The sequence below is a fragment of the Elgaria multicarinata genome, chromosome 22, assembly GCF_023053635.1.
Source record: "Elgaria multicarinata webbii isolate HBS135686 ecotype San Diego chromosome 22, rElgMul1.1.pri, whole genome shotgun sequence".
NCBI classification, from domain to species: domain Eukaryota; kingdom Metazoa; phylum Chordata; class Lepidosauria; order Squamata; family Anguidae; genus Elgaria; species Elgaria multicarinata.
In genome coordinates this window covers 3,127,481-3,269,723 of record NC_086192.1, presented here as the reverse complement: position 1 = coordinate 3,269,723, position 142,243 = coordinate 3,127,481, and the positions used below count along the sequence as shown (strand labels likewise).

Below are 142,243 nucleotides of genomic sequence, written 5' to 3'. Positions count from 1 at the left end.
ACTTCTTTTTTTGTTTAGAGCAGCCCTTCCCCGACCTGGTGCCCTCCAAAGGTGTTGGACTACGACGATCCATCATTGCAAGTCAGTATGTCCCATGGTCAGGAATGCTGGGACAGCAGGATGGGGAACGTAGGGCGGCGCCTCCAGGCAAGCCCACCCCCACCCCACCCCGCTTACCTGCTCTGTCGTCGTTGGGCCCGGGCTTGAACTGAGTGCCCTGGTGCACCTGGAAGCAAGGCCACACTTGCAGCCTTGCTTCTGGGTGGACCCAGGGGCTCAATTCAAGCCTGGGCCAGGCGACGACAGAGCAGGTAAGAACACCCCACACACACACCTGGCCCCTTACCTTGACCTGCTGCCACCGCTGCACAAAGTGCGGCAACTCCAGCCAACCCCCCTCCTGCCTGGCCCCTTACCTGGAGCCGCCACTGCACAAACTGTTGCGGTGGCAGCTCCAGGCAAGCCCCCCCGCACCCCACCACTTGCCTTCTCCGTCACGGCCTGACCCGTGCTTGAATCAAGCCCCTGAGTCCACCCAGAAGCAAGGCTGCAGGGCACTCGATTCAAGCCGGGGCCCAGCGACAACGGAGCAGGTAAGTGGGATGGGCTGGGGTGGGGGCTTGCCTGGAGCCGTTGCTGCAGTTTGCACAGCAGTGGCAGTGGGTCTAGGTAAGGGCCCAGGCAGGAGGGGGTTGCTTACCTGCTCCGTCGTCCCCGGGCCCAGGCTTGAATTGAGCTTCCGGATGGACCAGGGTGCTCAGTTCAAGCCCGGGCCCAGTGACGATGGAACACGTAAGTGGGTTGGGGCTTACCTGGCAGCAGGGCCAGGCAGGAGGGGGTGGGGTTTCTTACCTGCTCCGTCGTCGCAGTCCAACACCTTTGGAGGGCACCAGGTTGGGGAAGGGCTGCTCTAAACAAAAAAAGAAGTAGGTGGCTCTAAGTTGTTCGTCATCAGTTTTCCACAACCCCACAGTCACCTCTGCATATCCTATTCTCCATCCTGTCCTCATGGTTTATCTGCTTTGGCAGAATGAGAATTTCACTGGTGCTTTCTGCCTCCTTAGGGAGGATGTGGCGTTAAGGCTGGCGAGCCTTAACTCCCAATTTCCCCGCTTTTTGGTGCTTGGTGGAAAAGTGTATGTCCTTAACGTTGTTTTATAAACCGTAGGTTTTTCGTTCATTGCATTTCATGGCTTTTTGTAAAGGATGACGAAAGCCCTGCCCTCTTTGAAATGCGGTCACTGTAGTATGGCTCCTGCAGCTTTCACTGTTGTGATGAAGAGGAGATTTCACCAGGTTCTCCATATATACAAATGACACCTGGTGAAATTCCCTTTTCATCACAACAGTGCAAGCTGCAGGAGCTATACTAGAGTAATCAGATGCAAAAGAGGTCAGGGCTTCTGCAGCTTGCACTCCCTCGCCCGCCGCACGCTCACTTACCTCCCTTCACTCACCGCCCGCTCCAGGCTTCGAAGCCAGGACGCTGGGGTTGGAGGCGGAGGCTTTAGAGCAGCGGTTCTCAACCTGTGGGTCGGGACCCCTTTGGGGGTCGAACGACCCTTTCACAGGGGTCGCCTAAGACCATTGGAAAACACATATTTCCAATGGTCTTAGGAAACTGTATTGACTGAACTATGTCATGTATCATCTTTTGTATTATTAAAGCTATTGTTATGTATTATTTTCATTAGCAAACCATCCCATGACAATGGATCGTGTAGAGAAGAATGAAAATAATTTTATGGTTGGGGGTCACCACAACATGAGGAACTGTATTAAAGGGTCGCGGCATTAGGAAGGTTGAGAACCACTGCTTTAGAGTAACCCACCCGCGAAAAGACACTGACAATATTTGCTAGAGGAGGCAGCCATTTTCCCTCAATGTTCCAATATAGCTGATATAGTAAGAATGATGGAGACAAGCTGAAGAGGTTCAGAGGAGGGCACCCAGGATGATCAGGGGTTTGGAAACGAAACTCCATGAAGAGACTGAAACAACTGGGCATGTTTAGCCTGGAGAAGAGAAGATTGATGGAACCAGTTACTTAGGGAGGTTGTGGCCTCTCCCACACTAGAGGCCTTCAAGAGGCAGCTGGAGAACCATCTGTAACGTATGCTTTAGGGTGGATTCCTGCATTGAGCAGGGGTTGGACTCGATGGCCTTATAGGCCCCTTCCAACTCTACTATTCTATGATTAAAAATGAATTGCTGTGATTCGGGGGGCTCTGACAGTTTTGTTCGTTGATTTATAAGGGTGGAAACGGTACAGTAACTTTCAGAATTGTATCAAACTTATTCTCAGCAGCTATTCAGTGCCCCAATGTATAGCTGAACACCTAGAAACTTATTCCATTGACAATGTGATCCAGACATCCCATGATAAAAAGTTGGCATGAAATATTTTTTGCAAAACTAGCAATAAATCATTATTTATTATTACATTTATATACCTCCCCATAGACAAAGCTCTCTGGGTGGTTTACAATACATTTACCTCATTACTTGAATATAAGGTTTAAATAATATCTGAACCTGGCCCAATGGTGCAATCCTATGCATTTTTAGACAGAAAAGTAAAAATCCTACAACTCCCAGCATTCCTCAGCCAGTCTTGCGGGTTGGGGCATGCTGGCAGTTGTAGGCCTCACCCCCTCTCAACATGCATAAGATTACACCCTTATGGACTTAAGAGTATTTCTTCATCTACCCCAGTGATGCTTCCAGTAACAGGATGCAAAAAGAGAAAATATTTTCAATGTATTATTTTAATTATTATTATGCCCAACATGTTTCAGAATGAAGAGCTCATTAACTTTTGTAAACTGCCCAGAGAGCTTTGGCCATGGGGCAGTATGTAAATGCAATAAATAAACAAATAAATTAATCAGGGGGTAATCTTTACAATCCCAAATTCTAGGAAGTGGATAAACCAGCTTCTAGAGATGTGATCCAGACCTCTTCAGAAGGGGGAATAGTGTTAATCCAGACCTCTTCAGAAGGGGGAATAGGGTTTTGGTCAGTCTAAATTGTCTCCAGGGTTCCCTTACTCAGTTCCTCAGATCACAAAGAGCGCTTTGCCATGGATTCCTATGGACCAGTATGGTTCCTCTATAGAGCTCAAACATGTCTAAAGTGTCCTATTTTTAAAGAAAGACTGTATTTTAAAGAAAGCCTTCTCAAACCTTAGAGAAACAGCCTTTTTTTTAATCTTTAAAATAAAAAAGGCTGCAAAGGGAGTCTAGAAGGATCACGGTGGTCTATGAAGTAATGTTTCCTGAAGGAAGAATATTGCCACAGTTAAAATTGAAGTTCTTAAATAAATAAATAAATAAATTATTTTAACTTAATTGCTTTTCCTTCACCTAAGCAAAGATGAGGTTCTAATACAATCTCCAGTCACTATATTCCTGCCTTGAGCAGGGGGTTGGACTCGATGGCCTTGTAGGCCCCTTCCAACTCTGCTATTCCATGATTCTAAATACTGACATTTCTGCTTCAAACTAATGCCTGCTTTTGTTTGTTTTTAAAAGAAAGTCTGAATCATTTTACTTATAATAGAAAAGGATGGAACTGCAAATAGCCTAAAACTGTTTAAAATTAATATCTAGACACACAAAACCATAGAATAGCAGAGTTGGAAGGGGCCTACAAGGCCATTGAGTCCACCCCCACCCACCCCGCTCAATGCAGGAATCCACCCTAAAGCATCCCTGACAGACATCCCTGACAATGTCTTAAGAGAAATATTTTTACAGAGTTTTATCCATACACATACCCAAACTCCCCCAGTAAGACTTCGAGATTAACACTGCAAAGGCTGGAATCTGTACAATTTCCAAGCATGCAAGCTAAATACAGTTCACACCAGCACCCATGTACCTGCTTTTGCAGTTGTCTTGCTACTGCTGCTGCAGCACAGAGCTACCAGCTTTAGACATTGTTGTTTTGCAGCAATCCTTTGCAAACCACCATGTGAGTTTAAGGGGGAAATTGCAATATTTTTTTTTGCAAATTAAGCACAATTAAAGCAGGATGCATGAGAGTACTTCACAATAAAAGCTGATTTTAAGGTGGAAAACTTCTGAGTCCTTTGCATGCAATTTGCAGTGATTGCAAGGTATAGCGCTGGTGCAATAAAGCTCTTAAGCAGCCAGCCCCCTACATTCACCTAGCCACCATCCCCCCCCCACCGACCCCCCTCAGTCCTACCTTCTAATTGCTTCTTCTCCTGCTTGCTTGCAGCTTTCTTCTTCTTCTTCTTCCCCTCGGCCTAGGCAGGGAGTGGGGGGGGACGCTTCCAGGAAGTCCCAGAATGCGTCCCCCAGCCCCCTCCCTCAGCGTCGATGGGGCCTTGTACTTGCTCTGCACGATCTTGCAGGCAAAGTACAAGGCCCCATCGAGGCAGGGAGGGGGCGGTGATGCTGGGAGGAAGCCTGGGCCCAGCTGAGGTGAACTCCTTGCGCGGGTGCTAGAAGGAGGCCCTGCCCCCCCCCCCCAGAGGATGGCCTTGCTTGCTCCCAGACTCTCTCCCACTCACTCCCTTCTCCCCCCTCCCTCCTTGGAACCTGAGGCGCATGCGTGAGCTTATCGGAGTCCCATAGGCGAACATTGGACGCAAATAAATTAATAAAAAATCAACGGAAGCAGATATTTTAAAAAGAAAGGCCATTCCATCAATGAGGAGGACAGGGGAACACAATCCCATCAATGGATTGGAAGGTAAGGGTCCCAATTTGGCGCTATAAGTGAGCAAAAAAAGGTTGCCAACCAGGAAGTAAAACAAAGCAGATCTGGACAGACATACTGCCCCCCCCCCCCCATTTTCTGCTTTAAACTCCCACCCAGCCCGCAATATTGCAGGAATCTCCCTGAAACACGCAGGGAATATAAAGCCAGCATTTCTTTCTGGCAGTACCCCGCGTTTCAGAAAGATTCCTGAAATATTTTTTATTTTAGGCTGCTAGGTTGACCCACCACCCCCCAGCAATTCCATTTAACATGGCGGAATGCTCGTTTTACTGATGGCCCTTAACTACAGGAATCACAACTGTGATTCCTGTAATTTAATAAATAAATCAATAAATAAAACTCAGTAGCACTGAACACAAAAGTATCCCCATCAAGTGTATTACTACGTTTAACACACTAAAATAAAACCTCTTTCAGAGCAATTAGCTAAACCTATCTCAAACTTCACAGGTAAGTTCCTTTTTCAGCGTAATCTCCAACACTTTGCTTATTTCAGGTTTATGGAGATTTGCATCTCCTGGTTCTCTGCTATTAATCTAACAGAAGAACCGCTATATTGAAGAGGCTTCTGGCTCAGCTGGCATACCACCTCACTAACCACAGGACTGCCACAACACAGTACAGCGTTAGGCTAGGGATTTGAACCATGATTTTCCCCCCAGAAGCAGCTTCGATTCAAGACTCAAGGGCATTTTATATGACATCTGTATCGCGTACAAGTGAGATGACCCTTTTAGAGGTCCCGATTGGCAGAGGTGTGGTGGAAGGGGAGGGTCTTCTGGGCCTCCATAAAGGGTGCAAATCAGACACGCCATGAGTGTAGCTTGGGAGGAAATCTGGGGGTGCACTGGAAACTCCCTAGCGCCAACGATGGTTTATGAGTTAAGGGCAGATACTGACAAGGACAGGCTTTGCCACGCCTTTATTGTCTTAGCTAACTATACAAAATAAATTGCTTGGACAATGCTTCTATTTCAATGGCTGACAAGGACTTGTTCTGAATTATTTTCATTTCTTTTCTTTCTACCTGTCTCTGTCTTTTAGGTCCCTGTGTAAGATCTTCCAGATTGCTCAGAATAGCAAGTACCAGCGATGGACGAGGCCGGCCTGGTTCTGGTAACTTATGTCCCCCCTTCAATCCATTATTATTATTATTATTATTATTATTATTATTATTATTATTATTTATGAGAAGCTTTTGAAACCTTTTGGTTTTAAACTTTAGGCTTAAATAATTCCCTCCCTCTGTTCCAGGGACATTTTTAGCATTACTCCATCTTTTCATTTTTATTCAACACAAAAAGGCACAAGCAATATTTTCAGTCATTCCAATACTGAACCCACAAAAAAGAAGCTTTGCGTGCAGAAGGATCATTAAAACCTGTCAGGGACAACCTTGTTGTGAAAACAGGAGGCAAAGGACACAGGTTGCATGGGAGTGTGGATTCTGGCACATTTTTTAGTGTCTCCAACATTATCCGACTGTTTTTCTGGTGTCAATGCTATGCGTGCGTGTGTGTGTGCATGTCAATTGAATAACTCCATATTTGGAAGGTGATGTGTGGGGTGAGGGCTGGCTTTGATATTGACGTCCTTGGATTGACGGCCATCATGGAACGTGCTTGTCTGAATCATCCCATCATGGGTGCCAGTAGTGTATAGTAGGGACCTGCTTTTTGCAGCATCAGGCTTTATCGGTCTTTGTTGTTCTGGGCAGATTTCTTCTCTTCTTTCCTCTGTCCCACCCCCCACCCCAAGCCCAAGCAGGGCAATATGAGAACATTTAACCAAAACTCTGACAGCTGATTCTGCTGGAGTCTGCTGCAGCACCTGGTGAAATTCCCTCTTCATCACAACAGTGAAAGCTGCAGGAGCCCTGCCTAGCATGACCAGATACAAAAGATAGCTACTGCTCTTGTACTATCAAATTTTAGCGGCACAACATTGGGTTCTGCAAAAAAAGGGGGGAAAGGGAGGCAGTGTCAGCATGTGGACCACAGACTGTGTTCCACCCCTGCCTTAAAGGTATTGTCTTGTAAATCACCAGGAACAGATACCAAAACCTCAAACTGGGACAGCCAGAACATTAGATGCAGCTCCTGCCATCATTTCCCTATGCTAACGCAAGAGCAGCTTCACGGAAGTCTAAAAAGCCTGACATTTCTTTTCCTTTTTCACTCTCCTTTGAAACCCTGCAGCAGTGTAGCGGAGATGTGGAAGGCGTTGGTCCGCAACCCGTATTCCAGCCACAAGCTGATAAGACTTCTGCTCAAACGGCTGCAGGATGAAGACCCGGGTTCCGATGACCCTTACAGGCGGCACAGCAAGTCTCAGATGCCACGGGCGGTACGAAACCACGCTGTTCTCCCTTCTGTCGTAGTCCTGAAATGGGGGGGGGGGGGGCTTGGGCTGGGGGCTTCTTCTCATAAGGGAGAATAAGACCGTCTTCTCCCTTATGAGCCTGCCCGTGCTTTGAGATCTTCTGGAGAAGCCCTTCTTTCAGTCCCACCATCTTGACAGGTGCGCTTGGTGGGAACGTGGGAGAGGGCCTTCTCGGTGGCTGCTCCGGTGCTCTGGAACGCTCTTCCCTGGCTCCCTCCTTGATGGGCTTTCGGAAGCAGGCTAAAACTTGTTTGTTCCAGCAGGCCTTTGGAGAATCATCTGGCCCTCCACCTATGATCATGTCTTTTATTTATTTATTTATTTATTACATTTTTATACTGCCCAATAGCCGAAGCTCTCTGGGCGGTTCACAAAAATTAAAACCATAATAAACAAATAATTATAATTTTGTTGTGTATTTTAAACTATGTTTCTCCCCCCCCCCAAGTATGTTTTAAACTTTGTAAGGCCGCCTTGAGGCCCAGCATTGGGCAAAAGGCGGGATAATAATAATAATAATAATAATAATAATAATAATAATAATAATAATAATAATTCTGGCTAGGCTTGGCAACTCGCCAGCTGGGTTGTGCCTTTTGCAGGGTCTTGACATGCCGACAGTAGCAAGTGGAAAATGCTGATCTCTGTGAAAAAGCTTCAGCTCCCGTTTTGTGCAGGTCAGGCCTGTTGAAGGCACAAGAGCAGGCTAGCTCAATTTTCACGGTCAGCTGGCAAACCTGTTTCTGGTTTCAAGTGAAACAAAACTTGTAGAAGGAGGGGGGAAGAGCAACCTCACACGGTATTTCGGATAGAGAACCTTCCTCTCTCGGTTCCCCAGAATTTGAATGGTATGTGGACAACCTGGAAATAATAGTAATTTGTAACAATATGGTACCACCTTCTATGCACCATCAAATCTCTTTCTTTGTCCTCCTCCCAATACCTTTCCCTGTTTTTGGATATAATATAGAATAATATGCACATTATAATAATGCAATGGGCTGAGTCTAGCTCCCTCCCAACTTTGCAAATGAACTGACAGATGGACCAACCAACAAATCCAAAGCTGGCTCAGCCATCAGATTTCCTTCCCTCTTTTTCTTTTAAAAAAAATGCAGTTTAAGTACTCCACTCATTCATCTGTAATCTATCTTATTCATTTTTAAAAGGAAACTTTTTTCAAGTTCTTCCCCCCCCCAAACTTTTTCAAGTGATTCTGAGTTTGTAGGAGGAGGTAGTTGGTGACATCATGGAACCCGGCCACTCAGGGCTGTACGCTGCTGGTTTCATAAGAACATCAGAAGTGCCCTGAGGCTGGATCAGACCAAGGGTCCATCTGGTCCAGCACTCTGTTCACACCGTGGCCAACCAGCCATCAGCCAGGGATGAACAAGGCAGGACATGGTGCAACAGCACCCTCCCACCCATGTCCCCCAGCAACTGGGGCACACAGGCTTATTGCCTCGAATACTAGAGATAGCACACAACCATCAGGGCTAGGAGCCCTTGATAGCCTTCGCCTCGAGGAATTTATTCAGCCCTAGGGTGACCATATGAAAAGGAGGACTCCTGTATCTTTAACAGTTGTATTGAAAAGGGATTTCAGCAGGTGTCCTTTATATATATGGAGGACCTGGTGAAATTTCCTCTTCATCACAACAGTTAAAACTGCAGGTGCCCTGCCCTCTTTTAAATCTGGTCACTCTAGTATAGCTCCTGCACTTTAACTGTTGTGGTGAAGAGGGCATTTCACCAGGTTCCCCATATATACAAATGACAACTGCTGAAATTCCCTTTTCTATGCAACTGTTAAACATACAGGAGCCCTGTCCTCCTTTTCATAGGGTCACCCTATCCAACCCCCTTTTAAAGCCATCCAGATCGGTGGCCGTCACTACACCTTGTGGTAGTGAGTTTCGTAATTTAACTATGCGCTGTGTGAAGAAGTACTTCCTTTTATTTTTCCTGGATCTCCCAGGAAAATATTTTAAAACAAAAATGGCAGAAATTGAAGGCTGGACCCTGAATGTAAGGAAGCAGAATGTAGAAAAGGCTTCCCATTTCTTCTCTGGAAGAGCCTTGTATTTTTCATACTTTACAATATAATCAATCGGTCAACAGTCAGCTGCTCAAGTTTTTCTCGCCCTTCATTTTTATTTATTTGCTTATTTATTTATTACATTTCTATGCCGCCCAATAGCCGAAGCTCTCTGGGCAGTTCACAAAAATTAAAACCATAATAAAACAACCAACAGGTTAGAAGCACAAATACAAAATACAGTATAAAAAGCACAACCAGGATAAAACCACGCAGCAAAATTGATATAAGATTAAAATACAGAATTAGAACAGTAAAATTTAAATTTAAGTTAAAGTTAAGTGTTAAATACTGAGAGAATAAAAAGGTCTTCAGCTGGCGATGAAAAGAGTACAGTGTATGCACCAGGCGGACCTCTCTGGGGAGCTCATTCCACAGCCGGGGTGCCACAGCGGAGGAAGCCCTCCTCCTAGTAGCCACCTGCCGGGGTGCCACAGCGGAGGAAGCCCTCCTCCTAGTAGCCACCTGCCGGGGTGCCACAGCGGAGAAAGCCCTCCTCCTAGTAGCCACCTGCCGGGGTGCCACAGCGGAGGAAGCCCTCCTCCTAGTAGCCACCTGCCGGGGTGCCACAGCGGAGGAAGCCCTCCTCCTAGTAGCCACCTGCCGGGGTGCCACAGCGGAGAAAGCCCTCCTCCTAGTAGCCACCTGCCGGGGTGCCACAGCGGAGGAAGCCCTCCTCCTAGTAGCCACCTGCCGGGGTGCCACAGCGGAGGAAGCCCTCCTCCTAGTAGCCACCTGCCTCACTTCCTTTGGCAGGGGCTCACGGAGAAGGGCCCCTGTAGGTGATCTTAAGGTCCGGGCAGGCACATATGGGAGGAGGCGTTCCTTCAAATAACCTGGCCCCAAACCGTTTAGTGCTTTAAATATCAATACCAGCACAACCAATATTTTCAGTCATTCCAATACTGAACCCACAAAAAAGAACCTTTGCGTGCAGAAGGATCATTAAAACCTGTCAGGGACAACCTTGTTGTTAAAACAGGAGGCAAAGGACACAGGTTGCATGGGAGTGTGGATTCTGGCACATTTTTTAGTGTCTCCAACATTATCCGACTAACTGGCTGCTGATTCTACCAATGGGGTGAGGGAGACGGAGGGTGTTTCTGCTCAGGCTCATAGAAGTCAATCATCCACATTTCCACAGTGTGGAAGCAGGGCCGGTGCCAGACTATTTTGCGCCCTAGGCAAGGCGAGCTACTTGCGCGCCCCCCCCCCAAATTGCCAACTTTGATCGATTCAGCTGTTCAAGAACTATTCTGTTTTCCTTTTATTATGTTACGCATGGAGGGTACAGTGGGGAAAAGTGGCCCAAATAGAATTAAGCCTAAGAACATCAGAAGTGCCCTGATGCTGGATCAGACCGAGGGTCCATCTAGTCCCGCACTCTGTTCACACCGTGGCCAACCAGCCATCAGCTAGGGAGGAACAAGCAGGACATTGTGCAACAGCACCCTCCCACCCATGTTCCCCAGCAACTGGTGTATATAGGCTTACGGCTTCTGATACTGGAGGTAGCACGTAATCATCAGGGTTGTAGCCATTGATAGCCTTCTCCTCCAGCAATTTATTCATAAGAATATGAAGAGAAAGTGAAACAAAAACTTATGTCACAAGGGTTTGCTGTAAGGAGAGTGAAGTTTAAACTCCCTCTTAAGAAAAAGAGCAGAGTACAATGTTCTTCTAGCAGTCTGCCTCCTTGTCCTGTAGTGAGATCATATATGTTTTTATTTTGCGTATTATCTAGCAGTTTTGGTCACGCAGGAGTGGATAAGGGCAATTAAAACAAGCCTTAAGGCTGTGCTCCCAAATAGACTAACTAGACTTAGTAGGGAGTAAACCCCATTGAGCTCAATGGGACTGACTTCTGACAAAACAGGTTTAGGATTGCACTGTTAGAAAATATAATTTTGAAGTCAATATGATTAACCAAGTTAAATTTGAATACTACAGCCTTGGGCAGTATACAATTGATATCTTCCTTGTTTGTTTGTCAAAGCAAGGACATAATACCATTGGCTGCACGAGGGTAGGGAACGTAATAAACTTTTCACACTTGGCAGCTTTTCGTTTCAATTTACCATCTCAAACAGCGGTCAATGAAATTTTTCCAGAGTGCCTAGAGATCCTCCATCATTAAAGTTCTTGTTTTAAAAAGTGAATCTTTTCCTTAGTGGCTGCTTAACACAGTTTAATTTTAAAAGTTCTCTTCAATTGCATTTTAAGGCTATTTCTTTCTTACATTTTAAATCTGCCCCATAACTCATGTTTGATAAGAGGCTTACAAGCATTGGAACAAAAGCTAAAATGCCATGTTAAATTTATTATTATTATTATTATTATTATTATTATTAATAAAATTTCTAAGGGTGCAATCCTATGCGTGTTCAGAAAGGGGGGGAACCACTGGGTTGTAAGGCTTTTTTCTGTCTGAACATGCATAGGTTTAAGTCCTAAAAGGGGGAAAAGGTAGAGAATTCAGAAGCCCAAAATATCCTGCCAGACCCAGGAGGAGGAGACTTCCACCAATTTCAATTTTGGCTTTCTGGGCTGGAATCCCTCACCCCTTCCCCAGAAGAAGACTGATCCACTCAGCCTCACCTCCTCACAGCTTCCCTTGATCTTTGCCCCGACCACGTTTGGGAACCACTGATCTACATCATTCTCCAGGTCATCTTTTCCTTAGAAAATGCCATTTCTTTACCCTCTAGAAAGCCTCTTCTATTTGGCCATTCTTTCTTTACAACAAAAAGAGTGTCGGTTCTTTATCTTTGCAGCCAACACCTCTTCTTATCATTCTTTTTTGTAACTGTTGGATATTTTTAAAGAATAACCCTGTCTTTATTACAACGTTCTACCAGTCAGTTCATTCTTTATATGGAACAAGGCAGTTGGAACAAGTTGGGACATGTCGCAACACAATTAGATCTGATTCAGAAACTCATAGTAAATCTTATTTCATCAGGCCTTATAACCTTCAGGACTCATAACCTTCAAGCATAGAGCCCCTGATACATTGGAGCCTTGTTTGATTTGTAGCCTCAATTACCCCATTATTCAGCATCACAAACAAATCAAACCCTTTTACAGTTGCCACAGTTAGGGCACGACCCAGTTGTGGGTCACAGCCCCCAAGGCAAGATGACTGGTCCACCCTGGTCCGCTCCACAGCCGTGGGATCGTGGTGTGACTTTTCAACTGATCTTTGTAACCTTGGGCTCTCTCTCTCTCTCTCTCTCTCTCTTAGGGAGACCTTTAAAAAGCTGGTATCTAAGAACCTCAACAGCAACGATCCCGGCTGTTCTGTGAATTATACAGTTGGTGACATCTAGATCTGGTGATCCAAACAATGGAGAAGCACATTTATGGAGGTATGAAAGAAGCATGAACTCTGCTATGCTGACTTCTGAAGTAAACAAATGTGTTTTTTTAAGATGCAGCTCCCTAGAGTCTTGACCTGCTTTTCTTAATACTCAACTGGGTTGTGGCGACTCATGATCCAAACGGTGTAGGTCTCAGCGCTTCGCAGGTCTTTTTCAAAAGGCTCTTTCAAGAGGGCTCTGGAAAAGGGCCCCTTGGATTGACGGCCATCATGGAACGTGCTTGTCTGAATCATCCCATCATGGGTGCCAGTAGTGTATAGTAGGGACCTGCTTTTTGCAGCATCAGGCTTTATCGGTCTTTGTTGTTCTGGGCAGATTTCTTCTCTTCTTTCCTCTGTCCCACCCCCCACCCCCCACCCCAAGCCCAAGCAGGGCAATATGAGAACATTTAACCAAAACTCTGACAGCTGATTCTGCTGGAGTCTGCTGCAGCACCTGGTGAAATTCCCTCTTCATCACAACAGTGAAAGCTGCAGGAGCCCTGCCTAGCATGACCAGATACAAAAGATAGCTACTGCTCTTGTACTATCAAATTTTAGCGGCACAACATTGGGTTCTGCAAAAAAAGGGGGGAAAGGGAGGCAGTGTTAGCATGTGGTCCACAGACTGTGTTCCACCCCTGCCTTAAAGGTATTGTCTTGTAAATCACCAGGAACAGATACCAAAACCTCAAACTGGGACAGCCAGAACATTAGATGCAGCTCTTGCCATCATTTCCCTATGCTAACGCAAGAGCAGCTTCACGGAAGTCTAAAAAGCCTGACATTTCTTTTCCTTTTCCACTCTCTTTTGAAACCCTGCAGCAGTGTAGCGGAGATGTGGAAGGCGTTGGTCCGCAACCCGTATTCCAGCCACAAGCTGATAAGACTTCTGCTCAAACGGCTGCAGGATGAAGACCCGGGTTCCGATGTCCCTTACAAGGCAGCACAGCAAGTCTCAGATGCCACGGGCGGTACAAAACCACGCTGTTCTCCCTTCTGTCGTAGTCCTGAAATGGGGGGGGGGGCCTTGGGCTGGGGGCTTCTTCTCATAAGGGAGAATAAGACCGTCTTCTCCCTTATGAGCCTGCCGTGCTTTGAGATCTTCTGGAGAAGCCCTTCTTTCAGTCCCACCATCTTCACAGGTGCGCTTGGTGGGAACAGGGGAGAGGGCCTTCTTGGTGGCTGCTCCAGTGCTCTGGAACGCTCTTCCCTGGCTCCCTCCTTGATGGGCTTTCGGAAGCAGGCTAAAACTTGTTTGTTCCAGCAGGCCTTTGGAGAATAATCTGGCCCTCCACCTATGATCGTGTCTTATATTTATTTATTTATTTATTACATTTTTATATTGCCCAATAGCCGAAGCTCTCTGGGCGGTTCACAAAAATTAAAACCATAATAAACAAATAATTATAATTTTGTTGTGTATTTTAAACTATGTTTCTCCCCCCAAGTATGTTTTAAACTTTGTAAGGCCGCCTTGAGGCCCAGCATTGGGCAAAAGGCGGGATAATAATAATAATAATAATAATAATAATAATAATAATAATAATAATAATTGTTATTATTCTGGCTAGGCTTGGCAACTCGCCAGCTGGGTTGTGCCTTTTGCAGGGTCTTGACATGCCGACAGTAGCAAGTGGAAAATGCTGATCTCTGTGAAAAAGCTTCAGCTCCCGTTTTGTGCAGGTCAGGCCTGTTGAAGGCACAAGAGCAGGCTAGCTCAATTTTCACGGTCAGCTGGCAAACCTGTTTCTGGTTTCAAGTGAAACAAAACTTGTAGAAGGAGGGGGGAAGAGCAACCTCACACGGTATTTCGGATAGAGAACCTTCCTCTCTCGGTTCCCCAGAATTTGAATGGTATGTGGACAACCTGGAAATAATAGTAATTTGTAACAATATGGTACCACCTTCTATGCACCATCAAATCTCTTTCTTTGTCCTCCTCCCACTACCTTTCCCTCCTTCTTGGATATAATATAGAATAATATGCACATTCTAATAATGCAATGGGTTGAGTCTCGCTCCCTCCCAACTTTGCAAATGAACTGACAGATGGACCAACCAACAAATCCAAAGCTGGCTCAGCCATCAGATTTCCTTCCCTCTGATTCTTTTTAAAAAAATGCAGTTTAAGTACTCCACTCATTCATCTGTAATCTATCTTATTCATTTTTAAAAGGAAACTTTTTTCAAGTTCTTTCCCCCCCAAACTTTTTCAAGTGATTCTGAGTTTGTAGGAGGAGGTAGTTGGTGACATCATGGAACCCGGCCACTCAGGGCTGTACGCTGCTGGTTTCATAAGAACATAAGACGTGCCCTGCTGGATCAGACCAAGGGTCCATCTAGTCCAGCACTCTGTTCACACCGTGGCCAACCAGCCATCAGCCAGGGATGAACAAGGCAGGACATGGTGCAACAGCACCCTCCCACCCATGTCCCCCAGCAACTGGGGCACACAGGCTTATTGCCTGGAATACTAGAGATAGCACACAACCATCAGGGCTAGGAGCCCTTGATAGCCTTCGCCTTGAGGAATTTATTCAGCCCTAGGGTGACCATATGAAAAGGAGGATTCCTGTATCTTTAACAGTTGTATTGAAAAGGGATTTCAGCAGGTGTCCTTTATATATATGGAGGACCTGGTGAAATTTCCTCTTCATCACAACAGTTAAAACTGCAGGTGCCCTGCCCTCTTTTAAATCTGGTCACTCTAGTATAGCTCCTGCACTTTAACTGTTGTGGTGAAGAGGGCATTTCACCAGGTTCCCCATATATACAAATGACAACTGCTGAAATTCCCTTTTCTATGCAACTGTTAAACATACAGGAGCCCTGTCCTCCTTTTCATAGGGTCACCCTATCCAACCCCCTTTTAAAGCCATCCAGATCGGTGGCCGTCACTACACCTTGTGGTAGTGAGTTTCGTAATTTAACTATGCGCTGTGTGAAGAAGTACTTCCTTTTATTTTTCCTGGATCTCCCAGGAAAATATTTTAAAACAAAAATGGCAGAAATTGAAGGCTGGACCCTGAATGTAAGGAAGCAGAATGTAGAAAAGGCTTCCTATTTCTTCTCTGGAAGAGCCTTGTATTTTTCATACTTTACAATATAATCAATCGGTCAACAGTCAGCTGCTCAAGTTTTTCTCGCCCTTCATTTTTATTTATTTGCTTATTTATTTATTACATTTCTATGCCGCCCAATAGCCGAAGCTCTCTGGGCAGTTCACAAAAATTAAAACCATAATAAAACAACCAACAGGTTAGAAGCACAAATACAAAATACAGTATCAAAAGCACAACCAGGATAAAACCACGCAGCAAAATTGATATAAGATTAAAATACAGAATTAGAACAGTAAAATTTAAATTTAAGTTAAAGTTAAGTGTTAAATACTGAGAGAATAAAAAGGTCTTCAGCTGGCGATGAAAAGAGTACAGTGTATGCACCAGGCGGACCTCTCTGGGGAGCTCATTCCACAGCCGGGGTGCCACAGCGGAGGAAGCCCTCCTCCTAGTAGCCATCTGCCGGGGTGCCACAGCGGAGGAAGCCCTCCTCCTAGTAGCCACCTGCCGAGGTGCCACAGCGGAGAAAGCCCTCCTCCTAGTAGCCACCTGCCGAGGTGCCACAGCGGAGAAAGCCCTCCTCCTAGTAGCCACCTGCCGGGGTGCCACAGCGGAGAAAGCCCTCCTCCTAGTAGCCACCTGCCTCACTTCCTTTGGCAGGGGCTCACGGAGAAGGGCCCCTGTAGATGATCTTAAGGTCCGGGCAGGCACATATGGGAGGAGGCGTTCCTTCAAATAACCTGGCCCCAAACCGTTTAGTGCTTTAAATATCAATACCAGCACAACCAATATTTTCAGTCATTCCAATACTGAACCCACAAAAAAGAACCTTTGCGTGCAGAAGGATCATTAAAACCTGTCAGGGACAACCTTGTTGTTAAAACAGGAGGCAAAGGACACAGGTTGCATGGGAGTGTGGATTCTGGCACATTTTTTAGTGTCTCCAACATTATCTGACTAACTGGCTGCTGATTCTACCAATGGGGTGAGGGAGAGGGAGGGTGTTTCTGCTCAGGCTCATAGAAGTCAATCATCCACATTTCCACAGTGTGGAAGCAGGGCCGGTGCCAGACTATTTTGTGCCGTAGGCAAGGCGAGCTACTTGCGCCCCCCCCCCCAAATTGCCAACTTTGATCGATTCAGCTGTTCAAGAACTATTCTGTTTTCTTTTTATTATGTTACGCATGGAGGGTACAGTGGGGAAAAGTGGCCCAAATAGAATTAAGCCTAAGAACATCAGAAGTGCCCTGATGCTGGATCAGACCGAGGGTCCATCTAGTCCCGCACTCTGTTCACACCGTGGCCAACCAGTCATCAGCTAGGGAGGAACAAGCAGGACATTGTGCAACAGCACCCTCCCACCCATGTTCCCCAGCAACTGGTGTATATAGGCTTACGGCTTCTGACACTGGAGGTAGCACGTAATCATCAGGGTTGTAGCCATTGATAGCCTTCTCCTCCAGCAATTTATTCATAAGAATATGAAGAGAAAGTGAAACAAAAACTTATCTCACAAGGGTTTGCTGTTAGGAGAGTGAAGTTTAAACTCCCTCTTAAGAAAAAGAGCAGAGTACGATGTTCTTCTAGCAGTCTGCCTCCTTGTCCTGTAGTGAGATCATATATGTTTTTATTTTGCATATCATGTAGCAGTTTTGGCCACGCAGGAGTGGATAAGGGCAATTAAAACAAGCCTTAAGGCTGTGCTCCCAAATAGACTAACTAGACTTAGTAGGGAGTAAACCCCATTGAGCTCAATGGGACTGACTTCTGACAAAACAGGGTTAGGATTGCACTGTTAGAAAATATAATTTTGAAGTCAATATGATTAACCAAGTTAAATTTGAATACTACAGCCTTGGGCAGTATACAATTGATATCTTCCTTGTTTGTTTGTCAAAGCAAGGACATAATACCATTGGCTGCACGAGGGTAGGAAACGTAATAAACTTTTCACACTTGGCAGCTTTTCGTTTCAATTTACCATCTCAAACAGCGGTCAATGAAATTTTTCCAGAGTGCCTAGAGATCCTCCATCATTAAAGTTCTTGTTTTAAAAAGTGAATCTTTTCCTTAGTGGCTGCTTAACACAGTTTAATTTTAAAAGTTCTCTTCAATTGCATTTTAAGGCTATTTCTTTCTTACATTTTAAATCTGCCCCATAACTCATGTTTGATAAGAGGCTTACAAGCACTGGAACAAAAGCTAAAATGCCATGTTAAAATTATTATTATTATTATTATTATTAATAAAATTTCTAAGGGTGCAATCCTATGCGTGTTCAGAAAGGGGGGGAACCACTGGGTTGTAAGGCTTTTTTCTGTCTGAACATGCATAGGTTTAAGTCCTAAAAGGGGGAAAAGGTAGAGAATTCAGAAGCCCAAAATATCCTGCCAGACCCAGGAGGAGGAGACTTCCACCAATTTCAATTTTGGCTTTCTGGGCTGGAATCCCTCACCCCTTCCCCAGAAGAAGACTGATCCACTCAGCCTCCCCTCCTCACAGCTTCCCTTGATCTTTGCCCCGACCACGTTTGGGAACCACTGATCTACATCATTCTCCAGGTCATCTTTTCCTTAGAAAATGCCATTTCTTTACCCTCTAGAAAGCCTCTTCTATTTGGCCATTCTTTCTTTACAACAAAAAGAGTGTCGGTTCTTTATCTTTGCAGCCAACACCTCTTCTTATCATTCTTTTTTGTAACTGTTGGATATTTTTAAAGAATAACCCTGTCTTTATTACAACGTTCTACCAGTCAGTTCATTCTTTATATGGAACAAGGCAGTTGGAACAAGTTGCGACATGTCGCAACACAATTAGATCTGATTCAGAAACTCATAGTAAATCTTATTTCATCATGCCTTATAACCTTCAGGACTCATAACCTTCAAGCATAGAGCCCCTGATACATTGGAGCCTTGTTTGATTTGTAGCCTTAATTACCCCATTATTCAGCATCACAAACAAATCAAACCCTTTTACAGTTGCCACAGTTAGGGCATGACCCAGTTGTGGGTCACAGCCCCCAAGGCAAGATGACTGGTCCACCCTGGTCCGCTCCACAGCCATGGGATCATGGTGTGACTTTTCAACTGATCTTTGTAACCTTGGGCTCTCTCTCGCTCTCGCTCTCTCTTAGGGAGACCTTTAAAAAGCTGGTATCTAAGAACCTCAACAGCAACGATCCCGGCTCTTCTGTGAATTATACAGTTGGTGACATCTAGATCTGGTGATCCAAACAATGGAGAAGCACATTTATGGAGGTATGAAAGAAGCATGAACTCTGCTATGCTGACTTCTGAAGTAAACAAATGTGGGTTTTTTTAAGATGCAGCTCCCTAGAGTCTTGACCTGCTTTTCTTAATACTCAACTGGGTTGTGGCGACTCATAATCCAAACGGTGTAGGTCTCAGCGCTTCACAGGTCTTTTTCAAAAGGCCAAGAGGGCTCTGGAAAAGGGCCCCTTGGATTGACGGCCATCATGGAACGTGCTTGTCTGAATCATCCCATCATGGGTGCCAGTAGTGTATAGTAGGGACCTGCTTTTTGCAGCCTCAGGCTTTATCGGTCTTTGTTGTTCTGGGCAGATTTCTTCTCTTCTTTCCTCTGTCCCACCCCCCACCCCAAGCCCAAGCAGGGCAATATGAGAACATTTAACCAAAACTCTGACAGCTGATTCTGCTGGAGTCTGCTGCAGCACCTGGTGAAATTCCCTCTTCATCACAACAGTGAAAGCTGCAGGAGCCCTGCCTAGCATGACCAGATACAAAAGATAGCTACTGCTCTTGTACTATCAAATTTTAGCGGCACAACATTGGGTTCTGCAAAAAAAGGGGGGAAAGGGAGGCAGTGTTAGCATGTGGACCACAGACTGTGTTCCACCCCTGCCTTAAAGGTATTGTCTTGTAAATCACCAGGAAAAGATACCAAAACCTCAAACTGGGACAGCCAGAACATTAGATGCAGCTCTTGCCATCATTTTCCTATGCTAACGCAAGAGCAGCTTCACGGAAGTCTAAAAAGCCTGACATTTCTTTTCCTTTTTCACTCTCTTTTGAAACCCTGCAGCAGTGTAGCGGAGATGTGGAAGGCGTTGGTCCGCAACCCGTATTCCAGCCACAAGCTGATAAGACTTCTGCTCAAAAGGCTGCAGGATGAAGACCCGGGTTCCGATGTCCCTTACAGGCGGCACAGCAAGTCTCAGATGCCACGGGCGGTACAAAACCACGCTGTTCTCCCTTCTGTCGAAGTCCTGAAATGGGGGGGGGGGCCTTGGGCTGGGGGCTTCTTCTCATAAGGGAGAATAAGACCGTCTTCTCCCTTATGAGCCTGCCGTGCTTTGAGATCTTCTGGAGAAGCCCTTCTTTCAGTCCCACCATCTTCACAGGTGCGCTTGGTGGGAACAGGGGAGAGGGCCTTCTTGGTGGCTGCTCCAGTGCTCTGGAACGCTCTTCCCTGGCTCCCTCCTTGATGGGCTTTCGGAAGCAGGCTAAAACTTGTTTGTTCCAGCAGGCCTTTGGAGAATAATCTGGCCCTCCACCTATGATCATGTCTTATATTTATTTATTTATTTATTACATTTTTATATTGCCCAATAGCCGAAGCTCTCTGGGCGGTTCACAAAAATTAAAACCATAATAAACAAATAATTATAATTTTGTCGTGTATTTTAAACTATGTTTCTCCCCCCAAGTATGTTTTAAACTTTGTAAGGCCGCCTTGAGGCCCAGCATTGGGCAAAAGGCGGGATAATAATAATAATAATAATAATAATAATTATTATTATTATTATTATTATTATTCTGGCTAGGCTTGGCAACTCGCCAGCTGGGTTGTGCCTTTTGCAGGGTCTTGACATGCCGACAGTAGCAAGTGGAAAATGCTGATCTCTGTGAAAAAGCTTCAGCTCCCGTTTTGTGCAGGTCAGGCCTGTTGAAGGCACAAGAGCGGGCTAGCTCAATTTTCACGGTCAGCTGGCAAACCTGTTTCTGGTTTCAAGTGAAACAAAACTTGTAGAAGGAGGGGGGAAGAGCAACCTCACACGGTATTTCGGATAGAGAACCTTCCTCTCTCGGTTCCCCAGAATTTGAATGGTATGTGGACAACCTGGAAATAATAGTAATTTGTAACAATATGGTACCACCTTCTATGCACCATCAAATCTCTTTCTTTGTCCTCCTCCCACTACCTTTCCCTCCTTCTTGGATATAATATAGAATAATATGCACATTCTAATAATGCAATGGGTTGAGTCTAGCTCCCTCCCAACTTTGCAAATGAACTGACAGATGGACCAACCAACAAATCCAAAGCTGGCTCAGCCATCAGATTTCCTTCCCTCTGATTCTTTTTAAAAAAATGCAGTTTAAGTACTCCACTCATTCATCTGTAATCTATCTTATTCATTTTTAAAAGGAAACTTTTTTCAAGTTCTTTCCCCCCCAAACATTTTCAAGTGATTCTGAGTTTGTAGGAGGAGGTAGTTGGTGACATTATGGAACCCGGCCACTCAGGGCTGTACGCTGCTGGTTTCATAAGAACATAAGACGTGCCCTTCACGGAGAAGGGCCCCTGTAGATGATCTTAAGGTCCGGGCAGGCACATATGGGAGGAGGCGTTCCTTCAAATAACCTGGCTCCAAACCGTTTAGTGATTTAAATATCAATACCAGCACAACCAATATTTTCAGTCATTCCAATACTGAACCCACAAAAAAGAACCTTTGCGTGCAGAAGGATCATTAAAACCTGTCAGGGACAACCTTGTTGTGAAAACAGGAGGCAAAGGACACAGGTTGCATGGGAGTGTGGATTCTGGCACATTTTTTAGTGTCTCCAACATTATCCGACTAACTGGCTGCTGATTCTACCAATGGGGTGAGGGAGAGGGAGGGTGTTTCTGCTCAGGCTCATAGAAGTCAATCATCCACATTTCCACAGTGTGGAAGCAGGGCCGGTGCCAGACTATTTTGCACCCTAGGCAAGGCGAGCTACTTGCGCCCCCCCCCCAAATTGCCAACTTTGATCGATTCAGCTGTTCAAGAACTATTCTGTCTTCCTTTTATTATGTTACGCATGGAGGGTACAGTGGGGAAAAGTGGCCCAAATAGAATTAAGCCTAAGAACATCAGAAGTGCCCTGATGCTGGATCAGACCGAGGGTCCATCTAGTCCCACACTCTGTTCACACCGTGGCCAACCAGCCATCAGCTAGGGAGGAACAAGCAGGACATTGTGCAACAGCACCCTCCCACCCATGTTCCCCAGCAACTGGTGTATATAGGCTTACGGCTTCTGATACTGGAGGTAGCACGTAATCATCAGGGTTGTAGCCATTGATAGCCTTCTCCTCCAGCAATTTATTCATAAGAATATGAAGAGAAAGTGAAACAAAAACTTATGTCACAAGGGTTTGCTGTTAGGAGAGTGAAGTTTAAACTCCCTCTTAAGAAAAAGAGCAGAGTACGATGTTCTTCTAGCAGTCTGCCTCCTTGTCCTGTAGTGAGATCATATATGTTTTTATTTTGCGTATTATCTAGCAGTTTTGGCCACGCAGGAGTGGATAAGGGCAATTAAAACAAGCCTTAAGGCTGTGCTCCCAAATAGACTAACTAGACTTAGTAGGGAGTAAACCCCATTGAGCTCAATGGGACTGACTTCTGACAAAACAGGTTTAGGATTGCACTGTTAGAAAATATAATTTTGAAGTCAATATGATTAACCAAGTTAAATTTGAATACTACAGCCTTGGGCAGTATACAATTGATATCTTCCTTGTTTGTTTGTCAAAGCAAGGACATAATACCATTGGCTGCACGAGGGTAGGGAACGTAATAAACTTTTCACACTTGGCAGCTTTTCGTTTCAATTTACCATCTCAAACAGCGGTCAATGAAATTTTTCCAGAGTGCCTAGAGATCCTCCATCATTAAAGTTCTTGTTTTAAAAAGTGAATCTTTTCCTTAGTGGCTGCTTAACACAGTTTAATTTTAAAAGTTCTCTTCAATTGCATTTTAAGGCTATTTCTTTCTTATATTTTAAATCTGCCCCATAACTCATGTTTGATAAGAGGCTTACAAGCACTGGAACAAAAGCTAAAATGCCATATTAAAATTATTATTATTATTATTATTATTATTATTATTATTATTAATAAAATTTCTAAGGGTGCAATCCTATGTGTGTTCAGAAAGGGGGGGAACCACTGGGTTGTAAGGCTTCTTTCTGTCTGAACATGCATAGGTTTAAGTCCTAAAAGGGGGAAAAGGTAGAAAATTCAGAAGCCCAAAATATCCTGCCAGACCCAGGAGGAGGAGACTTTTCTTGACCTGCTTTTCTTAATACTCAACTGGGTTGTGGCGACTCATGATCCAAACAGTGTAGGTCTCAGCGCTTCGCAGGTCTTTTTCATCATGGAACGTGCTTGTCTGAATCATCCCATCATGGGTGCCAGTAGTGTATAGTAGGGACCTGCTTTTTGCAGCATCAGGCTTTATCGGTCTTTGTTGTTCTGGGCAGATTTCTTCTCTTCTTTCCTCTGTCCCACCCCCCACCCCAAGCCCAAGCAGGGCAATATGAGAACATTTAACCAAAACTCTGACAGCTGATTCTGCTGGAGTCTTACAAATAAGGTCAGAGCTGCCCAGTGTTGAGGGGCTTCCAGGAATGCTTTTCAGCTTGCGAGAGATGGCAAGGGGGAAGGCTTGTTTATCAACGGGCATCTCCAGAGTTTAGAAAACATGCTCTCTTCCACAGAGTTTAGAAAACATGCTCTTTTTGTTGACTACAATCTTCAGAGACCGCCTACAAGCAACCATCATAACTTGATAGGCCGGATTTTGTCTTCTCTTAGTCATGTCCATAAGGTCTTTTCTGATTTGCAAAATTAGTCATAGCTTTTGTTTCTGTCCAGGCCAGCTCGGTCGTCCGCCCTTGATCCAGAGGTCTTCTATCAAACTGAAAAAAGCAGGACGACAGCAAAGGGGGAGGATTTCCGCTATTTTCCTCCGTGGCTTCAAAACATTTGATTTTATGATCAGAAGCAGTTCACCTCCCTGTCTTGCAAGAACACCACGCTTCTGGAGGCCGTGTTATGTGAAGGTTCTCTTCCGCCACAAACAGGAAGTGCTGTCCGCATCCATTTTTATACTTGTCAGTGTAATTATTATGTAGTTATTAGTTGGCCAGTTGTTAGCTGCGATAGCTTTAAATGTACAGGAGGAAAGTAAAAACACATTGAAGTTGAATTTTCAATCGTAATTTTAATACATGCCTTTTTATATACCAGTAAACAATCATATCTCCAGGATAGATCATATTTTTGTTTCAAAAGGTTTAATCTCCAGAGTTAGTAATACGGAGGTGGGAGTTATTAAGGTACTATATAAGGTGCCAAGAGGCACACAACTACTCCAAACACAAATAAAAAGTGATAATTATCAAATAACCCATTTATTTACAATTTGTAAAGATATGTAAAACAAACTGATGTGTCTCAAGGTGGTTAACAATCACGATGTTGGGTACTATAATAACCAGTAATATATACCAAACATGAAAGAGTACAATTATAATACAGTCCAACAATATTACAGACTTTTAAAACACTTAGCACCTGAGACAATACCATCAGAATAATATATATACAGAAATAGGGTTTCTTCTCATTTTCCATTCTTTTCAGCGTTGTCAATGCATTGAATGACAAGAATTTGCAATTAAACTTCCCGTTTACGCTGTTCTAGTTTCTTGGGACTCAACGCCATATCTGGTAATACACTCATTAGAACTGCTTCTGTCTCGGGGAAACAATCCCTCCAGTAAAACTCGGCTTCATTATTTGTTTTATTCTTGGACAGACCGTGAGCCGCAGCTGTTACTTGTGGGAGTTATTAAGGTAACAGACCATGCTTTAGTAAATATGGAGTTCAGAGTTAGAAAAGATTATAAAGAAGCAAAAAGATGGAGGATGAACGATAGTGGAAGACCTGGGAGATTAATGATAATGGGGAAAGTTCTCAAGCAATTTTATGGGACACGGTGAAAGCAGTGGTAATTCACGAAACATGTAAATTAAGAAGACAAGAGGAAAAACAAAACAATTAGAGGAGGAAATTAAACAATTGGAAGAGGAGTATTTGAAAAATAAAGAAAACAAATGTTGATAATATTACAAGCATAGAAAAAGGAAGTAGAAAATAGGAAAATAGAGGAAGTCCAGAGAAATTTGGTTTATTTAAAAAGGGAATTCTTTGAGAATAATAATAGAAGCTCTAGAATGTTGGCCAGGGCCAGGCAGTCAAGGAAGGCAAAGAACCCAATAGGGACAATTAAAGACAAAACAGGGAAATGTGTAATTTAATGAGAGGAAAAATAGAAATATTTCAAGAGTTCTATCAAGGGCTTTATAAGGCAGGAGAGACACCCGTGACAAGAATTAGAGAATATATTGAAAAACATATAAAGGTAAGATTACGGGAGGAAGATAAGGAACTAATGGAAGGACTGGTGACGGAAATGGAAATAGAGGGGGTCATGGATAAGCTAGAGGGAGGGAAATCCCCGGGGGTAGATGGATTGGGACCGGAGTACTACAAAACTTTGAAAAAAAATATTAGTTAGGAAATTAATGAAATTATATAATGGAATAATAAAGGGAGATATGTTCGTGGGAACAGTCATTAATAGTATTAATCCCTAAGCCTGATAAAGATCTCACTGTTCCGGATTCATACTGTTACATCAATGTTCTTTTCACCCAAGGACGAAATCCAACCAGCCCTTAAGCACGACTCCACCATTCCAGCGACAGAGGGTTCAAAAGCGCTTTATTGATTAGTAATCAAGGCCTGGTCTCTTCAAAGGGAGCAATCAGACAAAAGACACAGGGAATACGGTACAGTATTTGAGCTTGCAAGGGGCAGGGCCCAGTAGCAGCATCAACCAATCAGAACATAACACTGGGGCATAGCTAATTATGCTAAACAATTCTCTCTGTTCTGTAAACAATACCTTTGGCCTGACAGTAAGTTACAGAGAGTTAACTTTGACACAGGAGGACTGGAGCCAGAGCTCTTGTTTATGTTAGATAAGAAGGATGCACTCAAGGAGACATTCTCGCATACAGGACATCATGACATTTTGCCTGCAATTTGATGGCTACTTTACAGTTTCCTGTTAAAAATGGAGAGACCTCTGCTAACAATACAGACTCATATCATTCATCAATCAAGATGCAAATTTTTTAACAGCGATAATGGCAAAAAGAATGAATACATTTATATTTAGATATATTGGAAAGGACCAATGTGGGTTTGTAGCAGGGAGACAGATGCATAATTTAGTGGGAAGATTATTGAATATTTTATTTATTTATTTATTTATTACATTTTTATACCGCCCAATAGCCGAAGCTCTCTTTATTTCATATATTATATATTTCATATATAATAAAAAGAAAGAAGTTAAAAGCGGGAATAATTGCATTAGATAGTTTTAAGGCCTTTGACTGCGTGAGCTGGCAAGCATTAAAAACCATAATAGAACAATGGGATTTGGGGAAAGATTTAAAGGATTGATAAACCAGTTATATTCACAAAATGTAACATCAGTGCTGGTAAATGATGGGATGACAGAGCAAATACTACTTGGCCGAGGAACAAGACAAGGTTGTCCGCTCTCACATTCCAGGGGTCTGGAAACAAAGCCCTATGAAGAGAGACTGAAAGAACTGGGCATGTTTAGCCTGGAGAAGAGAAGATTGAGGGGAGACATGATTTTTATTATTTTATTTATTTTATTACATTTATATACCGCCCCACAGCCGAAGCTCTCTGGGCGGTTTACAACAATTAAAAATAGTAAACATTAAAAGTATACAATTTTTTAAAAAAACATAAAAACAGTATAAAAACAGTATCGATTTAAAAACAACAATTCTGGGGTCCATTAAAAAGTTAAATTAACGTTGTTAAATGCAGTTAAAATGCCTGGGAGAAGAGAAAAGTCTTGACCTGGCGCCAAAAAGATAACAACATTGGTGCCAGGCGAGCCTCATCGGGGAGATCATTCCACAGTCGGGGGGCAACCACTGAAAAGGCCCTGTCTCTTGTTGCCATCCTCCGAGTTTCCCTTGGAGTAGGCACTCGGAGGAGGACCTTAGATGTTGAGCGCAGTGTACGGGAAGGTTCATGTCGGGAGAGGCGTTCCATCAGGTATTGTGGTCCCAAGCCATGTAGGGCTTTATAGGTTAAGACCAGCACCTTGAATTGGGCTCGGAAACATATAGGCAGCCAATGCAAGCGGGCCAGAATCGGTGTTATATGCTCAAATCTCCCTGTTCCAGCTATCAATCTGGCCGCTGCATTTTGCACAAGCTGCAGCTTCCGGACCGTCTTCAAAGGCTGCCCCATGTAGAGGGCATTGCAGTAATCTAATTTGGAAGTTACCAGAGTATGGACAACTGAAGCTAGGTTATCCCTGTCCAGATAGGGGCGTAGCTGGGCCATCAACCGAAGTTGGTAGAAAGCACTCCGTGCCACCGAGGCCACCTGAGCCTCAAGTGACAAAGACGGTTCTAGGAGAACCCCCAAACTACGAACCTGCTCCTTCAGGGGGAGTGCAACCCCATCCAGAACCGGTTGAACACCCCCCATCCGATCAGAGGAACCACCCACCAGCAGCATCTCAGTCTTGTCTGGATTGAGTTTCAGTTTATTAGCCCTCATCCAGTCCATTGTCGCAGCCAAGCACCAGTTCAGCACATCCACAGCCACACCTGATGAGGATGAAAAGGAGCAGTAGAGCTGCGTGTCGTCAGCGTACTGATGACAGCGCACTCCAAAACTCCGGATGACCGCACCCAACGGTTTCATGTACATGTTAAACAGCATGGGGGACAAGACCGATCCCTGTGGAACCCCATACTGAAGAGTCCACGGGGCCGAGCAATGTCCCCCAAGCACCACCTTGATAGCACTCTTCAAAAACTTAAAAGGTTGCCACACAGAGGAGGGCCAGGATCTCTTCTCGATCCTCCCAGAGTGCAGGACACGGAATAACGGGCTCAAGTTAAAGGAAGCCAGATTCCAGCTGGACATCAGGAAAAACTTCCTGACTGTTAGAGCAGTGCGACAATGGAATCAGTTCCCTAGGGAGGTTGTGGGCTCTCCCACACTAGAGGCCTTCAAGAGGCAGCTGGACAACCGTCTGTCAGGGATGCTTTAGGGTGGATCCCTGCATTGAGCCGGGGGTTGGACTCGACGGCCTTGTAGGCTCCTTCCAACTCTGCTATTCTATGATTCTATGATATGATTCTAATCCTGCCAGAAAAACATATCGCTCCCTCATGTCCCTTCACTGCCTGAGGTGCCAAGGGAGCAGTGGTGCCCCTAGACGAGGAAACCGGGAGGGACACTGCCACGACACAGGCCCTGAACGCCAGATCCCACCCCTGCCACCACTTCTTATGTCACGACACAGGCTCTGAACAACAGATCCCACCCCTGCCACCACTTCTTATGGGGCGACACAGGCTCTGAACACCAGACCCGGCCGAGGCTACTCCCTGCTCAAGCCAAGCAGCATCGCTTGATACGCCTGAGGCGAGGGATAAAGCCCACCTTCCTCCAAACTATGTGGAGAAAGGGGTTTAAAATGGAGAAGGATTTTAATATATATATAATAATGCGCTGTGAGTTATATCTGCTTAGGTGAATGATTGTCAGAGTGGGTGCTGAATGATGTAAACTTAAGATGATAAATGCCCAACAGACACGTGGGATTTTTGTGGTAGTTTAAAACAAACAAATCAAAATTTATTTTTATAAGTTCATAAGCTTTGTTTCCAATAACAACATTTAAAAACCTTTTTGAAACCTTCCATACAATCCTGTCACTCTCACATTCGCGCTTTCCTTTCTCTCACACAATCACTCTTGAACTTTCTTTATTCTCAGTATTGATTAATATACTTCCACTACGTGCACACCACACTCCAAAGACACCACTGACTCTCAAATTTCCCAGAACTTAAGTACCATAAATACAGAGAGCACTACAGACTCTAAGAGTAACTAACAAGTCTCCCTGGAAAGAACGTCTGCCAAGAACTAGAACAGAACTGAACTGAACTCCCAATCCCCTCAGTCCTGCCCTTATATATGACTCCTCCCCCTCCCAAGACCTTCTAACTCCGCCCACTCAGGCCAACATTCTAAAAACCACAGACTTACAAACTGCAGACATACCTTTGGGAATCGACTTGCACAATTGTTGCAGATATAATACATCTAATGCTTTATTTATTTATTACATTTATATCCTGCCTTTTTTCCTCCAAGGAACCCAAGGCGGCATACATAACCCTCCTCTCCATTTTATCCTCACAACAACCCTGTGAGGTAGGCTGGGCTGAGAGTCTGTGACTGGCCCAAAGTCACCCAGTGGGTTTCCATGGCCAAGTGGGGACTCGAACCCGGATCTCCCAACTCCCAGTGCAACACTTTAGCCACTAGAATCATAGAATCATAGAATAGCAGAGTTGGAAGGCGCCTACAAGGCCATCGAGTCCAACCCCCTGCTCAATGCAGGAATCCACCCAGCGAGGTCATGGGAAAAGGCAGACGAGCGGGAGATGCAGTTAACATCATAGGCATGCACAGCACATTTCATTAGGGTGTGCACGCCCAGGGGATATTTTTTCAAGGCGAACATTGATTGAAGACTCAATCATAAAGGACATTTTATTTATTTATTAAACACTGTAGACCCTGATGCTCTACATGTGTCTGGCTTACCTGACTGTGGGAGGGCCGTTGCAAGTGAGGGGCGGGGGGGGGGGGGATGAGGAGACCTTCCTCAAGCCTCATCATTGGTGGGATTTTGTGGTGACGCTGGCCAGAGGAGGGGCTTATGAGGTGACATCGGCCCTCCTCCTGGTCTCTTTGAAGTGTGGCTCCCAGGAGAAAGGCCCCCAGCAGAATGATTCCTTCTCACTCCTGCTGCTGAGGACAGTGCGCGAATCCACACTACTGTAGCTGTAACGTTATAGATAGCTCTGGATGACGTCAGTGACCACGTGATGTGTTCCTTATAACGTTATACAAACAGGTTTTGTACCGTTTTACCTTTTGTTGTAACACTTCTGCGTCATTAGTCTTCTTTCAATGTGCTCCGTTGTTACAATGTCTTCTGTGTCGTATTGTGAAACTAATGTCACATGATCCCTCACCAGGCTTCCTGTCTTATGTAACTTCCTCTACGCGCCTTCAGTAACCGTTGTTAGAACTGGTGAATGGAATGTGTTAACTCTTTCTCGTTTTTTAAACATTATTTCCATGGCATTACATGCAACCTATCTCGGGTAAAAACTTTTTTTTTTAAAAAAATTAAAGGACGCACATATTTATTAAAAATAAATTAAATTATGTGCATATGCACATATGCGCATCTTTTAATAAAAAAATAAATTAAAAAAAAGTTTTTACCCGAGGTACGTTGCATGTAATGCCACAGAAATAATGTTTAAAAAATGCGAAAGATTTAACACATTCCGTTCACCAGGCATCCCTACACTTTCCTCAAGAGACAGACAACTCCGACAATCCACAAACCACTCTCTCTGAAGAACTCCCTCTACAAAGATTTGAAACTAAGAGCATGCACTCTTAATTTGCATGCTCTTAAGCTGCATGCAAGCTGTACGGAAGCTGCAGCTTGTGCAAAATGCGGCAGCCAGATTGATAGCTGGAACAGGGAGGTTTGAGCATATAACACCGATTCTGGCCCGCTTGCATTGGCTGCCTATACGCTTCTGAACCCAATTCAAGGTGCTGGTCTTAACCTATAAAGCCCTACTTGGCTTGGGACCGCAATACCTGAAGGAACGCCTCTCCCGACATGAACCTACCTGTACACTGCGCTCAACATCTAAGGTCCTCCTCCGAGTGCCTACTCCAAGGGAAGCTTGGAGGATGGCAACAAGGGACAGGGCCTTCTCAGTGGTGGCCCCCCGACTGTGGAATGATCTTCCCGATGAGGCTCGCCTGGCGCCAACGTTGTTAGCTTTTCAACGCCAGGTCAAGACTTTTCTCTTCTCTCAGGCATTTTAACAGCATTTAACTACGTTAAGTTTGTTTTTAATGGACCCCAGAATTGTTGTTTTTAAATGGATACTGTTGTTTTTATACTGTTTTTATGTTTTTTTAAAAAATTGTATACTTTTAATGTTTACTATTTTTAATTGTTGTAAACTGCCCAGAGAGCTTCTGCTCTTTACGATTTGATGTCAAATTATTATTATTATTATTATATTATTATTATTATTATTATTATTATTATTATTATTATTATTATTATTTCTTACCTGCCTCTCCCTTTGGATCGAGGCAGAGAACAACATTAGTACAACAATACAATATAAATCAAACACATAAAATTAATTAAAAGAGCATATAAAAGAGCATATAATATAAGATGTGTCCTTCCCAGTTCCGGCAGGATCCAAATAGTGGCCCAAGGTTTGTGGGTGTGCAGACCAGGGATAATGCTTTCTCCTCTCATATATATTTTTTTCTCGCAGCACACAAATGGCTGGATCGACTCCCAAAAGGTCTATGAACGGGAACGGGCTGTGAAGAGCACGAGCCACCTGTTAAAGTTTGTCTCCGAACATCTGAATTTCGATGTGAGTGAACACAGATGAAGGTGACCCGGGCTGGGCTGGGGATAGATCGGTTCTTCCATCCTTAGAGTGAACTGGAGGAGGGGCAGGAAATCCTGCCCCAAGGTCTAGGTCATAAGAGGGTGGGATGATATGTTATAAGAAGCGACTGGTAGCAATGAGTAGCTAAAAGCACAAATCACTGAAGACTCAACACCAGAGCATGATCAAGTCAATTTTCCCCTAAAGTTGGAAGAGGTGCACCATGAAATTCTGCATAATAGAGAGTCATTATAAAATCTCTTTGAAAATGCATACAAAATATATTGAAATGAGATGCAATTTGCTCCACATACCCTTGCATGGAGCATGGAGCACACGATTTCCCGGCCCACATATTCCATTGTCAAGTAAACAGATTCCTTCTGAAATAATCCAGTCATAGCACACTGGATATTCACCTGGAATTGATTCTATCAAGTGTGGACAATTGCCAGAAGTACCCGTGGGTACTTAAACACTGAGAAACAACTTATGGCATCATCATTTACGATCCCACAATTCTCTTTGCGTTTCCTGCTGCAACCGACTAGCATGGCTACCCACTCCAGAAATCATTCTTCTCTCTGTGGGGCATGGAGGAATCTGCTCTCCCCACAGACGCATGCTCCCTTCCTGGAAGCCTCCGGCTGGCCACTGAGCCACAATAAAAGCGCCAGACGCGTCGGGCTCTCTTATGCTAATGGGGGCCCCCTTTATTCTAAGCAAGACTTGTCTATCTTAGCACAGCCTTAGCAGCCGTTTCAAGAGAGGCAACCTTAATTAACCTGCTGAATGAAGGTCAATCGCAATCCGTTAAAATGAATAATAATAATAATAATATACGTATTAGAAGAAAAGGCTCTCTTTGATCGGGAAGGTCGCACGAGGACAGATATGGGTGGAGGAGGACCCTGCCAAATGAGCCCTGCTTTCTCCTGGGCAACTTGGCCAAAGAAAGCAGAGAAATTTCGAATACCCGAATTTCGTCAGCGCTAGCAAAAGTCGTATGAATAAAGGGAGGGAGGTTATTAGTCCGGGTTGAAAGAGGGCAGGAGGGAAACAGCAACTGAGGCTCCCAGTTTGGTGGGGAACATCTGTTTTAAGCCCCAGGACCCGTTTCCTCCATTGCCTCAATCCCAAGAACACTCTCAACCTCAGGGTTTCACACAAGCATGTTGGACGTTTCCTCTTGTGCTTCTCAGTGGCACCGTTTCCTTTCGGCACTCACCACCCGAGGTTGTTGTTTCAAGGAGCGATGCGAGGATCCCCGTTTTTCAGCCTGGGGGCTGAAGCTCTGGGCTGGCAGCTCGCCCACTCAAGGCTCAAGGTGAGGTTTGGACCGGGGGCTGTCCAGCTTCTTCTCTCGGCCTCCGTGCTACACCAGCTCTTGTCAGGGGTACACAGTTTTTAGACAACTTTGAAAGAGGCATCAAATAAAAGGCTAAAACTATGCCGACAGAGGGGAGGGAGAATCCTTTATCCATATATATATATATATATATATATATATATATATATGTGTGTGTGTGTGTGTAAAAAAAAGTACAGTCCTAATCCAAACGGACCTCCCAAAAATGGAAGGAAGGGTAAGTCGTAGCCCGCCACGAGGAGAATCCCACAGCAGATCAACTTTGTTTCGACGGTCTTCCCTTGCAGCTATCGCCTCCATCTGGTTCAAAAGGGAAAAAGAAAAGAGTGATGCGCCTCTAAGGAGCCGCGCGGCACATGTGGAGTTTCCCTCCACACTTTATGCTCGCGCTGCGAGGTAGATTCAGCTGGGCACCATCCAAGAACACTCAGCCAGATCCACGGTTGAGCAGAGGATTAGAACTCGAGTCTTCCTGAGCTAAGGGACCGAGTGTGGGTTAAGCGCGCTGTGGCAACAGCCCCGAAGTCTCAGGATGTTGAAAAACTATATATGCAACTATGGCTGTAGCTAGGCCGAAGGTTTATCCCAGGTTCGTCCCTGCCTGAACACTGGATGCCCCGTGTGGCACTTAGATGAACAGGTTTGACCCCAGGACAATCCTGGGATAAACCTTAGGCCTAGCTACGGCCATAGTTAGACTACGACAGCATAATCACAAAGTATATTTAGAACTAAACGTTTTGGCTTCCGCCCTCAGCAGTGAAGACCAATGGGTTTTGACCGCATCCCGCGCATACAGAGCCCAGTCACAGGATTCGTCTTGGAGACATATGTTTTTCAGAGATGAGTGCAGTTTTATCCTGGTGGTGCTTTTTATACTGTATTTTGTATTTGTGCTTTTAACCTGTTGGTTGTTTTATTATGGTTTTAATTTTTGTGAACCGCCCAGAGAGCTTCAGCTATTGGGCGGCATAGAAATGTAATAAATAAAATAAAATAAATAAATAAATATTATTATTTTTTTAAATAATGACACCTGAAGAAGGCCCACATACATGACACAGGGTAGCCTTGGGCGACTTCACAGAATAAAAGTATAAACAAGCGGTTTCAGTCTATCTCAAGTTAAACACACACACACACACCCCACTTACATCCTCAGGCATTTATCTTTCCCTCCACTTGCAACTCGCTGACCGTCAGGACTCCAGTCCACCGCAAACACCTGTGAAGAAAACAACAAAGAGTTCTTTTCGGAGATTTGAGGAGCCACACTAGGACATTTTTTCCACTAAAATAAAAATGGCAAGATGTCACCAAGTATCGCTTATAAAAATTCATGTCCATCTTGAGGACTAGTAACTTGGTTGGTGGTTCCTTGTGGACCTATGGAAGAGCCTTGAGTGTGGTGGCCCCCTTTCTATGGAACGCCCTGCCTCTGGATGTCCGCGAAAGAGGGGAATGGGCGAGCAGCCTCTGCATCCATGGGACTGAGCAACCAGCTGACCGGGCCCTTACCTCGTCCGCGTGGCCGGGCAGATCAATGGCCAGTTTCTGCGTCTTGGCATCCCACACCTTGAGGGTGCTGTCACTGCTACCGCTGACCAACAGGCGGCTGTCGGCCGACCACGCGATCTGGTACACGGCGGAGACATGGCCTCGCAGGGAGGTGAGGTACCTGGAGGAGAGTTCGGCGAGACGTTCCAGCCCCATGGTACCCCAAAGGTGAGGATTCCTTTCCTCTACAGCTACCCACCCACCCCAAAATCCCTCCTGATCCACCCCTCATGAAGGACTGCCTATTTTCAGCTCCCACCTGATCATGAGGACCGGGAACTTGCGTTTAAGACAAAATCCAAAATCCAAACGTGATTGAGATACGTTACATAGCTCGGCTTAGGCCTAAAGCTCTGTGCGCAATTAAAAAAAAAAACTAATGCCGCTTCTTTTATCATATCTTAACTAAAAACATTAATTTCCTGCTTCGTTTCAGAATCGTGATCCGGCTCAAGTATCGTTTCTGTAGAAAGATGGGAAGCAAAACCCTTGTAAATTTGGTTGGGTTTTTTTTTGCTTTGTTTGATTTTTGTGTGTGTCTGCTTATATGTATTATATTTTGCACTGTAGTGTTTTTTATTTATTGGTGTTTGGAAACAATAAAAAAGATTAATCCCCAATAAATCAGCTGGGCGGAACCTGAGACCTGCGGGTCAAATCCGGCCCTCCTACAGTTCTGGTCCAGCCCTCTAGGGTGTCTTCCTGGGTTCTGTGCCGCGTCTCCCCCCCCCCCCATTCTGCATGGCAGAAATATGTCTCCTTAGTTACCGGCCATAAAAGCTTCCAGCTCAAACAGGGTGGTATTTTTGGGATATTCGGCCCCGCCCTGCCCCCCTGCCTTTAGTTCCACCCATTACTAGAATACTCTGGCGGGGTGGGTGGGGGTTGACACACGAGTTTCTCTGAATAGGAATTCAGCCCTCAGGCTGAAAGAAATTGAACAGCCCTACTGTAAATCATAGTAATAGCGCTAATACAACTTACTTCCCGGTCTTTCCGTCCCACAGCTTAATGGATTTGTCGAAGGACGCGCTGGCGATGATACGCGTATCCGGCGAAAACAGAACTTGATTGATCAGCGCCTGGTGCCCCGTCATTCTCTCCAGCGCCTTCTTGTCCTCGGCAGGCGCCCACAGAAACAGCGTGAAGTCGTCCGACCCGGAGACCAGCCTCTCCGGCCCTTGGCCCTGCAGGTGAAGAAGCCCAAAACTACTTTCCGTGTGAAAAAGGAGGTAAGCTCCGTGTTCCAGTCCCGCCACCGCCTTAAGGCGCATCTTGCTCACAGGTGCAGCGCATAAACGTGACCTCGGCAACTCCTCGTCGCAAGGTGTTGTGGCACGAACGGTGCCTGGTTTGCGTCCAGACTAAATTTCGGACAGGGCCGACTTACCCGGACTTGGTTGTATCGCAGCAATGCCTTTTGTTTGATGTCTGCCACTGCAGGGTAAAAAAAAGCGAGGTTAGGGATACCCCACCGGGAGAGGAAACACAGGAATGGATTGCCCCGTGTATCAAGCAGAAAAGCAGCAAGGACCGGGGGCATGGCGCATGATTTGAATACAAGCGCAAAGCAAAACCGAATCCTGCAACCCGCTTTCCCATAATACCAGAACCCGACGAGGTCATTTCCCATAAAGTTGATTCGGCGGAGATTCGGGACAGATCAAAGGAAGGCCTTCTGCACGCAGCGCAGAGGTAGACTATGGAATTCGCTACCATGAGATGTGGTGATAGCTAACAATTTGGACGGCTTTAAAAGGAGGTTGGATAAATTCCTGGAGGAGAAGGCCATCAATGGCTATTAGCCCTGATGGCTATGTGCTCCCTTTAGTAGTAGAGGCTATAAGCCTATAACACCAGTTGCTGGGGAACATGGGTGGGAGGGTGCTGTTGCACTGTGTCTTGCTTGTGGGTCCCTGGTTGATAGCCAGTTGGCCACTGTCTGAACAGAGTGCTGGACTAGATGGACCCTGGGTCGGATCCAGCCTCAGGGCTCTTCTGAGGTTCTTATGCTCCTTTGTATGTTGCAGAAACCGGGTTGCTTTACAGAATTGATTCTGTTCACCAAAATGCTATTTGCAGGGCACAGACGCAACACCCTCGGGATTCCAGAAGCAAGGGCTACCACTAAATTTCTCCGTTGATTAGCAGTATGGGTTTTAGTCACCAGTTCACTGCACAGTGCAATCCTGCGTGTGTTTACACAGAAGCAATCCTGTGCATATTTAGACAGAAAAACATCCTAGCATCTTATGCATGTTTAGACAGAAAAAAGTCCTACCATCCTGTGCATGTTTAGGCAGAAAAAAAGTCCTGCACCTCCCAGCATTCCCCAACCAGCATAGGATTATGCCTTTAAACCAATTAATCAAAGCTTGTATAAAAAAATATTCACGAAGGCTGTCTGAACCGATTCAGCATCGCAGCAGAATCATCTTCCACCAATGACTGCATTCGGCATCTGAGATTTCAAGCCATTAGGGCCCACGTACATTGTCAAGGTAGCAAAAAGGGCGGGCTTAGGGACTAGAAACTTGCTTCGTCCAAAAAAAAGGTCCAAAGTTCTCAGGATGTTCAGAATCCTCCACGCTGGCTCCCACAATCCTGTGCTGCAATCGTGGAATCAACTGAGAATAAGAGACATCCGTTCATTATAGCTTCTAGCGGTAACCCACCACTGGCGATTGGTTTTCTACTATTTATGTAAAACGGGTGGGCCGTTTCTGGCCTTGCAGATGTTTCGTCCTACAACTCCCATGATGCTTCACCACTGGGTAGGCTGGGTAGGGCTGATGGGGATTATAGGTCATAGGGTTTGGAGTGCCACAAGTAGGCCACCTCTGAGGTCAACAGAACAGAAAACTGCAGGGGCAGAAGGAGGGGTACGGGGCAAAAAGGTGCAAGAGAGCCAGTGTGGCCTAGTGGTTAGAGTGTTGGACTGGGACTCAGCCAGTCACAGACTCTCAGCCTAACCTTTCTCACAGGGATGTTGTAGTAAGGATAAAATGGAGGGGGAGCATTATGTAAACCGTCTTCGGTTCCTTGCGGGGAAAAAGGCAATATATCAATTTCAATCAATCAATCAATCAGTCAAGATGCTCTTACGTGATCCGCTCACGTCCTGGGGGTTGATGGAGGCCTCGGCCGGCTCAAACGCCCCCGTGCGGAGAACGTAGTCCGTGCTGAGAGCCATGGTGTTCACCCAGTGCGCATGGCCCTGAAGCGTGCGGCAGAGGACTCCCTGGAAAAGAAGGGGCGGAAATAGCTAAAATAGCCCCCCGACCCAGAGCTGAAAGGATGCCAACATCCGTCTCTCTGAACTCGCTGCATTAAGTCTTCCAGTCCGGGCAGCCCAGAGCACCGATTGCGGGTGGAGCCAATGAGCAGTGCCCAGAACTGAACCTTCTTATATGCAAAACAGGAGGCGTGGCCACTCCCTCCGGGGTTCGGATTGGACAGTGTCCTCCAGCACCTCATTGGCTATGGAGGTTATAAGTAGAAGAGCTGCAGGAGGACTGGCTGTCAGTTGAGTGGCCACCCCAGGTAGCCCAGGACATCTGCGGCAGGGGCAGGTCCTCTTCCCACACTCACATCTTGCGCCCTCCAGACCTTGATGGTCCGATCCTGGGAGGAGGAGTAGAGCAGGCCATCTCCTCCCCACTTGATGCAAGTGACGGACTGCGTGTGGCCGGTCAGGATTTTGTCGCACCGACCGGCGGCCGTGTCCCAGATGCGAACGCTGCCGTCTTTGGAGGAGCTGGCCAGGTAGCGGCACTCCGGGTTCCTGGGAAGAGCGGAGGGGGAAATCGAAACGGCCTAATCGGACCCATAAAACCAGGCACAGGAAATGAATTTAGGTGTCCTGCTAAGGGGCCATCCGGGTCCTGCACCCCAAAAGCAGACTTACAAATGCAGAGGCTCCCAACAGAGGGCGGTGATCCACTTGGAATGTCCCACGAGCACCCGTCCGAGCGGATTTCCCGTGTTCGGATCCCAGAGGAATATCTGCCCGAGACATAAACATCGGGGAAAGGGTCAGGCTCGGAGCAGACGGCTGCATAGGGCATTTCCGAAGCGGGGGGAAAGGTAGAGAGGATGCCACCGCATGGCTACTCCTACTCAGAGCCCTCCGCAAACTACAATTCCCAGGATTCTTTCAGGGGAAGGAAGCCACGACAGTTAAAACGGCCTCTTAACTAGTTAAATGTTGCATTACAAACGAGGCCAGCTTTACCCAACCTGTTGGCTTCCAGACGTTTAAAATGATAACTCCCTGCACTCCCATTCATTAACGTTAATTCTTAATTGTAATTAACGATTGCAAGAGGCAGCGGTGGCCGGTTGTTTGGGCCGCTTATTACAAAACTAACGACAGAAAGAAATCACCAAGGCACATAGATCTATATCAATAGGTAGTCTGTACGTGCCACCGCCCTGCTGGGCTACAAGCCTCACAAGGCAGCCCCTGATGAGAAATTCGTAAGATGGTGATGGCGATAATTAGAAGAAAAGAAGGAGGCGTGCTTAACCCAACCTCAAAAGGGACTAGTATATTGGGTAAGCAATGCAACATGTGGCACCGTAAAGCGCTTTCCCCCAACCAGGTGCCCTCCAGATGCTTTGGAGGAGAACTCCCAGCATTCTTGAGCCATGCTGGCTGTGGCTGATGGGAGTTGTAGTCCAAAACATCTGCCAAGCGCAAGTCTGGGGAAGGCGAGGAACCCAAACCCCCACGCATGTTCAGAGAGCTGGTTTAGACAGCAGTACAAGAGATGCACTCTGTACACGGCCAGAGGCATTGCAGGTTCTAACAGCAACCTCATTCTCCGAGCGCTGATCCTCGCGTGGGTCAGATGGGCCCTACGCGTGCAGAAGAGGGAGAATTTTAGCAGGCTTGGAGGAAACTCAAAAGTTTGGGGAAGTCCCCGCAAAATTTTCAGATTAAAAAACTCCCATTGGGAAGTAAAATACCTTGAGGGTGGATACAGAAAACCAGAAGAGAAGGGGGAGAGGAGAGAATGGAATGGAGTAACCTGGGAATGGAGCACTGAATGGAGCACTGCAGACTGCAACATTTTGTTGCAGCTTCCAGTAGTCGTTACTAATTCATACCTTCCACACGTCTGGGCCGAACGGTGGCTCTGAGCAAAGACCTTTTCTTCTGCACGTAGTCAGAAACTGCCAGCCATATCAAAACAAAAGCCGGAAGGGCCAATCCCTTACCTGGCTGTTCTTGCACCCGGATGCCAGCTTCCTGCCGTCGGGGGACCAAGCGATGCTGAGCACCCAATGGCGGTGACCTAGCAACACACAAAAACCAGGGAAGGGTTAAAGAAGCCCACACCACCCCATCTGCACACACAAGGGGCAGCTGTTCATTCAAAAACAAATCCCAGCAGGTTGTGCTGAGGGAGATGGGGGCGGGGGAGGGAAAAACAGCCATCCCAAACTTTTTTTCCTCTTCCCTCCACATCCCTTTTTCCTTGTGTGTTGTGTCTTTTCGAGATTACAAGCAGGGGATTGCCTGCTCTTACTGATTATTTGTAAGCTGCCTCCAGGTGACATTTCGTGGCTAAAGAGCAGGATAAAAGGACTCTAAAAAAATGGATTTGTTAATTTCCCGGCCGGTGACCTCACCTTTGGCTGTGAAGTGCGGAGTCTCTGTGCTGAGGTCCCAGAAACGCACCGTTGTGTCGCCGGAGCCGCTGGCTAGGTATCTGGAGAAAGAATAAATAGATACTTCGAATGGTTTTAGTTTTTGTGAAGCGCCCAGGGAGCTTCGGCTGTTGGGCAGTATAAAAATGCAATAAATAATAATAATGTGTACACATTTGTTCAGCATTCCCCCCACCCCACAACTCAACCATGCAAGGTATTTATGCAGTGGGCATCGCTCTGTCAGGGACGTCGCAGCATTCCTTTAAACATCCGTTATGGCAATGCCTAATAGTCGCCTCTTTTTGGAAAAAGGTTATTACACAGATAAACCTTGTATTGGAACACTTCAATAATCACTGATGTATATCTCCACTTGAACTATCTACCTGCTACCTGGAAATTAACACACGCCCAGTGCAAATGAGTTTTCCATGCTCTCTTGACAGCAAAAAGACTGCTGTTGCAACATTGGAAGGATGGACGCTCACCTCCTCTAACGCAATGGACTGAGAACCTTACAACGCTTTCAATATTTGGCGTACAGACTCCCTTTGCGGACAGATACTTATATGGATTTTATGCCTGCCTTTGTTGAAGTTTATAGATAATCCTTAGAAAACTGTATTTTCATTTGTACACACACACCTTTTCTCCCCCTTTTGTTTTGGTGAAATTGTATAATACAAATTAATTTTTAAAAATCAACACATATGAGCCTAACTTTTAGCTCTAGAGCATCAGGAAAGCGCCCTCTGTAAATTTTTTAGTATTGCATTTATATCGCGGCTTTTTTTCCTGCAAGGATTATGTGTACATAATACTCCTCTCCACTTTATCCTCACAACAACAACCCTGTGAGGTGGGTTGGGCTGACAGTCTGTGACTGGCCCAAAGTCACCCTGTGGGTTTCCGTGGCCAAGTGGGGACTAGAACCCAGATCTCCCGACTCCCAGTCCGACACTCTAGCTGCTACGCCACACTGGCTCAATTCCCCTAGCCCCCAGAAAACCTGCAGCTCTAACTGCACCCACCTCCCCCTGCAATCCCAGCTGCACTGCCACTTACTTCCCTGTGGGGCTGAAGGCCACCGAGATGACAGCTTCGCTGTGCCCCTCCAGGGAGCTGGTGCAGCGGGTCACGGCCCGCACCTTGAAGACGGCCTGCGGCTGGTAGACAATTTCCACCACCCGCTCCGTCTCCAGGGCTTGCCCGGCCAGCGTCTTATCCAGGGAGGCCACGATTTCAGCATCTTGTACGTAGAAGGCCAAAGGGAGAGGCTCCTCCTGCCGTGGGAGAGATATGTTTTATTTATTATGTACAATATTCATAGACTGCTCCCCATTCAGAATTTGGGAGCGGAGGACAAAACAAAATAGAATAAAAACACATTGGAAGTAGATTTTTTAAAAGAAACGAAGTGCAAAATAGACCGTAGCCGGTCGTTAAGGGACAACAATGTTTTCAGGAGGCGCGGAAGGAATACAACGCTGGCGCCTGCCGGACTTCCAGAGGCAGGGAATTCCACAGGAAAGGGGCCACCACACTGAAGACTCTTCTCTTGGAGGACTCCAATCGGACGATACGTGGAACCACCAGGAGCATGTCCTCGGATGACCTCAGGGACCGGGCAGGTTGATAGGGGAGCAGGTGCTCTCTCAGGGGATGGAGCTTTGGCGCACCTCCATCAGCAATGAAGAACTGCCACGTTGAAACGGGCACCATTTATCTCTTTTAGGGTGGGTTGTTTATGGCCCTCTAGGACGTTTTGGCCGGCAACTCCAAGTGCCCCTCGCCAGCACAGCCAATGGCGAGGGATCGTCAGAGTTGCCAGTCAAAACGTCGCCCCATACTGACCCCCCACCCCACCCCGGCAGATGGAAACCGCCACACTGATACCTTCTCCAAGAGGGCATTGCAAATGAGCTGCAGCTTCTCTGGTGTGATATCAACGGGGACGTCAAAGGGGGACCCCAGGACGTGGCCGGCTTCATCCTTGAACTGGATGAGGAGTCGCTCGACGTCCGCCTTCATCTTTTTAAAAAAATATTTTTAGTTCCCCACTTTTGGACCTGTAACTAGAAACAAACAGGGGCAGGGGAATGAAAGCGCACCTAAGGTGATAAAAATGTCACGCAGAAAGTTTCGATTACACAGTCGTAAAAATTTAAAGACAGCAACATCTACTCCCCCTACTGTTTAAATTTAAGGGGGGGGAACCAAAGGGGCTGAAAACTGTGGACCCCTTAAGGACAAAATTGTAGAAATGTTTAGACAGGGGGGGGGGGGAAGCCCTACAATTCCCAAAATTCTCCAGCCAGCCACCGTAAGACATTTTAGGAAACCAAAGAACGCTGCAGGATATCTCCCAGCATTCAGCTTCTTGGGAAAGACCCCGCTGGGTTCTAGTATCATGGGAGAGGGAGAAAAATTAGCCAGTGTGGCATAGTGACTAAAGTGTTGGACTGGGAGTCGGGAGATCCGGGTTCTAGTCCCCACTTGGCCATGGAAACCCACTGGGCGACTTTGGGCCAGTCACAGACTCTCAGCCCAACCTACCTCACAGGGTTGTTGTTGTGAGGATAAAAATGGAGAGGAGGATTATGTAAATGCAATAAATAAATAATAATAAATAAAAATGCCTCCCTGGCCGCCTTCTCCACACCAGGCATCATTTCCTCCGTCTCCTTTTCTCCAAGCTAAACCATCCCAGCTGTTATCACCTTCCCTCCTAGTTGAGATGCTCCAGCCCCTGGACCATTTGAATGAAATCCAACACATCTGAGGATGCCAGATGGGGGGATGTGTCCGTTTTCCCAACCTCCTCTACTCCCCACCCCCAAGACATCTGAGTCCACATCTCCCCCCCACCCATTCACCCATACATTCATCTATGCCCTTCTTTTCTCTCTGGATCAGTTCTTCAACCCCTCCTTCAACCAAAGCCAAATCTTCAGAAAGAAACAAGACGCCCCCAGCCCAGATCTTTCTGGACAATGCTTCCTATGCTGGGTCAATGTTTTGCTCCGTATTCCGCCCCCCAAAAAACACCTCCAAGACACCCCCACCCCCACAGAGCTATGCCCCTTCTTGGGGCTGTTTCGCTCCCCCACCCCCAAGATCAACCTTTCCTCTCCCCCCCCCCCCACCACATTGATCAATTTTTATTTGCAGCCCTCGCCGACGGAGACAGGGCACAGGGCTTACCTCCCCGCTCGCAGTGAGTAGCTGCCAAGCGCACTCCGCTCGGCTCCTTTTGCAAACTGCACCCACGTGGAAGGGAACCCTGCAACGTCATCAACAGGCGCCGGGCCGCTGCGGGCAAGGAATGAGTTCAGCTGCCACCTGCTGGTGGGAAAGAGGAATTGCACCTACCCCACACCTGCAGGATCTACACTACTGCTTTAAAGCTCTTTAGAACAGTTTTGACAACTGTTGGGGCCCAGGATACACTCCATATATAGTTGTCAAAACGTTTTCAAAGTGCTTTAAAGCGCTTTAAAGCAGTAGTGTAGATCCTCTGTGAACCTGGGACCTTCTGCAGGCAAAGCAGGAGCACTGTCACCCAGCTGCGGTCCTCTCCTTTTATAAAAAACAACTAAGTTTCTAGTCCCCATGCTTCTGAATAGAAACCCAATTTAAATAGGAGCTAATCTTGTAGTGAGTCCATCTAGTATAGTATTGTCTCCTTTCATAGAAGCATAGAATAGCAGAGTTGGAAGGGCCTACAAGGCCATGGAGTCCAACCCCCTGCTCAATGCAGGAATCCACCCTAAAGCATCCCTGACAGATGGTTGTCCAGCTGCCTCTTGAAGGCCTGTAGTGTGGGAGAGCCCACAACCTCCCTAGGTAACTGATTCCATTGTCGTACTGCTCTAACAGTCAGGAAGTTTTTCCTGATGTCCAGTTTCCTGTAACTTGAGCCCGTTATTCTGTGTCCTTTGACTGGCTGTGTTCTTCGGGGTCCCCATCTTCGGCTACTCAATCCACTACAAGTTTTGGTAGCCCAAAAACTTGATCCGGCCCTCTCCCCCTTTCACCGCAATCTTACGCATGTTACTTGGAGGATCAGACGAACCTACCGGGGCCTTATTTTCTGCACCAGTGGCCCCATCTATGCCCCCCCCCAAATCAAGATTGATCACTGGGCGCACAAGATGCTGCCACTAGAATGCTTCACGACTCGTACTGGCAGCATCTTCTCCAATTCTAAGCCTGATTCAAAGTGCGGGACTAACCTCTAAAGATATGAGCAACTTTGGGCCATGTTATTCCTCTTGCATATGCCTGCCCAGATCTGAAGATCATCTTCAGAGACAATCCCTCTGGGTGGCCCAGTCAAATGAGGTGAAATAGGCGGCCAGGGGCTACGAAAGGGAGAGCCTTTTCAGTGGTTGCCCGACATCTACCAAAATCCCTCTCCAGAGAGAATCGCCGGGCACCTACATTGTGGTCCTTTCAGCACCAAGCAAAGACCTTGTTATTTATCCAGGCTTTTTAGTCCTTGTTTTAAAAAGAAGCGTTCGTGCTTTTTACGATCTTAGTGGGTATATAGCTTTCTAGCAGGGGGCAGAAGTTTGTATGCTGCTTCATGCATTTCCATTTTATGGCTTTAAGTCCTATATTTAGAGCTTCGGCTAACTGGGTGGTACAGAAATGTCAAAAGAAAGATTTGGGGATTTCTCTCTCCCAAAAAAGGTAAACCTGAGCCTTATTTTACTAGCTTTTGACCTTATTTCAAGCAGCTGTTTTTATGTTTTTGTCATTTACATTTTTTGTTGCGTGTGGTGTTGTTTTAAAGTGTTGCTGTTTCAATGCTTACATGTTTTGAGCCTGGAGCGTGGGTTCTTGTAGGCACATAGAATCATAGAATAGCAGAGTTGGAAGGGGCCTACAAGGCCATCGAGTGCAACCCCCTGCTCAATGCAGGAATCCACCCTAAAGCATCCCCGACAGAGGGCTGTCCAGCTGCCTCTTGAAGGCCTCTAGTGTGGGAGAGGCCACAACCTCACCAGGCAATGGATTCCATTGTCGTACTGCTCTAACAGTCAGGAAGTTTCTCCTGATGTCCATGCTTGTTATAGTATTGTTTTAACAAGGGCTGTCGTGGTTGTCCTGGAAGGTAGCGTATAAATCTTGAAAATCAACGTGTGTCAGCTCAGGAGTCCCACTAGGGTCTATGGGATCCGCCTCTTTGCAGCCGGAAGGAAAAATTCCAATTTCTTTGGCGGCCAGCATGCGTCTGCCCTTCACCCACTGCTAAAGCAACCGACTTCAGCCTCCGTGTCCTGTTTTTCCTTTGTATTTCTGTTCCTGAGGCTCAGCACAACTGGGAAGTGGGGATAAGAACAGAAGAGCCACGCAGGATCAGATCAAAGGCATCTTTGGTCCATCACTCTGTTCCCGTAGCAGCCAACCAGTCGACCCAGGAAGAAGCCACAAGCAGGACAGGAGTGCAACAGCATCCTCCTGCTCATTTCCCCCAGCGACCGACCAACGAAGCAGGAGATGCCTCTTCTGCGGAAGGCAATATACAGCCATGTGATGAGCAGCAGCCATTGACGGCTGGCTACTTCACCCCTTCCAAACTCCAATCCAGAAGGAAAGCACGGGGATTCTCTCATCACCCTTGCCAAAGGACCACAGGTCACTTGTCATGGCGAGTTGAATTAAGAACATCAGAAGAGCCCTGCTGGATCAGACCGAGGGTCCGTCTAGCCCAGCACTCTGTTCACAAAGGGGCCAACCAGCTGTCAACCAGGGACCAAGCAGGACACAGGTGCAACAGCCCATGTTCCCCAGCAACTGGTGCACACAGGCTTACTGCCTCTGATACTGGAGGTGGCACTTAGTCATCAGGACTTGTAGCCCTGGGTGGCCTTCTCCTCCAGGAATTGATCCACCACCAGACTATGCACGTGACCTTATCATGCGGCACACTCTCAGCCTGTGAGTCGGGGGACGAGGAGCCCATAAATAGACTTTGAGCCTCGATGAACCAGCTGTTGATCAGGGACCAGCAAAGCAGGACATGGGTGCAACTGCACCCTCCCACCCATGTTCCCCACCAACTGGTGCATATAGACTTAACAGCCTCTGATACAGGAGGTAGCACGCAACCATCAGGGCTAATAGCCATCGATAGCCTCCTCCTCCTCCAGGAATTTACCCAACCCGTTTTAAAATTGGTGTCCATCGTGTCATAGTGAATTCCATAATTTAACTCTGTGCTGTGTTAAGAAGTCCTTTTATTTGTGCTGAATCTCCCCGCAATCATCTTCATGGGATATGACCCCGTTGGGTTCTAAAATGTCTCCCCCTCCATTCTCCACACCATGTACTATTTTATTTATTTATTATTGCATTTACATCCTGCCTTTTTTCCTCCAGGGAACCCAAGGCAGTGTGTACATAATCCTCCTCTCCATTTTATCCTCACAACAACCCTGTGAGGTAGGTTGGGCTGAGAGTCTGTGACTGGCCTAAAGTGTTTCCATGGCCGAGTGGGGACTAGAACCTGGATCTCCCGACTCCCAGTCCAACACTTTAGCCACTACACCACGCTGGCTGTCTTTTATATACCTCTATCAGTTCTCTCCTTAGCCTCCTTTTTTCCAAGCTAAACAATCCCAGCTGCTGCCACCTTCCCTTGCAGGGGAAACACTTCAGCCCCTGGATCATTTGTGTTGCCCTGTTCTGCACGTTTTCCAGCGGACTCCTGTACTTGCAGACTGTGGTTTAAAGCGGTAGGAGAACTCCAGGCTCCGGGGTCAAACCTGGCCACCCCAGAGGGGTCCCCGAACAGCCATGCCTCCTTCCCTTGTCGATTTGGTAGCGTCTCCGCTTTTGTGCAGCTCTTTCCTCATTCTAAAAAGTAACAGTACTCCTGCTTTAAGGAGACGACCAGAGTCATCTTCTTAAAAGGAAAGGTCGATAAGAAAACACGTACACACACACAGAATATGGACACAAATTTGTATTATATATATATATATATATATATTTTCAATCAAAACACAATTAAATATGGTTTAAGTACATGAATACTCGGGCATGAGACAATAAGAAGGTGGTACACAGTACCAAAAAACCTATACACAGCTTTTCGTTTTTTGCTTCTGGCAGACTGACGCACAGTGCCTTCGCTTAGAGAGCAGATATTGCAACGGTAAAATGCCCGTTTTCGGCTTTCAAAACGCTGGAGGCAAATCAAAAGCTCGCCTACAGGGTGGTTTGGGTTGTGTTTGTACGCTTCTTCGTTTCGGTTTTTGCACAAGTCTTCAGAAAACAAAAGCAAACAGGCATTTGGGTGGGGGTGGGAATAAACCTCTCCAAACAGAAAGTGTTTCAATAGAAATGGAGGCGTTAAAAAAATAACAGGGGGGGGGGGACCCTGAAAACCACACGCACAACGGAGTGGAACCTGCGTCGAGTGCTTTGGACACTCCAGTAAAATTACCTGCCCAATGCAGGTGCCCAAACAGAGGAAGCGCAACTGGTATGAAAAATGTTATCCATCCCAAAAGCTTGCAGGGAACTATAAAGAGGAAGGGCCCAACGGCTTAAAACTAACAATTAAAATAAATTGAATGGGGGGGAGAGACGTCGCTTCAGATCAATGGGACAACACCTGCCCTCCGAGAGTCACACAGGACACAAAATGCTCAATTCCTTCTGCCTGTGTTTTCGCCGCCTGCCCCAGCGGTGTGTCTCCGCCGTAGGGCAGATCAGGAGCAGAAATGAACATTTCAGAAGCAGAGCACAGGCAAGACTGAATCAGGGCCTTTGAAACTAAGACCCGCTTCCTTCCAGGACTGACGCACATGCGAGAGAAGGAGGTTCCAGATCCTGTTGTGTTCGGGACATTTCAAGTAAGGGAAACTCAAAACGGTGCCAGGATTTTATTATTGTTATTATTATTGTTTTAGAAGACTACTACCATCAACAACTCAGGTCTTCTCCAACAGGTTACAGTGCCCAACGCCTTCGTAAAAAATAATAATATCACAGCTAGGAACCTTTCTCCGGTGGGGGGATCTACCTCCAGTCCCCAGCAAGGACCGTATTCCAGTTCCAAGTTATGTAGGTGAATAATCCTTCGCAGGTGGAGTAGGGCTATGCTTCGCGTTCCTTCGTCGCGAAGGCTGGCAGGGTAGCAAGTTAATCTGTGCTCAGTGCGGGAAAGTCTAGATGCTTTTTATCTTGCTCCCCGTAACGTTCTTTCTAAAACGATTTTTTTAAGTTAAAAAAAAAGTTTACAGTGTTTGAGATTCTGCCGGCTCTGTCAAAAGGAGGAGTCAGTCCGCCAACAGGACGGGTTTGGGGTGAGGGTGGGGAGGAGAGAAACGTGTCCACTTATCTGCAGAGGCAGAAAACTCAATGCTCCCTTGTTTGAAGATCATAGCTGGGGAGGGAAACGAGAAAGAGAGAGAGAGAGAGAGAGAGTGAGAGAGAGAGAGAGAGAGAGAAGGGAAATAGTTTGGTTTGAAAACGGAATGGCATCAGCACCCTCTGCAACGCCCACATCCCTTGGAGTTTCTAAGGTGATGAGAAAGCCACTCGGGACAAGACAAGACCCACGCGCCCGTCCCAATTTTCGCTCCGGAACGTTGCGGTTATAAGAGAGGTTTTGCTTTGCCAAGCGGGCAGGGAAAAGCACCCAGCTGTCCTGGAACGGCATTTGCGTGCTGTGGCCGCGGGCTTTCGAAGGAGCCTGATGGGAAAAGGGGCTGGATCTTCTAGGTGTCCTGCCGGAAACATCCCCTGCCCATTCAGGCAGCCTGAAAGCTGGAGCGGAGGGCAGTCTTTGCTACGAACAGGGTGCAACTGTAAGCAGTTGCTTACAGAAAGAGACGAGCCAGAAGGGAGGGAGAAGCAATGAATCAAGGCCGCCCTGAGGCTTTCTTGGCTCGAAGCTAAAACAAGCTGGCAGTTTTCGCCCGGCCTCCTTCGGCCCCAGCTGCCGGCAAAAGCCCCTCCCGTTGGAAAGCATCTCAGCACCCCTGCAACGGAGCCCACGGGTGGGTGTTCTCCAACACAACCCCCCCCACACACCTCGGTTACCTTTGTAACTTTTTCCACGGCCGGGTCAGGCTGGGCCTGCTGCATGACGTCGTTGACGATCATTTTGGCGATCCTCCAGGCCATTTCTTCCTGGGCCTAAAGCGGGGAAAGAGGGAGTCCCTTTTGAGTGCGCACCGCACTTGGGCGACATCATACGAGCCGACTGCAGCTGACGCTGCCCGGAATTTATTTATTTATTTATTTATTATTTAGAATATTTATATACCACTCCTCATTGAAAAAATTTCAGAGCGGTGTACAAGGTAAAATGAAAATAAAAACAGAATAAAACAGTTAAAACAAAATTTAAAAAGAAGCAAAACAACAACAGCACAGAAATCCAAGGCTGCATGTTAAAGAAAGGCTTCTTGGAATAAAGATGTTTTCAGGAGGCGCCAAAAGGAGTACAAGGTCGGAGCCTGCCTGACCTCCAGAGGCAGGGAATTCCACAGGAGGGGGGCCGCCACGTCGAAGGCTCTTCCCCTGGTGGATTCCAATCGGAGGATGGATCTAGGTGGCACCACCAGGAGCAGGCCCTCGGATGACCTCAGTGACCGGGCAGGTTGGTAGGGGAGAAAGCGCTCTCTCAGGTATCCTGGTCCCAAGTTGTTTAGGGCTTTGTACACAAGTACAAGAACCTTAAACCTGGCCCGGTAGCGAATAGGCAGCCAGTGTAGTTCCCTCAGCAGAGGAGTTCCATGCTGGAAAGGGGCAGCTCCAGACAACAGCCGAGCTGCAGCATTCTGCACTAGCTCCAGCTTCAAGGGCAGCCCCACGTAGAGCGCGTTGCAGTAATCCAATCTTGAGGTTACCGATGCTTGTACCACTGTGGCCAAGCTATCCCTGTCCAGGAAAGGCCGTAGTTGGCGAACCAACCGAAGATGGTAAAAGGCACTCCGAGCCGTGGCAGCTACTTGAGCCTCCAACGACAGAAATGGCTCTAAGAGTACCCCCAAACTACGAGCCTGATCTTTCAGAGGCAGAGCAACCCCATCCAGAACAGGCAATGAGCCTGTCTCCCGGACTCGGGAACCACTCACCCACAGGGCTTCCGTCTTGCCAGGATTCAGTCTCAGTTTATTGGCCCTCATCCAGCCCATTACTGAGTCTAGGCACTGGTCCAGGACCTGCACAGCCTCACCTGATTCAGTTGTCACCGGGAGATAGAGCTGCGTGTCATCAGCATATTGATGGCATTTCGCTCCAAATCCCCTAATGACCGCTCCCAACGGCTTCATATAGATGTTAAATAACATTGGGGACAAGATGGTGCCCTGCGGCATTCCATAGCTCAATTGCCAGGAGGCCGAGGACTGGTCACCCAATGCTACTCTCTGAAAACGACCCCGTAGGTAGGACCGGAACCACTGTAAAACAGTGCCTCCGATGCCCATCCCACGGAGTCGATCCAGGAGGATACCATGGTCAATGGTATCAAAAGCCGCCGAGAGATCGAGCAGGATTAACAGGGTTGCATTCCCCCTGTCCCTCTCTCGATAAAGGTCATCCATCAGGGCGACCAAGGCTGATTCAGTCCTGTAACCAGATTGGAACCCAGACTGGAATGGATCTAGATAATCCGTATCCTCCAAGAGTGCCTGCAGTTGCTCCGCCACAACCCTCTCAAGTACCTTCCCTAAAAAAGGAGTGTTAGCAACTGGGCGGTAGTTGCCTAATACCATCGGGTCCAGGGTGGGCTTCTTCAGGAGTGGTCGCACTACTGCCTCCTTAAGGACAGCAGGGACCACCCCTTCCCAGAGAGAAGCATTTATCACCCCCTGGACCCACCCAGTCAGACCCCCTCGGCTTGCTTTTATAAGCCAGGAGGGACAGGGATCGAGAGGGCAAGTGGTCGGCCGCACTGCTGCAAGCACCTTGTCCACATCATCAGGCCGCAATAACTGGAACTGATCCCACAAAATTGGGCAGATGGTGGCATCGGACACCTCAACTGGAGCTGCACTAAAAACAACGCCAAGCTCGCTGCGGAGAGAAGCGATCTTGTCCTCAAAAGTGTGATGCAAAAAGGTCACAGCGGGTCCTTGACGGAGCCAGGGCCCCATTTGCTGGGGAGGATGTTAGCAGCCCCCGGACCACCCGGAAGAGCTCCGCTGGACGGCTACTCGAGGACGCAATGGAGGCAGCAAAATAAGCCTTCTTTGCTGCCCGCACTGCCACGCAATAGGCACGATTATGCGCTCTACAGCGTGCTCGGTCATCTTCGCTTCGAGTCTTGCGCCATTTGCGCTCCAGCCTGTTTCATTGACCGCAACTCCTTAGTATACCAAGGAGCAGAGCGGGCTCTACAGGACCGGAGAGGGCACTCAGGTGCGATCAAGTCGATGGCCCTCCGCATCTCACCATTCCACAATGAGGCTAGGGCCTCGGCTGGATCACCAGCTCTCTCCACTGGAAAATCCCCAAGAGCATTCAGAAATCCATTGGATTCCATCAGTCTCCTGGGGAGGACCATCCGAATGGGTCCCTCACCCTTGCAGGAGGATAGTAACGCCGTGAGTTCAAATCTCTCCAAGAAATGGTCTGACCATGACAATGGGGTTACTTGGACCCCCGCAATCTTCAGACTACCCATCTCACAGCTTGGAGCAAAAACCAAATCAAGGGTATGCCCTGCTTCATGTGTTGGGCCAATGACAAACTGAGACAGCCCCATGGTTGTCATGGAGGCCATAAAGTCCCGAGCCGGAGCCCCAGAGACAGCCTCAGCATGAGAGTTGAAGTCGCCCAGAACCACCGTCCTGGGTTCCCCCAACACCACATTCGAGACTGCCTCCGCCAGCTCAGTCAGGGAGGATGCCGGGCAGCAGGGTGGGCGGCACACCAGCAGCATCCCCAATCTGTCTCTCTGGCCCAACACCGGGTGCAAACCTTCACTATGGAAAACAGACCCCGCCCTCACTTCTGCCAGCCACGTAAGCTGGTCCCAGAGCGACCACGTTCTTTAAGAGCGTGGGTTTTAAAAGTGAGTTTCCAGCACTCTATTTGCACGACTTATTCTGGTTCTGGATTTATTTATTTATTTATAGTATTTATATACTGCTCCCCATTCAAAATTTCGGAGTGGTGTACAAGATAGAATTCAATAAAAACAGAATAAAACACCTGAAAATAGGTTTTTAAAAGCAACATGAAAGGTGATTTGTGGTGCTCTGAACTCTCTGACACACAATGCCAATAGTCCCAGTACTGGGGAAAAGGCAGGATAAATAATAATAATAATAATAATAATAATAATAATAATAATAATAATAATACACCCACCCACCCCCAATGCTCCCGGGCTGGTGAATATTCCTCGATGCTAGCTAGAAACAAACAAGATTTATTACTTGGGCTCCTCTGTGAAATGCTTGGCTGTAAGCGCCCTACCTCATCTGTGCTCCCCTGCACCCATTTCTTCATCGCTTGTGAAAACATGGACCCTGTTGGGATCAGAGGCAGAAAGGAGGTATTACAGCAGCGAAGGACCGTTGCTCTGATTCATTTCAATTCATTCGTACGTTTATTGCTTTTAGCCAGAGGCCGTTGCAAAACAACCTGACACAAAATCATCCATCGGGACAGGAACAAAATATAAACAAGGTGGGAGAAATCACACACTTATTTAAAGCACTGCTAAACTGCTCCACATATAAACAGATTTCGAAGTAGTGAGCAATAAAAGATAGAAGGAAATGAAGATCAAGAACATCAGAAGAGCCCTGAGGCTGGATCAGACCAAGGGTCCATCCAGTCCAGCACTCTGTTCACACCGTGGCCAACTGGGCAGGGACCAACAAGGCAGGGCACGGTGTGTCAGCACCCTCCCACCCATGTTCCCCAGCAACTGGTGTATATAGGCCTACAGCCTCTGATACCGGAGGCTGCACTTAGCCATCAGGACTGCACGCCACTGATCCAACCTCCTTTATCCAACCTCCTTTAAAAGCCATCCAAACTGGTAGCGAATTCCATAGTCTAACTCTGCGCTGCGTGCAGAAGGCCTTCCTTTGATCTGTGTCCTGAATCTCCCCCGAATCAGCTTTATGGGAAATGACCTCGTTGGGTTCTGGTATTATGGGAAAGCGGGTTGCAGGATTCGGTTTTGCTTTGCGCTTGTATTCAAGTCATGCGCCATGTCCCCGGTCCTTGCTGCTTTTCTGCTTGATACACGGGGCAATCCATTCCTGTGTTTCCTCCCCCGGTGGGGTATCCCTAACCTCGCTTTTTTTTTCACCCTGCAGTGGCAGACCCTTTCAAAGCCATCCAAACTGGTGGCCATCGCTACATCTTGTGGTGGTGAATCCCACTGTTTAACCGTGCGCTGTGTGAAAAAGGCCTTCCTGGGTTCCAACCTGACCGGACTAGGAAGTGTCATTAGAAGAGAAGAGCCCTGCCGGACCCAACCAAGGATCGCCCCCTAACAACCCAACATTCTGTTCCCACAGTGGCCAGCCAGAGGCCCAATGGGAAATCCACAAGCAAGCTACAAGCACAACTGCACCCTCCCGCCCATGTTCCCCAGCGCCTGGCAAACTGCCTGCGATACCAGAGGTAATCTACAGCCATCATGATGAATGGCCATCGATGACCGTCTCCTCCCTGAATTTATCCATTCTGACCTAGGAAGGCTGGCATAGGTGCTGCCCGTCTCGGAAGGCACAGAGGAGCGGAGAGAAACGCCTCCGCCCAGGAGCCCAGCTAGCTTCTGCAGCCCCTAACCACTCCTCTGCACCCCCAGCCCCCCCCCCCCCTGCCCTCTCCGTCTTCTTTCAAGCCTTCCCCTTAGGCTTCTGGCCTGCTCCCAACCCTCCCGCCTGTCATAAAGTCGCCAAACTTTGACAAGCGAAAGTTCTTCGTGGGACCACGCACGCACCCAAAGAAACTGCCTCCAAATGACCTTGGCGCTTCAGAGTGCCGGTTCTTGGAGGAAGGGGAGGAGGAGGAGGAGGAGGAGGAGGAGGAGGGGAAGAAAGAGAAAAGCGCGTGCCTTTGGATTTCTTGACGTCGGGCTCCGGCTCAGACTCTCGGATGAACTGTCCCAGGTCGCTCACGCGGCCAAACGTCATCTTGCTGCAGCAAGTGTGTCGACAGATGGAAATAAAGAAGAGCCCGAGGTCATTCGCTGTGGCAGATGGGAAGGGAGATCCAAATGCAGGGCAAAGACACACACACACACACACACACACACACACACACACACACACACAATCTTAGAGAAGGGATCAATGCTGAGGGGCGGCCAAACTCCCCACCACCACTAGCAAATCGCCTCTGGCATCTAAAACGACACTCACACACCAGGCGGCCCTCCTGCAGCCTAGATGTTTTTAGGACAACGCCCAGGATCCCTGACCGCTGCCCATGCTACCTGGGGCTGATGGGAGCTGAAGTCCAAAACCCACCAGGTTGGGGAAGCCTGGCCCACTGGAATCTGACGGCCAATTTGAACAATTTACTAACACAACAGGACTATAAATCGCTACGCGAACCCCAGAAAAGCACAGGAAAAAACCCTGCGGGTTTGTTCTCATAGCCCTCCTTTCACTTTCTGCACCCCATTATCAGGCTCTCACATCCCTGGTATTTCGGGACCCCCTCTTTTTACCCACCCACCCACTTTTTCTTATCCACTCTATAGGGCTCCCTTTCCTCTCACTGCTACCCCGGGCCTGTTTCCGCCTCCTGGACCCACAGAGACCTCTGGCCTCCACATATCACTCCCTTTTTTATCTGCCCGGCTACACACACACACACACACACCGGTTCCCCTCCCCTAACAGTCCCAAAACGGGGATGATGGGAAACAGTTGGAACTTGTGGCTATTCCGGGGGAGTTCGGGGAGCCCCCGAATCACGGCACGAGGCAGAGCCTGAATTTGCTTCTTTCATTTTTTTCCTCCTCCCTCCCAATCCCCTTTCCTTTCGTGTCATGTTTTTTTTTGTTTTTAGATTGTAAGACTGTGGGCAGGGACTGTCTGAAAAATATTTTTGCAAGCCGCCTTGAGAGCCTTTCTTTGGCTAAAGGGCGGGATAAAAGTGCTATAATAAACAAATAAAGCTCCCACACAGCTGGAAATCCCCCCACGCTCCACGGTCCCCCTGCCACATACCCGGCGTACGTCCGCTGATACAGAGACTCCGGATCCAGGCTTGCGGCATCAACGATTATTGCTTCATCAAAGTTTTTCAGGATTTTTACATTAGCCTTTTTGAGGCTGGACTGCAATGTAAATGCCAGGTATTATTAATTGGGCAAGCAGAGGGGGAGGGGGAGGTCCAGGGGAACGAGACAAAAATGTACAGAACCCGGATCTTTCTTTCTTTCTTTAAACTTTTTTCATTCTCATTTATTGATCGATGGATTTAATTGCATTTCTATACTGCCCCATAGCCAAAGCTCTCTGGGCGGTTTACAGAGATTAAAACACGGAACGTTAAAAACAAATATATATAAAAAATTAAAACCGTAAAGAGTATAAAACAGATTACGTACAATATCTATCGAATCGGGGTCAATTAAAAACGCAGCATGTGCTGTGAAATGCCTGGGGGGAGAGAAAAGCCTTGACCTGGTGCCAAAAAGATAACCATGTTGGTGCCACGCGAGCCTCGTCGGGGAAGGTCGTTCCATAATCGGGGGGCACCACTGAAAAGGCCCTTTCCCTCCTTGCTTCCTTTATTCGACCTCTTTGAAAAATATTCTACTTCTTCGTAGAGGTGTGGTGGTCAAAGGGCTTTAGTCATGGGGGGGAACTAGCTTCTGAACAGGAGTCAAATCAACCCAGAGTGACCCACCCACCCACCCCGGAGGGGGGGGGCAAGCTTGGAACAGGTGGCGAGAACGGGCGGCGCACCTGGGAAGGAGCGGCGCCGTCCATGGAGCCGGCGTGGGAGTCATGGTTGGGAGTGCCGCCTCCTCCGGGGCTGTGAGCCGCCAGCACCAGGCTTCCGCTTGCAAACTCGTCGCCCCGGACCGAGTGGATGAGGTCGTTCAAGTATTTGTAATAGAGGTTGCTGGACAGGAAGCCGGGAAGGAAAACCTGCAAGGCAGAGAGGAGGGAAACGATGAGGCCCCCCCGGAGGGTGCTTTCGGAACGGGGCGCTGCGGCCCGGCACTGGAGCTTTGTGCACAGAAGGCCCCGGGTCCTCCGCCTCCCCCCCCCCCCAGTCTTTCCCGTGAAAAGGAGGAGGAGGGAGGAGGGAGGAGGAGGGAGGAGGGAGGGAGGGAGGGACAAGCCCCGTTCACCTTCTCCATGGTGGTCCAGGCTTGCCGCAGCGGAGTGGTGAAGCAGTTGGGCAGCGGGCCACCTTCCCTGCAGATGTTGGATTCGATTTCCAGACGCACGGGGTCGTCGAAACCAAGCGGGTGGGTGGCTTGGAGGGAGAAGTACCTGCAGCCGCAGGAGGAAGGCGAGGGAACGGCGAAAAGAAGCCGGAAAAGAAACCAACGGGGGTGAGCTTCAATGCAGTCCAAAAACAGCCCGTTCCTTTCCCCCAGCCCGCTTATCTCCCCCCCCCCAATTCAAATCTGGGCCTTCGCCCTCTCTGGGGGTCGTCTTGCTCAATTCGGGGGGCCTGGCTTGAAGGGCATCGCAGAGGTGAGGAACCAATTCCACTCCCAGCCACAAGAGGCACTGGCAAACGAACACGTGGCTTGGTTGGCATCGAATTCCTTACTTTCGTTATTAATAGGGAAATGGCAAGAGCTAAGCAAGACGTGGCGCCCTGGCCACTAGAAATCCCCTTGGCTTTGGAGGTTTCCACAGGCACTGAGTGCGTGCGTGTATTCTCTTCGTGGTCATAAGGACTAGAAACTTGAGCTGATTTTCGCAGCACGCTGAATCAGCATCCGGTTCAGATTCTTGCCCCCACTCCCATTCCCAAAACGAGGACTTGACAAATGTAAACGTTATTTTAAATCAAATTCTTTAAGAACCGAAGAAGAGCCCTGTGGAATCAGACCAAGGGTCCATCTAGTCCAGCATTCGGTTCACACAGCGGCTAACCAGCTGCCCACAGGAAGCAACCCACAAGCAGCCCGTGAGCGCGACGGCACCCTCCCACCCATGTTCCCCAGCAACTGGTAGGGAGACATGTGGAGAGGGAGACATTTTTCTCCCTCTCTCAAAATACTAGAACCCAATGGGGTCATCCCATGAAGCTGAACAGTGGGAGATCCAGGACAAATAAAAGGAAGGACTTCTTCACACAGCGCAGAGTTCAATTATGGAACTCACTGCCACAAGACGTAGTGATGGCCACCAATTCGGATGGCTTGTTTGTCCCTGGTTGACAGCTCGTTGGCCACTGTGTGACCAGAGTGCTGGACTAGATGGACCCTTAGTCTGATCCAGCATCAGGGCACTTCTGATGTTCTTATGGTAGTGAGGACGGACGTTTCCAAGGGGGCCACTCACTTATCGTATAAGATCATGGCGTCGTTCTGCGCCTCCTGCCCGTCGTACTGGCCTTCTTTGGCCGCCAGCTGAGACTGGAAGTTGTCCGCCGCCAGCCAAAACTGCAGGATATTAACGGCGTCTTCCTTCTCCATGAACTGGGGAGGGAAAGCAAAGCGGTGAGCGCCAACGATCTCGGAAACGCTTCCTAAAGTTCTTTACATGCAATCGAAGGGGGAGAGAGAGAGAGAGAAAGCGCAGCTCACAACACCCCTGCGAGGTAGGTTGCTGTCAGTCTCCTTTTAAAGATGCAGAAGCACAAATGAATTTTCAGAGCTCTTACGACAGCTGAAAGACTTATACCATCACGTTGGAAGGACAAACGCTCACCTCCCATAATGCAACAGATTGAAGACTTAACAACACTATCAATATTTGAAAGGATGTTATACAGGTGCAACTTACAAGTGGATAAAAACATAGATATATGGTCTGCTTTTCTTGAAACCTCTACATAACTCTCCCCCCCCTTTTTTTTAATGAGCCATATGCCTTTTTAATGATGATATGCCTATATATGTAACGTTTCTTCTTTTTCACGATGTACTTTTGTTTGCTTGTTCTGTTTTGTTAAGACTCACAATAAAAAAGTGGGGAAATTAAAAATTAAGATGTAGAGGCAAGACTTAAAGGCTTGTCTCTGCACTAGCCAAGTTTGTGGCGAGGCTGCCGAACGGGCGATTTCCAAAGCAAAACATCCCCCGCTCTGCCGGAGGCAACCGGCAGAAACTAAAATCCGGAAGTTTGCCCAACAGTTTCATTCGAAGGTACTGTTGGCCGCAGGATCAAGGAGGAAAAAAAGGGATGCCAGAGAGTTCTCACTCGCAGCTCATCCTGCTGAGAGAAAGCATTCACTATAAATACACTTGACAGTTCTCTGCATCTTTAAAATAACCATCCTGTTTCCGCATATATTTTAATTCTGTTTTCACACCCTTCACCTGCCAAGTTCACAAGGAGTCGATAATTAGTGGGGAGGGGAGTGTGTTTCAACTTGCAACGATCGCATAGCCCACGCAGATGGGAAACAGCCTAATATATCTTTTGGGGTGTATACGTGTGCTTGTGTGTGTGTGTGGGGGGGGGGGGGAGATTTGCCTTCCCAAACCTACTGTGACTTTCGGCAGATAAAGTGGAGGTGAGAGGACGCGTGCTGGCCGAGCCTTGGTGAAGAACTCGACGGGGACCGTAGCGTTCGGGCAGTTGCCATGTCGGCCTCAGCTGCTTTTCTTGGAAACAGGAACGAGGGTCCCCGAATCTCACAGGGCGTTACGGGAGGCAAATCTAACCAGGCCGCCTGCTCCGGCTCACGCCTCTTGGCAAACGGAGGAACCGTCCCGAGGAGAGGAGGAGCAGCTGCCTCACCTCGGAGAAATAGAAGAGGGCGGATTCGCAGAAGAGAATATCAGCCAGGTAAACGATCCCGCTGGTCAGCACCTCGATCTGGTATTTACAGAAGTGGTGACTTCGCAGGAATTCACTAAAGTGCCTGCGGGAGGGAGAGAACGGTCCGGTTAGGAGGGAGCAGCGGCAGGCAAGCAGCGGCCCAACGCCAGGCAGGAGGGTGTCGAAGGCTCCTTCTATTCTAACCCAGTGCTGGGTGGCGGCGAGGCGACAAGCTGAACGGACCGACCCTGGAGTGGGATTCAGCCCCTGCAACCTCCGCCACCCCCCTGCCCCAAATCACGGTGAGTCCAATGGAGAGCGTCGTACGGCCGGCCGCCAGGAAGCGTCAGGCATTGGCCAGAGCAGGTCAGGGATATGGCGGAGTTGCTGCCCCGGTAAGGTAAGGCCGGCTCTCTGGCTCAGGGGCGCGCAACCTCTTCCAGCAGGCTTATTTCAGAGAGGTTCTCGAGGGCCGCATTCCTGGGGTGGGCGGGGCCAGAGGCGAAAGGGGCAGGGCCAAAGAAACACCAGGCTATTTCAGCTCAAAGCTCTTTCTGCCACGCAACTAGGCCTCAGGAGAGGGATTTCAAGCATTTAGAGGGGGGGGGGGGGAAGCTACACAAAGGCCAGGAAGTGTTTGGTAGTCAGGGGGCAGAGCCTGGGGAAGAGGTGTGGCTACCTGGGGAACCCAAGGACCGGACTGCGACCTCTGCACCCCTGCTCTCGCCTGAGTCATAGAGGAAGACAGCTGCGTCTTCTCTCCAACTCCCCCCCGCCTTAGCTATGGGGCCTCCACTTCAACGCCTTCCACCCGGTAAGAGCTGTGCCCGGTCCAACTTTAAAATCTCTTCACTGGCTGCGGATTAGTTTCCAGGCGAAGTACAAAGTGTTGGTTATCACCTTTAAAGCCCCACATGGTTTGGGTCCAGGCTACCTGCGGGATCGCCTTCTCCCGTACAATCCGCCCTGCACACTCAGGTCCTCTGGGAAGAATCTACTTCAGTCAGCCAAAACTAGGCTGACGGGTAATACCTAGAAGACCTTCTATTCTGCTGCTCCCAGACTGTGGAATGGCCTGCCGGGAGAGATTCCTCGGCTTAAAGCTCTCTCAGAGTTTAAGACAGCCATGAAGACTAGTCTCTTCCGGCAGGCCTACCCAGATGAATTTTAAACCTAAGAATTTTAAGATGCTGTGATTGTCATTTTAATATTTTATTGGTTTTATATGCTCTTTTAACTAATTGTATGTATTCTATTTTATTTAGTGTTGTTCCCCGCCTCGATCCAGGAGGAGAGGTGGATAATAAATAAATAAATAAATAAATTATTATTATTATTATTATTATTATTATTAGGAAACGAAGCACCCTTTCTCACAGCTTCCAGAGGATGGACTCACTCTTGTTCCATGGCATTAAACACTATCGACTGTGCCGTCACGAAGCAGTTGGGGTCCACTTGTCCATCTTCCCCGCAAATCTTTGCTGCAAGGTCACCAGATCACACGTTAGTGGCACTGAATAGTACAGACATTTATTTCTTCACGACGTTTCTCTGCCGCCCTGCATTGAAACGGATTCCGGAGCAGCGAGGGATAAAAGACACCCCCCCCCCAAAATAAAACAAAAATAAAACGCCACCTTTAAAAACACACCGCCCATTAAAAAAAGCGGCGTGCACGTTTTTAAGGGCAGATCTGCGGCACAAACGTAGGGAGGGTTTGAAATTCTCCCCCAGAATCCTCCAAGTTTGCTACAAGGAGGCCACCGCTTCTGAGCGATGGATTCTTGGATAACCCAAACACACACACACACATGCCTTACCAACAATGTCGTTCCTCATGAACTCTGTAACTGGAATTGGTTTAGCAGCATCAGGAGAAATATATTTGGTAAAAATCGTAACTGCGTCCTGCTCTATACCTAGAAAGAGAGAAAAAACGGGGTGGGGGGCGAAGTGAAGACGTAGTTCTAGAGGAACAGGCCTTTGTTGCAAGCTAATCTTTTAAAAGAACGGGTTTAAGCAGAACGGCACCGTTTCGACGAAGAACCCGAGACCACAGAGAAGGAAGCCGAGAGTGAAATAACGACACCGTCGACACAGTGTGGGATTTCGAATCGGCATTTCGTGAACAGAGTCCACTCGCCACCCCCCAGTGTTACTGCTTTTGAAGGCGAGGGCCTTTTCGGATCTTGCTCCCGACTGCAAAGGTGTGGAACTCCATGCCTGTGAGCTGAACTTGGAAAGCTAAACAGAACCGGGAGAAGAGAAAAAGGACCTGGAAGGAGAGTTTTTATGCGCTCGATACCCTGGATTAGATATGTCCCTGGGAAGAAGAACTTGACACAGGGGGGCCTAGGGACACACACTTGGGGAGGCCATTAATAAAGAGGGGGCCCTCAGGAGGGCAAGATGAATCCCCTTCTCCTCATCCATAACTGCCTACAACTCCCATCAGCCCAAGTGAGCATAGCCAGTGCGGAGAGAAGAGGCGAGCCGTTGGCCAGGGTGGGAAAACCAGTAGCCGTCCAGGAGTTTTGGCCTACAACTCCCATGAGCTCTCGCCACTGGCCAGGCTAACATGGGGCTGATGGGAATTGTAGGCCGTCAGCTGGAGGGCCACAGCTCACCCAGTCCTGCTTAGGCCTCCCTTCATACAGCAGCTTAAACATGACACTCAAAAAAATATAGGGAGCGGCCTTTTTGCAGCTCAGGTGATTTGTCCACCTCGCCCGGCACTTCCTGCTCCAACAGCAGGGGCTTGAACCCGGGGCTGCCAGCAGTCGAATCATAGGCTTGGCCACACAGCCATTCGGACCCGACTTGACAAACACACACGCCCCCAAAAACCAGTCCGATCGCAACAGCCACGTATTAGACTCCCTGGTTTTAACACATTTTTTCTCCGTGCGCTGTTTTCAGAAGGCAGATTCTTCACATCCTCTACCGCCTTCTCGAGCAGAGCAGGGGACGCTGTTAAAGACGAGAAGCAGACGTTATCGCCTGCACGGCGGCCAGGCAGACAGTTGCGGACTGAGTGATGCTTTCAGCCTGTTGGCGTCACAACTGAGAGCATAGAAGGAGCACGGACGGTTCTTCGCTGAGAATGTCCTGAGGAAAAGCACCTGACGCTGCAACTTGCGCTTGGGTAAATAACAAGATTAAGGTTTGCTAAACTTGAAGTCGCTGTCTTGCATGAACATAAGATTCAGAAGAGCAGCCTTGCAGGATCAGACCAAAGGCCTGTCTAGCCCATTCTGTCCCAGCAGTGACCAAGCAGTCGCCTACAGGAAGCCCACAAGCAGGAGATGAGAGAGCAGAATTAAGAACACCCTCCCACCCATGTTCCCCAGCAACTGGTGCATACAGGCTTACTGCCTGGAATACTGGAGACAGCACACAACCATCAGGGCTAGTAGCCATGGATTTATTCAAACCCCTTTTAAAGCCATCCAAATGGGTGGCTATCACATCTCATGACCGTGAATGACCCTGCACCGCGTGAAGTCCTTCCTTTCTATCTGGCCTGAATCTCCCACCAATTATCAGTTTCATGGGACAACCCCGTTGGGTTCTAGCATCACGGGAGAGGGAGAAAAATGCCTTCCTCTCCACATCCTCCGCACCAGGCAGGATTCTGTGCACCTCTATCATGTCTCCCCTCGCTAAGCTAAGGTTGCAACCTTTCCTCGCAGAGGACTAGTTCCATCTCCTTGAGCGTTTGGGCTTATATAGATTTGTATCAGCGCAGCATATCAGCAGTTTTACTCTCAATTCCTCCTCTAATTATGCCTAACCCAGATTGGGCTTTATTCAGCCGCAGCCATACACTGGGTGGACATTTTCTTTCAGCTGTCCACAACCCCAAGACCCCGTTCTTGGTCCGTCACCACCACCTCGGATCCCATCAGTTGGGGTCCCCCCCCCTTTATACTTTTAAATGAACTGCCTATTTTCAATTCACCGCTGACCGCAATGACCTGGCAGCGAGCAGATAATTTCACAGATCCCTCCCATCCTGGCCTTCAAAGAAAAGGAACTTGAGAGATCCTTGCTTGAGTACAGAGAGAAATCCCTCCTCAAACCTAAGCAGGGACGCACGCTATGCAGCACAAAGACCCAGCAACCTGCGTAACCCAAGGTTTTGGCTTCTGCTCCCAGACAGGACGAAGGGGCCGGCCGGCCGGCCGCAAGCCAGCTTTTAATCACTATACCAACCAATTAACAAAATGAAATGCTAAACAGACACCTTGGTTTAAATCGCCTTTTTGCCTGGGTGGTGGAAAAAGTAAATAAATGAACCCGCCTGCTCCTTGGCAAACAGGCATGGGAAACGGGTGCCCCTCTGGACGTCGCTGGGCTGCAGCTCCCAATGTCCCCCATCGTTGGCCATGCTGGATGGGGCAGATGGGACTTGCAGTCCAACAACATCCCCGAGGGCCTCGCATTCTCCGTCCCTCTTAAAAAGGCAAGGTATCACTCAATGCCAGATGCTGGGGACGTACAATGGGGCAGGATGTGACCTTCCTGACCGGCTTGTGGGACACAGGAAACGAAGCTGCGTTACACATTGAGCCAGGCCATTGGTCGGTTGAGCTCAGTGTCATTTACTCTCATTGGCTGCGGCTCTCCAAGGCTTCCGGAAAGCAGATCCGTTTCCTGGTTCTATAGCCTAAAATCCCATTTATTTATTTATTTAAACATTTGTATCCCGCCCTATATCGCTAGGATCTCAGGGCAGCGTACAGATAAAAATCGGAACATGGCTTTTTTTTTTTAAAGACATGGCTTTTTAACACAGCCTTTGATGGCTAAATCCACCAGCCTGCACACTGCCTGGTTTTAATTGGGTTTTACTGTTCTAAAATTCCATAATGTTTTTTAACAGATTAATGGTTTAATTTGTTTTAGAATTGTATATTTATTGTGCTATTTTAGAAGTATGATTTTATCTGTATGCCACCCTGGGCTCCTTGTGATATAGGGCGGGATAGAAATGTTTTAATAAATAAATAAACATATACACAGCTAAAGAAGTATAAAATTGTTAAATTAAAACCTGTAGATTTTTTTTAAAGCAATAAAAACCAGTAAAAACTATGTGTGATCATGGAGAATTTAGCCCTCAAAGGCGTTGATAAAGAGCCACATTTTAACTTGGCGCCAAAATGAAGCCAGCGTCAGCGCCAGTCGGGCCTCCAAGGGGAGGGTATTCCACAACCAGGGTGCCACCAGAGAAGGCCCTCTCCCACGTCCCACAATAATGTACATCTCCCGTTGGTGGGACGCAGAGGAGGGCTCCCTTGAATGGGAGAGGCCGGTGGCTGAACCAAGGAAAGTTTCACACGCAAAACACACACTCCGCCAAAGTCCTACGCCCTTCCCAGCTCCCATCCAACGTGGTGGTGCATCCATTTCCTGCCAGTTCTCCCATGTCTCAAGAGGAAGCTACCAGGCTACGTGATGAGGCGCGTCCTCCAAAGAGGATGCCCGGCTGCTGCTTGACGCACAACTGCGAAACAAACCAAGCAAAGGACGTGGGAGGGAGGGAGGGAGGCCGGCCAGCCAGCCACCAGCACTTACTTTTCATGAGTTTTCCTGACAAGTCCTTCAGTGCAAAGGAGGGGCTGTTTCTATTGGATACAGAGCCTTTGGAAGAATCGTGAGGTTCGTCCGGAGGAGGGCAGCCCTCGGCTTCTGGTGTGCTGAGCCCGAACCGGGCTTGGGCGCTGCCCTGGCAAAGCAGCAAACGGTCCTGGAGGCCCAGTGTCCGGCCGTTCAGTTCAGTGGCCTGCAAGGGCCAGGGCGGGCCAGAGCCCTGCGGCCGCATGTCGAGCGACTCCGAGGAAGGCGAGGGCGTGGCATTTCCGTGCTGTTGGAGGGAAGGGGAGACCGGCTCGGCCAGGGCACTGTGTTTGACAGTGTTCAGGGTGTGTGCTCTGATGCGGGACCACGTGGTGGAGTGGAAGCTCTCGGCCTCCAGCCAGAACCGGACCAGGTGCTCCATGCGGCGCAGTTCCATGAACTGGATGAAATACGGGAGGGCCACGGCGTCCCGGAGGACTTGCTCAAGCGTCTTGGAAAGGCTGGATTTGGTCTCTTGAGCCTGATAATCCAGGCAGGATCGGCCTAAAGGCAGGGAAAGAACAGCGTGCGGAATTGCGTTATTATTGATGCTGCCATGGTACAGAATGGTTTTTAGATTTTGTATACTTTTTAAATGTTTACTGTTTTTAACTTTTGTAAACCACCCAGAGAGCTTCGGCTACGGGGCGGTATATAAATGTAATAAATAAAATAAATAAATAAAAAGGAGAGGTCTCTGTCCCAAGGAGCTTACAGTCTCAAAAGAACCGATTCTGGCCTCGGGTTCTTTACAGAGAGACAGGAGTGGCAACTAGTTAAAGGCTCGGTTCAGAAAAACACGTTTCTCAATGGTGGTTTTAGAACTCCACAGTTGAATTTTTACACTACCGTTGAGAAATGTGTTGTCTGGCAGGAAAACTTCATGCAACGGCTGAGGATTTTTTAGAAAACACTCCAGGCGGAATATCCACGCTGGCAGAGGAGAGTTCCTGCACAACTGTTGTGTGGTGTGATGGGCTCCGTGGAGTTTTCTGTTGTGTTGATTTAACTTTTCCCACTGGCTACAGAGTTCCCCGGCAAGAGCGGCAAAAGGAACGAGTGCCGCTCTAGAACAGCCAGCGGAATTTTTTTTTTTGCAGCAATGGCTGATGGGAGGAGAGAGGGCGGAGGAACTGTCAATCAAACACTGCGATGGATTTTACGCAACTCCACAAGAACCCGCAGTCACGCAATACGTTGTGTGGGTAGCAGCCATTAGACACTCAACCATTGAGTGGAGTTTTCACACTGCGTTGACCAACGTGTTGTCTGAACTGAGCCAAAGAGTTTTTAGCCAATTCATCACCAGAGGACCAATTCAGGCTGCCATCCAACCAATCAACTAAAACTTGTACAATCACACTCCGCCCCGCCCCCCACTTGATTGTTCGCATGGCAAACACATTAAAAATCAACAGCTCTGAAGCGAAAAACATGTTTTCTTTGTTTCTGGGTCACGCAGACGAGTCGTGCAGCAGGCCTCATCTTACCTGAGCATGGGCAGAGGGCAAGTGCCTCTCCTAAAATGGTGGCTACTGTGCCTGGTTTTTATAAATCCTCGTACTAAAGAGAGCACATTTTTTTTAAAAAAAGGACAATAAATCGGGGCACCTTCCTAACCCAAGTTTTGAGCCAACTGACCAATTAAAGTTGTAACCCTGCAACTGAGAGATTGAGTGCAAATGTTTTTATGAGCGGACGACGAAAGCCTCGCTCCGGGCGCCATTTCGATGGAGTTGGACGTGTGAGAACGTACCGCTGAACAGGGCTTTACGCTCAGCTTTAGAAGCAAAGTCAAGTATTATTTGCTCCTGATGATTTTGCATCAAAACAACAAGCAGCAGCACGTCCTTCGCCCCCACCAATGATGGACTGATCAACCAAGCGAAGTTTGCAAAGCTATGCTGAGAAAAGGTCACCCCCCCTCCCACCCACCCAGGACAAGAGGCCGAGGCATACCCAGGTCTCCGAAGTGAGCAGCCTCCATGTGGCTGGGCTGTTTCTTAAGCGCCGCGGTGCGGCTGCTTGAGGAGTCCATGTTGGCAGAGATGGTGTTGATGGCCACATGGCTTGGTCCGGCGGCCTCCAGTGCAGCTTGGTTCCTGGTGCTTCTCTGAGGGGAATGTACTGGGAGTGCAGCTAGAATAGGGAAGAAGGAAAAGAAGGAGGTAATAGGGCACTTCGCCCCCTTACTCACAGCGGCCTGCCTGCGGTGCCCAGGTCGGTACGGCGTCCAGTCCTCCCGGGCAGAAAGACTTGGCCTAGACTGTCCGTTTTCAAAGGCGGCAGCCTCCATCACTTCCTCTCTCGAGGCAAGGCACTCTGGGAAACCTAAGGCTTTTCTTTCTTTTGCTTTGCCCCCACGCAGAGAATGTAAGAAGAGACGTGCTGGACGACAATGGAACCAGTTACCTAGGGAGGTGGTGGGCTCTCCCACACTAGAGGCCTTCAAGAGGCAGCTGGACAACCATCTGTCAGGGATGCTTTAGGGTGGATTCCTGCATTGAGCAGGGGGTTGGACTCGATGGCCTTGTAGGCCCCTTCCAACTCTACTATTCTATGATTCTATGATCTGGTCCAGCACTCTGTTCCCACACGCAGGAAAATGGTGGGTTTACCCTCACTAAAGCAGCAACGTGTACAGTACAGAAGTCTTTACGCACAGCGGGAGAAAGCAGCTGCAGTTTAAAGAGGAGGACACAAACCCTGAAGGAAGCCTGGAAGATACTATAGAGAAGTTGGAGAGTGAAATAAATCAGGTGACTAAAAGGAAAAGGGTTTTAATGGGCAGAAGAGACTAAACACGTGCCAATCCGTGTATTGTTTCAATATTTATACACCCCTTCCCATTTTAAAAATCCCAAAGTTATTTACAATTATTCATATATCCCACAATATTACAAACGGCAAGGCAACCATAACGGATAAGAGTTGGAGGAGATATGCCCCGATGCGCTCTCCACTCCAACAGCAAGTAGGATAAGCAGGGCTGGGGAAACGAGGACGTCGGATCCCAAATTGCACGTGGAAAGCAGTAAAAAGACTGAGGTGATGACACAGCATCGCTGAAAAAGAAGAAGGGAGACCCTAGATAACAGGGATTAGGGTTCCTGCGTTAAGCTAAGCCTCCTAATCTTTGGGGATTCGGATGGTTTCGGAGGAACGGATGCTGACCGAAATCTGTGAGGCTTCAAAAGGAGCCGAAATATCTTCACTGTTTTTGCGGCAACAAACTAACAAAGGCCCCTTCCTGGAAGTCAAGGGCAATCTCACATTACCCATCCCAAATTTGAGAAGTAGTACTTACCTTTAATTGTCTTGGCTTCCGTTGCCTTCTCATGCTCTTTGCCTTTCACTACAAAACACAAAAACGTGCCGTTAGGTCATTTGCGTAAGTAACGAGAAAGCAGAACAGAGGACAATCCTCTGCCCTGTAGAAATGCCACGGGAGTTAAGTAACCAACAAGTACTTATTTTCATTTTACAAACTTTCTTGCCGCTGTATACTATAGGGCCTGGAGCAAACAGCTCTCAGAGTGTTACGCATGGGTTTTATTTGCGTTTTTATTGTACGTCGAACCAGAAGCAGCAAACGAGACAACGAATTAAAAGTGGCAATCGTTTAAGAGCAGCAGAGGCAAAAGGAAGAGGCATCACAATAACTAGGTCTAAAAACGCGACAAAGATCGTGGAGCGACTTCAAAACGCAACATGGCGGCCATTTTCCGGTTGATGAGAGGAGGCAGATACAGTTTCGATAAATTATAAAATTAGAGGGGAAATGGCTAGTCGCTTCAAGAAAGCAGCAACCAGCCTCAGAGAAGTGGTCACCACTCATACCTGCTAGGCCTTCGAGTCGTGGTAGATGCCCCCACCCCATGGAAAAAAACATGGTACCCAACGGAGCACACCCCACAGGCAAGCAGTCAGTGGTAGATGAATGAGAAAAATACGAGATATTATCTGCTAAATACTGAACGTCAATCAGCCCAGGCCAAGAGTAGCTGGTGAGCCTGGGAGGAAGGGAAGGATTGCCCCCTTGCTTCAGCTGCTGATGGCTTGGCTCTTCGGCTTGCGTCATCTGGTCCTACGTGCCCTCTCGACACCTTTCTGCAACCTGTGTTGCATGTCATGCCACCGTCTGGACTATCTGTGCTGATCTGGGAGTTTGGCAGCTCTGGCTTGTCACATGGGGCCCAGAACGGATGGCTTTTCGGTCCCTGTCCAGTAGTCCAATTAGTCAGTAAGAGCAGACAAAGAGCCTAGCCTCTTTGGAAATGAACGGTATTTTACTGCCCAAAATCTCAAGTTCAGATTATACCTGTGAAATAATAAGCAGGATTTATGCAGCACTTTCCCCAAGGGTTCGAAACGCTTCACATGCATTATCTCAGTTATCCTTGCAAACGCTTCACATACATTATCTTGGTTATCCTCCATATTGCAGGCATGGGGTGGAGTTTACACCCACAACCTTTCATCCATGACACCAGGTCTCTAGTTTTCCCCTCCCCACACGTCGTTTCTGAAGCTTTTAATGCAGGCATTTTCCAGACAAATCTAGTGTCTCATTTGGAGCACAACTGGAAAAACTTGCCTCCGTCACAAACAGGCACTTGTCAAACAATTAAAAAATGCAAGGGGAAGAAAGGGGTAATTGCCACAAAAGGAAGGATTGCGATAATGAACTAAGTGCTAATATTTGCTGCCGCCTAATTTGTGTGTGCCTGGAGGTGGGGGATCCTTTTGAAGCTTAATAACTTAATCTTTAATACATCTAACCCGAGCCTCAATCTGGAAGGGATACTAAGATAATGGGATTCCATCCTGCACTGGCAGCTGCAGGACAGAGGAATTAAGCTACAACAGAGAACACTAATTTTTACAATGCCTTCCAAAGCATTTCCAGCTGTTAAGCAGGAGCTTCCTTCGTTTCATAAGTTGGCATAAACGTCTCCTTGCCGTTCCCAGCTCAGAGAACTGGGGCAGCTGTGCCCAACGCAGGGCTGCTGTGCAAATTCCTTCTCGGCCCGTAACATTCAGGCACATGTTGGAGCCTCACATGATGCTGCTGCTCCGCGCCTACTCGTCTCGATCATCTCAGAGTGCAGGACATGGAATAAGGGGCTCAAGTGACAGGAAGCCAGATTCCAGCTGGACAGCAGGAAAAACTTCCTGTCTGTTAGAGCAGTACAACAATGGAACCAGTTACCTAAGGATGTTGTGGGCTCTCCCACACTAGAGGCCTTCAAGAGGCAGCTGGACAATCCTGTCAGGGCTGCTTTAGGGTGGATTCCTGCACTGAGTAGGGGGTTGGACTCGATGGCCTTATAGGCCCCTTCCAGCTCTACAATTCTATGATTCTACTCCACATAGCTGGCTGGAGCAACTATACAGGACATGCCTAAAAGTTATGCCAGCGTATCAAGAACATCCACAAACGTTACTGGCCCGCAACAGCTTCTTACTAGCCCGCCTGCCTACACATAACACATTGCTAGCCATTTCTAGCTTGAGAGGAACATCTCTTTAGCACTACCTTGCCTGGTCACGAAGGCGAGACTTTTGGTTGCCCCAGGAAAGAACGTGAGCCGGTCCCTGCCGTTTTCAGAACCGGTCCCTTTTTGAGCGCAGAATTTAAGTACTACGGTCCTCTCTTACTGAGCTGTTGTGTAAGCGAAGGAGAGGGCATACTCCTCTCTCGCAGAATTTTTAACATCAGGCTGCTTCGGAAGATGCCAGAGGCCCACAACACTCCTTAGATTTCAGACTTGCCCACCTCCTATGGTCACCACTCAACGCTTTATTTAAAGCTTATTGGAGTCACACAACTTTAGTACTCCCAGATCATCCCCATCACAATAGTCTCCCCACCCACACCCCTCATCCTGCGCCTCCACAGCTGGAATTTCTAGAAAAACACAGGACTGGGATAGCGTTTCCCCGTGACTTGACACAGCCACGTCAGAGAAATTCACATCAAGGATGCAATCAAGCATCTGGCCTCCGAAACTCACGTTGCGGGCATCCGTCTAGCTAATTTGCTAGTTGCGCCATGACCTTCTGACTGCTGAGCTGACGTTTAACCCCGTGGCAATTCCAGGCATCACAGGATAGGCACGTGAGGCAAAGGGACTGGTGTTTTCGACACCCTCGCCATCTTGTGAAGTCCATTATTATTTTTTTAAATAGCTGGGACAGTCTGCTCAGCTATCAGGCTGCTTAGTCACCCTTTGGGTTCTTAGCGGCCCAGTTTGGTAAGCTGCAATCTTCTGTTGCGAGAGGATGGCAAGGCTGCCAGAAGTATGAGGGCCTCTCCGTGGCGCTCTGCATATTTAATTGGGAAGGGCTGATTCGTGCTCCAACTTAATAGAGGAGGCAGTACTAGGAAAGAGATTTCCCAGGTATGACCGGCTTCTGGGCCAGAATGCAAATCATTTTGTGAAATTTAGGCCAAGTTTCAACAAAGACCAGTTTCCCCCAATTTCCTGCCCTCCAAGATGTGTTGGACTACAATCCCCATTATCCCCAGCCAACACCTGGAGTGTGTCAGGTCGGGGATGACTGAGCTTGACACGCTTTGAAGGCATTTCTTCCAATTTCCTTTGATTTTGTTCGATTTCCGCCTGTTTTAAACTAGGCGCGATGGGTCACCAGAAAGAATGCCTGGTGACCTTGAGCCAATCATAGCCTCTCAGCCTGGCCTACCTCACAGGGCTGGTGTGAAGATAAAAGCAGGAGAAGGAAGGAGGTTGTGTGCTTCCTTCCGCGAAGGAAGAGCGGCAAAAAAAATAACACAGAGGTGATAAACTTCCTTCATAGTCTTGCTCCCCGTGGCTTGTTGCTGTTAAAAGAAAACACTACGTAACGGAGATGTTGGTGGCGGCTTGAAGAAACAGCGACGGAACCATGCAGCCATCACCCAAGTAGCCGGGCTGCCATCAGTAGGGCTGAGCAAACTGGAGTCACACCGATCACTTGGGAGAATCCAGGTGGCTGAGGGGTTGCAGCACGGAGGGAAATGCTTCCTCTGCTTGTCAAACCCTCTGCTGCTTGCCACATCTCCCCTTCTGCTGCTTACGCTGCCGCAGACCTACACCACTGCCCTACCAACTTGGCTGCCCTGTCCCAGGCATACAGCAGGCGATCAGAGAATCATAGAATAGTAGAGTTGGAAGGGGTCTCTAAGGCCATCGAGTCCAATGCAGGAATCCACCCTAAAGCATCCCTGACAGATGGCCATCCAGCTGCCTCTTGAAGGCCTCTACGGTGGGAGAGACCACCACCTCCCTAGGTCACTGGTTCCATTGTCGTACTCCTCTAACAGTCAGGAGGCTTTTCCTGATGTCCAGCCAGAATCTGGCTTCCTGTCACTTGAGCCCATTGTTCCATGTCCTGCACTCTGGGAGGATCGAGAGGAGATCCTGGCCTTTCTCTGAGTAACAACCTTTCAAGTCCTTGAAGAGTGCTATCAGGTCTCCCCTCAGCCTTCTCTTCTCCAGGCTAAGCATGCCCGGGTCTTTCAGTCTCTCCTCATAGGGCTTTGTTTCCAGACCTTTAATCATCCTTGTTGGTCTCCTCTGCACACTCTCCAGCTTGTCTGCATCCTTCTAGGTCGGTACATCTAGGGGTGAGCATATTACCCCAACATTAAAATCACTCCACTGGCTGCCGATTAGTTTCCCGGCAAAGTACAAAGGTCATTTTAAAGGTCATCTCCTTTTAAATGGTTTGGGTCCAGGTTACCTGTAGGATCGCCTTCTCCCATACAGTCCGCCCCGCACACTCAGGTGCTCTGGGGAGAACTAACTTCAGTCAGCCAAAACTAGGCTGACATCAGTTTCCCAGAGGACCTTTTCTTCTGTCACCCCTGGATTATGGAACGGCCTGACGGAGGAGATTTGTAATATTAACTCCCTCTGTGATTTTAAGGCAGCTTTGAAGACTAGCCTTTTCCGGCAGGCCTACCCAGATTGATGTAAAATCAAGAATTTTAAAGATGTGTTGATTCCTGCACTAATGTTGTTCCCTGCCTCGATCCAAAGGGAGAGGCGGGTAAGAAATAAATAAATAAATAAATAAATTATTATTATTATTATTATTATTATTATTATTATTATTATTATTATTATTATTATTATTGTGTGGTGCCCAGAACTAGATGGTGCCCAGAACACACCACAGGACTCAAGATGAGGCCTAACCAGTGCTAAATAAAGGGGAACCGGTACCTTGCGCGATTTGGAAGCTGTACTTCTATGAATGATCTATTATGATCTAGAACATAAAGCAGGCTTGTGGAGATCTGAGCAGGTCTCTAACACACTGGTTCCCACCGCACTCCGTCCACACTCTTACAAATCAAACACTACAACAACTATTGATAGAAGAGCTGGCCTTTTATATTTAAGAAGACAGTCTTTTTCTAAACACCAACTTGGAGACATAGCAGACCTCACACGGCCTCGCTCCTTCCTAATTTCTCTTGGTGATGGGATTTGAGAAAGGCTCACCTGCAGAAATTATCTAGCAGCCGGGCAAAGGAAGTTCCTACAGGGAAGTATGGAAGTCCCAAGAAATACAAAAGCGTGGCAATTCAAGAAATGCTATCAAACGTCTTCTACTCTCTTTTTCTAAAGAAACTCCAATGTTAGCGAGGCTCAAACGCTCTTCAGCTTGCAACTTGGACTGATTCAAGAGGAAAACGAACGGATGGATGTTATCTTCTAGTTAGCTGTTATTCTTCAGCCACGGAATCCTCTCTCACTCACACACCCACTGACCTTGCTAAAATGATCCACGCTTGATGGAGAGACACGTAACTCACTCCCAAACAGGGCTGAGTACCCTTTCGTGAGGCACCAATGCAGCCGGCTAGTTCGCTTTCTTTGCTGCATTCCACGTTCCTCTGCCTTAAACATATTACTTCGTTGCGGGCACAAAAGATGCGTTCCACAAAGCTGAAACGCTTGACGGTTGGTATTTCCATCTCGCACAAGGGGTGAAATCCAGAAGCCACCTGGTGATGAAACAGCTGGCGTGAGGTCACCGAGGAAGACACCAGTTTCGGACGGCCTGCACGAAGTGGCCTGCGCCGATTTTGACTCTCCCAAGCACCTGCACCACACCTGGCGACCTATTTCAAAAGCCTCAGGTGTGAAGGGGTTTTAGAACTGAGCAGGGGAAGCGCACAACAGCAGGGACGCATCCTGCAGCACGGCCTGGAATCTGTGGAGTCAGCGCTTTGGTTGGTTTTGCTTAGCACTTCCGTTTCAGAAACTGAGTCACAGCTTTCGTTTTGACCTCCTTTAGGGAACTGCTGAATTGCCTTTGCTGGTTATGACAGGAGACACTGGGCAGATATTTACGGCCAGGCTCTCGCTAAGATGGCTTGAGCCATGCACCACTTCCTCTCTAAAAAGGGACCTGTTATTAGCAAACAGGAAAGAGCCCTGGAATTGCCACCCTAAATCGCAGGAATGCTGATCTTTCTACGTTTGTAAGCAGCATACATGGGGTAGGTTTCTTTCTTTCTCCTCCCACCAACCCAACAAGAGAAAAGGCAGCTTTAGGAGCACCTTTTTGAGCTGAAAACCAGGGGGTGGACAGATTACTTTCCACACCTGCCCCCCCCCCCGCCGGCTGCTGCTGGGGGTCATAAAGAAAGAAATGGAGGAAGGAATCATAGAGCAAGGGTGTAATTTATAAACTGAGAAGATTTTGCCCAGGGGCTGTCACCCAATTAAATATATCTCCGCTGAGTAATCATTCACGGTTTCACTAATAAATTAAATCTGCATAATTCTATATGCAAGGAAAACGTTCTAAAAGCGGCCTGCCCTAAAACAGTGCCTTCTAGGTGCGTTGGACTACAATTCCCATTATGTCCAGCCAGCAGGGCAATGATGGGAATTGCAGTCCATACATCTGGAACTAGGTCAGGGAAAGGTCCGGACGGGAGAAAAGCTCCTGTCGTTTTTAGATGCATGGAACTTCTTGTATTAAAAATAACATTGGGGTGGGTGGGTGGGTGGAGAAACTTTGCAGAGCTGTTTTTCTTAACTGGTGCCATCAGGGATTGAACCTGGGGCCCTTGCGCGTGCAAAGTACCTGCTTCCCCCCACCCCACTGATTTTCGTGGGGCTGGCTCTTCCCAATCTAACTGATTAATTTCAAACAATTGTGTGTTCATTACGTTTATATTGTGTCGTCACAAACACCTTTGGCGGCGGGGTCTTCTTCCCAACCTCTGGAAAGCCCTCCCTCGTGCGGTTTGGGAGGCAGAAAATGTAACACCCTTCAAACGCCTCCTGAAAACGTATCTTTTTAGACAAGCTTTCCCTGGACTATAACTTATTCTGGTTTTATATGACGTTTTTTTAAAAATAAATAAATAAAAGTTTTACATCTTGATTTTTGTATATTATGTTTTTAACTGTAAACTGCCCAGAGAGCCTCAGCTGTTGGGCAGTATAAATATGTAATAAATAAAAGTATCCTCCTCTTAAGGTGGTGAGGGTCCTTCCAGTTTTTATCCACACAACCGCCCCATAAGGTCACCGAAAGGTAGCGACGGCCCCAAGATCACCCAGCGAGCTTCATGTACGGGCATTTGAACCCGGGTCCACCCATTCTAACCTCTACACCACAGTGGCTCTCTCGCTCTCTCCCCCAGACTTGTCTGTGCAATGCCACCATGTTACCTAATTGCTAACTTGCTTCCAGAAACGAGAACTTAATTCATGTCATCACCTTGGGCAGCCGGCACTTCTAGTTACACCCAAATATTTCTGCATTACTGTCAGCCGGGAGCCTGAGAGGATCACTAATTGGGCACGAAAGAAAACAAAAGCCGGTTATGCTTCAGCCTAGTGAAGATGTCACCATAAAGAAATACTGGCTCAGTTCAGACAACACTTTTCTCTACGCGGTGTGAAACCTCCACTCAATGGTTGAGTTCCTAGGGGCTACTCCCCGCACAATATGTTCTACCTACGCCATTGTGTGACCGTGGGCTCCCACGGAGTTGCGTAAAATCCATCGCGACGTTGGATTGACAGTTCCTCGACCCTCCCAATGGTATCCCATCAGCCACTGCTGCAAAAAACCAATCCCGGCGGCTTTCCTAGAGCAGCACTCCGTCCTTTCGCCACTCTTGCCAGGGAACTCCGTAGCCAGTGGGGAAAAGCCAACTCAACGCAATGGAAAACTCCACGCAGCCCGCCACGCAACACAACGGTTGTTCAGGAACTCTCCTCTGCACAGCATGGATATTCCGCCTGGAGTGTTTCCCCAAAAAAACTCCACCGTTGTGTGGAGTTTTCCCGCCAGACCACACATTTCTCAGCAGTGGTGTAAAAGCTCCACCATGGAGTTCTAAAACCACTGTTGAGAAACGTGTTGTCTGAACCGAGCCTATATCTAATCCAGTAGCCCAATGAGGCACCGACAGTTGTACAACCACCAAGTATATAGACTCAGAGCCTACCCAGGCTGCTTGGGTTAAAAAACACACACGCAGAAGAGTCAAAAACTCCATGCAACATTAATGACTGGTGTAGATAAGGACCCTGGTTGGCTGTGGCGAGTAAGAATCACTTCCAGGGGACCGGGGGGGGGGGGGGGAGAGAAGGCTTGTGGTATCTCTCCTTTCATGCCATCCATCTGCCACAAACCTCTCCATGAGGCAGGAAGCTCTGTGAACTTAGTTGAAACTCTGGGTCGCCAAGTCAATCCCAAAGAACAGGAGCCCTGAAGCCACTGTTCCTAATTTTCTTGAATGCAAAAGGTACTGATTCAGGAAAAGGCCCGGAGCTTGCAAGGTCAAAGCATAGTTAGTGGAATTTAATCCCTTTGAAAACCAGAGGCTGCTTATAGATACTGTAAGAGATAAAAAGGAGTTAAAAAGTGGAGTTTTCTGATTAGCTCCACACAGTCTAGTGATGGACTATGCAAGCTTCCGAGTTCCTTGAAAGTATTTTATGATATGAAGAGTTCTGTGAAACTCAGAAGACTATATCGTTCGCCAACTTCAGCTGGCCCACTAAAATCTCATTTTCACATGTGGAAGCTAAAACAAATGGGCTAATCAAGCTTAAAATCTCTTTCTCAATCATCATAAGACAGTTGGCCTATTTCTTTAGTAATCTGACAATACAGGTGTGTCATCTACTACTCCATCAACTAACGTTAGAAAATTTAAACTTTGGGTTTTGCTGGTTCATAGTTGTAAACCCAACATTTTAAGATGTTTCTTCAGCTGTTCAGCCAAGGGCATCTCTCCACAACGCTTTCCCCCTCAAACTTCTACACTTTTTGGATACTGTGGTTTTTAGCTTCCACGTAATTCTATGTTGTACCTTGTGGTTTTAATTTTGTGAAGCGCCTAGAGAGCTTCGACGATAGAGCAGAATAGAAACGAAAGGAAGAAACGAATACATTTTTTGCGCGGCCTAACCTCTCAGACTTCAAAGGGTTTGGGGCGTTACAGCGATGTGTTACTTTAATCCCTTCCAGATGTTTCTGCTTACAGTTCCAAGGATTCCTGGCCACTGGCCATGCTAGCTGGGGCTGATGGGAGTCGGAAGCCCCGAACCTCTGAAAAGCACCAGGCTTGGGAGGACCACTTTGCTTTCAGCTGCTGCTTTCCTTAACAATCATACAGCTGTGCACCCAAAGCAACCTCTGGCCACACGAACCCTACAGGCGCTTTAATCTAAGTTTAAAACTTCCTGCTTCTTTGTCCTGAAAGGAAGGAGGTATAACTAACTCACTATCAGCCTTGTCAAAGCAATACTGGTTCCCTGCCCCACCCTGTATTGTTCTCAGTATCTCAAGATAAAGTGGAGGAAAGTCTGTGTGACCTGAAAGTTTGCTTTAAAAGGAAAAAAAAAAAAAGAAGGAAGTTTTACAAGTCATTCACTTTCACAAGTCATTCATTACGCTGGACGTTACCAGAGCATGTCACAAGGGACCTCCCATAGATGTCCGGAGCCAAAGTACATTTCTTAGAATTATCACACGGTAAAGCTCTTCCTGGATTGTACCATTTCAGACCGTAGGTGGAGAAATGCACGGTCGTGTCCTTGATAACGGAATACCTCTGCATGTGGAAAGCTAATGCGAGAAGGGTTCTAGCTAAGCATTTCTCCTGAAATGCATGTTTTCTAAATAAGCAGGCACACACACACACACCTGCATCCTGAAGTGATACGTTCCCAGGCAGGATGGATCATGTAGTCATTCTCAACAGGTAGTTTGGTTTCAAAACGCAGGTGGGAAAGTTGATTTGTATTCTCACTCCCGCCCGCATCAAGGGGTGTGCCCAGCAATGCCAAGGATAGAGGACGGCACTGTCGGAGCCCCCTCCACCCGCTGTCCATAAAGCAAATTTGTTCTGTAGTGACACTACGTCATGCCTTATCTTTAGTTTTCTAGGGCGTAGGGCTTTGAGGTTGGCTGCTCCAGGTGCCACCAACTGGGCACGACAATTACTCCTGCCTCAAGCCTGCTGTAGAGCCAGGGTGGGCTGCAAGCAAGGAGTGTTCAGGCACCCAATTTTCCCCTTTGGAAGCCTTTCTGCTCCTTTTTCCCCAGGGAAGGACAGGACACCAGCAGGTTGCCAGAGGCGAAGTCTTAGTGGGACAGAAAAGGCATGCAAGCCGTTTGCTGCCCGTCGTTGGTTAGATATATTTGCGCCTCTAGTCCCAACAATTCAGGACCAATACTAGAACATGAGGCGTGCAGCTTACCTGTGCACCAGGTTCAATCCTGGCCACTGAGAAGCAGATCAGGTACACAGATCTTCGTGGTGTTTAGCAAGCCTCCGGAGATTGGTGCAGGAAAGCCAAGGGGCCATGGTTTGACCACAGTTAAGAGGTATTTTGCATTTATGCAGGGATTGTGCTGGTTAAGAACCCTAGTTAATGTCCATGACACTGTAATCCTGAAATCCGTACTCAAGGGAGGAGAAGCATGCAATCTTGCAGCCTCCTTCCTTAGCTGTGAAAATACATTATGCTGTGTTATGACTGAACTGGACCCAGGGGTTGGAGCCCTGTGACCGAGGAGCAACTACCAAGCCTGGGATGCTCCTCTACACACACACACACACACACACGAAATAGCCAGTTTCAATCCATGGTTTGTAGGAAAGACTCCTGCACAAGTATACAATGCATTCATCAAACAGTTAACGTGTCATGTCGGATGTCAATTTTTCACAGAAGTCATACACACCTTAAACATAGATGCTTTACGAATTGAAAACAAAGCTCATCAGAAGTCTCTCTCTCTCTCTCACACACACACACACACAGAGGAAGTGTGCATTATGCAATCCACAATTTATGAGCTCAATTCGGAAAATGCCAGCAGGCATGTTTTAGTATTTCTTTAATCTGTACTTATACTCTATGCTCTAACCTATACTCTATATTCTTTTGGCTAAACAGCGGAACGCTGGGGCACTCAAGAGTCCACTCCTGAAATCAGGTGTTTTGAGGGCAATCATCTTTACACCCCCTTCCCATTACGAGATGTGCTCAACGACCAACTTCAGATGTATTTCTCACATTTGCATCCTGTCCTTTGTCCAAAGAGTCCAGAGTGCTTTATACTCCCCCCTCCGCCGCCAGTGCTATTTTACCTTGAGAGCAACCCAGTGAGACAGGTTAGGTGAAAAGACAGCCTCAAAACTACCCAGTGAGTTTTTCATGGCTGAGTGGGAATTTCAACCTACACGCCTACAAGTCTAAGTCATTTGTGGCACGTCAGCTTGGAAAGAAGAATGGGAGAGAAACGCAACAACTCTCTTTCAGTTTACAAGCATTTCCTTACTTGGTTACCTTCAGACAGGTGAGCAGGTAGGTAGATCCTTAAAAGCCTGCACTACACCACCCCAACTGTCTCAAGAAAGCATGAGGAAGGATGAAAAGAGCTGTGTAAAAACCTGACTCAAAGCTCACTCTTAAAAGGTTTCCTATCAGAGAGAGACGCCAAACACAGCAGATGAAAAGGCCTGAAAGTTAATGCAATGGATGCATCCACAATGGGTCCCAAAAAGATCAAGCAACAGATAGAGAGCACCCTGAACCCGTCAACATGAATATTTCAGCAACGCCGCCTGCAATGTTCCCTGGAAGCGCTCAGCACTCTCTCTTAAATATCCCCTAGAAAGATGCAGGCCTTTTTGCTTTAACGGCACTTGTTCTATTTTAACTGGAGAAGCGATCAGAATACATCTCAAGTTACACGGGATGCTTTACGTAACGCAGAACCCTTCCCCACAAATTTTTCTCGGCGTCGTTTTAACAGCTTAATGGTGAATTTGAAAACATTTGACTTTGCTTCTATTTCTTCTGGTAATCTATTACCTTGATAGCGCAAAAGTTATGCAATTGCAAATCCTTAATTTAGGAGGCTGTTAGTACTCAGGGCAGGGTCAAGATTTTGAAGTTCAACCATGAGCTCAAGTCATGCATCCTAAAATGAGGAACGTTTCCAAAGAGAGAGAGAGGAGGGGAAGGATTCCCAACATGAATACAACTTCCCCGGTTTTTAAGCTTGCAAAGCTAGGAAAGCTTAGAGACTTCTACCTAACGCAGAAGCAATTCTAAAGCATTTCCTTGTTTCACGGCTGTTTATTGTCTTGCTCCATTGTATATCATTCATTCAAACGCGGCTGATCTTGGCCATGGTAGCATATGCTCCTCCTCGGCTCAAGGAAGCTGCAGCAAAAGCAACGGCTAAGAGAAAAACCAAGTTGTTCAAGGACATTCACGTGTGTCCTCCTGCACCATGAGGAAGAGGCTTAGCTATAAAAGCTGGAGAGGAAGGGGCACGCTCCTTCAGAGCGCACCTCAAACATGCTGCCTTTTCACACATACATACCCCACACACGTTTGGGCAGGCCTGGCTGGTATTTCTTTGCTAAGTATAACATCCCATGCCGTGGATCCTAATTACACGCGTCCCCCCACATCTCCCCCATTTCCCCAGCTTTTGCATCCCCCATGCCAGGGTTCTTTGGGAAACACTCCCCTGATTCAACCATGGTGTCCAACCCCTTTCTCTCGTATTCCCAGTCAAGGCTCCAACCAACCTTATCCCAAAACCTGTTCTGAAATCCTTTTATTGCCTTTTCATTCCCCACATCCCTGATTTCCTGCACCCTCAAATCCCTCACCTTCCTTCCTCAGTCCTTTTCACAGCCCGCTCTGACCCCCTCCTGCCCCAAATCCTCTCATTCGTCCCCCCAATTCATATACTCACAGAACCTCCCTCATTTCCACCTGACTCCATTAATGTCCCACCGCATTTTATATTAGAATGTAAGCCTATGCGGCAGGGTCTTGCTATTTACTGTTTTACTCTGTACAGCACCATGTACATTGATGGTGCTATATAAATAAATAAATAAATAATAATAATAATACCACCCCCCACTCAGGAAGGCTTCCTCTCTTTCCCACCCACCTTCACCCACAAAAGCAAACCTTCCCCCAATTTATTATTATGACCCCCATACTCAGGAAGGCAGATCCCCTCCTCTCAGAGGCAGACCCCCTCCTCAATTCACCCCCTCCATGCCCAGAAGCCCCCCCTCAAACTCAGGCAGGGGGACCCCTCCCACACAGACCCCATCCCCTTTATTATACCCCCTTGTTTGGGGGGGGGGCTTCTGAGTGCGAATGGAGGAGGAGGGCTTTGACCCTTGCCTTCCTGAGTTTGGCAGCTTCTGAGGGTCAAAGGGGACCCCCGCTTTCACCCCTTCGTGCCCAGAAGCACCCCACCCCCCAAAACCCTCAGGGAGGCACCTTCTCGTCCACCTTCTTCGTGGTGCCCCCCCCCACAACTCAGGAACACAAGGGAGGGGAGGGGTGTGCATGAGGGGAGGGGGGAGTCTGCTTTCGTGAGTTTGGGGTGGGGGTGCCAAGGATGAAAGAGGCAGGGGGCGCCTGTGTTTGGGGTGGGGGGTAATCAAGGGGGTGGGGGGTCTGCCTTCCTGAGTTCAGGAGTGGGGGTGAAAGGGGTGCAGGGGGCACAATCAAAGGGGAGGGGGTCCCTCTGCCTGAGTCTGGGGGCCTGAGAGGACAAGGGGTGAGGGGGCTGTCTTCCTGAGGGGGGGGCGCAATCAAAGGGGCGGGGCTGTGTCTGAGGGGAGGGGTCTGCCTGCCGGAGTTTGGGGGCTTCTGAGGGTCAAAGGAGCAGGGGACTCCCCCCCCCCCAAAAAACAAACCTGAGGAAAGCTGCCCCCTTCCTCTGACACACACAACCCCTTTCCCCCAGCGCAGGCGGGCAGGCGGGCGGGCAGGCAGGCAGGCAGGCGGCCCCCTCGTCCCCGGGGCATTTCCCCTCACGCCCCACTTGCCCCTCCGGGTACCTTTCCGCCTGAAGAAGGACATGGCGGCGCGGCCTGGGGCGGCGGGCCGGTCCGCGGCGGGCCCGTCCCCGTCCCTCAGGGCTGCTGAGGCGGCAGCAGCAGCAGCAGCGCCTTGGTGCCGCTCGGCCCGCCGCCTCCCGCTCCCCACACGAAGAAGGAGGAGGCGGCAGCCGCCATGTTGTCAACAACCGCCGCCGCTGAGGCGCAGGCCCCGTCTTCCGGGCGGCGAACGGCTGAGGCCAGGAAAGGGCCCGCGTAGCATCTCGGGAAGGTAAATACGAGGGAGGGAGGGAGGGAGGAAAGAAGAAAAAGGGGGGGGGAATAGATAGATATATACCGGTAACCGGCCGGCCTCTTGCCCTCAAGCAACATGGCCGCCCTGGAGGCAGCCCAATCCAAAGTGGCCCCTGCCGTTAAGGCGGCCATCTTGGACGAGGGCACACTGCGCCCAGGGAGTGCGGCCATCTTGGAAGAGGGCGAGCCTCCCGGCGACAGGCGCAACCTCGGCGGCCATCTTTGGTAAGGGAAAAGGATTGGCCTTTGGACCGGGGAGAACCGCGCCTGACCGAGAGTGTTCCCAGTTCGGACATTTTGGATAAGGGCAAAAGCAAAAAAAACCCCCAAAGATTTATTGATCGCTCTCTCTCTAGACTGATGCTGTTGCCCTTCATGATGATTGGCCACAGCGATGACTCTAAGGTCGTCATCCTCAGCCTGGCGCCCTCCAGATGTGCCAGACCAGAACTCCCATCAGCCCCGGCAAACCTAGCTGAGACTGATTGGGTTGTAATTTGACACATCTGGAGGGCTCCAGGTTGGGGAATGGTGACTCTAAAGCAGGGGTGGGCAACTTGGTGGCCTGCCAGATGTTTTGGACTACAACTCCCATCAACCCCAGCCAACACAGCCCATGCTGAGGGTTGATGGAACTTGTAGTCCAAGACATCTAGAGAGCTGCAGTTTGACCACCGCTTTTCTGAGGGGTAGCGCATACTCCCCACCACACACACAAAATTATTATTATTATTATTTATTTATTTATTTATTTAGCACCAACAATGTACAAAAAAATACTTCCCACTTGACCCTGCTTTTCGTCACAGTATATTAAAGTCCTCCAATATAGCACGGATTCCATCCTCACCCTCCTAATTGCAGTACAAGGTTCATTTGCTTTCTGAAAATAGTTTTTTTGCGAGGGATAAATAGTTTTTTTGCGAGAGAGGGAGCCATATCATTAAGTGGACAGAGGATTGCAGGATAAATAAATAATCCTTCTCGAGTTATTAGGGACAGACCCAATTTCTCCCTCTGCCGCTGCAGAATTAAGGTGTAATCCTATGCATGTTTCAACACAAAAAGTCCTAATCCTATGCATGTTTCAACACAAAAAGTCCTAATCCTATGCATGTTTCAACACAAAAAGTCCTAATCCTATGCATGTTTCAACACAAAAAGTCCTAATCCTATGCATGTTTCAACACAAAAAGTCCTAATCCTATGCATGTTTCAACACAAAAAGTCCTAATCCTATGCATGTTTTGACACAAAAGTCCTACAATCCTATGCATGTTTTGGCACAAAAAGTCCTACAACACCCAGCATGGGGGCTCTGTGCCCACAGATGCCTCACCAGTCACCCTGCCCCTCTTAATTTTTTTTCTTTGTGTGTTTTTTTTTAAAACTGGCTTGCTGCAAAGTGAAGTGCCATCTTTATTTAGCTTCAGGATTGCCATTCTGTTTTCGGTGCAAACGGAGAACTATTTTTAAATGATGCCCGGAATGGCTCTGCCCATAGAAATCAATGGAGAATTCCAACATTTTAATATAACTGGGATTGGGCATAAGGATGGCCCTGGTGGGCACAAAATGCCGACTGAACGTTGTTGCGGGGATGGGTGGGAAATTGTGGCGGGGGGGGTTGAAGGTGGAATGGAAAAGAGAGGCTGGAACCCTGAGCAGATGCCCTTGACGCTGCAACATTTTGTTGAAGGGTCCCACATGCCTAAATCTACTAGTAAAATTGTTAGTTACAGTAGTCTCCAACCCAGTATCCTCTAGACCTTTTGGATTTCAACTCCCATCAGCCCAGACCAGCACAGGAATGCTGGGAGTTATAGTCCCAAAGTCTGGGAAAGTTGTAGTCCAAAACCAGGTTGAGGGAGCCTATGTTTATACTAGTGTCAGAGAAGGATCAGGATTACCTGTCTTGTTTGGGAAAACTGAACTTCAAATCCCCAAACAAGACAGGTAATCCTGTGCCAATTTTAATCTCACAGGCTTGTTGCAAGGGAGGGAGCCATGTTTGCTGCCCTGAGCTCCAAGAAGCCTAGGATATAACTATAACAATAACAACAACAACCTATTGTCATATAGATATTGTCACCTTCAAAAACACCACCTTTTTGGGACTGACTTCTTTTTTCAGCATCCCAAACGGTTCTCCTGAAAAGCACAAGAGGGCGCTACATTACAAGCCTTCAAACCTCCAATTCTAATTGCCTTCAAATTTACCTTTTCACAACCCAAATGAAGCTTCTAATGCCCAGCTATAACTTAAAGACACCCTATTAATCCGATTTACTCATAAAAAACTCCAGCGGAGTTCAGTAAGGCCTTTCTTCCAAGCTATAGTGCCTAACATTTTTCTGTCTGCTTGTCTTTCTCTCTCTCTCCAATTCTTTTCTTGTTCTGCTCCTGGTCTCCTTAAGAGCAGCCTGGCGCACAGTTTGTTAGGCTTTCTATTTATTTATTTAGGGCACAATCCGATCCATGTTTTGACAGAAAAAAAGTCCCGCAACTCCCAGCATTAACCAAGCAGCATGAAGAATGAGTTGTAAGACCTTTTCCTGTCTAAACATGCATAGGATTGCACTCCGCAAGTATTTTTATTCTGTTCTTCAGACAAAAATGGCTCCAGAAGAGGCTTAAGTGGAATCATTAATAATAATAATAATAATAATAATAATAATAATTTCTAACCCGCCTCTCCATCCTGATTGAGGTGGGGAATAACAACAAGAATAAAATATTAATCAAAACACAATATACATTGTTAAAACTTCCTAAAAACATACTAAAACATACTAAAAGCATCCTAAAATTCCACTGGGTAGGCCTGCTGGAAGAGATCAATCTTTATAGCTTTCTTAAATGCTAAAAGACTGTAAAGTAGACGAATCTCCTCCGGCAGGCCATTCCACAGTTTGGGAGCAGCAGAAGAGAAGGTCCTCTGGGTAATACCCCTCAGCCTAGTTTTGGCTGGCTGAAGGAAGTTCTTCCCAGAGGACCTGAGTGTGCGGGGCGGATTGTACAGGAGAAGGCGATCCTGCAGGTAGCCTGGACCCAAACCAGGGCCGGATCTACACTACTGCTTTAAAGCACTTTATAACAGTTATAAAGTGCTTTAACTGCTTTAAAGCGCTATAAAACTGTTATAAAGCGCTTTAGTGTAGATCTGGCCCAGGTAGGGCTTTAAAGGTGATCAACACTTTATACTTCGCCAGGAATCTAATCAGCAGCCAGTGAAGAGATTTTAAAACTGCTGTAATGTGGTCACCCTGAGCTGTACCGGTGACCAGCCTGGCTGCCGTATTTTGAATAGAAGTTTCTGGACTAGGCACACAGGTAGCCCTATGTAGAGCGCATTGCAGAAGTCAAGCCTCGAGGTTACCAGTGCGTGCACTACTGTCTTTAGGTCTTCCGAGTCCAGGAAGGGGCGCAGCTGGCGTATCAGCTGAATCAGTCCCCTGCCCCTCAGGCAGGACACACAAGGAAAAAAAGATGAGGAGGAAAGAAATGAAGTCCTCTTTCAGCAGGGCTGGTGGACCTGTGGCACTCTAGTGTTGCTGGGATCCAACTCCCATCATCCCTGAAAATTGGCTATGCTGATTGGGGGCTGATGGAAAATGGAGTCCAAAAACTGGGACTCAGGAAATATAAGAAATCTAGTCCTTGCTGGACCACGAAACTCACCAGGGTGAGGGGCTTTGGGCCAGTCAATTGACTCTCAGCTGGACCTACCTCACAGGGTGGTCGTGAGGATAAAATGGAGAGGAGGAGCATGTAAGCTGCCTTGGAAGAGGAAAAAAGACGGGATAGAAATGTCATCACCATCAGTGTTTTATTGGAAAATAATCCTCGGCTGTCCGATTTCATGCTATCATTTCATTAATGAATACATGTCTGTTTTACGTTTTATGGTTTAAAATGTTGTTTATCGAATTTTAATGTTTAAACTGCCCAGACAGCTTCGGCTATGGGGCAGCATAGAAATGTAAATAATAATAATAATGATAATAATAATAATAATAAATCCAACTCTTTAAATAAAAACATCCAGGGTACCTCTTGACACTTCTCCAAAAGCAACCTTCTGTTTCTTTTCTTTTTTGGAAGAGCGGCGTGCTTCCAATTTTAATCCAGAAAATAACAATTAAAAAAAGAAAGTGCGACCAGCTCTTCCGAATTCGGATCAACGCCAATTGCGCACAGCCGGGCAGGGACGCGCCGGGTGGGGTCGGTTAGCTGGCGGTGTGTTTTCTCCCCGCCCGGCCTCCCCCCGGCTCGCTGCACGTGATGGGGAGGCCAGATCCAGGGAGACGCCCACCGGGGGGAAGAAGGCGAAGACGAGAACGCTCCGCGGCAGCCGGCGGAGAAGCGGGCAGGGCGCACCTGCCGGCGAACAAAAGCGCAAAGGCTCCCCAAAGCTCTCCAAGGGCGCGCCGGAGCTCTCCAAGGCGCGTGCGGCGAGGGCGGAAAAAGAGACGCCCGCAGCGCCTCTTCTTCGTCGCCACGTGGGCGGCCGGCTCGCCCGGACTCATGGCCCCCCAGGGCTGCCGGCTGGCCTCTCTCCCGCAGCCCAGGCGGAGGTGAGCCAGAAGGGGCGGAGGGGGACTTTCCCATGCCGGCGCGCCAGAAAAGGGCGAAGAAAGGCGGCGGTGGCGGCCGCGTGGATGCGGCGCTCTCGGAGCGCGCGGCGGCGGCGGGCTCGCTCGGCCACCGCCAGCCGCCTGCCGCCTCCGCCGCGCTCCCCAGGATGTTCAGCTGCGTGGGCTGCTTCTGGGTCCTGTTGTCCTCCTGCCTGGTGGCCGTCTGCAGCTTCAGCTTCCTCTCGCCCGCTTGGATCGTCCGAGAACGCGGCGGCGCCCGGCGCTTGGTGGTGGCCGCTGCGGCTGCCGCCCTGGAAGGCGGCGAGGGCGGCGGCGGCGAGGTGAGCTTCGGCTTGCTCTGGCACTGCTCCGAGGCCGTGCGCCACCTGTACGATTGCTACGCCTTCGGCGGCCTGGGGCGCTTCAGCGAGATCCCCTCCGGGTCCTGGCAGGTGAGAGCGCACCGGGCGGGACCCTTCCCTTTCGGGTAGCGGCAGCGCGAGCAGCCGCTTCGGGGATTTAGGGTTGACTTCGGGCGCAATCCTAGGCAAAGTTCGACAGGAGAAGGTCCTACAATCCTCTGCATGTTCGGACCAGAAAGGGACCTACAAACTTACGCATGTTTAGACAGGGAAAAGTCCTATCGCCCTGTGACAGAAAAGGGTCCTACAGCCCAGTGCATGTTTAGACTGAAAAAGTCCTTGAGCTGTTTGCATGTTTAGACTGAAAAAGGTCCTACAGTCCTATGCATGTTTAGACTGAAAAAGGTCCTACAGGCCTATGCATGTTTAGACTGAAAAAGGTCCTACAGTCCTATGCATGTTTTAGCAAACTTGCTGGGGAATGCTGGGAGTTGTAGGACTTTTCTTCTGTCTAAACATGCATAGGATTGCGCCCTTAATCTGTTATTTTTTCTAACCCGCCTTTCCTCCAAGAAGGAGCCCAGGGCATCTTATGCAGTCTTCCTCCTCTGCATTTTCCTCCTCACAACGACCCTGTGAGGTAGGCAAGGCTGAGACTCAGGGACTGGCCCAAAGTCGCCCATGGTGAGCTTCATGGCCCAGTGGGTGGGGGGTAGAACCCTGGTCTCCTCTGTCCAGCACTCTATGCCACACAGGCATATTTGAAGAACGAGATAAATTCTCTTACTGTTGAATTTGCTGGGATTTCTTTTCAAGTTTCTATAAGGGTTTTATCTTTTGGTTGGGCCCAAGGCAAAAGGGGGGCAGTTTCCCCAAATAACCCAAATAATAGCCTATTGTAGATTAAAACTCTGTGCCCCAGCTTCTTAGCCTTAGGAGAGGCATTTTCAACCATTTTGGATTGTTAGGGGCAGAAATGTGGAAAAACCAGGAAACCGCTGACAGACCTGCCAGGAGAAAAGGGGCGGGGTGGGGGAAAGGGGGCAGAGCCACATGGGTGACCCCCCCAGATGGAATTCTGCAACCCCGTGAGGCTTAGCTAACTTGCAAAGCGCTCTCCCTTCTCCCTACTCCCTTCTCCAAAGTTCTTGTGAGCTCGAAAGCGTGTGTGATTGGAGGCTGGAAAGAGAGTTCGCCCATGCTGTGCACCATGTCCTCTTATGGTTCTCCCCACCCCCCCACCCCCGTTTTTCTCTGCTGCCGTTTTTTGTTTTTACTGCAATTGGCTGCTGCGTTGCACCCAATCCTGTTTTTCTATACCAATCCTATCCTATGTGATGGAGACGTGGTTGGATGGTCATTGAATGGGCGGGAGCTATTTTTTGGATGGGTGTGGGACCCTCCTATTGAACTAACGCTGTGGATTGGGGCGTGGTGGGAGATTGAGGGGTATAAGCATAAGCATACTTCACATCCTTCTAAAAAAAAAAAAAGCACGCCCAGTTTGTTGCTATGTATTCCCCTTAATTACAAACATCACAATGTTTGTAATTAAAGAGAATACATAGTAACAAAGTGGGGGTGTTTTTAGAAGGGTGTTGACGTCTGGGCGGAATTTTGGGTTATCATCGAAGGAGCAGCAGAACCAAATAAACAAAGTTCCCCCCCCCCCCAGGCCTTTGAACTTCAAACAGTGACTTGATAAAAGAATTAACATAGTTGAAACAGAAGTCCACCAGGTCTCTGTGGTTCCTGGAGTCTGAGACGTGAAGGTCTGTTGTATATTTGTTTTCTTACTTACCTACGATTCTGTATATTCAGGTGGGGAACCAAATGTCTCGAGTATGTGTATTGGGATGTATGAGGTGTGTGTTAGATTGTTTCTGAGGAGAAACAATTGAGTTTTGGAATTGGGTAAGACCAGGGCCAGATTAAGACATACAGAGGCTCTAAGCCATATCAAGATTCAGTGGCCCCATACCATAAAAATAAAGATGAAAAAGGTGTATTACATTATAATAGAAAGGATACAACCCAGCATTAGGGAGTGCTTGGCAGTGTTCGACAGTCTTTGCTGAAGATGTGTATCAAAGGATTAATAAAATAACTTGATTGGAACGTCTTTTAAACTGGATCTAGTTTGTGCTTATTGCCTCCAATACCAAATGCTGCATTGCCACGCTTTCTGCATAAAAGGCAACTCTGCTGCAATTCACACCAGACCTTCCCACATATTTAAGCCATCTTAGTTATCTTACATCTTAGTTACCTCCAACGCATTTAGAGGCCCCCTCATAATATGATGTCCTAAACTACGGCATACTTGGCTTGTTCCTAAATCTGGCACTGGGTAAACCTGTTTTGGCCATTCTTGTACACATGGGTGATCTGGGTGGCCATCTGTTTCGCATTCTGCCCAAGTGGAAGGACTTCAGTCTGATCCCAAAGCCAACTATTTGTTATTTCCAATCAGCCATTCATTACAAGAACTCCATGACTTTAAGAAACTGGCGCCCGTGTTCGTGTTTTTCCTCCTCCTGCCTCCTTCCCATTTCCTTTTGTGTGGTATCTTTTAGATTGTATGCCTGAGGGGCAGGAACTACCTTGACTTTTTTGTTTAGCTTTTAAATATTTCTGTAAAGTGCTCTGGAAGCCATTATTATTATTATTATTATTATTTTATTATTTTATTTGCTGAAGAGGAGGGTAAAATGCTGTAAAAATAAAGATAGAGCTATGCCAGTTGAGGGGCTATCTTCAAGCATTGCAGAGGTGTCTTGTCCCCAAAGCCTTCTAAAATGTCTCGGGCCTCCCCCGCCTGCTGAAATACCCCAGATTTCTCTGTGCCCAAACACCGCTGATCTTGGGACAAAGAAATGGAGGTCTGGAGTGGTTTTTCCGGGCAAATGAGCATTAATGCATGCTGTGTGTTTGTACTAGGGGGAATTATGTTAATCGCCCTACAAATGAGGCTTTGAATCGTGCCTAGAGGTTAATTAACAGGCCTTTCTTCTCTAAAGAGGGACGCCTTGTCTATTTAAAAATGCAAACCGTGTTTTGGAAGGAAGAGGGACTCATATCATAGGTCTCCATAATGTCTCCTTTTGCAGCTTCATGAGATCATCTGTTGACGGGGGTGTTTTGCCTCTTATGCTGAGGAGAATGGGTTTCATTCCCCAGCCTGGGGGGCCCACAAGGGACCCTTGCCCGTGACTCAGTCGTCTCAGTGGGACCAAGGAAATTGACTGCAGAGCCTTCTATTTGCAATGTTCCGGAGAGGAGTGACAATGTTTATGTAGCCAAGGCGGCACTACCCATGCACGGCAGGGAGGTACCAGCAGTTTTAGGGGAACCCTTGCAGCATGCAGGAATACACCCACTCTCTGGAAAAACCTCTCTCGTGCGGTTCGGGAGTTTCCAGGCCCCTGATCATCTTCCTCCAAACTTGTCCAAATTCATCCAAATCCTTCCATAAAATGTGACCACAACTGGATACAGTTTTCATGGTGAGGTCTGACCAGAGTGGAAGCATCACTTTCCATGATTTCGAAACTTTACTTCTCTTCAGGCAGCCTCAAATGGCATTTGCCTTTTTTGCAGCTGCATCATACCGCTGGCTCGTATTTGGTTCGCGATCAACTCCAGTGCCGAGATCCTTTCCTTGCGTGCTATTGCCAAACCAAGTATATAATCCATCTGATACCTGTGCATTCGATTTCCTTTCTTCCCAAATGAAGAACTTTGCACTCTTCTCTCTTGAATGCCTTTCTGTTGTTTTCTAACTTATTGAGATGATTTTGAAATGCTGTTTCTGTCTTCTAAGCCGGGGGGTGGGGGGCAGAAGATAGATCTCTAGATTTTTGGCACCTCAACTCCCAGAAGCCCTGCTAGCATGGCCAGGAATACTGGGAAATGAACCCCAAACATTTTGAGATCTACTTTCCTTTCTCACCAGAATGTGGTGCCTGAATCTCCTTTTTTTTACCTCCTCCCTCCCCATCTTCTTTACTTTTGTGTCATGGCCTTTAGAACGTAAGCCTGCGGGCGGAGCCAATCTTATTTCTCTCGGCAACCTTTTCGGCTTAAGGAGCAGAATGAAAAACACTATAAATAAATCGATCTTTCTTGGGAGGCAGCGGGCTCCGGGCGTTAATGTCATTGCATGTCTTGGATATTCACTGGCTGGACCCAACCCATGTGTCTTTTTACTTTTCGGCAGCTGCTAAGGTGGCAGTCGGGTGGGGCCGATTGGGACACGGAGAAGGGGCCCTCGTGTGCCCCTAATGATCACTGCGGAGTTGGTGATGATTCTTCTACTCTCTGGAGCAATAATTAAAGGCCTCCTGGGACAGAGAAAGCTGGGGGGGATCTGACTTTTCAGGCAAGTGTTGATGGCACTCGGGGTGCCGTCTAATTAAAATTTCACGAAAGCCTCTTTGCCTGCCGCAGCGGAGATGCCATTGATGTGCTAATGTCTCCATTGGCTGCTTCCCTCCTCTATGCTTTCTCTTATCCTCGGCCATCCATCATTTTGCCCACCTCCCGCAGATCGAAACGGCGTTGTGGCGGACTGCACCCGGAATCCGTCTCCTCCTCTCTTCCTACCCTGTCTTTCCCCTGCGATATTCTAGGAAGCTGTCTTGTGCTGGGTCAGACTGCAGCCTGGTTCGCATGTAGTGACAAGGTTAAATCGTGGGTTGTTGTTGAATCATGGGTTGTCATGGCACACAAACTCTGCACTGTGGTTTGACTATGTGCTGTTAGCCCAGGAAGGGAACCTGTGGTTCATTGTTAGGTTGTGAACTATGGACAACCCAGGAAGGGAACCTAGTTTGTTGTTGAGTTGTGAACTACAGACAACCCAGGAAGGGAACCTAGTTCATTGTTGGGTTGTGAACTATGAACAACCCAGCAAGGGAACCCACAGTTTTTGTTGGGTTGTGAATTCTGGGTTGTTCATGGTTAACAACCCGTAGTTAAACCAGAGTGTGTTAGAAAGAGCAGAGAACAAGGAACATGTGTCCGTCTAAGACCCTGAATAGCTGCTGCCAGTCAGAGCAGGCGATACCAGGTTGGATGGGCAAAGAGTTTGACCTTGTAAGAGGCAGCTTTTTTAATATATCCCTATCAACACATCCAGTGGATGAGTTCATAGCTTTGGCTGCTGCCCTGTGCTAGGAAAAAAAATAGGAAGGAGAAGATGAGCTGAGAATATTGGATAAATGTGGCCCTTAGGATTTTTCATTGCGCGCTCTCTCTCGCTCTCTCTTGTGGAATATATGTGTATATATATATATATATATATATATATATATGACTTTCCCTTTGTCCTTTTCTTCTCCCCGCCTCCACCACTGCTAACTTGCCTTGATTTTAATTAGTTTATGGAAAGCAACTCTTCTGTCATTCCCGGTCTTTACCGGCTGCCTGATCCTGCCAAGTCTGGTCTAACTCGCCACGTCTGCAGCTCGGATGATCGCTGGCGAACAGCAGGGTGCTTCAGGGAGACCACAAAGAGGCCTGTCTCTGGAAATCATTAATACCCAGGAGAGAGGCAGACGGTGCTTTAAGAAGGGAGCCCTGGCTTTTTGGGGGGACACGGGGAGAGGAATTATCAGTTCCTGAAGCAAGCGGTTAAAAAGAAAAAAAGAGTATCGTTGAGCATGTACAAAGTCTAATGCAAGACCTCTTCCAGCCTGAAGGCCAGATGGAGTTTCAGAGAAGAATTTGGGGGCCACAGTCTGGCACTGGGCGGGGCTAACAATAAAGGGGCGGGGCAATAATAGAAAAAATAGCTGTGTATTTTAGTCTCAAGGTCTTACTGCCAGTAATGAAGTTAAGAGAGGACTTTCGTGGAAGCACCAATTGGCAGTCAGGGGAACGGGAACCCCCAGAGAGATGGATTGGGCCCTCGCAACTGCACTTCTGTATGGTAGTTACCCAATAACTAGGTGTTCAACAGAGGCTTTTAAGAGCAAGCTAAGCAGACTTTGATTGCCTTATTTTTGGAGAAGGGGTTGGTCTGGATGACCTTTTGGTCACCCTTCGAACTCCTTTTTTGTCCTAGGCCAGCGTTTTGTCAGCTCTTTTTTGAGCGCTGAGGGTTCCTTCTCTATAGCTTCTTTTCTTTCACCACCCTTGTAGCCTTATTCTAACCATCGGTTCACGGGGGACGAGCGTATGGCGTTCCTCATGAGCAGCTGTGTGCATTGTGCAGGGATCCATGGGGAGACGTAAAAGAGGAGTTCAGCAGGAGTCGTTGTCTTCGTTCTCTCTCCCCCCTCACTTCATCCCCTTTCCTGGGCCCAGCTCCACTCGCCAGCCTGCACAGCTAACACATCCATTCAGGCACCTGGGAGCATTCTGTGACATCACAGAAGCTCAGCCAATAGCTGGACAGGTGGCTTTGCAGATAAACGGCCTTTGTTTTTAGCATGAGATCTTTCACATTTTCAGAGGAAGCGATCCACCCCCCTCCAGACGCCATTTGTCTTCAGCCGTAGAGAATCACAGGATTCAGTCGAGAATCTATCATTCAGGTATCCAGAATCCAACTATCTAGGGAAGAATCTAGCAGAGCTCACAGAATCCAAGTATTTGTGACCTTCCTTGCAGTTTGAGAAGCCCAATTCTAAGTAGTATCTGCTCCTGAACTCGAGAGGGTTCTTCAGCATCTCTTTCTCTCTCTCTGTCACTATTGATCTCTTCCAATCCTACGCCCAGAATCTGTCTTTTGAATTTATTTCCCTACCACTGAAAGGCCGTTAAGAGCCGTAAAACCTCCCTGTCTCCTTTCTGTTGTTGTTGGTCCTGTTCCTGGGGAGATGGCTGTGTGTGTGTGTGTGTGATTAATTGTTTATCCCCAAAGAAATTAAGAGCTCCTTGGCGGCTCTATCAATACACCCCGACGAGGCCTAGTACATCTTGATTAATGACAGATCCTATATCAAGGGCTTTATCACCTTTTGGGTGGGTGTGAGCGGGCAAACGGAAGCTGTCACCTGCCTTTGGGAGAGACAGGGAGAAGAGGAACCGCTCAAACAGGAGGGCACTGGATGGTCTTTAAAAAAAGGGCCCAGCATTTCAAGATTCAGTTGAAACGTGCTTAAGCAGAGTATCGAATGGCCAGGGTCATGCAGAGTAGTTTTGTCCAATGCTTACGATAAGGTGGCCACATAGAAAGAATGACAGGGCTCCTGTGTGTTCAACACAGGGAATTTCAGCAGGTGTCATTTGCATGCATGGAGCACCTGGTGAAATGCCCTCTTCATCACCACAGTTAAAGCTGCAGGAGCCCAGTCCTCTTTTCCATATGGTCACCCTAGGTTAACCCTTCCTCCCCATCTTCACAAGACCAATAAAAATCTCTGCCCTTGCTCACCTGGTATCTACATTGTCCTCTTTTCGGTGGCAGGCACTTTAGTTTTTCAGTTTCCGTTTTAAATCTGTATTTTAAATCCTTCCACCGCTGCTAGGTTCTAGTTAGCTATTAAGGTGACCCTATGGAAAAGAGGACAGGGCTCTTGTATCTTTAACAGTTGTATACAAAAAGGAATTTCAGCAGCTGTCATTTGTATGCATGCAGCATCTGGTGAAATGCCCTCTTCATCACAACGGTTAAAGCTGCAGGAGCCCTACCCTCCTTTCCTACAACCTCATCCATGTGTGTGTGATTAATATTTCCTTTTAAAAATTCTTTTAAATTTGTGTAGATTGCACCGGTGTTCGTGCATGTATAAAAATTGGTCAATGTTGGGGCTGTTGCCCATAAACTGCACAGGTGTGAGTGTATTTTGGGGTGTGTGTTTTGCATGTAAATTCAACATGTTGACATCGGTGCATGTAGATTGCACATATGGTGTTTTTCTGCCTTTCGTGCACGTTTTCTTCTCTGCCCCCCCTTCCAGCCTATCCTTCCCCAGAAAACTATTTTCAGTACCTGCCCATCTGCTTATTTCCTGTTTTTCCACAAATCCTTTCTTTCCTTGTTTATAGCAAAGGACAGGGGTGGGGAAGGAAGAGAGAGAGAGAGAGAGAGATGCTAGGACTTCCCCAAAAGGTCAAGGACTCCTTTCTTTTTGTTATTCCAGCAGCCAATAATAGTAATTTTGCTTTCCTGTTTAGAGAAGTGTATTTTTAAATTTCTGCATTCTGCCAGGACCTACCGCTGTGCAGACAGATAAAAACGAATCTCTTTCCTTTTCCAGCTTTTGTATGCAGATCTTTTGCAATTTGGGACTAATCCACAGCAGCTTTCTTTCTTTTAACAATAAGAACCTCAAGCAGCCACCAATAACAATGGGAATTTGTTTATTTATTTATAACATTTTTTAAAAAAAACAACAACCCAAAACCTAACCCCCACTCCTTAGCCAAAAAAAGCCTCCAAAACCTACAAAAATATTTCTGCGGGCGCTCCCTGACCGCAGGCTTCCAATCTAAAAGTCATGACACAAAAGGAAAGGGGACTGGGAGGGAAAAGGAAAAACAAAAAACAAATCCAGCCGCTAGATTCTTAGTTGCAAAGTTCAGCAGGTCACGGGCAGAGCGGAAGGGCCTCTTCCTCTGAGCAGTGGCATAGAATCATAGAATCATAGAATAGCAGAGTTGGAAGGGGCCTACAAGGCCATCGAGTCCAACCCCCTGCTCAATGCAGGAATCCACCCTAAAGCATCCCTGACAGAGGGTTGTCCAGCTGCCTCTTGAAGGCCTCTAGTGTGAGAGAGCCCACAACCTCCCTAGGTAGCTGATTCCACCGTCGCACTGCTCTAACAGTCAGGAAGTTTTTTCTGATGTCCAGACGGAATCTGGCTTCCTTTAACTTGAGCCCGTTATTCCGTGTCCTGCACTCTGGGAGGATCGAGAAGAGATCCTGGCCCTCCTCTGTGTGAGGAGGGCCAGTTGATAGCAGAGGGACTGTTTTGTCCATGTGCCTTTTCCTCCCTTTTTTAAAATATAAAAGTCTGGGTCAGGGAAGGCTGGTGGCTTCAATGTCTATGGGGCTGCGAATCCACTCCATGTTTCAGTCAGAACCCTAAAGGAGCTGTCCAAGGTGTTGGAAAAACCTGAGCGCTTCTCCAAAATGCATTTCAGTCCCCTGGCTGAGAGTAATCCCACGCTCCTGCTTGAGAGGAATATTCGTTCTGTTTCCTTGTCACTTTTACAGCTCCCGACCTTCAACCTACGCTTCCCTAGTTCGTTTCTTTTCATCATGAGGACTAGAAACTTAGCTCCACCTTAACTGAGTCTACAGACACCCCTGCTCAAGTTTGAACTGCAGCATTTCTCGAGCAGACACTTTTTCTCATCACTGGTTATGACCCGGAGCTGGTGGGGATTTGTATTGGGACCTTGTGTTGCAATGCAGGGGCTTCACAAAGGATCATCTTTTGTGTGAGCATATGGGAGATATCCCACGTAGCAGAGCCCATGCGTGCGTGGGAGAGCGTGGCCTCTCCCGTCCTCTGCTGCCAAGGGTCCTTTTAATTCATTCATTTATTTATTACATTTTTATACTGCCCAATTGCTGAGGTTCTCTGGGCAGTTTACAATTAAAACCACAACATCCAAGTCAAGACTGAAAACTCAAAAAAAAAAATCTGGATTTGTGAGGATTTTATTCGGTCTGTGTTTTTAAGCAAACTTCATCCGACCTGGACTAATGCACGAGCCGAAAGGCCATTATCCTTCACTTGTTTATAAGTTTATTTCTTTTTCCTTTCCTTTCCTTCCCTTTTCTTTAGTCTTGTTTCCCCCCACCCCCCAAAAAATATTGTATTAACCAAGTTTTCTGTAACAGCTGTTTAAACCCCAATTGACTGTTGTATTTTCTATTATATCTAAAAAAAATTTTTTTAAAAAAAAAAGCCACTTTTCAAACTCCTCCAGATATTGCAATGACCTTCCAAGAAAACAGTCTTCTCCAAGCTGAGGTTTGACTTGACATCATGCGAGATTGAGTCTGCTCCAGCAATGAGACGTCCCCGAACTGTCTCTGGAAAGTCCCCAAATCACTTCTGGAATGCCCTCAACTTTCCAGAGTAGAGTTGCAGCATGCCGGTGGTGGGGGAGGAAAGGAAGTCGGTTCTGCCGTCAGTTTCCCCCTCCCGCTGTCGGAACAGTGCCATTGGCTGGTGCCCTCCACATAGGTTGGAGTATAGATCCCATCATTCTCCAGCCCGCATGGCTAAAGGGGATGTTGGGAGTGGTGGTCCCAACACATCCAGAGGCCTCCACGTTGGGGAAGGCGATGATAAAGGAATGTGGATTTTTCTGCGTTTTTGTTTGATTAAAAATCTCTGCAGAAACAGGACGGGACAGGTTTACAAATGAGAAAATGATGCGGGCCAGAGACAGGTTGACCTGTCCATCTCGTAGGAATGTTCAGCTGCTTGTTGGCAAACCTGTTGTCACAGGACGCTAGGAGCAAGACCCGGTTACTTGCCCATGTGTAGTGGGCAGTTTGGGCTCCGCTCTCGGACTGCGTTTTAATGGATGCCCCGTCACCCCCGTGGGGGAAACTCCGCAGCCTCTGAGTGACGCTGACAGCGGCAGGGGGGAAAGATGGGGTGGGGCAATCTCCCGCTCGGTTCCAGTAAATAATACATCAAGATGGCAGATCAGAAATTAAATTATCATTTGAAATGCATGAGCCGTGGTTGTTAATAACATGCAGCGGGTCGTGCGAGTGTCCGTACCTGTGTGTGATTTCTTTTGGCGGTGGGTGGGTAATTCTGTCCGCATGATTAATTATGTAGACTAGAAGAGACAATCTTTTTTTTTTTTTTTTTTGGTTGTTGTTGCAAGGCGGACTTACGCATTCTTAATTTGGGTTAGGAAAGCCTGATCTAAAGGACAAAGAGGAGACGGATTCTCAAATAAGAAAGTGGACTTTATTGTGTGGGGTGGTTTGAGAGCGAGAGCTGGTACAGACGTTGGCGACAGGCAGCCCAATTCGTACAATCTGGACTGGTCTGTCTGTAGCGGGGGGGAACGGCCCATTGGACTCAACGCCCCCCCCTTGATACATTGGAGTACAAATCCCATCACCCCCAGCCAGCTTGGCTAAAGGAGACATTGGGTGGGGTTGTCCAACACGTCCAGAGGATGTGTTGGGGACGGTTATGATGAAGGAATGTGGGGTTTCGTATGTGTTTTGTTTGATAAAAAAACGCAGGTCTCTGCAGAAACAGGGTGGGACAGGTTCATGAAATTAACGTGGACCAGGGGGAAAGCAGTCCGGCAGTTTCAGCACCACGGAGAGTTCTGAGTGAGCCACTTGCTTCCAGCAGGTCTGGAGGTAAAAACTGAGGCCTTCTCCAACCCGCTCCTCTCCAGATGGGTTGGACGACACCAGCCACCATGGGACGCCACTGTCTGGCACATTGGGGAGGCCCCAAATCGGAGAAGGGGAGGGTCTGGCAAGAACCGAGGAGATCTGGGTTCAAATCCCCAGGAGCCATGAAACCTTACCGCATGGTCTAGGTAGCAAATGGCTCACTCAGAGCTTTCCACTGTGCTGAAACTGTTGGACTGCGTCCCCCCTCCCTGGTTCATGTCAGTTCTGTCTCCGCCTTGCCTACCTCATCGGGGAGGCCTCACAACAGACAAGGCGGCGGCAGCAAGGTGGTGAACCTTAGGCCTGTGGGTCAGATCCATCCCCACTCTCTTTCCCCGAACGACGACCCTTTGGGGGCATCTCCGCTTTTGCGCAGTTTTGTCCCATTCTGAACAGCTGAAATGCCTCTCCTAAAGTGGCGTTTAGTGGTTTAAGCTACAATAGGCTGGTATTTTGGCTTTGAAGTGGGAATCAGGCCCTGTTATATTTAGAGCATTAAACACACACACACACAAGCAACAACAGCATTCAGACACCCGTCCTCCTCGCCTAATTTCAGAGTGATAACTCGTCAAGCGCAGCTGCGCAGCCCTGCTAACGCAGCGCCTGCCTCTGCGGCGTCGGGTCGAGCGCCCCTTCACGAGGGTTTATCTTGTGCTAAATGAGTTGTGGCAAGGGCGCCGACGGAAGTGCGTGCTGGTGGTGGTGGGGTGACGCAGGTGAAAGAAGAGGACGGAGCAAATTTCTTTTCTGACCCTGGATCGTTGGGTGCAGGCGGGGAAGAAAATCTAGTTATGAACACGAAAGGGAACCTCTAATAACGGCGCCCGTGAAATGTGCATCTCCTGCCAATTTTGAGGGAGGGGGTGCGGAGGGATGAAGGAGAAGGCTGATTTGAGGCTCTGGAGTGTTTAATGCGTGGCCTGTCCTGCTCCTCCTCCTCACCTCCTCGGTTGCCTGGACTGGAGCGAGGATCACGCAAACAAGCAGGTTGCAACGGTGAAGAGGAGGACCGACTCCGGGGAGCACTTGCAGGACACGGAGCAACAGCACCCTCCCGGCCATGTTCCCCAGCAACCGGTGTATACAGGCTTACTGCCTCTGATACCGGAGGTAGCACATAGCCAGCAGGACTAGTAGCCATGGATCACCTTCTCCTCCAGAAATTTATCCAAAAGCCATCCAAATAGGCGGCCATCACCACATCCTGTGGTAGCGAGTTCCATAGTTTAACTCTGCGCTGTGTGAGGAAGTCCTTCCTTTGATCTGTCCTGAATCTCCCACCCATCAGCTTCATGGGATATGACCCCTGTAGGGTTCTAGTATCATGGGAGAGGGAGAAAAAATGACTCCCTGTCCACATTCGCCACACCAGGCATCATTTTGTACACCTCTATCCTGTCTCCCCTCAGCCTCCTTTTTTCCTAGCTGAGCAATCCCATCTGTTGTCACCTTCCCTTGTAGGGGAGATGCTCCAGCCCCTGGATCATTTGACTCACCCTTTTCTGCACCTTCTTTCTCCTTCTCACCGCCACCGTTGTCCAGGGCTGAGCAACAGGCAGGTGAACCAGCAGGTGAAGAGCAAAAGACACCCAGCGAGCTCTTCCCAGCAGGCCCCAGCTGGGGCGTGGGCCCTCTGGAGGTGCCCTTCCATGATGACCCTTTGGCATCAGCCCTGGGGGAAAAACCAGAGTGAGACTGCCATTCCAGCCTCACACACCTGGGAGTAAGCCCCCCGTTGAAATTGACAGGAGTTACTTCTGAGTAGACACGCCTAGGATTGCGCTGTCATATCCGTGATTTCTAACTTCTCTAAAGCAGGGCTAAGCAATATGGGGTCCTCCAGAGGTTTGGGACTACAACACCCATAATCCATGACCCGGCTTGGGGCTGATGGGCTTTGTAATCCAAAACACCCGGAGGGCGCCGGATTGTCTTCCTCTGCTTTGAAGCATGTTTATCTGCAGGCCAAATGTTATTTGGGGGCTGTTCTTTTCACAGTGAGAGACCAGGAGGAGAAAAGAAACTGGATTTCCTCTTTGCTCACCAGCTTATCCTAATGAGAGCGGCTTGTCTCGCATCGCCTAAATGCTGTTTTCTTGGTCGTATCCAGTGCTTTGCTGTGCTGGAACAGAGGCAAGATAGAGACGTAGCGGATAAATAGAACAGACGATGCCAAATGGATATTCAGTTGATGTATTTCTCTCCCGCCTTTTAGGAGTCAACACCTCAAGGTGGCTTAGAAAGAGCTCCATTTTGATTTCTCTGCCAATTTCACATTTTTCGAATCTTAAATTCGGTTGGTCCCAAACGTTGAGAATTTTCCTTTTTAAAGTTTGCGGAAATTGTTAACAGTCTTGTGTCCTTTTAGGGTTTGCACAACAAGTCATGTGCATTTTTATGTGCATTTTCCCTGTTGCCTAATAGATACTCTTTTTTGCCAGCGGTTTTCTTACTACAAACATTTTTAAATTAGAGAACTCCACTGCCAAATTTGGAGTAGCAGGTTCTAAGGATCGTTTGGATTTCTCATCAAGTTCGAAATTCAGTCCGTCAGCCTGCAAATGCAAACCGAACCTTCCCCTCTCTGCTTCCCAAAAAGAATCAATAACGTTATGTCAAAGAAAAGCAGTGCGCATGCGCTGGGCTCCTTCTGCCAAGTGTGTGTTTTAATTAGGGAACATTCAACCACGCCTGGCCACCCTGGTAACTGGATCCATTTTATCTATCAGCGGAGGCAGCGAAATGCATCAGCGGAGCCTAATGGCGCTGGCGTTCAATCCCCGGCCCCCTCATGCATGTAATACATTTGCAATTATCGCCTTACCTCGGCATGTTCAGCGTTCCCGGGAGTGCGGGGCGGCTGTACTGCGGGCGAGAGAGTCAGGACCGAGAAGAAGAAGGACTTCTTCACACCGTGCAGAGGTGAACTCTGGAATTCGCTACCACAAGATGTGGTGATGGCCACCCGTTTGGATGGCTTTGAAAGGGGGTTGGATAAATTCCTGGAAGAGAAGGCCATCAATGGCTACTAGCCTTGATGGCTATGTGCCTCTTCCAGTATCATAGGTAGTAAGCCTGTGTGCACCAGTTGCTGGGGAACATGGGTGGGAGGGTGCTGTGGCACTGTGTCCTGCTTGTGGGTCCCTGGTCGACAGCCTGTCGGCCACTGTGTGCTGAAGTAGACGGACCCTTGGTCTGATCCAGCAGCGCTCTTCTTACATTCTTAGATGTAATGGTGGAAAATCCAAAGAAACTGGGCAGAGGGATGCGTTTTCCAAGGGTGGTGCAGAGGAAACCAGTGTCAGGGGACGGGGACGGGACTCTCACTCCATCCAAATTCTGCTTCCCGAAACAAAATGGAATCGGTCTCAATATCTCACAAGACGCTGCCTTATACATAGTCAAGTACCTGGGTCCATGTAGCCCAGTATTGTCGACACAGACTGGCAGCCACTGTTCTCCAGGATTTCAGACGGGAGTTTTACCAGCCCTTCCTGGAGAAGCCGGGCATCAAACCTACAGCCTTCTGCACGCAAAGCAGGAGGTCTGTCCCACTGAGTTACAGTCCTCCCCTTGAAAAACAAGCATTCCAGTCCTCATGGCTCTCAGTTAAGGGCCGATGTGGTTAGGAACAGCTGTAAGTGCTTTGGACTAAATCGGCATAACCTAGCCTAGTATTGTCAGCACCGGCCGGCAACGTCTGTCCAGGGTTTCAGGCAGTTTTTTTTCAGCCCTACCTGGAGATGCCGGGAATTGAACCCAGAGTCTTCTGCATGCAAAAGCAGGACTGTACCACTGAGCCAAAGCGCCCCCTCCCCCCCCCCCCCGCCCCATCATCTTGGCACCATGAAATCTACCCTTCATGTTTCGGGAGGAAACCCGGCGCGCTAACCGAGTGCCTGCGTCTCTCTTTCCTTTGCAGACAAGCGCCGTGCTGTGCGCGGGGGGCTGTGCGCTCCTGGCCTTCAGCTCGCTGCTGGCCGTGATTGTGCTCTTCCTTCCCAGCGGGCCGTGCGAGCGGCGGATCTGCACCCTGGCCTGTTACATTCAGATGGCTGCAGGTAAGTCAGCCGGCACCTTCCCATTTTACCGCTTCTTCTGTGCACGCGATGTCTTTATTTATTTATTTATTTATTTATCATACTTATACCCCGCTCCTCAGCCAAAAAAGGCTCTCAGAGCGGCTTACACTTAGGAAAAAAGACAGTCCCTGCCCTCAGGCTTACAATCTAATAAAGACATGACACACAAGGAAAAGGAGTCAAGGAGGGAGGGAGGGAGGAGAGAGAAAGAAAGAGAGAGAGAGAGAGAGAGAGAGTCCAGCAGGAGCAGGCCCCGATGTTACTTCTGCCTGCGCCTGTCCCCTCGGTCCTTCTTCTTCCCCACAGGGCCAAGATGGCAGTTTGCCCTGTGGGGGGGGGGGGGAGAGTCCAGCAGGAGCAGGCCCCGATGTTACTTCTGCCTGCTCCTGTCCCCTCGGTCCTTCTTCTTCCCCACAGGGCCAAGATGGCAGTTTGCCCTGGGGGGGGGGGAAGAGTCCAGCAGGAGCAGGCCCCGATGTTACTTCTGCCTGCTCCTGTCCCCTCGGTCCTTCTTCTTCCCCACAGGGCCAAGATGGCAGTTTGCCCTGTGGGGGGGGGGGGAGAGTCCAGCAGGAGCAGGCCCCGATGTTACTTCTGCCTGCTCCTGTCCCCTCGGTCCTTCTTCTTCCCCACAGGGCCAAGATGGCAGTTTGCCCTGGGGGGGGGGGGAAGAGTCCAGCAGGAGCAGGCCCCGATGTTACTTCTGCCTGCTCCTGTCCCCTCGGTCCTTCTTCTTCCCCACAGGGCCAAGATGGCAGTTTGCCCTGGGGGGGGGGAAGAGTCCAGCAGGAGCAGGCCCCGATGTTACTTCTGCCTGCTCCTGTCCCCTCGGTCCTTCTTCTTCCCCACAGGGCCAAGATGGCAGTTTGCCCTGGGGGGGGGGAAGAGTCCAGCAGGAGCAGGCCCCGATGTTACTTCTGCCTGCTCCTGTCCCCTCGGTCCTTCTTCTTCCCCACAGGGCCAAGATGGCAGTTTGCCCTGTGGGGGGGGGGAGAGTCCAGCAGGAGCAGGCCCCGATGTTACTTCTTTGTTCGACTGCCCCCACCCAGGCCCCGCCCGTAAACCCGTTTCGAAATTCGAACCCGTGGCTTTTAACTGGAGCAGCTGCTTCAGAGCAAAACTGCAGTTGGCGTCTTTAAACGCCTCCATTGCAAACGCTACACGCGCGTCATCACATTAGCTGTTTGGTTTCAATCAAATTTAACTCCTTTTCATTCTGGTACAGTCGGAATAATGTCATATATCACGATGGGAAGAACAAGCACCGCCGAATCTGGCCTGCTTGCACTGGCTGCATGTATGGTTCCGAACCCGATTCCAGGTGCTGTTTTTGAACTATAAAGCCTCACGTGACTCCGGAACACAATACCCTCTCCTGGCATGAACCCACCCATACCAGCATCTAAGGTCTTCCTCCGAGGGAGGCTCAGAAGGCGTCATCAAGGGAGACGGCCTTCTCTGTAGTGGCCCCCCAAATTTGCAATGATCTCCCCAACAAGGCCCGCCTGGCGCCAACGTTGTTATCTTTTCGGCGCCAGGTTAAATCCCCCACTTCCCCCAGGCATTTGGCAGCATGCAAGGAGTTCTTCATCAGGTCCTGGATTGTCTTCGGATTGATAGTTTAAACATTGTTTGTAGATCTATGTCGCCCATGTCTGTGTGCTGTCTGGTTTTATGTAAATACCTTTTGTACTTTTTGCATAATGCAGTTTTAATAGTTTTTGGGTTTTGTGAAATGCCCAGAGAGCTTCACCTATGGGGCAGCAGAGAAATAGAATCAATGACTATATGAATGAATGAGCCTCAGGCTGAATCCAAGTCATGTGGGGCATCAGTCTGTGTTTCCCCACAAGGCCCTGCCCCTTTCATTTGGCCCCACCCACTTTCAGCTTCTCCGCTTTTAAGAAGTTTTCCTTCCATTCTAAAAGGCTGAAATGCCCCACCCCCATGGTGTAGTTACTGGCTGTAAGAGCTTTCAGCTAAAACAAGATGGTGTTTTGGCCCCGCCCCTTTTGCCTTTAGACACGCCCACCACTGGAATGTGGCCGTTGGGAGCTTCTCCACAGAAAATGTCCTGTCCCCACTGCTTCGGAGGTATATCTGTTGTGTTTCCTTGTTGTATTGAGTAGCCCTGTATTGACCTTGCAAGCGATGCTTTCCTAGATCGCAAGCTGAATATGAGCCAACAGTGCGATATGGCTGCAAGAAAGGCAAATGCTATTTTGGGCTGCATTAATAGAAGTATAGCTTCCAAATCACATGAGGTCCTGGTTCCTCTCTATTCGGCCCTGGTTAGGCCTCATCTAGAGTATTGCGTCCAGTTCTGGGCTCCACAATTCAAGAAGGATGCAGACAAGCTGGAGCGTGTTCAGAGGAGGGCAACCAGGATGATCAGGGGTCTGGAAACGAAGCCCTATGAAGAGAGACTGAAAGAACTGGGCATGTTGAGCCTGGAGAAGAGAAGATTGAGGGGAGACAGGATAGCACTCTTCAAATACTTGAAAGGTTGTCACACAGAGGAGGGCTAGGATCTCTTCTCGATCCTCCCAGAGTGCAGGACATGGCATAACGGGCTCAAGTTAAAGGAAGCCAGATTCCAGCTGGACAGCAGGAAAAACTTCCTGACTGTTGGAGCGGTACAACAATGGAATCAGTTACCTAGGGAGGTGGTGGGCTCTCCCACACTAGAGGCCTTCAAGAGGCAGCTGGACAACCATCTGTCAGGGATACTTTAGGGTGGATTCCTGCCTTGAGCAGGGGGTTGGACTTGATGGCCTTGTAGGCCCCTTCCAGCTCAGCTATTCTATGATTCTATGATAGTTTGTCTTTCATCACGTGGACTAGAAACTTAGGTCTGTTTCACCCTCTTAACTGAGTCTCATAGGCGTGCACAGGCACATTTCATTATGGTGTGCACCCAGGGAATTTTTTATTATTATTTATTTTTTTAAGGCAAACATGTATTGAATACTCAATCATAAAGGACAACATTGTTATTCATTTATTTATGGAACACAATGGACACTGATACCCTACTCAGCATTCAACTTGCCTGACCACAGGAGGGCTGTTACAGTTGTGGGGGGGGGGGGGGCGGGGATGGAGAGACACTCCTCCGCTTTGTGGTGACGCTGGCTGGAGGAAGGTGTTACAAGGCAATATTAGCCTTCGGGGGCCTCCTCCTGATCTCTTTGAAACGTGGCTTCTGACAGAGAGACATTATTGATGGAGACATTAGGGTGTGCCTGGGCACACCCAGCACACCTCTTGCGCAAGCCTGTGCTGAGTCTATGAACACCCTCCGCGGAAAACTGTGGGAAGGGTTGGGAATTCTACTCCTGCAATTCCCGACATAACTGAATTTCTTCTTGTCCGCACCTCCGCAACTATTCATTCACGCCGCGGATGTTTTGTTTGTCTTGCTTTTCAGGCTGCTTTTTAAAGAAGACGGCAGCTTCAGGGACGGCGAAGGTGCAGCATTGTGTGTGGAGGGGTGGGCGGGAGGATGGATGGTATTGTCGAAACCAAGAAGGTCCCTGTGACCTGAATCCAAATTGATTTTTAGATTATTATTGTTGACTCAGAAGGCACCGTGGTTCAAACTGGAATTAATCCACGGCGAACCGAAATTAAACGGTGCGACGCAAAGTGATTACTGAGCCAGGGTAGATGGGCTGGGCGGCGGGTGGAGGAGACTTAAAGGTGCTCATTAGTTCGATCAAACACATACAGTTAATTCTCTTGTCAACCCTCTCTTACAAATCCTCCGCAGAGGATAAGTGACAGCCGCCAATAATTGTGGAGCTTTTGGCAGCTGGAGGGAAGAGCTGACGGACTCCAGAGGACTCCCAAAACACGACTTGCTTCTATAGGGCTGTCTTCCGGCAACACTGTGGGGTGAAGACAGGCCGTTTGCCAACCCTGTTCCTGATAGCTCCGGCATCTTGTTTTGCCACTTCCTACCCCCAGACCCTGCTTCCCTTGCCTTCTGCTTTCTCCAATTTTAAGATTGGAAGCCCCTGGGGGGCAGAGACCTCTCTCTTCATGCAGGCTGTAAAGCTGCAGGCACTCTGAAGGTTCAGTGGAAAAAAATAAATAAAAAAAGCCCCCCTCCATCTGTGCAACCAGCCCACCTGAAACGCTCCTAGCTAATTCCTCACCCACCTATAGAGACGCTGCACGGGGTTCACGTATGAATTTCTCTCCCCCCCCATTGCGCTAACCGGCTGTCATTGCCAAAGGCTTAATCCAATTCTGGGTCCCTTAATCCTTTCTCTCCTCCTTCCCCCAAATCTCAAGGGTTCCAGATGCTTCAGCATCTGCCGCTATCCTTTGGTGTCTCCCCCGAAGCTTTGGCGCATGGCTTTCGCCGGCCTGAGCAGGATGGCCAGGGGCCAGTTTGGGTCCCCGGCGATCGTGATCCACCAGGGTTTTGGCGGCAGTGTAGGGAGTACGGCCACGAGCCGTCGCTTCAAAGAAAGGAAGTTTTGGACGCTTTCCGGTGGTGTCCTTGGAATGCTGTCAAGAGACGCGAGGGCAGCGATTCATTCCTAAAAAGACATTTGAGAAGTGATGGGGAATAGTTTTGCCTGCCTTGGGTGGGGGGTCACGTTTTCCTGATCAAGTAGGTTGTGGGGAGATTCAGGACAGAGCAAAGGAAGGACCTTCTTCACACAGCACGTAGTTAAACTTCGGAACTCACTTCCACAAGAAGGAGTGATGGCCACCCATTTGGATGGCTTTAAAAGGGGGTTGGATAAATTCCTGGGGGAGGAGATGATCCATGGCTACTAGCCCTGACGGCTATGTGCTACCTCCAGTATCCAAGGCAGTAAGCCTGTGTGCACCAGTTGCTGGGGAACATGGGTAGGAGGGTGCTGTTGTACCATGTCCTGCTTGTGGGTCCCTGGTTGATAGCCGGTCAGCCACTGTGTGAACAGAGTGCTGGACTAGATGGACCCTGGGTCGGATCCAGCCTCAGGGCTCTTCTGATGTCCTTATGCAGATTACCAGCCCAGTTGGGTGCTCCGTGGTCCTGCTGGGCCTTCTTGCCCTCCAGCTGTGTTGGATTGCAATCCCCATCATTCCCAGTCTTGCATGAGGAAGGTCTTGGGTTCAGTCCCTGGCATTTCCAGTTAAATAAAACCGGATCGGGTGGCAGGTTATTGGGGGGGGGGGGAACCTCCCCTGCCCTTGCAGAGATACTGCTAGTCAAAGGAGCCAGTATTGTGCTGGATTCTCTCATTTGGCCCAAGGGACGGATTCCAATTTGGAGAAAGTCTTGGAGAAATGCATTCTGGCACTGGGTGGGGTCAAAGTCAAAGGACATGGGGTCAAAGTCAAAGGGGGGGCATTTTTTTTAAAAAAAAAATACTAGCAGATTTTCGCTTTTAAAGTCTTCCTGCCAGGAACAAAGCTGTCGGAGAGGTATTCCAACCTTTTAGAAGTGGAAAGACTGCAAAAAGTGGGCAACTGCTGAACAATCGCTGGTTAGGGGAGAGGGGGCGTGTCCAGGGGGAGGGGTGTGGTGATCCGGACCACTTCCGGTTTGGACTCCAGTTCAAGACCCCTGGGCTAGAGGGACAAACGGTCTGACCTAAGCGAGGACCGATTATTCGGACGCTCTTACAAAACCCGCTCTTACGTTTCTCCGGCGATGTCTCAGGGGAGCCATCCCTCGGGCCGAAAACGCATCTTTCTGACACGCGTCTTGAAGGGGGGGGTGATGTTTTAGGGCATGGGCGTGGTCTCATGAGGGGCGGAGCTTCCTGCAAGGGGCATCCCTGCCCCCACACCACTTACATACACCAGTCTAGGGAACACGTGTGGGCTGATCTGCTCGTGGGTAGAGAAACTCACACCTCTTTGTCGATTTCTGCCTCCCCACCACCAAAAGGAATGGGAGTTGTGCCAGTGGTTTCTCTGAAGCGTGGCCAAGTGAGTGTTTACCCCCCCCCCCGGGGGCACTCGGCTCGCTACGTTTCAACCCCCAGGTCCAAGTTCTCCTACTGGAAAGCCAAGGCAGCTCTCCTTTGCCAGCTCTTGCATGTGCAAGGACTTTTGTACACACACAAAACCACCCACCAAAACCTGGCAGCATTTCCGAATCCAGGATCCATTTCCCCCCTGTGTGACTCCAAAGGTTGTCTTCCTCCAGCACAGAAAAATAATTAAAATCCCAGATCTGTAATAACCCAGAGATACATTTGGACTTGCTTTGGTAAGCCGTCCTGGTGTATGGTTCATTGGGTTCGGTAGACCCTTGGCTCCGCCCACCCCAGCCGCCATTTTGCCCCTGGGCTCCTCCCTCAAGCCGCCATTTTGCACTGTGACCTGACGCTGGTGGGTGGACCTCGGCATTCCAGTAAAAAACAAAAATAGATCCCCAAATGCCAAAGCCCAACTGTCCTCGGACTATGCTTTGTTTTTCTTGAGAACCCAGTCTGAAAATCCGCTTGAACAATTTTCAAGTTTATTATTTATTCCTTTGTAATACTCATAGTACCGCTTCATATAGCAAAAGCTCTTGGGGACTTACGTACAAAAACGATTAAAAATCACAGTTAAAATAAATATATATTGCAACACTAAAAGAAACCTTCCAGCTTCCAACAACAGACGTAAGGCCGGATAAAAAGAGACAGTAAAATGAAGCCATGTTTATTTATTAGTAATACTTCTGTGCCGAGTTTATGACAGAATGTCTGCTCTAAAATTTACTCCGTTACTCCTGATCTCTTTCTCTCTCATGTCATAGAATCATAGAATAGTAGAGTTGGAAGGGGCCTCTAAGGCCATCGAGTCCAACCCCCTGCTCAATGCAGGAATCCACCTTAAAGCATCCCTGACAGATGGCTGTCCAGCTGCCTCTTGAAGGCCTCTAGTGTGGGAGAGCCCACCACCTCCCTAGGTCACTGGCTCCATTGTCGTACTGCTCTAACAGTCAGGAAGTTTTTCCTGATGTCCAGCCAGAATGTGGCTTCCTGTAATTTGAGCCCGTTATTCCGTGTCCTGCACTCTGGGAGGATCGAGAAGAGATCCTGGCCCTCCTCTGTGTGACCACCTTTTAAGTATTTCAAGAGTGCTCGCATGTCTCCCCTCAATCTTCTCTTCTCCAGGCTAAACAGGCCCAGTTCCTTCAGTCTCTCTTCATAGGGCTTTGTTTCCAGACCCCTGATCATCCTGGTTGCCCTCCTCTGAACCCCCTCCAGCTTGTCTGCATCCTTCTTGAAGTGTGGTGCCCACAACTGGACGCAATGCTTAAGATGAGGCCTAACCAGCCTCTGCTGGCTGCCCGTTGTGATCCTCCATGGGCTTGTCGTGTGGTTGGTGAACCCAACCAGATGTTCATCCCTAGAAAAATAGCTGGAACGCAATCAGATGTTTTAAAAGGCGACCGTCCATCCTGTCAACAGGATTAAGCGTGAAGGCCTGTCCCGTGCCACCATCTACATAATGCTGACTTAATCGGGTTTTTCAGTCTTAAAAAAAGAAGACGAAACTACAGAGAGAGAGAGAGAGCTTTTCTCAACCGTTCTGGAACATTCAGTTGGGGCTCCTGCATGATGTTAATTTAAAAATTACACAATCTTAATCGCTCTCTTTTTAATCTAACCTAATTACGTTCCCCAAGTCTGGGGAAGTTTTGTTTCCATGCAAAATGTCCTGGGAGCTCAACTGATCCCACGCACACACCCGGCGGCAGTTTGCAGTGTTAACGGGATTATGTGCCTCGGAGGAGAACGGGGCCCGGAGAATGGACGGATCTCCCCCCCCAAAAAAGGGGGCTCACGTCGCACACGGCTGAGGGTGGAAACAAAGGCCAGACTGCTAATCTGTTTAAACGAAACCCCTGTGCTTGAGAATGGGTGGGGGGTAGAGAGAGTTGCTATGGGCCTGCGCTGCTGCCGCATGGACTTTCTCATGCAACGTGACCTCCTTGGCAATTCTTGCCTGGGCAAGCCTCTCTTCTCGGAGGCAATGTGGTCTACTGGTTAGAGCTTTTCCTGAACCTTGTCATCACTGATAATCATGCTCGATAATGCATACAAAGAATGGGAGAGGATAGGTCCCTGCCCCAAGGGGCATACATTCTGGAGAAAAAGGGTCCCCGTGGAGGTGATGGAAGCAGGTGAAAACAAACCCAGTGCTTCATGCCCTGACAGGCGTAGCGGAACAGCGCCGTGCGGCTTTGGTTGAGCGAGAGTTTTTAATTGATCAGCCGCTAAGGTTGCTTTCGTGTGGTGATGGGCGTAATAAGGAGAAGACCTCAGTGGGGTTTGCCTCCAATTAAGCGTACACCTGGGGATTTGCGTAGAGTCCCGGGGGGGGGGGGGCTTCATGCTGGAAACCTCCTACAGAAAGCACTGACAGCAGCACATTTCTGCGTGACCTTCTTCCCTGCTGCTCCGTCTCTCCTTCTGACCTGATCAATAGTTTACTCTTGTCTCTTCCCGCTCGTACGCACCGACAGGACGACAAGCCGCGAGTGCCCCACTCCGGTCGTCTTTCTCCTGAGCCCGGAATAGATCCGGGTAATGACATATGTTAGGGAACGTGTCGTTTGCACCTGCACAGAAGAAATTCAATGCCCCAAAATGAAACAGTCAGGCGGTAGACGGGTCGCAGGGCCAGACTTCGTGGCAAAAACTAGGGTGTCCTCCCTCCTTCTGATGTTGGATACTGGAGTCCCCAACTTCTGGTGTGTGTGTGTGTCAGTGGGCATGTTTGGAATGTTGAGTGAGGGTTGTGGGCTCTCTCACAAAATGGCTGCTGTGGGCGGGGTTCACCCGTTCATGAAACGGCCACCCAAAAGACATTTCCGCCAGAAGGCAAATGGGTGAGACTACAAGCGATGGAACTTGTCTAAGAAGCTAAGTGCAAGCAGAGGCGGGGGCTGAGCTCTGAAACCCCAACCTGCTGTTTTGAATCCAAATAAAGATGGTGCCATAGAGCAGCCCTTTGCTCTGTGAGCATGAGCATGCTGGCCTCCTGGTTAAAAAAAAAAATAAGAGGGGAAGGGTGCCTTGTGGGTGCCAAGGGAGAAACCTGCGGACACATTGCATGTTTAGACTGAAAAGGGTCCTGCAATCCTGTGCATATTTGAACTGAAAAAGGTCCTACGATCCTGTGCATGTTTAGACTGAAAAAGGTCCTACGATCCTGTGCATGTTTAGACTGAAAAAGATCCTACGATCCTGTGCATGTTTAGACTGAAAAAGGTCCTACGATCCTGTGCATGTTTAGACTGAAAAAGGTCCTACGATCCTGTGCATGTTTAGACTGAAAAAGGTCCTACGATCCTGTGCATGTTTAGACTGAAAAAGGTCCTACGATCCTGTGCATGTTTAGACTGAAAAAGGTCCTACGATCCTGTGCATGTTTAGACTGAAAAAGATCCTACAATCCTGTGCATGTTTAGACTGAAAAAGGTCCTACGATCCTGTGCATGTTTAGACTGAAAAAGGTCCTACAATCCTGTGCATGTTTAGACTGAAAATAAAAAAAAATCATTCAACTATGCTAGCTGGGGCATGCTGTGAGTTGTAGGATTTTTTTTTCCTGTCTAAACATCCATAGGATTGCACCCTTAATAATAATGAATAATGTTAGCATCATGAAGCCAAAATGGCATAGCATGCACGCGCAGCGCCACCAAGACATTAAAGAGAGACCCCCGCTTGTCAGGGATGCGCACAGGGAGGTGGGGGGGTGGAGAATTAACGGGTGGGTGGAGGGTAGCCCATCTGTCAGCCGCCACAGCGCAAGGACCCAAATCCATGATTCATTTTGCCTTGATAAATATATTAATCAAAAAGGTAATTGAACCGGAAAGGGTCCCCGACAGGCAGAACTTGTCAAAGCGAACAGCAAGCCGCTGCGACTGTGTGGGAGGGAATCGCTGTTGGAAGATGGCAAACCTCTCTCTCTTCCTCTTGTCTTCGGAAGATATGGGAGGGGTCTTCCCCCCGATTTCCCTTCCATTAGCAAAAATTGGATTTTTAAAATTTATTTATTTATTGGATTTTTATGCCGCCCAATAGCCAACTTGAGCAGCCTTCCCTAATTTTGTGCCATCCAGATATCTGTTGGACTACAACTCCCATAAAGCTCAGAGGGAAGGGGGTGTGGCCAGGAAAAGGAGGTTTGGCCCACCGGGAGGGGTGGATTTCTCCTCAGGCCTGAGGTTCCCGACTCCTTGATCTACCATCTGATGGTACATTTCTTAGCCAATTTCACCTGTAGAGACCACCGCTATGTGCCCAGAGTTCTCGCACGAGGCACATTTTGCATTCCCCAAAGTGGGTGATGGAGAATTAGGGTGGATTCCTGCATTGAGGTGGACTTAGGGTGGATTCCTGCATTGAGCAGGGGGTTGGACTCGATGGCCTTGTAGGCCCCTTCCAACTCTGCTATTCTATGATTCTATGAATGGCTCTCGGCCCCTCCACCTCCTTCCTTTTCCTCAGGCGTCGGCGGGGAAAGCCGTCTCCTTCGGAGGCCAAGTTGCCTCCGTTCCGGGCTGCATTCCAGAAATGGAGGCGGATGCTAAAATGAGTTTGGAGGAGGATGGGGAACATTCGTGCGTGCCTGAATTGCTTCACGCACCCTAAATCTCGAGGCAAGGGCCTTCCTTCCCCCACCCCACTCTGCCACCCAATTTTTATTAAAGTTTTACATACTGAAATGAAACGGTACCAATTTGGATCTTCTGAATTGAATAAATCGGGTGGAAACATTAGAATACAATAGATTCGTTATGACAGAAATTTTGTAAAGGTGGTGTCCAATTCTTACTACATAAGAACATAAGGAGTGCCATGCTGGATCAGACCAAGGGTCCATCTAGTCCAGCACTCTGTTCACACAGTGGCCAACCAGCCATCGGCCAGGGATCAACAAGCAGGACAAGGTGCGACAGCACCCTCCCACCCATGTTCCCCAGCAACTGGTGCACACAGGCTTATTGCCTCGAATACTGGAGATAGCACACAACCATAATTACCTGCTTGGAAGTAATTTTGCCAACTGAGGTGCTCTGAGGGAATTTTGCCAATCGAGGTATGTTATCCCTCTGTGCATTTTATTGTTGTACAAAGCGCCTTTGGGGGCTCCTCGCTGGAAAGGAAAGAAAAGGAAAGGAACCTCTCGTGCAAGCACTGAGTCATTGCTGACTCCTAGAGGGACGCCTGCTTTCGCTGACGTTTTCTTGGCAGGCCTTATAGCGGGGTGGTTTGCCATTGCCTTCCCCAGTCGTGGCTACCTTTCCCCCAGCTCGCTGGGTACTCACTTTACCGACCTCGGAAGGATGGAAGGCTGAGTCGACCTGAGCCGGCTGCCTGAGAACCAGCTTCCGCTGGGATCGAACTCAGGCCGTGGGGAGAGTTTTGGCTGCAGTAACTGCTGCTTACCACTCTGCGCCACACGAGGCTCTGCCTCGCTGGAAAGGCGGCCTAAAAATCTTTTAATATTTATTTATTTATTTATTTATTACATTTCTATACCGCCCAATAGCCGAAGCTCTCTGGGCAGTTCACAAAAATTAAAACCATCATAAAACAACCAACAGGTTAAAACACAAATACAAAATACAATATAAAAAGCACAACCAGGATAAAACCACGCAGCAAAATTGATATAAGGTTAAAATACAGAGTTAAAACAGTATAATTTAAATTTAAGTTAAAATTAAGTGTTAAAATACTGAGTGAATAAAAAGGTCTTCAGCTGGCGACGAAAGGAGTACAGTGTAGGCGCCAGGCGGACCTCTCTGGGGAGCTCGTTCCACAGCCGGGGTGCCACAGCGGAGAAAGCCCTCCTCCTAGTAGCCACCTGCCTCACTTCCTTCGGCAGGGGCTCAAGGAGAAGGGCCCCTGTAGATGATCTTAAGGTCCGGGTAGGTACATATGGGAGGAGGCGTTCCTTCAAATAACCTGGCCCCAAACCATTTACGGTTTTAAATGTCAATACCAGCACTTTGAATCGGGCCCGGACCTGGACTGGCAGCCAATGAAGTTGTAAAAGGTCTGGCGTAATGTGATCTCGCCAGCCAGTCCCTGTTAGTAAATGGGCTGCCCTGTTTTGTACCAGCTGAAGCTTCCAGACCGTTTTCAAAGGCAGCCCCACGTATAACACATTGCAGTAATACAAGCGAGAGGTTATCAGAGCATGGATCACTGTAGCTAGGCTATCTCTGTCCAGATAAGGGCGCAGCTGGTATATCAGCCTGAGCTGATAAAAGGTGCTCTTTGCCACTGAGTTCACCTGTGCCTCAAGTGACAGTTCTGGATCCAAGAGCGCCCCCAAACTACGGCCCCGATCCTTTAGGGAGAGTGCAACCCCGTCCAGGACAGGGCAAACATCACCTCGCCAGACAAATGAACCACCCACTAACAGTACCTCCGTCTTGTCTGGATTGAGTCTCAGTTTGTTAGCCCTTATCCAGTCCATTACCGTGCCCAGGCACTGGTTCAGAACAGCCACTGCCTCACCTGGGTTTGATGAAAAGGAAAGGTAGAGCTGGGTATCATCCGCATATTGATGACACCTCAGTCCACATCTCCGGATAACCTCCTCCAGCGGCTTCATGTATATGTTAAACAGCATAGGGGATAAGTCAGAGCCCTGCGGAACCCCATGGCTTAGGAGCCACGGCACAGAGCAATAATCCCCCAGCACCACCTTCTGGAATCGGCCATCCAAGTAGGAGCGGAACCACTGCAACGCAGTACCTCCAACTCCCAGCTCAGACAACCTATCCAGAAGGATACCATGGTCGATGGTATCGAAGGCCGCTGAGAGGTCCAGGAGAACCAACAGGGTTGCACTCCCCCTGTCTCTCTCCCGACAGAGGTCATCCCACAGGGCGACCAAGGCAGTTTCCGTTCCAAAACCAGGTCTGAAACCCGATTGAAATGGATCTAGATAATCCGTTTCATTCAAGAGTGCCTGGAGTTGTCCTGCAACCACCCGCTCAAGCACCTTGCCCAGGAAGGGGATATTAGCCACCGGCCTGTAGTTGTTAACATCCTCTGGGTCCAGATTAGGCTTCTTCAGGAGTGGTCTAATTACCGCCTCTTTTAAAGAGGCCAGCACCACTCCCTCTCTCAAGGAGGCATTTACAACCTCCTGGACCCAGCCGGCGATCCCCTCCTTATTTGATGTAATGAGCCACGAGGGGCAAGGATCAAGCACACAGGTGGTCAACCGGACTTGGCCAAGCACCTTGTCCACATCCTCGGGCCTCAATAACTGAAACTCATCCAATAAAACTGAGCTGGACGGCGCTCTGAACGCCTCTACTAGTGGTGCTGCATTAAGTGTGGTGTCCAATTCATGACGGATCTGAGCGACTTTATCTTCAAAGTGCCGTGCAAACTCGTCGCAGCGTGCTACCGAGGGTTCAACTATCTCTCGCCCTGGCCCAGAGTGTAACAGGCCACGAACCACTCGGAAAAGCTCCGCCGGACGACACTGAGAAGATGCAATGCTGGTGGAAAAGAACTGCCTCTTTGCCACCCTCACCGCCACAGAGTAGGCTCGATAGTGAGCTCTAACCCGTGTTCGATCAGACTCAGCACGAGTTTTCCTCCACCTGCGTTCTAGCCGTCTCCCCTCTTGCTTCATCGCCCTCAGCTCAGGTGTATACCAAGGAGCTGACCGGGCTCTGCTCAGAGGGAGAGGACGCTTGGGCGCGATCGTGTCAACCGCCCGAGTCATCTCTGCATTCCACAGAGCGACCTGGGCTTCGAAAATCCCCCATAGCCCTCTGGAATCCATCGGAGTCCATTAGCCTCTGGGGGCGGACCATTTTAATAGGCCCCCCACCCTTGCAGAGGGGAAAGGCCGCTGAGAGTCTAAACCTCAGTAGGAAGTGATCTGACCATGACGAGGGGGTAGATGTTAGTTCCCCCACTTCCAGATCACCATCCTCCTGCCCAGTCGAGAAAACATTTAAATAAATTAAATAATGTTTCGAATCTCTAATCATCTCCAATACCTTCTGTAAATTCCTTTAAATGCCTTTACTTGCATTACAGCAGCGCAGGAAGGGAAAATGCACCACTGGACTGGGCACTGAATCAAAAATTTGCTCGGCCCAGGAAGAAATATAAACAAGAAAATAAAATAAAAAAACAGTGTAAAATTATTTATCTCTCTGTAGGACTCAGACACAGGAGATTGAGACCCAGAGAGAAAGAGGGAATTTCCCACTTCACTCACGTTTCGCACCTTGGGGGGGAGGGGAAGAAGTCATTTTGAGGGCAAACGAGAGTTTCCCAGAACTCGAACCCAGACCTCAAATCCTTCAGAGCAGCTTCCGAACCAGTCGAATTTGTAGGGGGGATTTTCACTCGCTCCCAGTGTTTGGGGGAGACCTTCATTTACAAAGGACTCTGGGACATTGGTGGAAAGCGAAAAGGGCTCCTTCGTTATGAGGGGTCTCAAATGGGCCTTTTTGAACCTGGGCCCAACCGTCGGCCGGGCATCCGCCTCCTCATTCCCCCCACCCCCCCATAGGCAAGGAAAGTCAAACCCGAGTGCTTCCCCCCCCCCCCCCCGTGACCTTGGCAGAGCGGCTGGGCTGCATTGGGAAGCTAATAAAACCGATAAGCCCTGTTGCCTTCTGATAGGGATATAAAAAATATAATTACTTCAGTGGTGACTTATGATTCAATGAAAGTCAGGCCTCTCCCCTCTCTCTTTCTCTCTTCCTCTTTCCCTGCTCTCCCTCTGTTTGGATTTTATTGAATTATGCAGCGGTATTCCTCAAAGACCGGTAGCAGATGGCCCAGCTCCGGCCAGGCGTTTAATAGGTTGAATTACTGCCCTTCCGAGAACGTCCCTGCAAGCGGGGTGGATTAGAATCCGCCGCCCCCTCCCCACCGACTCCATTCCGCTGGGCTGCTTCACCCATGTTTACAACGGCGGAGGGAGGGCGCCGCCAGGTTCGACGGAGAGACAGGTTCATGAAGCGCATCCACCGCTGCGCCGGGCGAATTACTCCCTTTACAGCTGTACTTTCGTGGCCCGGCGGTGCATGACGTGCGGCAGCGCCTCTTGGCGAGGAGGGAGCGTGGCGGATTGTGATACACAAAACAGGGCCTCTGTTGTGTTTGGTGCCGACATTCCCACCAGCTTTTCCCCAGCATTTGCATGTCGTTGTCCCCTGCTCCCATTCTAAAAAGGGCAAATGCCTTTTTTAAACCCCAGTTACTGGCAGTGAGAAGCTTTAAGCTAAAAGATCTTGGTATTTTGGTCCTTTTGGCCATGCCCCTTTTGCCTCTGGCTCCGCCCACCACCGGAATGTGGCCCCTGGGCTGAACGATGTTCAACACCCTCGCTTTAAAGAGCCAAGAACTTTGTCCCAACATGTCTGAAAGGGTCAAAGCCGGTGAATAACTGAAGTTCCAATCCAGGCATTTGCCTGGGAGGTGCAGAACAGATCCGTTTGCACCCAGATTCACAAAAATCTCATTCCTTGAGTGTCTCCGGATCTCCGGAAGGATCTTGTTCCCGCCTCCGGTTTCTGGAAGCTTTCTCCCAGCCAGCAGATGAGAATGACAAATGAAGCGGCAACTCCATCGGTTTTGCAATTTGCCATCCCAGGCAGGGCAGCGGTAGACCTGACGGTCGGTTCGGCTTCTGCACCAGCGGAAACCTCTGAAGATCTTCATGTGATCCCAGCCTCCTCATGGCAGCCAAGCTTAGCTTTGCTTAGATTCCGGCACCAAGTTTATATTTCAGCACGAACTGAGAACCCTTCGCTTTTGGCACTAGCGGAAACCTTTCTGCACCAAGCGAAAACCGTTGCCTTCTCCGCCAAGTGGAATTGGGCTGGCAAGCTAGTGACCTCGCTGATGTTTTGGATTACAGTTCCCATCGGCCTCAGACGGTGCAACCAATGGTCTTTATGGGGTTTGCAGTCAAAACATCTGGAGGGCGCTACATTGCCTTGCCTTGGTCGAAACTGAAATTCGTTCAGGATTGGCTGAGCATTCCAGAAAGTTAAATGTGACCTATTTTAAAATGGGGGCGGGGGAAAGTAATACCAGCAGATGTGCGAACTGGCGTTTCTAATAGCAGATATTGCTATGATTAGTCTTTTTTAAAAAAAGTAGAGGGGAAGGGAAGGCGATTGATGCAGCAAGGTATTTGGGTCTCTCACGGCTTAGCCAGTTTGCACCCCCATGAGGAAAGCAGGCACGGGGGTTATGCCTTGTATCTTAACAGCAATCCTTTGAGGTAAATAGGATCAAGAGTACCAGGGTCAAGGTTCTACAGCTTGTGACTTTCACAGCCAAGTGGGGATTTGAACCTGGGTTCCAATCCTGCACGCTGTCCAATAAACTGATCCTGGCTCTCTAGTGTTAGAACACCCAGTTTCCACTGCAATGGGAGAGATCCAGGATTTGAACTTGTGACCCCCCCCCCCTTGGCACTCCCGGCCAGGACGACGCGACTTAGCCACCGAGTTGTGGTTCCCTGCTTAGTCCTGCGTGTGCCGGAGGATTTGCTCTCTGGATTTATTTCCTTTTTCCTTTTTAATTTTTCTTGCCAGCGCTGAAAAGCCCGATTGTAACAATTTCCCCGGGGTCTCCAGGAACTGAACTGTAACCACACGGCTCAGCAGCACGAGTTTCCCTTCTGTAATAAATACATTTGTCAAGGGAGGCTTGAGGACTCAGCCGGATCTCTCTGCCTTCATCTGTCCCTTGCGGCATCCGTGAAAAAGGGGTAGAATGGGGGTGGGTGAATTTGGATTGGGAGAGGGGGATAAAAAATGGGCAATTTTCATAAAAGCTATCACGGACACAGAGAGAATGTTACTGTGTAAGTCTTTAAATAAATGTACCTGTTTTAGAGTGAAGACAGATGTAGAGTGAAGACAGATGTAGAGTGAAGACAGATGTAGCATTTTTACAGCAGTGGGGCTGTAAAATGTACCTATGTATTTATTTATTTATTTGAAATGATGCTTAGGGCCTCCCTTGAAGGGCAGAGTCCTCTCAAAGCGGCGTGCCAAGAAAAACTGGGGACGATGGAAGTTGCAATCCAAACCCCACTGGGGGGGGGCACCAGGTCGGGTAATGTTGGCGATCCAAATTTTGGGCTGCCCAGAAATAGGCAGGAAGACGCTCACTTGGAAAGAGGAGGTTGAGGAAGCAAAACCGTCTCTCTCTCTCCTCCCCACCCCGCCCCCGCAGATACTGTGGTTCTCGGAGATGGCCATTCTTTTAATGTTGGCCTGCTGGCCGCCTTGAATTCATCATCTTAATAGGGGCCATTTGCAGCGGCCATTAGCTTAATAAGGCTCCCGGCTGGCTGCAAAGCACAGTGGGGCGCAGGGGGGATACTGAGGGAGAGGGAAAGCAAAAGCAGATGAATTCAGAAGCTCTTGTATGGACTCGTTTTCTGGGGCTGAGACTGCGCTTTATTCCTCTGAGGCTTCCCCAGGACCCATTAGCACCAAATCTGGCCCCATGTTGCTGTTGCCAGCCTGTGTTTCAAGAGAGTCCTGTCCTTCGCTTTTACGACAGACTTCTATCTTTGGATTCCTTGCTGCTGTCAGCCAAAGCGTGATCCGGGGGTTCGCCGTCCGGGAAAGGCAGCTGGGCGTCCCGTCAACCTTTGTTCAGGGACGTCAATAAAGGACCAGAACACCCAAAATAGCCGATTTTAGCTTCAAGTTCTAGTTGAGGCATTGCATCCTTTCAGAATTGGGTGGGAGGGAAATGTGCACCCCCAAATGATCAGGGGAAAAGGCACACAGCCTGGAAACTCCCAAAGGGCCGGATCTTGGTCCACGGGTGTAATATCCTGTGCCCCCTGCCCTGCCGGATCAGATCAAGGGTCCGTTTTGGCCAGTTTGTCACGGTGGCCCAACAGATACCTTTAGGAAACCTACAAGAACAGGAACGCAGCAGCCTTGCCGCTGGGAGCATCCACACTTCAGTGGTGAAGTCGGTGCCCCCAGTTCTGTCCCAGCGTCTCCAGTCAAGAAGGTAAAGGGTAGCGAGTGTCGGAGAAGGCTCTTCTCTGCAGGCGACTCCTGGAGAACTCCTGCCAGTCCAGGGACACAACAGCGAGCCGGATGGATCCGTGACCTGGCTCAGCATCCAGAAGCTCCCAATGGCTGTGTTTACGTATAATCCTGAGCCTTCGCTAACGTTCGGAGGACTTGTCCAGCCACATATCGCCAGCAGTCAATGAATAAATAAATTGCCCAGGTGTGTGCAGAGTTGCCAGGGCCCTCAGCCAAAAAACCTAGCTTAGGACATTTCCAAACTATGTGTGTGTGTGTGTGTGGTGTTTCCCCCCAACCCAGCTGCGATCAGTTAAAAAAAAAACCACCTCTCCCTTGGGAATGTACCCGGAGAGGAGAGTATTGCATCTCGTGGGAGGCGGCGATAATTGAGATGGAAATTTTGACCCAGTTCTCTGCCTCCGAGGGAAGCTCCACGCGGGAGAACCGACGTCCCGTTTCTCCACACGCCCCCTCTGTTCTTGTGTTCCTTCGAACACCAAGCACTGGGGACCACCGCTGGGCTCGGGCCGCCGAAACGAATTCCCTAAATGCACCATTATGCCCAATTCCCACCTTTTGTATTCACTTTTGGATCGTGCATGTGCTTGCAGCTGTTTTGACTCCAACTTGGCAGAAAAGAAGAAAGGTCCTTGGATGCCTGTTCACCTTGCAGGCAGAGAGAACAGACGCCGGGGTTCTGCCACGCATTGCCTTCTCAAGATCTGAGCGCCCCCTCGGTCTTTTAACGCATCTAAATTCATACGTGTGTTCCTCTGTACGATCAAAGTTAAAGAGAGGAACTTTTCACAGTAGAGGTGTCGGTTCTCCTCTGCCACACGGATAGCACAATTTAATGCCTTTTGGCATCGTCTTGAGTAGAGTGGTAACTTTCGCCTTGACATGTTATTTTAAAGACCTCCGGCGGGTATGCCTTTTCGTTCTCTCTGGGACTCTTCAACTCTTCTTTGGTTTGGATCACAATTTGTCTGCATGTGCAGCAGAACAAAACGGTATGGGGAAGTCCATCGCTCAGATACCTTTGAGAATAAAAAGAAATTCATAAGAATTTAAAAGTGGAGCGTTAGCTCGAAAATCCCCAACAGATGGTGGTCCAGACTTTGCTTGAAGATCTTCAGCGAGGGAGATCTCACCATCCCTCTTGGTCATTGGTTCCATTGTCAAACCGCTTTTATTGTCAAGAGGTTTCTCTTAAAGTTCGACCAAAATGTACCCTCCTGTGAGTGTAGCCCGTTAGATCTAGTCCAGCCCTCTGAGGCAGCAGAGAATAACTCCTTGCTCTCTTCTGCATGATAGTCCCTCAGTGATTTGAAAACGTGTGATCATGTCCCTGCAAGCAGAAAGCTAGCTCATCAGGAGGGAAGGTTTTTGCCGAGCTTGCTTCTTGCTGCACGACGTTTCTATTCACGGGGAATATTTTACACACGAGAAGATATTAAGGAATGGTATCGCCCAGCCTGAAAATAGCACAGTCTCTCTTCTGCCTCGTTGTATCGCGGCCGATTGGACAGGCGCACTCTGGCCGTAGGAATCTGAAAGCGGAGACCTGAATTCTACCAATGGGGGTGGTGTGCACTAGCCACCAGGGGACAGCGGATTTTCTAACTTCACCCCTTCTTTCCAATCTGTCTCGTAGTGCACAGCCCAAATTGCTTGGATCCCTGATAGGTTGGCCTCCGCGCTTCCCCCTGGATCTTATTTGTGGCAACTTGTTTTGGCAAGCCGGCAACGGTGCCCTGAGAAGATCAAACTGAGGTGTATCCCCTTAATTGGCGCGAGAGAGTTTGGAAAGCCAAATTGGGGGAAAACAAATAATGTTTGATCCTCCCAGTGCGTTGTTCTTTTGATAATTATAGGCTGTACGCCAATCTGAGCCTTTGATGTATCGGCAGCTTTCGCTGGGGCGGCAGGAGGACGGCTGAGAAATTATTATGGGGTTGCACCAACTTCCAAGGCAGCAACAGATGAAATGGGCTCATTTAGTTCCCATAAAGGAGGCCGTTGCTGGTGGGGCGACAATGCGGAGGTATTCTTGGACAGACGCATTCATTTTTCTTCCCGCAAAGAGAGAGCAAGCTGAAAGAACAGGTTGCTGCTAATTGCTGCTAAGTGGCTTAAGCTCAGAACAGCTCGCCGGGGAATTGGGAGCCAGCGTGAAGCGCCAAAGGTGCCGTCAGAGCTGGCGGGCGGGCGGGCGGCGGGCTCTCCGTTGACCTTCAGGACGACATGCAAGGGCTTTGAGGACCGACAACAACAATCGGCCGTGAGAGCGAACACTTATCTGACCGGGGCCCAGACACCCACGTCCGGCTGGTAACTCTGGAACGCGGCCCGATTCGCCGAAAAGGGCCGAATTTCTTTTTGGAGAATCTGACTGCTTTTTCCCCCCCAACAGACCTCACATTATTGTGGAAGGGGAATGCAAATTGAAGGAAAGAGGGATTTCTTCAGGAGGCAAAAGAACCTTAAAGGTTTGCTCAGGGGTGGGGCAGGACAAAACCATGACAAAAACAGCCCTCTTCAACCTCCTTTCAAATGTGTTGGATGACTAGCGTCCCCATCCCGCAGTCATGATGGGAGTTGTACTCTGACACAACCCGAGGGTGCCATGTTGGGGAAGGCTGACAGGTGGGCAAAGTCTCACACAAAGTCAGCAGCAAAGAAAGGAAAAGAAATTCCCCAAGGCTTAGGACTCACAGTCTCATGCATGTTGTAGGGCTCCCCGCCCCCCTTTAACACCCAGCATCCCACAGCCAGCCATGCTAGCTGTGGAATGCTGGGAATTGTGGGACTGATTTTGTGGTGGTGGTTGGTCTGAACACTCGTAGGACAGCACTCTTCAACAGCAGTTTTCGTTGACCTGAAAGCTGAACAAATTGCTGAAACGGGGAAAGGGAAGGCAGATGTGCACATAAACATCTCTAACTTAAAAAAAAAAAAAAGGAGTCCGTAGCCTTTGAAAACTTCCAAGGAGAACAAGATAATTTGTGTTCTGTGTATACAGGAACAGGGCAAAAAAACCAAGAGTATTTTGCCACAACCTGTTTGACAAAGCGCTATTAATGAAACGAAGCCTTTGGTGCCGTTTTAATTAACTGGAAGTTCTGCAAAAATGAAACAAAACGTCCATGTTTGGCTTTAATTTCATTCTACTTGGAGGTATTCTCCAAAGAAATCTTCTGAAAGAAGCCATGGCTGGGTTAGCTGGGGCTGATGGGAGTTGCAATCCAATATAACTGCAGGAAAGTTTGAGGGATAAATTATACCCGTTGCCCAAATTTCGTGGACTTGTAAAATGACTACGGGTGCAACCCTATGCATGTTTAGACAGAAATAGTCCTACAACCCTATGCATGTTTAGACAGAAATAGTCCTACAACCCTATGCATGTTTAGACAGAAAAGACCCTACAATTGTATGCATGTTTAGACAGAAAAGTCCTACAATCCAACGCATGTTTAGAGAGAGAAAAGCCCTACAACTCCCAGCATTTGTAGGGCTTTTCTCTCTCTAAACATGCATTGGATTATAGAACTTTTCTGTCTAAACATGCATAGGATGGCACCCTAAAGGAATGGGAGGTGATACAGCACCCTACATAACCTGGTCTCCTCCAGATGTTTTGAACTTCAACACCCATCAGCCCCAGCCAGTATGAACAATGGTCAGGCATGCCTGGAGATGTTATCCAAAACATTCCTCTGCCCTCCCATCGCTTTTTCCTTGAGTGTCGTATCTTTAAGTTGCAAGCCACGAACAGGGTCCGCCTTGTTTTACCGATTGCTTTTAAGCCACTCCAGAAACCCTGTTTGGCTTAGAAGTGGGATAGAAATATTTTTAAAAATAAATAAATATGAGACCAAGGCCAGGAATACCTGTAGATGTGGGAGGAAGCGAGATCCAGCTGTGCATCATGGCTTCCCCTACCTCCAGGGAAAATTCCAGGCAAGGACTCCCGTTTCCATCCCATCCCCCCTCTAGAAGCCGAGCAATCCTTCAGCAAGGACACGTTATTGGCAAAATGGGTTTCCTGGCCGGCTTTCAGGCTGGCTTTCGAGCACTCTATCATATTACTTTTTAAAGTAACGCAGTCATCAATTTGAGGCCACGGCGTGAGAGAATGGTTTCAGTGTTTCAACGGCCCGGACCTGGTCCGTATGAACCACGGCCATTCCCCCCGGATGGGAGGGATATCATCTGGGTTTGTTTCAACTCACTCCATTTAGGGCAAACCACGGTTCCTGAATTTCGGACAAACCACGGAACTGTGGTTGGTTCAAAATGGAGATTTGGTTGGTCCCTGTGTTTTCAGGAGTGGATTATAATCTCAGGGCTTGTAGATGTCAAATCACACCACTAGAAAACACAGTTTACTGTTATATTATTGATAACAGTTATCAATGTTCTGTTGTACAGGCCCAGTGTTTTGGGGCCCAGTTTCTCGTGTGAGCGTGCATCTTTCTGACCGTGGCTTTGTCGGTTGCCACGATCCCATTCACTAGCGCTCTCCCGTCATGCGCTCGGCAGTCCTGCTGTGTATTAATGATGGCCTCCTCACTCCATTTTCAGCTGCTTTGCAGATGCCCCCATTTGCATCCAGCGAGGTTTAAATTATCATTCAAATTAAATTAAATTTGTAAACGCGGCGAGCTGTTGGCGTCAGGGAGCCAGACGCACCAAAGGGGGTTGATGTGGGTCATTCTTCTCTCTCTCTCTCTCTCTCTCTCTCTCTCTCTCTCTCTCTCACTCACTCAACCAGTGGAGAATATTTCAGCCATGGAGCCACCTTGGCCGATGCATCCAATCCGGGGAACGGAGATGAGAAAATGTGAAAAAAATGATTTGAGTGCAATGTTAAGGAGAGCCCTTTTCTTAGAACGGCTTAGAATCATAGAATCGTAGAGTTGGAAGGGGCCTCTAAGGCCATTGAGTCCAACCCCCTGCTCAATGCAGGAATCCACCCTAAATCATCCCTGACAGAGAGTTGTCCCTTGAAGGCCTCTAGGGTGAGAGAGCCCACCACCTCCTGGATCCCATTGTCATACTGCTCTAAGTCAGGAAGTTTTTCCTGATGTCCTGTCACTTGAGCCCGTTATTCCGTGTCCTGCACTCTGGGAGGATCGAGAAGAGATCCTGGCCCTCCTCTGTGTGTGACAACCTTTCAAGTATTTGAAGAGTGCTCTCATGTCTCCCCTCAATCTTCTCTTCTCCAAGCTAAACAGGCCCAGTTCTTTCAGTCTCTCTTCATAAGGCTTTGTTTCCAGACCCTTGGTCACCCTCTTTGCCCTCCTCTGTACCCCCCTCCGGCTTGTCTGCGTCCTTCTTGAAGTGTGGTGCCCAGAACTGGATGAGATATATATATTACTTTCCAATCCCATTTATCAACTCAATAAAAGGAATTTGAGGTTGGGGAGGAGGGAATGACAGGAAATAAATAAATGAAAGGTTGGGTTCTCTTTTTAAAATCCTTTATTTATTTAGAAGACTGAGATGGCACTCTTTCCATTTTTAAAAAAGGTTTTGGGGTGTTCCGAACCAAAAAATATTTGCCCCCCTCAGCCGGTTTTTGGAATGGTTGTAACGGGCACCCTGGCAAAGTCATGAGTAGCCTGATCAGTAATAGGTCTCCTTCTCTACCCAACCCCCTGGGCATTGACGGATAATGAGCTTCCGGATCTCATCGTAGACGAAAATCAGCAGGCTGAACGGAAGGGCGCAGAGCCACCAGGTGACCCGGACCGGGTACATGCGCAAGGCCACGTCCATGCCCGGGCAGTACGACAGGAAGGCGGCCAAGGTTGTTTCTTCCAGCAGGCCAAAGATCAAGATCCGGTTCCTCATGCCCTGGTGGAAGAGGGAGAGCTTCCGGGTCTTGCAGATGATCAGGTCGGCCCACTGCACCACCACGATGCTGATGAAGTAGGCCGTGTGGCAGGTGAACTCTACCTGCTTCCGCTGGGTGTACGTCCACTCCTGTCCGTAGCTGTCCTCCAGGTCGTTCTTGGAGCGGTCGTCCCAGTCCAGCCGGATCCCCATCAGGGTATTGGGCAGGAAGCCGTTCTCCGCCATGATGACGAAATAGGTGAAGAAGCCGGCGAGGGCTTGCATCATGCCAATCTGCCCGTAGGCCATGCCGATGAGGCGCTCGTTCACCAGCTTGTCCACTTCGGAGTCCCGCGGCTTCCTCTTCATGATGTCGCTCTCGGCCTTCTCATAGGCCAGGGAGATGGCGGGCACCATGTCCGTGCCCAGGTCGATGCACAGGATGGTGATGGTGCCCAGCGGGAGCGGGATGTTGAGGAGGATGAAGAGCAGGAACGGAGAGATCTCGGGGATGTTGCTGGTCAGGGTGTAGGCGATGGACTTCTTCAGGTTGTCGAAGATCAGCCGGCCTTCCTCCACGCCCGTCACGATGGAGGCAAAGTTGTCATCCAGGAGGATCATGTCTGCCGCCTGTTTGGAGACGTCCGAGCCGGCGATTCCCATGGCGATGCCAATGTCGGCCTTCTTGAGGGCTGGGGAGTCGTTCACCCCGTCGCCCGTCACGGCCACGATGGCCCCCTGCCGCTGGCATCCTTCCACAATGATGAGCTTCTGCTGAGGGGACGTGCGGGCAAAGACGATCTCCGGGTGGTTCCGGAGGATGCTGTCCAGCTGCTCAGGGGTCATGTCCTTGAGCTCGGAGCCATGGATGACGCAGGCCTTGGCTTCCCGGGGATCGACTGCACTGACGGGGATGTTGAGCCGGGCGGCAATGTCCTCCACGGTCTCGTTTCCCTCGGAGATGATGCCCACTCCCTTGGCAATGGCTTTGGCGGTAATGGGGTGGTCCCCGGTCACCATGATCACCTTGATCCCGGCGCTTCGGCATTTGCCCACAGCGTCCGGCACGGCGGCCCGCGGTGGGTCGATCATGGAAATGAGCCCCACGAAACAAAGTTTATTGATGGGGAAGTTGACCTTCTCCACGTCAAACTTGAAGCCCCGGGGAAACTGGCGCTCGGGGAGGTATTGGTGGCAGAAGCCCAGCACTCTCTCCCCTAGACCCCCCAGCTCGTGGTAGGTGTCCTGAAAAGCATCCTGCATCTTCTTGTCCAGGTTCACTTCCTTCCCTTGAAGCAGGATGGTAGAGCACTTCTCCAAGATTCTCTCGGGAGCCCCCTTCATCACCAGGAGGTGACCTTTGGGTTTGTCTTCAGCTTCGTGAACAGACAACTGGTACTTGTTCGTAGAGTTGAAGGGGATCTCTGCCACCTTGGCGTTCTTCCTCCGCATCTCTGCCACCGACCCGCAGGACAGCTCGATGCATTTCAGGAGGGCAGACTCCGAAGCGTCTCCCGTCGTCTCCCTCTTTGCAATGGGGACATCCTCTTGTCCCGCTCTGAAGTCCGCCCGGTTACAGAGGCCGGAGATGCGGGCCAGGGCTGTCCACGTGGGCGAGCGCTTGCCAGTCATTGCCCCTGCCTGCTCCTCGGTGGTGTCGGCTTGGTGGATCTGGTTGTCGAACCACATGTGGGCGACGGTCATGCGGTTCTGGGTCAGGGTGCCCGTCTTGTCCGAGCAGATGGTGGAGGTGGAGCCCAGCGTCTCCACAGCCTCCAGGTTTTTCACCAGGCAGTTCTTGCGCGCCATGCGCTTGGCCGTCAGGGTCAGGCACACTGTGACTGTGGCCAGGAGCCCTTCTGGAACATTGGCCACGATGATGCCAATAAGGAAGACCACGGCCTCCAGCCAGGAATAGCCGAGGAAGAGGGACAAGAAGAAGAAGGTCACTCCCAGGAAGACAGCCACCCCGGTGATGATGTGGATGAAGTGTTCTATCTCCATGGCAATGGGAGTGGGCCCTTCTTCCAAGCCGGAGGCCAAAGAGGCAATGCGGCCCATTACCGTGTGGTCCCCCGTCAAGATAACGATGCCCCGTGCGGTACCTTCCACGCAGTTCGTGGAGAAGAAACAGATGTTGCGTGTCTCCAGTGGGTTCTCATTGGTGAACTCCGGGGTCCGGCTCTGCGGCTCCGACTCGCCCGTCAGAGAGGAATTATCCACCTTGCAGCTGCTGGCAGAGATGATCCGCAGGTCGGCGGGAATCCGGTCTCCTCCCTTCACCTCCACCAGGTCCCCCACCACCACGTTCTCAGCAGCAATAAGCATCTTCTCGCCGTCCCGGATCACCAGGGCCTGCTGAGGCACCATGTGCTTGAAGGAGTCCATGATCCTGGAACTCTTGGCCTCCTGGTAGTAGGAGAAGCAACCCGTCACGATAACCACGGCCACCAGCACCACGCCCAGGTAGAGGTTGTCTTTCATGGGATTCTCGTCCACCATTGTTTGGATGGTGTAGGCCAGGAAGCAAAGGCCGCCCCCGATCCACAACAGGATGGAGAAACCACCAAAGAGCTGCCGACAGAACTTGACCCACTCCGGTGTGGTTGGGGGAGGCGTCAGGGCATTGGGGCCATCCCGAGCCAGGATCTCGGCTGCCCGGGCTTTTGTGAGACCCCTGGATAAATCGACCTTATGCTTAAGGCCAAGTTCATCCAAGGACAGCTTGTGGTCATTGAGGTCCACTTCCTTTTTGAGCTCTTCCAGGTCTTCCTCGGGTCTTTTCTTGCCACCTTTGCCGCAACATGAACACAGTGTTTGGAGCGGGGAGGTGTCTGTCTTTTCCGTCCCCATGATGCGGGCAGGATACCCCTCGTCAGACCCCTCCTCAGGCTGCCCCCGTTAGGATGGAGCTAGGTGGGCTTGGGGAACCCTAGGAAATCCCACCCCCTCCCGTAACACAGTTAAGGAAAAATGGCAGTCACAAGATGGGTCCAGAAATGATCCGCTAGTGGGACAAACCTGCCCACCTTTGCAACGGGAAACAGGACACAGAGGATATGCTACCTAGCAACCAACCAATCTTCCATCTCCTAGCGGCTGAGGCTCCGCCCCCAACAACCATGGACACACCCACTCCCCAGCACCATGGTGCAAGCTCCGTCTCATAGCAACTCCACCGATGACATCACACCTGGTGATGTCATGCACTTGGCAATACCGCCTAACACCCACCCCAGGCCCTCTTTCCTAGTAATGGAGGTCCTGTCGTCTGGCAACCAAGCCGCCTGGCAACTGACCACAGGCCTCGCTTCCCAGCTTTAGGTTTCAGAGGGCAAGTTTTTTGGGTGGAAAAGAGCAAAGAAAACAATTTCAAGAGAGGTAGCCGTGCCAGAGGGGTGTATTGCAGCAAACGAAGAAAACCAGGGTGCCTTATGGAGCTGTGGTGGATCAGACCGGAAGACTAGCATGTCCCAAAAATCCGGTTTTGCACAAGGGCCAACCAGATGCCTCCATGGGAAGACCCCCAGCCAGACATGATCCTCCCACGCTCCCATGTCGGGGTGGTCAATTCCTGGTCCTCCTGAAGTTTCGGTCTTCTACATCCTCTCTCCCTGTTGACTCTTGCTGGCTACAGCTGATGGGAATTGTAGGCCGCAAGACCTGGAGGAGGGGCCCCCTGGAGACTAGGCTGCCTCGTCCTTGATCGTATCACACACACACACCCCGCCCAAGGAAGCCAGTTTCGTCCCTCTCTTCTCAAAAGCGAGCCTCCGGAAAGAAAGACACCGCATTTCGCGGCGGCTCCGGGGGTGGGGTGGGCTAAATTCAACCCGCCGTCTCGGCGGCTCGTCCCCACCCCCCTCTCCTGCTCGATTAGAATTCAGGCCTCGCAACGCGTCCGCCGTCACGGCCGGACAATTGGCTCCTTCTCTTTCCTGCCTTCTCAAGCGTTCCTCTTTGCGGCGGGCCGTTTTGGGATGCAGCCGGCGTCGGAGGGCTGGTGAAAGCGAGAGTCAGGCGGGTCAGGAGGCGAGACGGACACCAGGGGTTTCCTTTGCCGTGCGGAAAAATGCGCCGCGGCGTCATAGCAACCACCACAGGATAGCTGCGTAGGGACTGAAATGTGCCGCTTCTTTTTTAAAACACCAGTTCTGGCTTTGTCAAAAGAACACTTTGGGGAGGGGGGCGGCGTTTTTCTGAACTTGTAGAAAAACCACCATCACCACCCCGGATTTGAAGCCATGCAAAAAATTGGGAATGACAGGGTGGACGCTGGATTGACAGATGTGTAAATTTGGCTTTTGCCGCCAGCCTGTTTCAAACCTCGAGGCAAATCTTCAAAATCAGTCCCATCTGCCTTTGTTATGTTTTTCCATGCCGCCTTTTCTCTAAGGAGTTCATGGCATTGTCTGGGTCTCTCCTTACCATGTTAATCCTCACAACAGCCCTGCGAGGTGGGACAGTCGGAGAGATAACTGCCTGACGGTTATCCAGGCAGCTTCACGCCTGAGTGGGGATTTGAACTCGGATCTCAAGGCACCGTGTTCAAACTCTGTGGCTCCTATGTGCCCAGAAAGCTCTTCATAAGGCAGAAGGGGGCAGAAAAGAATATTATTATATCTACTGATCCATCTCCTGGCGACCCACAATAAATTGACAAATGTTTCTGACCTCTCAATACCTTTTACAATGGCAAGTTGTTGTTGGGGGTGTGTGTTAATGCACATTTAACAAATACGCTCTCTGCCCAGGCTTCTCTTTCTCACCCTCCACGATCCTCACCTGTAATACGGGAGTATAAACTACTCGCCTTTGATTGAGATTGATAGCGAGACTGTCCTGCCCTTGGGTTTACAATCTAAAAGACACGACATGAAAGGAAAAGGGGATTGGGAGGAAGGAGGAAAAAAAGGAGAAGCAAAACTCAGGCAGTTGTTCTTACATTTCACGGTACTTCATAGCTGTTCGTTCTGACAGAGAAGAGCAGTTTGGGAGTTTCATTGTCACATCCCTGACTGCCCTCCCTCCCTCTGTAATGGCTCATGAGCATCAGTTGGTAGTTAGCTGTGAGCCACGATTTTGCATCTAGCTCCGCCCCTGAGCCACCATCTCCCATTGGCTCCGCCTCTCTTAAGCCACCATCTTGCATTTGGCTTTTGTTGTTGGACCTGGGGGAGTTTCTAGTAAAAAAAGAAAACCAGTAGACCTTGCAAACTTGGAGTCTGCTCTATTGTAAGACACAACCTGGCAGGAAAATCAAGGGGAATAATTTCCAATAATTTCCATCTCTGGGCTATGAGCGAGGTGAGACACTCCGCTGAAAAATGCTATTTTTATCAGAACTGCTCCTTTTTAAATGTCCTTTTTCCTTGGCTTTTCTTGCTGAGCCCGGAATCTTTAAACTTGCCTCCAAAGGTTACTCAAGGCAAAACTCTGCGATGATTTGAACTCCGCTCCCCTGAGTCTTCGGACTAAATTACGTGCTGCGTTAAACACGTAGCGTGTAGCTGTTCCTATCTTTTTACTTTAGTGTGAGCATGTGGGCTTCCAATCAGAATTAGGACCACCGCGCCTGGGTAAGAGGGGATTAAATTTTATTTATTTATTTATTTATTACACTTATATACCGCTCCCATAGCAAGGGCTCTCTGGGCGGTTTACAGATTAAACCTTCCCACCCAAAATTTACCCCCTAAATTCCCCCCCCCTCCTTGCAAGGGGGCTAAAGAAAGAAAGAAAAACTTCCATTTTCGCCCAGACAACCTGGGAGCTAGCCGTGGTGCTGAATTTAGCATCTCTTCTTCCACCCACCCCAAGAAAATTACTTCCTGGTTATTAGAACGCTGGGGGTGCTTTCCCCCAATCTTTTCCACCATGCTGGTTTGGGATGATGGGATTTGTAGTCTGATGATGGGATTTGTAGTCCGGTCTGATCCACCACAGCTCCATAAGGCACCCTGGTTTTCTTCGTTTGCTGCAATACACCCCTCTGGCACGGCTACCTCTCTTGAAATGGTTTTCTTTGCTCCTTTCCCCCAAAAAAACTTGCCCTCTGAAACCTAAAGCTGGGAAGTGAGGCCTGTGGTCAGTTGCCGGGTTGATTTTATTATACTTCTATTTCAAAGATTTCCCACCTTTACTGCACGAAGATCAAGGCACCACCTTATTTTTTATCTTCACAACAACCCTGTAAGGTAGGTCAGGCCAAGAGAGGGCAACCGGCTCGAGGTTGAGCTTCAGGGCCGATTCGAACTTGGATCTTGCCAGGCCTAGTTGGGCCATGCTGCCTCTCGAGTAGAATGGCCATCGTTTTAACCTGCCCAATTTTGCAGCGAAGCGTTTCGCTTTTGGGACCTTACCTCTTCAGCTCTCGGGTGAGCCGTTCTCAGCAGTGCGGGGTCAGCTTGGAATGTGTCCCCAAAATGCAGGCAGCCGCGTGGATCCACATCAGTAAACCAGTTCTAGTCATTTCCCTCTTCACCAGTTAAAGTCAACAGATCCCAATCCGTGCCAAATAAGCAGTGGAGGCTGGTGGTGCTGAGGCCCATGGGGTGGAAAATCCATACCGGGTTCCCATCAGAACTCTAAAGGGGCTATCCAAGGTGTGGAAAGCCAGTGGCGGTCTTACTTCGAGTTTGTTGTTTATTCGTTCAGTCGTTTCTGACTCTTCGTGACTTCATGGACCAGCCCACGCCAGAGCTTTCGGGATGTGTAAGACCAACATTGGGTACAGCCCTTTGGATAGAACCCACTGAGTTAGACTGGAGGGGACAACCTGGTGCCCTGAAGTTGTTTTGGACTACAGCTCCCAGGAGCCCCAGCCAGCATGGTCAGGGGATTCTGGGGATGGTAGTTCAAGCCATCTGGGGGCAGCAGCTTTGCCTACCCCTGAGACAGGCGGACCAGGGATCTAGCTCAGTCTAAAGCAGCTCCCTTGGTTGCTGTGACCACTCCTCACCGCTACCATAATTAAAAGCATTCCCGGTGGATCTTAAGAAGCCACGGTTATTCATCTGTACTCCACACCACACCGTCTTAAGCAGTTTTCGGTTGTGCACAGCCCTTGGATTTGTGCCCAGATGATTACAGAGCAGCAACGCTGGGACGCGGGCGTCACAAAACGCCTGTTCATTTCCTTAAAGAGCAGATTGCATTTTTCTCCACAATATTGTGGCCTCCCCAGTGTTCGAAAATTGTGTAGAGCTGTAGGGAGATTTTTAAACATCATCATCATCATCATAATCCTCTGTTATCGGGTTCTGTTAGAGCCATTCAAGAGCCTCACGCATCAGAATTACAAAACAAGCGGACAGGACTGTGAAAACGTTAAAAAAAGAACTATTCTTAGATATGTACACTCTTAAGAACGGCACTGTTCTCTTGCTGTTCTAATGTGCGCTTGAATATCTGTTTATATTTTTAATGGAAGATCCCGGTTCACCTCTAAAGAAGTCTCTCTCTCTCTCTCTCTTTCTCTCTCTCTCTCTCCCTCCTTTTGGCAAAAGGATAAATTTTTCCCTGCCAGGAGATCCACAACTGCCTTGCGCTATAAAACAAAGCGAATAATACGCCTGCCCTTGAGATCAACTTCTCTTTCTTTCAGAGATAAGGGTGTGTGATAAATAGGAAATTTGTTCTCGCTAGAAGTGGCTCTTTTTTGTGCGTAAATAAAGAAATGACGCAGCAGCATTCTGCTGGTTACGTGCCGTAAAGAACGCGGTGCCAGTAACGGGGAAGGGTCTACTCTCTGTAGTTTGCGGGGGAAGATCACTGAAATGCTGCCTCTCCTTTAACCAGAGATGGATGTGCCATCTCTCTTCGGTTCGCGTTTCAGTGCGAACGCGCCGAATTTGCACTTCCCAAACCCAAAGGCGAATGACGTTTGCCATCTACGTCCGTCCATTTCTGAAGCTTTTGGCGCTGTTCGCCTGAGGAGATGCCCCCCACACACACACAAAGGGGAATGGATTGCTTGAATACCAATAGTTTGGTGATTTACCCTGCTTTTTAAAAGTCACATAAAACCAGAACAAGTTACAGTCCAGGGAAGGCTTGTCTAAAAAGATACGTTTTTAGGAGGCGCTTAAAAGATACTACATTTTCCGCCTCCTGAATCACATGAGGGAGGGGTTTTCCAGAGGGAGGATTTGGCCACGCCCACCCTGGAATACGGCCCCCGAGGGCTTCTGCGGAATGGAGCCTGGCCCTCCGAACGTTCAACGCACCTGCTGCAGCTCTGCCCTGCAGGGCTGTTGGACTAACTGACCTCCGAGCCGCCTCCCCAACTCTATGACTCGGTGAATAGCTCGGTGGAGAGGGGAGGAAAGTCTGCAGAAAAAGGCCCTTCACCACTGCCATCTTCATTTCCCACAGATACCTCTGGGCCCCACCAGGGCCCCTGAGGTGCTCTTGGGAAATGAAGATGGCGGGTGGTGGCAGAGGATGATGGGAGCTTTAGTCTGATACATGGGGAGTGTAGCCGGTTGAGGGAAAGCCGCTCAGTCTTTGACTTTGGTGGTCTGCCTGCCTCGCGGCTAGAATGAGACACCCACCTGACCACAAGGAGGAAAAGAGTGGAGACGCTTCAGAAAGGACCGTTTCCCCTCTCTCCCCCCCCCCCCGAAGCATCTCCGCTCCGAATCTGATTTATGGCCCGTCGGAAGCAGTCAGGTGAAACGGGCCAGGGGGGTTGGGTTTGCTGGCTGGAGGGGGGGGGGCGTCGCTGAAGCCGGCGGGGGGAGGGTTTATGAGGAGATGGCGGAATGGGGTCTCCTGAACATTCATAGGACCAGGGAGTGGGCGTGATGAATTGGACACTCTTTCTTTGACCCCGCTGAGGAGACTTCATTAGCGGCTTGGAGAGAAAGAACCATCAATGTTTGAGTCCACGTCTCTCTGTTCCGCGCACAAGCACATAATATTCAGATGCGCTGAGCATCAGTGAGAATCCAGCGTTTGTCTCCTGTAGATTTCAGTGAACAATATAGCTGTCCAGACCCATGAAATATCTTGGTTTTAACGCCATGGTTATATGAAAGCCACCTGGATCAGCTGCGGTCCTAACAGAATTCCATATTGCTTTCAATCCCCTTAGCACAGCTTTGCCAAACCTTGTTCGCCTCCAGCAGTGTTGGACTACAATTCCCATGCTTCAGGCCATATGGAGATTCCTAGAAGGGATTTTCCAGGGATGATGACAACAAACAGGCCCCTGGAATAAAACACCCAGGAGTTTAGGAGCGACCAAAGCACTCTCGACGCCATTGTAGTGTCCTCTGTACAACGACCCTGCAAGGTAGATCAGTATAACTATATTGAGAAAGCTAAGAGAAAGAGAGGCTCACCTAAGGCCATTAAACACATGTACAATGAAATCATGCTTAGATGTCGCTTTTGGGACCTTACTGAGGACTAGGATCCTATGAGGCCCACTCTGGCTATGGCCAAGCATTTTTTAATTTTATTTATTTATTTATTTATTTATTTATTTATTACATTTCTATACCGCCCAATAGCCGGAGCTCTCTGGGCGGTCCACAATCCTTCACTCATGCTCTCCCTCTGATTTCCGATGCTAAATTAGTGTCAGTTTATCCTATTTTGCTGACTGGTTTGCTCTGTGTAGAATGCAGAAGGGTATTCTACGTGATGTCGGAAGATGAACTGGTGTATGAACCTGTGATGTTGTGGATGGCGTTATTCTAGTAGTGTTACTGGAGTAGAGATGAGGACTGAGGTAGCATCTCAAGTTTGTCACAGGATGTGGTCCCTGTATTTATGTCTCTCTTATGGGGCTCTGTTGGTGTTGGTGAGTAGCAGCTTTAGGTTAGGGGGTCTGTCCATAAGCAAAGATACCCCCCCCTTCGCCAAGGCCTACTTCTTATCCAGGATGAGAAGTAGACCATGAACGATACATTGGAGTGCATTTTTATAAGGCATTGTAGCAGTATTCAAAATAGGTTCTGTGCAGGGTTCCATGAGAAATTCTCCCCAGTTCATGTTTAATCAAATCAGGATTTACCTAGCTCACACCTTCTGAACAACCCGGATGATCAGGGGTCTGGAAACAAAGCCCTATGAACAGAGACTGAAAGAACTGGGCATGTTTAGCCTGGAGAAGAGAAGATGGAAGGGAGACATGATAGCACTCTTCAAATACTTAAAAGGTTGTCACACAGAGGAGGGCCAGGATCTCTTCTCGATCCTCCCAGAGTGCAGGACACGGAAGTTAAAGAAAGCCAGATTCCAGCTGGACATCAGGAAAAACTTCCTGACTGTTCGAGCAGTACGACAATGGAATCAGTTGCCTGGTGAGGTTGTGGCCTCTCCTACACTAGAGGCCTTCAAGAGGCAGCTGGACAGCCATCTGTCAGGGATGCTTTAGGGTGGATTCCTGCATTGAGCAGGGGGTTGGACTCGATGGCCTTGTAGGCCCCTTCCAACTCTGCTATTCTATGATTCTATGAAAACAGACTCCAAGTTTTTTTTAAAAAAACACCAAACCCTGCATACAAACACGCTTTAATCAATGTGAGAAGCATGCGTCCATTTCAAAGATGTGCACTGCAGGTGCATGCATTTGGGGGAAATCCACACAAAAACAGGCGAGGGTTTTTGCGCAGGAAGGAGAAACGAGCACAAAAGATCATAAAGCAATACGGACATGAAACAGAACGAGTTTCAGCGAGGGATTTGGAGAACGCCATTCCAGGTTTTGCTTGCACACCCATCCCTAGCTTTGTGCAGGCTGTCTACAAGCCGTGTTGCCTTAATGGTGGTGGCAGCGAAAGGCAGGTGTAAGTTGGAAGGTCTGTCTGCTAAGCTGTCCTTTGATTCTTCTTTTTAAATGAAACCCTCGGGAGACAGCTGATCTTTCGTTTCCAATGCAACAATCAGGCATTCGGCATCCCAACTGTAGGCTGCCTGAAATAAAACCGTCGGTTCCTTCAACTGCTTGCTACTGGGGATTTCAAGTTGGTCTCTCTCACTGTCCTCAGAGGCAGGAAGCAAACCGCAGCTCCGTTTTCTCCCCGTTTGGGCAAGGAGAATTCCCGTTGTCTCATGCTTTGTTGGCAGCAATGCTTTACGACAGCGCTGGACTATTTCCCGTGCGTTAGGCCGGGCGAGAGCTGGATTTTGCTGCCATCTAGAAGCACCGCTGTGAATTGCACTTGCTTCTTTTTAATCGCAGACTTCTCTCGGCTGACTTCTGGATGAGAAGGCAGCCCACGAAGCCTGCTGCCTGCCTTTGAAGACGGCATGGAAAACGTCCGTCGGCACAGAACGTCGCTGCTGGGCTACTGACCGGGATCGGCGATATGGTGCAATATCTTGCCAATTCTTAAACAGCCGGGCCAGCTGTTTCCTCGAACAAAGGGCAGGGCCGGCACCAGATCAGTTTCAGCCCTGGCGTTTCCGCAGCCGTGCCAAACACCCAGCCTGATGAAGAGGCATTGGGGGTCCCGCTCCTATTTGGATTGCAGATTTTGCAAACACGGGCCGTTCCCCTACCTGGGGGCTAGCTCTTCCGTCCATGGGTCCTCATTACAGGAGGTGGCAGAATCTGAGTTTATTTGGTACTTCCAGTCTCGAAACGTTCGTCTTTAGTTTTAGCCAAAGATCCATGACTCTTCTATAACAAGGGAGGTTGATCAATGCAATTGGGAGGATGCTAGACTATCTAGGTGAAGCAGGGAATAGATTAAAAACCATTGGCCAAGACCAGGCTGGGCTTTGCAGCATCCTAGTCCTCACTGAGGGACCAAAGTGTCCTCTGGCCCATACCATTTTTGATTCCTGGTGCAGGCTGCAATCCAAACACACACACACACACACACACCACTAAAATTGCTCATTTTCCTCCAAAATTCAGCTGCAAACTGCTTTATAGCACTAGAGAGCACTCCTAGGGTTAATTTAGTTTGTTTTCAAACTACATTGAAGCCTTTGGGCACTCAAACAAGCGAAAGGTGACCGTTTGGGGGCTCCGTAGCCACTCCAGCTTACTGCGACTTGATTTTGTTTGACCAGTTTGGACTTCCCCTACCTTGACCTGTCTCCATCAGATGCTGCTAGCTCTCCTGGGAGCCTCAAGTAACCACAGAACGGGACATCCTGCTAGCCAAGGTAGACAGTACTGAAGGAAACAAGCAAGTAGTCCAACGTAATATACGGTACCTTCCCGTGCGCTTTCACTCCCCTGGTTGAGCAGAGGCTGCAGAACTGAGTTTTCCCTCTCCGATTTCAACTGGGAACGAATGTTTTACAGCCAGGTTATAAATCCTCCCAAAGAAGGCTGTATCTAGAGTGGGAAAACTCAGCTACTGTACAGACGGAGTAACGTACAGCCGAGGGAAGCAACACCCTCGCTCTCCCGAAGCCCGGAAGATTAGAAAGCAGAAATAAAAGGTGACCTTCTGTTAAATTGATGCTTGCGCTCTTGGCTATAAAACATCTTGCAGCTGACAATGGCTTTTCGGGTGAAGGACTCAAGTAAGGGATTCTGAACGGTGGGGGGGAGAGGGGGGAGAAGTGAGGATTAAGGGTCGGAAGGACTGCGGCAACAAAATAAATGAATAAGTCGGGTTGCCACTGGCCCAGCAGAGGTGAACAAGTAATGGGTTCGTGAGCTCAGAGGAACTGCTTGATTATCTCAAAGCTAAATATATAAATTCCGGAGGTTCATTCTGGAAGAGGTGGGAAGTGGCCGGCCAAGCACCATGCTGTGATTTATATCATAATTGCATTCCGCAGTCTTACCCCCACAACCCACCATCCTTATCTCTCCGCTCTTATCTCCCGCCTGTCCTCGCTCTTATCTCCCACCTGTTCTACCTGACCTCTGCTCGCCCACTTTTGCTAGTCCCGTCCCCCTGGAACGACCCCGCTCCCTCAAACGACACAACCCTTGCTCTCCTTTAGGCCTTGAACTGCTGCCTGAAATGTTGCCAACTTTCCCGAAAACCCAACTTTTCTGCAAACCCGCAGTCCAGGGGTGCAGAAGTGATTTTCACTGGGGCGGATGAATTGCCTCCTACCAGGACCTACCTGGGCCGGACGATGTCAGTGTATATTTGAGGTCAGAGATAACAGCGGGGATAATTCTGGGGAGATGCTTCAGGGGGCGGGACTTGGAAGCCAAGCCAAGCCCCCGTGGGCAACCCAAGAAGGCTCCATGGGTGAAATTGGGGGAAGTCTTACCGCCTCTCTGTGCAATTTCCAACTGCTCCAAGATGAGAAGCGTACACCCAAATATTTGAAGTTGGAACATTGCTCCTCCCTGTGCTCATCCATGTGCCATTTATGGAGGCGCTTCTCCCTTGAAAAGACCCATTACTTTCATTTGGGAATAATTTATAACCCAGTTCTCCAAGCGACAGGCCTCGCTTGCTTAGAAGCCTCCTTAGATCTGCTTGGGTGATGGGGATTAGAAGCTCCGTAATCAGCGTGCAATCATATCTGGTTTTCCTATTTCCAATGGATTTGGGGGGGGGGGGGGAATGATCCATAGAACGTAGTCACTGGCGAATGGGATGGAATTTCAGGGCCAACGGTATTTCAGTTCCAAAGGTTCGGGTGTTTGTTTTTTTATGGTGTTCAGCGGTGCTTTTGAACCGTGTTGGGGAAACAAGCAGTCCGTGGAGTAGCTGTAACAGGATTCCCACTGTTTCTTCTGTGGATTCCCCTGGCTAATGACTCCGCTGATGGACAGCGCTATTAAGCGGTCATTAGTAACGTGTCTGGATAGCTGCCTTTCACCAACAATGGCAGTTTATTGAATCTTCGGGGCTTCGCCGGTGGGGAGAAAGCACACCACAGTGCGGTTCACGCAACAGAGTTTAATGAGTTTATTTTCCTTACATGCCTGAGGGGATATAAAAGCTGACGGCAACTTATTAGCTTATTTCATGTTTGGATGGATCTCCTTCTAACATTCCCACGGTGCCCCTTCTTTTCTTTTCTTTTTTAACTTCCGAGGGGCATTTCCGTGGGTAGAATTAATAATCTAGCCAGTAATAGATTTCTAAGAACTGGTAAAAATGCCGGGTCCGGGACCTGCATGATCTCGCCCAAGGAGCCTCGTCTTTTAAAAGGCCCAGCTCCATTCTGCGTCGTTTGGGATACACTTCTGTAATTTAGGATCGTGGAAATTCTTGTGAGCTTTAATCCCGCACTTGTACAAGATTTTGCCTAGTTGCTCTATTTGTTCGCTTTTAATCCCACTTTTCTTGCAGGATTGAAGCGATTTGCCGGGATTAAAAAACATAAGGCCATTGAAAAAAATGTAAAACATAATCATGTAGCCGTCTGGAGGTCCCAGGGGTGGCAGGGGGGTGGGTGGGATTTGGCGATCCTGCACCCCTGTTTTAGAGGGCTAAGAATGTTATAAATTAAACTTTTTTAGGAAATTCCTTTTAATAATACTGACTTCTCCTCCTCCTCCTCCTCTTGTCTTTTCTCTTAGTGTTCATCATGGGATTTGGGCTTTTGGTCTATCCTTTTGGTCTTGGATCTGCCACCGTGAGGAGACACTGTCAGGATTCGAGCATCTTCTATGCAGGCGATTGCCAAATCGGATGGGGGTACATGCTGGCGATTGTCGGGGTCATGTTGTCGGTCTTTCTGCCATTCTTTGCGAAATATGCACCCAAAGAGCACGCCTCTCCCACGCCGATACCTGCGATTTTATAGCATTTTGTCCGCATCGAACAATCGAATGCTCCCTTCTGAAATCTACGGACCGCAGAGAGTTGGAGCGCTTCCTCTCGCTTTGTTGCTTAAAGAGATGAGAGCGACAAAAGACCCAAAGGGCATTGATGAGTCTTCCAAATACACGCGGAAAAACCTACAGATTTACTAGCGGTGGACTTGCTGCCTCGGACATATATAATGGGCGGACGCCTTGAATAAGTTGAAGAACGAGATCTGGGTTCCCCCCCCCCCCCAATATCTGTCTACCTCCCAGTTTCTTTGGTGTCTCGAAACCTTTTTTAAAGCCTCAATTCACTTTTGTACCTTGCTGTGAAAATAGCTGAAGTTTTCCGAACCCCGCCGTTTTCGACCCAACCGTGCTGTTTTGTGAGTTATATTCTACGATAACTGGGGATGGGATGTGAAGGGCATGCTTCCTAGGCTGGTTTGGTCGGAGCGAAACATGGTGCGCCACGAAAAAGGGGGTTCTGTGAAATCCGTGCGTTCGACTGTTGATAATGCACAGGGGGTTATGCACCTCTTTATTTCTTTTTTACAGTCAGAAGTCCAGCTCTCTGGGCTGGCTACTAGGCTACGTATCTTGTTTTGGGTTAAGGGGGTGTCCAAGAACACATGACTAACGCAGGGCATCATTTGAGAAGGAGTGGGGGAAATTCAGCGGGGTTTAAAGGCCCGCTCTTGCAATTTACACGAAGGAGAGAGAAAATGTGATGCCGTTACTTCTTAATCTCTCATCCTCCCTGTGATAACCACCAAATTAGATGGCTTTGGAAAGGGGATTTCACACATTTATAGAGGGGAAGGTGATCTGTGGTTACTAGTAAGGTGTTCATGTGTGAGGGGGAAGGGTGCAGGGGGGGGGGGCATGCTTGTAACAGTGGTGCAGAAGAGGGAATTTCATGGCAGGCTGCCCCAGCTGAAATTCCTTGTTCTATACAGCTATTAAAGATCCGGCAGCCCTCATCTGGTCATAGCTAAATGAAACTCCAGGATCAGAAATAATTCCCCCCCCCCTAATTTCCAGTGGCTTGGGTTCCAGAGTTCAACAGTGATATGAAAACCCATCAAAATGTCTCTCTTTGCATCTTTGGCATGCATACCTGGAGCATTCACCCATTTAATTGCTTAGAAAAAATGGATCGCTGTGTCTGT

The 142,243-nt window shown here is 48.6% G+C and overlaps 4 protein-coding genes across 4 annotated transcripts; 1 reads left to right on the top strand and 3 right to left on the bottom strand.

The window, feature by feature from the left end:
* Nucleotides 1–32,941: 32,941 nt before the first annotated feature.
* NLE1 (notchless homolog 1) lies at nucleotides 32,942–43,173 on the bottom strand. Its single transcript, XM_063146382.1, has 13 exons — nucleotides 43,143–43,173; nucleotides 41,835–42,013; nucleotides 41,004–41,221; nucleotides 39,918–39,997; nucleotides 39,504–39,580; nucleotides 38,188–38,285; nucleotides 37,872–38,064; nucleotides 37,386–37,521; nucleotides 35,671–35,717; nucleotides 35,265–35,467; nucleotides 34,242–34,401; nucleotides 33,878–33,948; nucleotides 32,942–33,023 (listed from the first exon to the last, which is right to left on the bottom strand). Exons 2-13 carry the CDS (start codon nucleotides 41,967–41,969, stop codon nucleotides 33,011–33,013), a joined length of 1,431 nt encoding a protein of 476 aa, XP_063002452.1. The 5' UTR covers nucleotides 41,970–42,013; nucleotides 43,143–43,173; the 3' UTR covers nucleotides 32,942–33,010.
* A 3,723-nt stretch (nucleotides 43,174–46,896) lies between these two features.
* On the bottom strand, nucleotides 46,897–82,066 carry AKAP10 (A-kinase anchoring protein 10). The gene is made up of 15 exons (XM_063146524.1): nucleotides 81,852–82,066; nucleotides 67,776–67,823; nucleotides 66,428–66,607; nucleotides 64,427–64,972; nucleotides 60,667–60,765; nucleotides 60,243–60,327; nucleotides 58,823–58,946; nucleotides 57,419–57,555; nucleotides 56,248–56,392; nucleotides 55,856–56,041; nucleotides 55,112–55,221; nucleotides 53,989–54,071; nucleotides 52,389–52,441; nucleotides 48,999–49,094; nucleotides 46,897–48,339 (listed from the first exon to the last, which is right to left on the bottom strand). Exons 1-15 carry the CDS (start codon nucleotides 81,871–81,873, stop codon nucleotides 48,334–48,336), a joined length of 1,920 nt encoding a protein of 639 aa, XP_063002594.1. The 5' UTR covers nucleotides 81,874–82,066; the 3' UTR covers nucleotides 46,897–48,333.
* Nucleotides 82,067–82,221: 155 nt separating this feature from the next.
* LHFPL7 (LHFPL tetraspan subfamily member 7) lies at nucleotides 82,222–141,131 on the top strand. The gene is made up of 4 exons (XM_063146785.1): nucleotides 82,222–82,370; nucleotides 86,712–87,174; nucleotides 102,348–102,486; nucleotides 140,844–141,131. Exons 1-4 carry the CDS (start codon nucleotides 82,222–82,224, stop codon nucleotides 141,068–141,070), a joined length of 978 nt encoding a protein of 325 aa, XP_063002855.1. The 3' UTR covers nucleotides 141,071–141,131.
* On the bottom strand, nucleotides 126,119–129,047 carry LOC134412470 (sodium/potassium-transporting ATPase subunit alpha-2-like). The gene has a single exon (XM_063146362.1). It carries the CDS (start codon nucleotides 128,876–128,878, stop codon nucleotides 126,167–126,169), a length of 2,712 nt encoding a protein of 903 aa, XP_063002432.1. The 5' UTR covers nucleotides 128,879–129,047; the 3' UTR covers nucleotides 126,119–126,166.
* Nucleotides 141,132–142,243: the final 1,112 nt, after the last annotated feature.

What these genes read in the sequence shown, in the direction of transcription:
- NLE1 (XM_063146382.1), bottom strand. Translation starts at nt 41,969, where the DNA reads ATGAAGGCGGACGTCGAGCGACTCCTCATCCAGTTCAAGGATGAAGCC. An exon ending in TGGGACGGAAAGACCGGGAA is followed by an intron (nt 34,402 to 35,264) that starts GTAAGTTGTATT and finishes ACTCTCCTCCAG; the next exon opens with GTACCTCACCTCCCTGCGAG. An exon ending in TGCCCGGCCACGCGGACGAG is followed by an intron (nt 33,949 to 34,241) that starts GTAAGGGCCCGG and finishes TTTTCTTCACAG; the next exon opens with GTGTTTGCGGTGGACTGGAG.
- AKAP10 (XM_063146524.1), bottom strand. Translation starts at nt 81,873, where the DNA reads ATGTCCTTCTTCAGGCGGAAAG. An exon ending in GTCAGGAAAACTCATGAAAA is followed by an intron (nt 60,766 to 64,426) that starts GTAAGTGCTGGT and finishes CTCTCTTTCTAG; the next exon opens with GTATAGAGCAGGACGCAGTT. An exon ending in CGACGTCAAGAAATCCAAAG is followed by an intron (nt 52,442 to 53,988) that starts GCACGCGCTTTT and finishes TGATCCCAACAG; the next exon opens with GGTCCATGTTTTCACAAGCG.
- LHFPL7 (XM_063146785.1), top strand. Translation starts at nt 82,222, where the DNA reads ATGGCCGCCCTGGAGGCAGCCCAATCCAAAGTGGCCCCTGCCGTTAAG. An exon ending in TCCCCTCCGGGTCCTGGCAG is followed by an intron (nt 87,175 to 102,347) that starts GTGAGAGCGCAC and finishes TTTCCTTTGCAG; the next exon opens with ACAAGCGCCGTGCTGTGCGC. An exon ending in TTACATTCAGATGGCTGCAG is followed by an intron (nt 102,487 to 140,843) that starts GTAAGTCAGCCG and finishes CTTTTCTCTTAG; the next exon opens with TGTTCATCATGGGATTTGGG.
- LOC134412470 (XM_063146362.1), bottom strand. Translation starts at nt 128,878, where the DNA reads ATGGTGGACGAGAATCCCATGAAAGACAACCTCTACCTGGGCGTGGTG.